At 42.5% G+C, this 121,896-nt stretch overlaps 1 protein-coding gene across 3 annotated transcripts; it reads left to right on the forward strand.

The window, feature by feature from the left end:
* The first annotated feature begins 35,742 nt into the window (after positions 1 to 35,742).
* Positions 35,743 to 119,066, forward strand: fibcd1b (fibrinogen C domain containing 1b). 3 transcript variants are annotated; one of them, XM_061699333.1, is made up of 8 exons: positions 35,743 to 35,979; positions 60,142 to 60,225; positions 64,108 to 64,587; positions 68,836 to 68,983; positions 74,693 to 74,829; positions 87,103 to 87,199; positions 115,139 to 115,318; positions 118,787 to 119,066. In XM_061699333.1, the coding sequence occupies exons 1-8, from the start codon at positions 35,932 to 35,934 to the stop codon at positions 119,050 to 119,052; spliced, it is 1,440 nt and encodes a 479-aa protein (XP_061555317.1). In that variant the 5' UTR covers positions 35,743 to 35,931; the 3' UTR covers positions 119,053 to 119,066. The 3 variants fall into 3 exon arrangements, with proteins under 3 accessions (XP_061555317.1, XP_061555318.1, XP_061555319.1); XM_061699334.1 differs by lacking the exon at positions 60,142 to 60,225; XM_061699335.1 differs by lacking the exons at positions 35,743 to 35,979; positions 60,142 to 60,225 and adding an exon at positions 62,422 to 62,493.
* The last annotated feature ends 2,830 nt before the right edge of the window (positions 119,067 to 121,896 follow it).

Genomic DNA, 121,896 nt, shown 5'->3' on the forward strand with positions numbered 1-121,896 from the left:
ATTTCAAACTTTAAGCCGCTCACAATACATCGACGGCGGGAGCAGTTCGTGTTTTATGACTATACGACCGCTTTTAAAAAGGGACTACTTTACATCTAATACAGAGTTGAAGGAATCCCTGCGATAACTACACATGCCAAGTTTATCGAATGCATTGTAAACAAATAGCAAAACAGATAAAGCTACAGCCATAAAAAAAAAAAAAAAGCACATTCTTGCACAACTCAGAATGTAAACAAAACTGTCACTAAAGTTACACAAAACCACATACATCATCTAAAGTAGCTCAAAAATCAATATGAACTGTATCAAGTAACATGACAAAAACAAATCGTAGTGGTCGGACACACCCGCTAAAACCCCAATCGCTATTCGTATTGACATTGGCAAATGATTGATGATGATCACAATCTAATTGTTACTCCTTGTATTCTTCCCAAAAAAAATAGTCCAACAAATGAAAAATCCAATAAGATTATCAATTGAAACGATAAAATAAGCATGACTGGCACATTTTAGCTACCGCGTTAGCGTACAGAAAAGTTTGTCTTTTTAGTTTAAAATGGCTTACTTTAACGAGGATCCCACGCCGTAGCTTTGCAGCAGCTAGAATTGGTGTTTTGCGCTTGCCGCCGGTGCTACAAATCCTCACGGACCAGACCAAGCTGCCGCCTTTTAGCCGGCCTGCCGGATAGCTAGCCGCGCTAGCGTCACGCTGTGTTGGATCAACTTTTTCGCTTTCTCTCGCTTAAACCTGTCGCCTCGCCGCAGCCCCGCTCTCCAGCGACGGCTGCTTTCCCGCTCCCATTGTATCCGTGCAGCTCAATGGAGAGCGAAGGTTCAAAGCAAGCCTCCTTCAGCCCCCAATTTCCCTTCGCTTTCTCCCTTTTTTTTTTTTTTTTAAACAAACTTTCTCGCGATCTCGGTGTGACTCTACAATCCGCAGAAGCGATGCACAGTCAATCAAAATGGCGGTTGAAGTAAACAAAAGCATGCTTTGATTCGTTTACATTCAAATGTGCAAATTCAGATTGAGGATTCGATTTTTTATATATATATATTTATTTATCTTTTTTAAACATTGGAATTTGAGAATGAATTCAATTAGCAAATACTTTTTTTCCTAGCCCTAATAAATATTCAATTACACCATAACAGAAATGCTGATTATTAAAAGTATTAACATAATGAGTTCTGCCAACTTGTACCTTTATCTTCAGTGCTGTGCAAATTGCTACAGACACTTTGCTAGCTCTCAGCAACCAATCAGAGGACAGATGCTGCCGTCATCGTCTTCATTTGAAATCCGTTTGGGCAACGAAATTGGCCCATTGTTAATATAGTTTGTTACATGTGCCAGCATGACTGGCTCTAAAGGCAGATTAAATGGACATGGCAACACATCGAGGCTGAAATCTGATTGGACAACAAAGCTAACATCCAGATGCCGTACTGGAAGCACTGCAGCCGACAGAAACGGGTTCACTGTATACTTGAGAAACACGAGAGAAAAAAAAACGGGGGTTTAGGGCCGCTTCCAACTTTTGAAGTCACCTTTTTTGTTATTCCGCTGCCTTTCCGCCTCGTTTGTGGCCGTCTTCGCCCGCTGCCCGGACCGTAAAGGAACCAGTAGCGGTGGCTAATCTGAACTGCACAAACGTAGCCCACGCTGACAGCCCAACTGTGCGAACAGACCTTGCATTTTGAATCAATCCGGCTTGGTAGATCGCCATGCACGCGGCGTCACACCTGTCTTCCAGCCGCGTGAGCTGAGGGAGGAGGGAAATCGAATGGACGCGGGCTCGAATGCCGTCCGTGGGTAATCAGGTTTCACCGCCTTCCCCTATCGACTGGCGGGTCAAGATCACTGACGGCTATTTTTGGAATGTTTGCCGTGTAACACAACCAATGAGTTTTCCGTGCTCTTAGTCGCAATGGGAATGAAAAGAAAGCCATCGTATAGCGTTAAAGTCTGACACGTGTGTGTCGATATTCCTATTGTGTGTGTGCGAAGGCGTCATAAACACAATGAGGCCCGGTGAAACTTAATAGGCGCTCAATTGACGGTACAGCAGCTCTTGTAAAAATCCACGTGTCTCACCAATGTATTTAATGAGTAACCCAACCGAGACGCAGTAAATACCCAAGATGTCGGCGCGTCCGTAAATAACAATGTCAATAATGACAAATACAAGCATTTATTTGACGTATTTTTGTGGGGAGGGAGGAGTCAAAAATTTCCGAGGAATGCTCAGCCACTAATGCTACATGAAAGAATGAAATATGGGAGAAAGCAAAACACTAGTCTTGAAAAAACAGAAACTAACCGAATCTACGTGTTTTTGTCAACAGATTCGTCTGAGATTTCTTGAACATCAAAGACTATTTCGAGTTTTCAACAAACAAACATACCTGTTTTTTTTTCAACATCAAAGACAATTTAACATCTTAATCCTAATCTACGTATTTCCCTGAACACCAAAGACAAATTCTTCGTAAATGAATCGAAGGTTTTCAACAAACAAAACATGCTTTTTTTTTTTTTTTTTTCTTCATCTTCAGCTAACCTAACGTACGTTTTTGTTAACGCCAAAGACGATTTCGTCTTCAACGAACCTAACATATGATTGACTTATTGACATATGAAACACAATTTCACAAACCTAATCAACTTGTTTCGGTAAACGCAGAAGAGCAATTTGTCTTAAATTTCTTGAACGAATCCTAATTTAGCCTTTTCAATTTATTTCGTGTTCACATCGCTTCACAGAGGAGTGACAATTATCACGTTTGACAGCGTTATCGTGCCACTTCCGCGCGTTATTTTGCACAGACGGCGTAATTGTGTCGTTTCTGCTTCAGCCCGATTAATGACACTTTGGTCTCTTGCGGTGTTAAGAGTCACGTGTGTTTGTGTCAAACATGAAGTAGCTATCGCTGAGAAGAGCAATTACTCTTATGTTTTTGTTTTTTTAACGCTCACTCCATATTGTCAAACGATTCATTAAATTAAACCATTAAATCAAGTCTTCAATCATCCTATCGTGTTTTTGAAAGGAGCAAAGACATTTTCGTTTTTACCAATTTAACACGAGTTTTCGTCAACAACAAAGACAATTTAGTCGTCAGTGAACCGAACATACGCGTTTCCGTACACAAAGACAATTTTGTCTTCAATGAATATAACATACGTGCTTTCATCGACAACAAAGATAATTGAGTCTTCAGTGAGCTTAATATCCTTGTTTTTGTGAACATTGATGCTAAATGAGTCTTCAGTAATCAACGACAACTTCGTCGCCAGCAAATCTAATACAGGCGTTTTTGTAAACATGGCAGATAATTTACGAACCCCGTTGAATGTAACATGTTTTTGTAAACGTAACAATATTGACGGTCTTCAATGAGCCATACGTGCAAATTGCAAGTCTTGTTCTTTCTTTCCCCCCCCTGCATTTTTTCCAATGTCAAGAAAGTGCCTGAGCTGAACTTGCTCAGGGGTCAAGCAATCTCCCTCTTGCACACACGCCCAGTCACTCCTCAGCGTTTTATCCCAAATCAGCCCCCCCGTGGCCTCGTAGCAGGACTTCTCCTCAGGACTCACGAACACCCCGCAGCACTTTTGTCCGACCTTCTCTCATCTCCCGGCCGCCAATTCCCCTTCGCTTTCTCGCCGCTAAACAAATTTTGTCCCGATTCAACCTCGCTTCCTTCCTCTCCCGTGGTAGCCCCGAGCTGCACAGATCCAATTTAACAAGCGAGCATTTGCATGGCGCTCTGCTACAATATATCCTCTTACACCGAGCACTCCTTGAGACATTATTGATGAAGCCTTGGCAAAAGTTCAATGAGATTTCTCCGTTTCCTGCACCGCTCGTCGTTACGCTTCCCCTCTGTGAACCCGGGTTGCTGTCTATCAAATATGGCCGCCATTTTTACTAGCCCTCTTGGAATGGCTTTAATAATAATTCTTGCAAAAAATCCCCCAAACCTCACCAATTGTTCCAAGGAGAGCAAAGAGAATATACGCTTGTGAGTATTGTCGTATGCTCTAATTTCCACGAACCCGTCTATGGCGTTTCACATTATGTTAGCATTAAGGTAACAGACTTTTGTCATCATATGTTTTGGTTGAACATTTTGGTGTTTAAATATACGGTGTTTAATTCCCGTTTGATTTGTCAGTTTTACGGTAAACTGACGTGGGGGAACAAATAAAAAGCTTGAAGCAAGCACGCTTTGCCTCTTTTTTGGCGGACCGTGTGAGCGAGAGACTTTTCATTGTGACTTTTCAAAGTGATGTGAGTAGTGGGCGGGCTAAAATTTAGCTATATTTTTTAAAAGTTGTTATACGGTTTCTCTATCATGGATTTTGGTCTGGAACATATCCCTGCGATAAACGAGGTTCAGTGTATATGGAAATAATCCATTTCAATATACGCACACATTTTCTTCATCAGTGTGAAATCTGGGTTTGTTTACAAAAGTATTACAGCGAGCCTGCGCCTATTCACAGTTCACTATTCGGAAACCTATCCTCGGTTAGGCACTGAAAAAAATTCACCTCGTCGTGTTTTTTTGTGCCAATTCACGTTTTAATTTTTTTTTGGAGGGCATCAATTACTCCCGGTTCTAACGCTAAATCGCAACAGTGCTTCTGTACATTTGAAAAATTTCACGGCACACCATCAAACCAAATTATTACACAAAAATATATACAGCACTGCAACAATCTCGTCTCAATTTACTCACAAACGTACTGTACATACAACACAAATTCCTTTAGCATTCTGTTGTTTGAATGGCAAAAGATGAGTTCACAGGTTAATTGTACTTTCGGGCATCTCACGGAAGAGCATTTCATTGCTTTGCCTGTTTCTGTACGTCCTTGGAATAGAAAGATGAACAAATATATTATTTATAGTAAATACATCATCATTTCCGGAACCATTAAGTGAAATTGGATAAGCACAGCGGTTGTGAATTACTGCTTCAGTGGGTTTCCAACACGACCTTCTAAAACTCACGCTGTAGCGCCCCTGGAAAGAAAGAAAACAATTTGCCCCTGGCACCAGTTTTAGCAGCGGACGCAACATTGGGTGGACACATCTGTCATAACTGCACGTGAGAAAACAAACAAAACAACAACAAGAAAAAACTCAAGGAACCATGCATGAAACTGAACAGAGAGTCTGGCATTTGGGGCAATACGAGGGCTTTTACTGTAACAAAGTTGCCAAAATGAGGACCAATCAGAAGCGGGTAGCTCTAAACTGAGAATCTTCGTCATCTAATATGGGCGGAGCACGACGACAAAGTTTGATCATTTCATGGGTTTTCACCATTTCTTTATTTTTTGGCTTCCTGGCCACCTTTTGACCAGTTGGTTGCAGAAATCAGGCCGAGGGGAAGCCCCCGCCGGCGCGTCGCTTCCTACCCGTCGCCATCTGCCGTTCCGGGTGACCCGTCCAAGAGTTTGCACCTCCCGCCCCCTGGCTCCACGCCACCACCAGCTGCATGCGGAGCCTCGAGGCACGGACACATGACGAGTGGCCACACTTACACTCCAACGGCAAACAACGAACACACACAAAAAAACAAAAAAAAACAGTGCCACCGACTGCTTGCCGAGGAATCAATTTTGCCTTTCACGTACCCAACAGCAGACGTTTCCATTGAAGCCGCGGCCTCAACTTGTCAAATTCCTCTTTCGCACAAATATCAGTTGACGCTGTGAGTGCAAAAGGGAGTCGTGGAAAATAACACGTCTCCCTTTTTTCTAATTTTCCTCCTGTGATGCACTGGCGAAGGCCGTCGCACTGATTCGTGAGAAAAGCTCGTCAATAAAAGAAAAGCCTTTTGATAGCGCCGCGTTAGTTTCAATCAAAGCTGCAGGTGAGCCGTTTGATCTCTCGGGATGTCGGACTCTTCCCCCCCCCCCCCCCAAAGGTGTCCCGCGGGGGAAGCGAATGAATCCCTCGAGCTTGTCAATTGTTTGCGGTTTTGAACGTGTTTTGTGTGATTACGCAGCGTTAAAAAGGGGAGGAAAATATTATGGATTCGCTTTTCTTTAAAGTATAGCTTCAGGGTTTGCAAGTGCAAACAAACAACCAGAGGGATTAAAGAAGAAATCATCCCACAGAGAAACAATTTTCAAAACAATGTCACTGGAGGAGGTTCACTGTTTTGTGGTCGTGCAGAAACGAAATGCTGCATTTCCTTTCTGTTTGCAAGCATCATCATTTTTTTTTTTTTTTTTTCTTTCCTGTTTTTAGCTTCTGTGACTTTTCAGGCATGGCTTCTTGAGACTTTTTTTTCCTGGATCAACTCGTGATAGTTTACCAAAATTTCATTTCCCTAGTTGAAATGGCTCCGACCTTATCAGATTTGTTTTGATGGACCTCAAGTGCTACGCAATTTAGCGAATACAATGTTCCAAATTCTGACCAATTCTCGGGGACAAGTCCATCTTTTGAAGGACTCCTGGAACTGGCTAAAGTGACCTCGAAACGGCCACTTGACAGCAAAATGAGTGCCATGTTCATAGCTGCCTTCGCTTTTGCATTTCAGCTGAACTCTCACGGCCACTGTAATCAATAGCTCTGATAGTGTCAAAAAAGTCATCTTTATTATCGCTCTTGCCAAGTGAGTCTACTTGATTTTCGTGTTCTGATGCAATCCAAGACTTAATTTTCTCGCTGACAAAGAGCCTCATCAAACAGAAACGCACACAAAGAAGCAATTTTGCCAGCTGGAGATAAAAAACGGGACAACTCATTCAGGGAAACAAACAACACTTTTGAAATGTGATTGACTCAAAGTGGTTCTGAGGACTGAGTCGCAAAACATTGAAATTTACCAATGTTGACTAGTCATTAGGCTTGGTGGAGCAGCATGTGGCTCATTGTCCAAGGTTTGATTTTGCACTTTCAGTTCAGGACGGCTGAACTGAAAGTGTTGAACCTCTTCTGTTTCTTGCAAGGAATCATGCCACAGCTCAAGCCAGTGTTCGGTAATCCACTTGCTCCTCCCTAGGTTTAAGCGCTAACAACCTGGGCGTCGATTGTCGTCGCAACCGAGAAACGCAACCATAATCAACTCAGCGCACATCCGCTTTGTTTGGCGGGAGAAGGTGGATAAAATACTGATATAGACCAGTACTGTGTACAGTTGAACCACATAGTGTAAATGCACCCTATTTGTGCTGTGCTTTTCCTTTTACATACTATAGTAGCATATTCATTATTGTTTTCATTACAGTTTAATAATTGTTTTTATGTTGCTCCAACCTTAAGGTTCTCAATTTATACAGACAAGTAACTGCCCCTGGGTTCCAAATTGGAGATTCACAGGGCCACATACCCAGGTGTCTGGTTTGTTATGCCCACCTACCCAAGTGTCTGATTGTTATGTCCACATACCCAGGTGTCTGTCTGGTTTTTACTTAAACATACCCAGCGGTCATGTTGTTATGTCCACATAACCAGGTTTGTGTTTTTTATGTAAACATACCCAGATGTCATGTTACACATACCCAGGTGTCTCATCATGTAGACATACCCGGGTGTCTAGTTGTTATGTCCACATACCCACGTGTCCTGAAGGATTGTTTGGTCTCGCATGAACATCATACACAGCCTTGACATTGCACCCACAGACAACCTGAATGTCTGCATAAATTATTTCCTGAGAAACTGGAACAGAGTGACAAACATTGATGAGAGGGCACTGTGTGCCGTCCAGTTATAACTATATATATATATATATATATATATATATATATATATATATATATATATATATATATATATATATATATATTTTTTTTTACTGTGCTTTGCTCTTGAATAAAAACAGCGAAAGACAATCACAGACCACAAGAAAGTAGTTCCCTATTCCAGAAATTGCCCAACACTTCATCACAATCCCTCATGCTTATTTGACTCCAATCGCCATCGAGTGGTAGATCGACAGGCGAGCCATGTGAAGAGGCATCTGTCCGTTATTGAGTCACCAGTCAAGATGCGTTTCCCACGTTGTCACACGCGACGCAAATCCGCTAAATTGATTGATGTCATCTTGATAACGTTTAGACGCGGTAATTAATTCCTGTGCATACATATCGATTTTTTTTTATTTTTTTTTATTCCATTTGGTCTGGATGAGGTTTCTCGGGGAGAGAAAAACAAAACAAAAAAAATTGTAAAGTATTTCCCAGAGGTTGGAGCAAGTCACAAAGTCTGAAGTTGACATCGTCAAGTTTCAAGCAAGTTACTGTGGCAAAAATCGAGGCGAGTACCCACTAAATGTCATTTTTAAGTCAATACTGGTGTTAAAACAAGTCATAAGTCACATCATACAGCTTTGAGCGAGACACTTTGCTCTCAGTATCTGTACCTCTAAAGACATCAAGCTACTGGGATTCATTTTTATACCGCGAGTAGTTTGAGGTGTGTGTGTGTGTGCGTGCCTATGTGGGTCATTTGTGTGAGCTCATATTTGGCGAACATGAAAGTAGCTGCAAACAATCAAATATAGCCACCAAATTTGAACTGTGCCACTTGAGAGGATGAGTGCAAATACAGCCTTAATCGTCAAATAGTGGTTTAATTCTTGTTTCGACCAGACCGACCGCCACCCACCACGGCTACTACCACCTCCTCCAGATGAAGGAATTGCTTTTTCACCGCCTCCACGTTGTTCTGGAAAAGCTGCACTTCTATTGATAAAGTTGATAAAGGAATGCTTGGGCATGCACCTGACGGATTAGACATTAAATCCCCCACCTCCCCACCCTCACCCGGCGGGGGTGCACAACAGCCAGACGGCAAACACTAAAAGTCCCCCGATGATCAACAAGGTCTGCCAGGAAAAAAACCAAAAAAACGGCATCGCCCTGTAGATTTGTTTGCGTGGTTGCTAATGCAGCTTTTAGACGAGTGTTTTACAGGAGATTTGGATGCCGGGAAGAAAAACAGATTTGTTAGAGGAGCTATTGATTGGATATAAACGAGTGGCGGGTGACATTTGAGAAAATGACTGGAATTCCAATTCCAGACGAGCCGGAGTTGCGAGCGCAGAGACGAGAGATTTACGACAGAGGAACCCACGTGAAGGGTTTGCCGAGCAAATGTGTGCATTCCAGATACAACCCTGTCTTCGGGCATCGCATGGACACATGCGACTATAAACCCCACGAAACGTGCCAAAACCAATTAATGAGCATCAATGGGATTGGATAGGGCCTGTATTTACGCACTTGTCAATCATATAGGCTTAAATGGAGAGCGGATTGAAAACGACGTAGACTGCAGCTCTTACTTCTGGACTACTGAATGTCTGCGATCGACTGGCGACCGTACCAGGCTGTACACAACCTCTCGATGCCAAGTTATCTGGGATAGACTCCACCTTCCCACCACCCTCAACAGGAAAAACTGCAGAGGAACAGTTATTCGTATGCTATCAGCTGAAAGTAAAGATTCCTCGTTTATAGTCTTTCCGCCGTCACCCCATTTGCCGCCACAGTTGTTACTTCTGTAGTATTATGTGGCAGGCAACGACGGTTACACTATACGAAACTGAATATCTATGATTGACTGACGACTTGTTCAGGCTGTTCCCCCCCTCCTGCGCCAAAGTCCCCTCGCCCCAACCCCGAATAGGAAAAAAACACGAACAGGGTAAGTATGACAGAAAGAGTTATTGTATCCCATCGCGTTTTATGGTCGGCCAATATCCGAAGGGTGGATCACAAAGCAGAAATGACAAACAAGGAGCAATCTAGTAGAATTGGAATTCATAATCAAATTAAAAGAATTGAAGCAAAAGTGAGGTACAAAAAACAAGGATGACATGTCACAAAAAAAATATTATTTGGAGGTACAAATAATCAAAAAGAGGTGGACGAAGTCACAGCAGAAGGAAGGCATAAGTAGTACGGAACCACAACTTAAAACAAGGTAGAAGCGTGGAAACAGAAAATTAAAGTTAAGAAAATTCAATTCAATTGCACCTAAATTATAAAGGGGGTAAAAACAAGATCACACGCATGCAAAAAAAAAAAAAGAAAGAAAGAAAGAGGAACCTGACATGGTCAGAAAGTACTGATTCAAAGTGGGCTGTGCGCCGCTGCATCGATTGTAGGCCATTGTGTGTCGATTGCGGGCGTCGCCCACCGCTTTTGCTCTAACCGCTGCTTGCGTTGTCACCAGTCCCGGTCCCGGGTGTACCCGGCCTCTCAAGCCAAAGTTCGGAGGCATAGGCTCAAAATCACACCCAAAAAAAATACTATCAGCTAGCCTAGCTTCTTCTACTAATACTTCTATATCCATCTTTCTTTGCATTTTCTCTTTTTTTGCCTGTCAGGATGCCCTATTTCTGACATTGAAAAAAAAAATACAAAATCGGTTAACGTCCAAAATCTTTGCGTGTACCAGGCTTAAGGCATTATCGGTCCGCCGCTGCAATCATCACCGTGTTTCACAAGTCACAGCTGCTAACAGTGGGTCGTATGGGCGTATTGTACGTGGGTATTCTAGGAGGCCTGTCTGCTGATTGACAGATGGGTAGAATGGTGCGCCGCGCCGCGGGTGAACCCCTCACCGCGTGATGGATGTCGTCTCCGCTGAGGAGCAGTGCAGCGCATTTGGAGGCGCTTCATCAATGTGCTTTGGAGCAGCGCTAACCATTAGTTAGCACATCTACCGGCTGACATTTTCAATTTGGGACATATTTGCCGCGCTGCTAGCATATGTCGGAATCGCGCGCCCAAGAGCATAAAGTGGTAATTATGCGAAGAAAGTGGAAATATTAGGATGCTAAAGATGTAATTTTGCGAGGATAAAAATGGGATATCACAGAGACAGTCACACTATTTTTTTAGGTCGTATTTGTGTGAATAAAGGTCAAATATAACGACGAGGAACCTGATGAAGAAATGTCACGATAGTCCCCAAAACTTGCAATTTCCAGTTAATAAAGTGGAACGGAGGAATCATTTTACGTTTTTTGTCAGAACAGTCGTAATTACAAGAATAACAACAACGATTTATAAGAATAAAGATGTGCAGGGGGGAGGGGGGTCCTCAGTTTCCGACGTTTCGGAGTTATGTACGCCGCGCAACAAACTAGTTTCAGCGGTACTGGCAGAAGAATACGTGGTCATATGGTCCTTTGTTGTAATTATTTACTATAATGATGACTTTACTACTGCGTGAGCGTAAGTTAGTGTTAGTCTCGCGTTCCGACTGGCTTACAAAAAGTCACGTGCGCCGTCATTCGTGCAAAATGCAGGAATGTCGTGTTCCAGCAGTTGGCCTTTGCCAAGCGTGTAGTCTGCGGCCGGCGTCGGCGCGGACTGAGGCGACCCGGTCGTGCCGGGACTGCCGAGTAGGATTAAAGTCATCTCTGGCTTCATTAAGGGTCTGAAAGCAAAGGAGTAAACGTTGGGCCGCCTCCCTGTCCACACAAATCTTTACACTGCTCATCTCCTCTCCAATCACGACTGGACGATTTTTTTTTTTTTTTTTTTTTCTCATTTAAACCTAAACAAAGGATCCTATAGGCGTTAAATTGGATGGTGTTTATTGAGGGTGAAGCTGATGAAATGGACATATTTCCTGGTTAAAAAAAAAAAAAAAAAAAAAAAAGCAAATAGAATGAAGGGAAGAAAAAGTAGTTTTACAAAAGAAATTAATCACTTGATCGTGTCTTTATGAAGATGTCAGGGTAGTTATTTGCCTACATTGCTGAATAGAGAAGTTTTAGTGGTTAAGCGTCATTCATTTCTGTTTAAGAGTCCACAAAGTTCTTCATGATGCTAGATGCTTTCTACCCCTTTTCATGTCAGGTAGTCTTGTAACTTTGTTAAGCACTGTACTTAATATGAATTTGTATAAAATGATACAGAGTATTGTTTTTTTTTTTTTTTTTACTGATTCAATTTTACTTTTTTTTTAATTTTTTTTATTAGGCTAGGAGAATCCAAAAGGCGACTAGCCGACTACTCTGAGATGCTAAATACGGTACCAACGATAATGAACTAAACCATCTGAAATGTTATCAGTGTGTACCAGAAACCCGTTTCATCATTCATCAAACCAAAGCGGCCAGCTTCCGGTTAATAATTTGTGCATTCGTCCTTAAGAGTTTTTCATGCGCCTTGTTACGATGGACCACAAAATTTCATGTCAACTGGTAAAAATGTTTGGTTTTTTTTTTAAATGTTGGGGCTAATATTTTGTTTTCCCTTCTTCTGTTGGGGCATATTTGGTTGAATTCCCCTGGGAGCACTACGACACGAGTTTGGGAGAATCCTTTCCCTTGCAAAAATCGCTTAGTTTTTCTAGCATGTTGAGCCCCCCCCAAAAATCAACACTAAAACCCAAAGACGCAAAGTGAATACAACCCGTAAAATAGATTATAGCCTGTGACAGGACAGAATAATGGAAGCGCTGAAGACGTGGTTTGTATGTCCAAAGCCTTGCATTAAACGAGGCAGAGACGGATTGAGGCAAAAGAAAAATACAAAATAAAATAAATTCTGTCTTTTATAAAACAAGGACGAGAAGAAGCTCTCACCGGAAAACACCTGTTCATTTTATATGAACAGCTGTCCCGCCAAGACCTCGGGGAAGAAACGCGGCAGCCAACGGGGCTTTGCTGTAAACATCTCTAATATATACAGCCACTAAAAAACAACACACACAGGTGAGGGATGAAGTGCAGATTTATCGTTCGCATGCATCCTTCAGGTCGCCGGCCATCGATCTGTTTTGGGCCTCGTTCCCCCCCCGACCCGAAACGGCTGGGCCATTGATTACCGTCACGCCGATGCCATTTCCCCTTTTGACGCTCGTTAAACCCGTCCACTCGTCACGACTTGTTACGTACGACGAGCGTCAAGTAAGTCGCACCTAGCCGATAAGGTATTGGTGTTTGACTGACATTTCTTCGGAAAGCCGCTGACATACTTGGAGCCTGGAAAAGTTAGTGTGTTCGTCTGGTACTAGTTTTCCCAAGCTCCGAATGGGTGCTTTTGCGGTAAACCAGTGCTAATTTATAGCTCATAACCAGTACTAACTGTACCGAAGTTTGGGGTCCCTTAGAAATGTCCTTATTTTTTAAAGAAAATGTATTTTCAATGATACAACATTTTTCAGAAATATAATCCAGATTCATGTAGTAAAAAAAATAGATATATATTTTATTCTGTTAGGTGTTGTGCGAGATTTTTCTGAATAATAAATAAAGGTTGTGAAACACTGCACTCCATCATGCTACGGATGGGAACTTTTGTGGAAACGCTGACGTTGAGCCAAAATGGTGACGGCCGCTCATCAGTTTCCCCCCCCGGGGCGGTTCAATCAGGTGCGAGACGTCCGCACACAGCAAGCCTTCACCGGCTCGCCGGCGGAGTCTATATTTATCTTCCCGTGCGTCTCGGAAGGTCGGCTGCATTCGCGTCCCCTTGTCATGTTCACAGTGGGGCGTTAAAGAGGCCCGTACTCATTATATCTTTGCACACACACAGACGCTTACACACGCACACACGTCCCGCTGAGGCAGACGCGCTTGAGTCGGGATAAGCAGTTCAAGCATGTCAGAATGTGAGGACGTCGCTCGGCAGGACGCGGCGAAAGCCTCGTCGGTGTGCCACCTGTCAAAGGCGCGACGAGGGTTGTCGGCGCTATCTTCGACTCAGGGTCATTGATAGCATATAGCGGTTCGCATAGCTGATGGTCACGCACTTGCCGTGGGGGTTCGATTCTCACACATTACGCACTTAACAATTTCCCCGTTTTTGAAACAGCGAACTCGAAAATTACGATGAAATACGTCTTGCCGGGCGATATTCCTTCGACGGCATCCATCGTTTTTGAGATCCTGCAGCTGTGCGTCGTTCCGGCGCAAAAAAATCGTTACGGCGAGACGCAGCCGCGCGGAAAACAGATGTCCTACCCAGGTAGTCGTGACAGGCCTCGTCTATTTTCCGCAATGTGTCATCAGCGCGGGATATTTTCTGTCGCTCCTCCGTGCAACGTAATTATCCCCCCCTTGTTCCGTGTCATCAAAATAGCAATTTAGCATGACAATGAATGCTAGGTCAAAGATGGAACCCGTTAACCTGCGATGTATAGAGATTTGTTTTTATTTATTTATTTATTTTTTTTTTTTTTTTTCATCCCTCCCACATGCTTTAAACACATTTCAACCAATGACGTCATCGATTAATTGACTTGGACTTTGATCAATTTAGCATCCAACTCCAAAACATCTCCTTGAGCTGAAAATCATGTTTAAGAAAATAATATTTTTTTTCACTCTACTACTGGCATTTTCCATGAGCTTCTAGACAAACAGGTATTTTTACTGAAACATTTGGTCTCATTTTGAATTATAGGATCGGAGGGTTGTGTGATTTCGCCATGGTAACACGTCGTTCAATAAAACCACGAACTAAAAATTGCTATTTGTTTTCTGAAACATTTTTTTTTTAACCTTGAGGTTTCTACTTCCAAGCAAGGACCGTGACGGTTGAAGGGTTTCGCCAGATATTGGCGGCGCAGAAGGTCGTAACGGTGCTTGTTTTTCATTGCACTCTATCACTCAATGGTAACTTCTAACCAATTTTCAACCAGTTGTCGGACATAAATCGAAATCGTGCATCAGCATTTGAGTTCCATTTCCTGCCGTGTTTTCCCGCGCATGGCTGATTCCGGCTGGCGAGCTACGTCCATTTCCTTCCCTCCGGGCCGTACGTTGCGGAAATCTGAAACATCGCTGATTTTTCACCTCTGCGTGACTTTAATTGTTGCGTGGTTGGATTATCCAATTTCCAGGTCTGTACCATAAAGTCGCTAAAGCGTGAATGTAATAAAAAGGCACTTTTGGAAGCGCTAGCACACACGCTCGCGCGCATATGAACCGTTGGCGTCTGTTTGACCGGATCGTGGGAAGTCGACGCAAGGTCATCAACATTTGTGCAACATATTGATCAAAATGTTGCCGCTGGGGAAATGAGAGGTCGCAAGGGTGAAGAACTAAATCAAAGGTGAATACTAACAGCGAGGTGTAGCCTGCGCGGCTTCGGAGGCGGCGCTCGGCTCGTATCTATTACGCTAAAAGTTGACAAGTGACAAGTGAGCCAATTAGGGTTGCAAAGGCTGCAGGGCAAGGCGGCGTCCGCAGTCCTTCTTGGAGGTCAAAGCAAACCACACACCCACAAGTCGTAAAGTATTTCTTCCATTTGACATGCATTATGTATGCTCATTAATGAGGCCAGGCGATTCATTGTCGACAGCTTTTTACTTATGTGTGACCATGATTTCTTTTCTTCTTACTTTCTCCCACCCAGCAACCACATTATTAATTCAGACACAGCGACGTTTCACGGTTTGCCTTATTGATCACGGCGTACCAGCTCCTGACCGGGTGAGAGCGCAGAGTATTTGTATTCATTTTTTTCCCCCCGCATAAGAATTATGATAAATACTCTGGCGGGAATGATAGAATATCTTGCAGGAAGATTATGTTGTGACACTACATGATAAAAGCCCGATACAACGATCGCGAGATTGTCAGTTGATTGATATATTGGCGGAACAAAACAGTCCATTTTTTTTAATGGAAATGAGAAATGAATAACTTTTTTGTCATGTTGTGAAATCGGACAGCGAAGGCCTCAATTTGGCTCAGTTGTATTGATGCAGTAGGATACACAAGAATGATACAATACACCCAAGTATGAATATTCGATCAAGCGGTATCTATAATGCGGAAGTTTGATTTCATTTAATTCAACTGTATTCAGACGGTAGCATAAGCGATATCGATAGAGTACATCATGATATCAACATTTGATACAGCTGTATTGATACTGTAGAAAAATACAACAATATTTGAGCCATTTGTATAAATAAATATTGATACTTGATCCAGCCGCGTCAATACTGTTGCCTAAGCAATAATGATGATAATGATGATACGGTAGCATAAGTGATAATGATGCATCATGATCTATCAATGCAGTCATATAAGGAGCGGAAATGATGACGATAGATACAATATCAATATTTGAGCTCGCTGGATTTTTTATTTTATTATTTTTTTTAAAAAGAATTTACCAGGGTTTGCCGTCGAGTCATTCCCCCACAATCAAAAATGGTTGTCTTACTTTATCCTTTTTATGACTACCGTCTTGTTTTACCAACAAGTCTTCTGTGCGCGTGTAGTTTCACGCTGCCATCGGCCTCGTTCTCGTCAGAGCGCACCATTACGCAAGGCAATGCGCCACAACGACCTGTAACTTGTGTGACCAGTTCAACCTGGGCCGAGTGCGACTGCAGTTGATGCCGCGGTTTTCGACAAACGCACTCGCTGAGAATGAGTCGTGACTTATTGACGCTTGCGCGGCTGCCGGAGACCCACGCGCGGATCAGTAGCTACTGTATCCGGAGCTGCCTCACCTTCACGCGCACGCGCACGTGAACACAGCCATTGACCATCTTCAACATCTCGATAAAGGCGAGGACTACTCATTCCCCTCAGATCGACGAGAGACTGTTGTTGTTGGGGTGTGCTGCAGTGCCTTTACATTCATCTGCTAGTACACAAGCTACAACAACACAGCCGATTTTATTCGACACAAGGCAAGAAAAACAGGTTTTATTAAAAGCTGTATCGGTTAAAACATCTCGATGGCGCTATTTCATCTAGTGTATCAATATGGTAGCGTAAGCAGTAGTAAACCGATGCGTCAAAATGTCGATATTTGATCCAGCCGTATCGATACAGTTGCGTAAGAAATAATGACACGACACGTTACTATAGCGACATTCGATCCAGCCATATTGACACAGTAGCATGAGCGATATTGATATGATGAATCACGAGAGGAATTTTTCATCGAATGCATCAGTTTGGTCGCAAAAGCCCGAACAATATCATGCATCACAATATCAGTAGTTGATCCTGTTGTATCGACATTAGCATGAAGCAGCATAAGCGATAACAAATTATGCTACAGAATTTCGGAACGCGCCGATTTGATCCGACATGTTTGCTTTGATGTAAAACAAGCGGAAGATGTGGCATGATTGACGAGGTTGATTAAACAAAAACAAATGAACCCCACAACTCGGGATTACCCCCAAAAAGGCGAAACAAGAAAAGACTACGTTGGCTCAGGAAAGGAAACCAAAATAGAACAAACGGTACAGAAAGGAGGCGCAGCGGGTTTGAACACAAACGGAGGTGCAAGGCGGGTGTCTAATGAGAGGACGAGGCGCAAGCCGGGGAGGCTGCAAGGGAAGGCGAAACTTCAGACCAATGTGAGTTACACGCACCCTAATTCAAGATGTACGTTACCTCCCATATTGTGTATCCCAATAGATGCCTGATTAGCCCAATCGAGCAATAATCAGCAATATAATCATTCCTCGTGTCAAATCACTGCCAGGTTTTTTGTTTGAGTTAAAAAAAAAAGAAAAAGAAAAAGAAAAAGAGCCAGAGGCAGTCTCGAACTGTTTCCCAACCTTCACCACCCGTTCAGAATGATCTATATCGAGACTTTAAACTGTAAATATACCACTTGCTATGATTCCCAAACTGTTTAGGATAACAGGAAATAGGAAAATAAAAAATGGCAACAAAAAAATAACCTGCTGAAATTCTGATTCAATTCAAATGTATTGCACATCAAAAGTTCGACTGTTAAAAGATTAAATGCAAATTGTAGTGTACGAAAAGGTTCAATACAACTGAGCTGTACTGAAGTACATTCTTTTGTGTACTAAACTGACAATCGCTGGCTTAGATGATTTGATTTTTGAAAAATGTACTGGAAGCGCACGTGCTGTACATAGACGTGCATTGAGGATTCTCTATAACTTCCACTAACAACCCAGGCTAAACTTAGCTCCTCTCCGACATATACAAGACTTGTCTCGCAGTCGTGTGCAATTTAGACGTTATATAGAGACCTTTTTATTATTATTATTATTATTGTTGTTTTACTCCTTGTACATGCTTTAAACAAATTTAAACTAAACTTTGGTGTGGTGCTGACGATGACACAACGAGGCGCAAAGGTCCACTTCCTTCAAGGGAAACTAACGCATATCCCTTAGCGCCGTCTTCTTGTGTGTTTCCCATGTGCCCGTAAAAGAAGACGACCGAGGACATGAGTCGGTGGCATCGAGAGAGGCTCATCCCATTTTTCTCCCGGGTGCGGCGTACCGGGGTCAAAGGTTGCGGCTCAATCACGTCGCACCGTAGCTCCCTTGTTCATCATTTCTGCTCCCCGTCCATCCCTCTTCAGCCTCTAATGGCTCCTCTTCGCGAACATCCACCGACTGTAATGGAATTATGGCTGAGGATGCGTCCCGGCCGGCTCTCGTCTGTGTTTTTTTTTCTCTCCCTCAAACTCGTGTCTTTCGCCAAGAGCGTGCAAAGCATTTAACCCTACTCAAAGTAATAATAATAAGTTCTTATTTACAATATGTGAAGACTTTGTAGATGTTTCAGTTAATGTAGACTGGGAACATTTGTATACAACTCAATTCTAAGGGGTTGTTTGCACAAGAAAGTAAAAAAAATAAAAATAATTTACATTTTGATTAGCTTAGCCTGCTCGTGCCACACATCGAAACTTGGTGGCATAACATCAGTATTTTGACTAACGAGCTACGTATAGTGTATCGGCTCGTTAGCTTACTAGTTTGACAGATAGAAACTAAGCCTCGTATTGGGAGCATCATGGGAACTTGTTGGCTAACATGCTAAGTAGCTAGCCTCATTAGCTGACCTGAAGGAGCTTGACAGAGCCACGTATAGCAACTGGGCCTCAATATCTTATTTGTATTCTTCAGATGAACGCTAAGCAGTGTCCAACTTTTTGGGGGAAGTCAGGGTTTTGTAGTCCACTCACGGCTCTAAATCGTGACTATCCGGAGAAAGAAATGAAAGAAATCATTCCCGTTTCACTCGACTCTTGAGAGTCATTTTACACAACAGTAAATGTGCAAACGCCATCGATGGGTAAAGCTGCCGCCGCTCCGTGCGAAACTAATCATCATGTCAAACTGCAAAAGTGTCTGGCATGTTTGCAGCGGGTTCGCAGAGGCACCAAGATCACCATAAATATCTATTAACAGGAATGTCCAAGCGAAGGGTAACACGTCAATAAACAAGGGCAGTTTTTCTGAACTGAAGTTTCGTGTACAAAGGAGTACAGTGTCAAAAAAAATGAGAAACGTCTTTGCTGGACTAAAGGACAACCCCAATTCCAATGACGTTGGGACGTTGTGTTAAACATATAAAAACAGAATACAATGATTAGCAACTCATGTTCAACCTATATTTAATTGAAGACACTACAAAGACAAGATATTGACTGTTCCAACTGATAAACTTTATTGTTCAGAATCAGAATCAGAATCAGAATCATCTTTATTTGCCAAGTATGTCCAAAACACACAAGGAATTTGTCTCCGGTAGTTGGAGCCGCTCTAGTACAACAAACAGTCAATTTACAGAACACTTTGGGGACATAAAGACATTGACAAAAAACAATTGTGCGTCTACAATTTCTCCCAAAAAATGTGAAATGTGGACTCGTCGGACCACAGGACACTTTTCCACTTTGCGTCAGTCCATCTTAGATGAGCTCGGGCCCAGAGAAGCTGGCAGCGTTTCTGAGTGTAGTTGATAAATGGCTTTTGCTTTGCATAGTAGATTTTCAAGTTGCACTTACGCATGTAGCGCCGAACTGTATTTACTGACATTTCTTTTCTGAAGTGTTCCTGAGCCCATGCGGGGATATCTTTGATACATTAATGTCGGTTTTTGATGCAGTGCCGCCTGAGGGATCGAAGGTCACGGGCATTCAATGTTGGTTTTCGGCCTTGCCGCTTACATGCAGTGATTTCTCCAGAAAATCGAAATCAAAATGTATTTATGTTTAACACAACGTCCCAACTTCATTGGAATTGGGGTTGTACCATACACAAACATTCTCACCAAACAAGGACCATCTTGTACATCACGCGACGTACAAATGACAAACGAATGCTTTACGTATAAATGACGTCAAAAACCAGGACAATTTTTCTGAACACGAATGCTAAAAAACAAGAAATATTTTTTTTTTACTCAACTTCATGTACAAATGACAATGTTGCCAAAACAAGGAATGAGTTTATAAAAGTTTCCCACACAAATGACAGAAAAGTGTATCTGAACTCAAGTTTCACGTAAATGACAATGCAAAAAAACAAAGGCAAAAATTGACATTCAGTTTCATACACAAGTGAAAATACTGTGAAAAAAAGACTTCTGAACTGGACTGAACTTTTACAAAATGGCAATATTGTCAAAAACAAAACTTGTATGTGTACATATGTCAAAAAACGAGAAACATTTTTAGTGAACTAAAGATTCACGTTGAAATGAAAATATTTGCTCATTTCACGTACAGATGACATAATGTACTAAAAACAACTAACATCCACATATAGCGATACTTTAATCATTGACAATATTGACATCGGTACTGGCCTTGTACTTAATCGCTATCTTCTCTACAGCTTTGCAGTATTGAGCACCACAAGTAAAAAAACAAACAAAACAAAACAAAAACAAAAAAACAGTAGGAATCACAACCGTATAAAGTGCTCATCAGGTGACAACGATAGGAAATAACTCAAAATAACCAAACGCTTGCATCATCTTCATCATTACGGCGACGTCATCACCACAGCTTAGCCAAACAAAACCGAAAAACATCAGCGGTCGGCCAGGCAAAAAACAATGACGACGATCTATCCGGTAAATAAACGAGCGCTAGCCGGCGTTGGGACGGTGCGAAATCAATTAAGCGGGGCGTCCGTCGGGATACGAGGGAGGATGTTTCCTGTCGCTCCCTGATAAGAATATGTTGTGCGCTTGATTTCCGGCCGTGACAAGAGGAAAATTATCACCTGGCAGGAGCGGCACGAAGTGGCAGGGCCTGTGCCAGTTTTCTCAGCACCGCAGCCAACGGGGGAAATAAACTCTTGGCCTTGCTGCATTCTGCTAAACACATTTTTATTTATTTATTTTGTTTTTTTTTTTAAAGATGACTGATGAATTTTGATCCAATTTTTAATGCCAGAGGCAAACCTACGGATTATACAAGTTGGCCGGTTTATCCCGACACGGGACATGACGTCGGCTTTCCTGCCACTCACCGGTTGATGTAAGACTGGGGGTGGCGTAATCCTCCACTGACCAAACAAAAAAAAGGTGGCATTTTAGCCGCCTATTTACACAACAATCATTTGTTTTCCATCATTTATTTTATTATTTTTTTAAACAATTGCATTGTAATTCCCGCTTAAAACTCTTATTCGCGCAAACTAGCATAGTTTAGCTAAATACAGCGCAGAAGGCTAAAACGATATGATGTGTAATCATACAAAATGTGTAATATGACACGATACTCTTGCTAATTCAATTTGCCTTAATAGTTCCAAGCTAGCATAGCTTTACTAAATGTAACGTAAAATGCTATGACAAAATGCACATATATACCGTAGCTTAAATAGCATTAGTGTAGCATAATATTGTGACATGTACCGCGGTAAAACAATGAAATATTAAATTAGCATTAAATAACACAGCACTAGCTTAGCACTGACCAATGTAGTAACGTAATATAATAAAATACAATAGTGAATTAGCCTGTATAGCATTAGACTAGCATGTTGCATGATAAAATGCAATTTACCAACCGAATTAGCCAAAATAGAACAAGACGAGCATATCTTTACTAAAACGTAGCATGCTAGCATAGTTTTTCACAATTTTAAATGCTAAAATATGCTGAATAATAATAATCAATGCTGAATAACATTGTTTAATATAACAAGCCAAACAATGCAACACAAACCCAATCAATTTATGAATTCACTAAGCACAGGCTAGCTAATACTTTGCTAAAGGTTGGATATGGTGGAGTTTGTTGTTTGTCTGTCGTTGTTACATTACTTCAAGTGTCGGATTTTGGCCATTTTCCTCACATTTTGAAGTCATAATATGAGCCGGTTTCCCCGGGGCGTGGTTTGCCGCCACGTCGCTATGTTTAGCCTGGCCCTCCTGCAATTCTAAACTCTCCGAGCTTGGACAAAGCTGACAAATTATTATTATTATTATTATTATTAGTGTGGATGTTGGTTCAGAAAATATGGGCTCGTCAGTTAATGGTTAAATTGGGAGGCTTTTTTTGTTTCGTTTTTGTTTTAATTAAACAGCATTATGTATTACAAAACATCACTTTAATAGGATTTTATACAAACATGAAGTGTAGGATGCATTTTCTGGACTGACTAAATGATGTTAGTGGATTATTACAAATCATGTCAATATAGTATGATATATAAACATCGGGAGAAAACAGTCTTAGTTAGGTGGCATTTATTTTAACGAAATGCATTTTAAAAACAATACTACAGTACACTGTATATGTAACAAATCACATCAATTTAGTAGTATTTGACTTGAAAATAACAGGTATGATTTCTTTTTAAACACATTTTTAAAGTGAAAACTTAAAATGTGCTCTCTGTTTTCTGCCTTTTTAAATTGATTTCATGCGGAAACCAAAAACTTTGAGACCAGTCAGTCGGGCACTTTGACCCGTTTTCAAGAAAAAAAACTCAAGAAATGGAAAATCCAAGTGAACGGTCAAATCTTATTGAGCGACCACCGCTCCCCTCCCAGCGCTCATCTTTTGGTTGTTGTCGGTTGAGGCCGAGCGTGTGCAAACGTGTGCAAAATGGATCCAGCTGGCAGATTTCCTGCTGGGAGGATTTCCACCCGGCTGAAGGTGTGTCGGAAACAAACCGATTGGTCGGCAGTGAATTAAATGCTAAATAAATATCAAAGCCTTTGAAGAAGCAACCAAAATAAGCACATTTTCTACCAGTTATTTTCATTAATAACATAAAACTGTTTAATTCCTTTACACTCTATTTCATTATGAATGTATGTCTTTTATACAGTACAATATTATAGAGTGCTATAGCGTTTTTTGGGACAACGTCGCGAGCCAAACGCAATATTTAACGACAAATCACTGCGATGTGCATCTTTCCCTTCTCCGCAGAAATGTCGCGTTAAAGTTTATCATATGACAACAAACTTACATTTTGCTTAAACACTGAATCTGGAATTAAACAAAAAAAAAAAGTGGTATTTGTTTGTTGTTTTGTATTTAAATAGATAACATGAATTCTTCGGTCTCTCCGTCTTCTATTTATCTATCTCCAACTACCTCTCTCTTTGATGTAAATCTTTTTTTCAAAGGCCAACAACAAAACAACCCAAACAAATAAGAATGTCCTTCAAAAAAAAAATCCAAACTTCAAACTATTAACAGTCCCTGCCTAGGAGTTGATAAAGGGCATTAAAAAAAAACAAAAAACAATTCAATTATTTTATAGCCTTTGATAGAGCCACGTTGCGCCGCGCACGACAAACAGGTCTGTCTTTTACTTTAGTGAACAGACAAGCTGCCTTTTTCCGTCTTTTGTTTGGCCATTTTTGGGAAGGGGAAGTGTAAATTTGCTCAAGGAGACTGGTAGCATAGTTGCTAACGACTGCAACAGACTAGACAGATGTGCCAACACACTAGCAAAGCATTCTGGGATTTGTAATATTAGTGGCGCATGTGCTATATACTGGCGGGCCAGCTCCAATACACATTTGATACGGTCTTGCGGGCCAAATATAATTACATCGTGGGCCAAATTTGGCCCCCGGGCCCGAGTTTGGCATATATGCTGTAACGGATTCATGGAATTTCCATTCTTTTCAGTGGGGAACGATGATTTGCGATCAAATCTAAAACGTCCATATTGCGGGGCACATTGCATTCACAAAGTGACATCGCCGACTGCTGGGCTGGCATGCATATTGCAACCAGATTTGTACATAGAACGTTTCCAAAATATAAAGGAAACATTTGACAGTTTCTTTTGTTGGAAAATATTTGCAAACGTTTGCTCATTTGCCTCGACTTGGACGAGGATCTTCACCAGTCTCGCGCAAGCGTTACAATTATTCTTCCGCAGTATGGGATCGACTCCTTTTTTTTCCTGACCCCAAGATGAAAGAAGCGGAGTCACTTTCATCCTCCTCGTCGCTCCGTCATCAAGGTGCCCCCCCCTTCCGCCCTCTCCCCGATAACCACCGCAATGTTTCAGCCACGGGAACAAGAAAAACAAAAGACGATTTCTACAATTTACGACGGGTCATTTTCATTCTGCTCGGCTGCTGGGAGTACAGCGGGCAAGTTGATCCATTTTCATTCTGTCCTTTGGAATTCCGCAACCCCCCCCCCCTTCCTGGATTACAGGCCGCACGGTCAACGGGTGCACCCGATTCCGACTGGGAGAGAGGAGTGATGAAACCGTTGTTCTGGAACGCGACGGTGATAAAACAGCCTTTCCTCTCCTGGGTTGACTTAGCACACGCTCATCATTTCCGAATATTTACACGCCTGGCTGTTAAACCGGGCACCTTTTCCCACCTTTCTCCGATGTAAATAGCCTGGGGGCTGCCGTTCTGGGTTTCAAAATGAGCTTCACCGTGATATTGTACGCAAGGACTGTAAGCAATGCGTCTGCGGTGACGAATGCGGCCTGTCGAGGAATAAAATAAATTGTTCCACTGATTCAATTCCCATTTTTGTTTTTTGGTGAGACAGCGTACACCGTGGACTGGTTGCTCACTAAAGTAAGTGCACATATCGACGAAGGACTATTCACACTCACATTCTGACCTACGGACAATTTAGAGTCTTCAATGAACCCCAGCTGAATTTCAGTATATATGTTTATCTATTCAATATAGACAAGCAAACGTCCACATTCACACCTATGGAGAATTTTGTCTTCGATGAAGCTAACATGCATGTTAGCGTCAAGATTGCACGATTCGAACCCGGAGCCTCTTGACTGTGAGGCAGATGTGCTAACCACTAGCTCAACATGAGTAATAAAATAAATGAATTGAATCTCTCCTTTTCATTTCTGTGCTCCAACAGTTTGCTTTTCGCGGAAGTACGTCAAAGTCTATCCAATCAACACCGTCGGGCAAACACGTTGAAACGGCAGATTGAAAATCTATCGGAAAAGCACTCAATCGGAATTGGGCCCTTTAGACCTGCAGCGTAAATCCCACGTCGCTGGCGAGCTAATAAGCGCAACAAATCGCACACAAAGGTTGAAAGTTGCGGTCGGGACTTAATAATGAGAAATGCTATATTCGGATTAACTACCTGCCTAATTCCCAATCCGCTCGAGAGGTGCGGATCGGACATAAAACGGAGCATTAAGGGCAACTTATATTCCTTCCGTTGGGATCCCATTAGACGTAATCTTGTTTAAGTCGGAAGCGAAGCAGGAAGTGGTTCGCCCCTTTACCTCCAGCGGGTGTCGCCCCGGTGGGGGGGCACACCGCGGCGAGCCAATCGGCAAACATTCCACAGTCATTCGGGTTCGGCGTGCTCTGCTGTGGAAGCTGATTCAAGTCATGCGCAATTGTACAATTCGTGTTCATTTTGTAGGATTTTATATGAAAATAATTGGGAGAAAATGTGCTTATTTTAGGTGCTACTTCAAATCTGTTGTCTGTTGTTGGATTTATCTCACCAAACATTATAATGAATAAACACAAAAGGAATGAAGACGTTGGTCATTTTACTCATGAGGAGGGCGCATGGGAGATTGTTCAGATTACAGCCTCTCAACACGCTCTAAACAATCTCTCCCGTCGCTCCTGCATTTATTTGAAAATAGGGAGGTTTCTAAGTTTACAAGACATAACGTACTAAGCTACAAGACACAACACACTAAGGGTAGGGTTTCAAGGTGAAAACATGGCACCTGCCACGTCCCGGCCACGTCCTTCTCTCAGATGATTCCTGCTGAGTCATCTTCTTGAAGGCGAGACATCTTTCTTTCTAAACATTGTCCATAATACTAATGCAAGCTAAGCAAATAAATGATAACTTCTACAATATATCTAACATTTCCCTCCTGTTTATCATGTATTTGCACAAATTCTCATATCATCTTACAGTCACTTCATTTCGATTTTTTAACTGTAGAATAATTTTTATGAAACAAATACATTTATACTCAGAGTAAATTTGTCATACATGAATTTTGTAGTTTAAACATCGTAATCATCTGAATCAGGAAATAAATCAGTTAAAGCAAAATCATCATCATCATCATCATTATCTTTATCATCAAACAGTAATGGATACATCATCTCCATACGGTTCTCCATGGTGTTATGGCTGTGGTGATTAATTTACTGATTAAAGCCCGAATGCATGGGATACAACAACATCCACAAAATGTCAGAATGGCTGCAAAAACAGCAATTGATATCAATATTGGTGAAATTAGGGTTTTATATTTACCAAAAACGTCCATCCAGCTGTCCCACAAGGAGTGTTGATTGAGGGTCCGTAGACCATCGATGGCTCTGGTCAAGCTGCCATCTGAAGCAGTATTGTTTGTTCTCCAAACATACCGCAAACACCTCCCTCTCTTGCGAGGAGTGTGTCGACAGCTATGCGCTTTTGGAACGTCCTTGAAGAGGTAGCTTTGAGCTGCTCATGCACAGCTTCCAACCCACTCTGAGTCCAATTTCCTAATCTCTGTACATTGAAGTGGATATAGTTTATCCCATCAACATTTTTATTAATCGTACACCACCAGCATATGAAGTCCTCCTGCAACTTGGTCAGCTAATTTGTATTGATTAGGAACTCCATGAGGAACACCTATGGCGTTGATGTATATTTTATGTTGGATAATTTTGCCTCTGCCAGGATAAATCTATTTTTTGTCTATGTTCTAGATTGGACAAAAACATTGGTGCCCTTTCCATTAAATCTTGAACAGGCATAGGGTATACTGACACATGCAATATCAAAGTGATAATAGTTCACAATCCAGATCTTTAGGTAATCTATCAAACAGTCTATCATCTCCGGACCACCACCAGCTGCTGCTCCGTGATACTGGCATAAATTTTGGTCCGACTTTTAAGGTTACTTTACACCGTGTGTCGTTAAGTGGTCCTATTTTTTATTTATTTTTTTCCTTTACTAATCATGTTTATACAAGTGAAATTATTCGGTGCTACTAGAATAGAATTTTGTCCCGAAACTCCTGTGACTACAAGGAACCAATCATAAGTAGTTATGTTATTAACCATTAAAATGTGTTCACTTTTCTTTGAAGTTTTTTAATGGCATTTCTGGTTCAACACGGTTGCCATAACACAATGCTACTCGGAAGTGGGGATCTTTTCCGCCAGAATATGCCCACAAACTCATCATCAAACACACTGGGTGACTTGATTTGTATTTCAATATTAAACTATGGGCCATTTTGCTTATGTTAAACTTCTTTCTATATTCTTTTGCTATTTTTTTGTGACCAACTGGACCAATCATAACCTGTTTCACCAATCCTCAATTCTGCCCATTCTCTTGAGCATCATTGGTGAGAGCCGCATATGGAATTATGATTAAAGTATCTTGATTTTGGGAGGCACAAAATATTAAACTGTTTTGCCGCATTTGGAGGTCATGCCCACAGTTCTGATCATCAACTGTACTCCTTTTGGTACGAGTTAATGCTTCCAAATTTTTTATTATTGGGTTGGTCATATTGGTCCAGTTGGTAGGTGATTTCCTATCTAAAAAATGCGTTGTATCATTTAGGGTGGGACGTCCCATGTACCACAAAACAAAATCAACACTATAGTAACCAAAGTTGCTATGTAACAACTCATCGAATCTCGTAACCAACGCGGGTGTGCCATTCTGCTGAGTTCTCACTAAACGGGTTGGTGTCTTTTTTCTTCACTGACCAGCAAGCGTTTTCAGAATCTACACATCTGCTCCCGCTCCGTTATCAGACTTTTGCTTACCTTCCCTATTTGAGTACTCAGCTGAAATGACTCTTTTACAGTGTGTTAAATGAACCCACGTGTTTCTTTCTGCTATTTTTTATTGTCCCATTCATTCTTTCCACTCGACCTACACTCTGAGGGTGGTGGTAAGCACAATGGTTTTTCAAATTGATGTGGAACATGGTTCCTATTTTATTGATTATTTGATTTACAAAATGAGTCCCATTATCACTGTAAATGGTTTCAGGTATGCCATATTTTGGAATGATGTCTTTACATAGTGCTTTTGCCACCGTCAGAGCATCAGGTGATTTTGTTGAGAATAATTCGATCCATTTAGAAAATGCATCTATGATAACCAAACAATACTTTTTTCCTTCACTTTGGTTTAATTCAATATTCCTCTCCTGGGCCTCAAATTGCCTTGTGGATTATACCTAGCACAAATCATACATGCTCTACAAATTATTATTATTATTATTATTATTATTTTAATAGGAATTAAAACCATAAGTTGTATAATATTGATTTATCTGTCTTACCATCCCTCCTGTTGAGACATGTGACACAGCATGTCTCAATATAGCAGCCCATTTGAATAGTTATTTATTTTATTTTTTTTTCTCTTTGCTAATGTAAATTTCATTTTGTAGTTTTGCACTTTGAATTGCGTTCTTGTTGTGGAACCCTCTTACTGGCTATCAGTATAGATTGTACCATCTTTATTTATTTTTAGTTTGCATGCCTCGGTTAATGCTACTAATTCAGCAGTTTGTTCGTCCAATTCCTGACAATCATGCTGCGTGCCTTCATCAGGTAAGGGTGTTAGCGTGGCTGGATTTAAGGTTGTGCATCGCTCAACAGTCAAATGTGGTTGTGACAGCAAGATGGCCATGCAAGATAAATGTCTTGCAGGTGATAAAAACGCCATATTGGTTTGCAATAGGAGAGCAGACACTGTATGTGGCACTTTAAGAGTTAATGGATGAAATAACACAATTGTGGAGCTGCTCTCTATTGCCATTGAAGCTGCCACAACTGCTCTGACACAATGCAGTAATGCACACATCACGTTGTCTAGTCTAGTTGAAAAATAAGCTATTGGTCTCAGTTTATCACCATATTGTTGTGTAAGTACGGAGGTCATGTAATAGTGTTTACAATCTACCATCTGAATGAATGGTTTATCATAATCCGGAAGGGCCAGCGCAGTACTGGACACCAAATGTTGTTTAATGTCACAGAAGGCCTTTTCTGCCTCTGTATTCCATTGAACAGGTGATGTCATTTTAAGGTCTGCTTCATACATCAATTTTGACAATGGTGCAATAATTTCTGCATAGTTTGGAATCCATGCTCTACAATAATTTGTCAGGCCTAAAAATGACATCATATGTTTCTTTGTTTGCGGTTTAGGGTTTTTTAAAACTGGAGCTTTTCTGACTTCTAATATAGTCCTTCCTCCTACACTTAGATTATGTACCAGATATTTGACTTGTTTTTTTACACCATTGCAATTTATTCTTGTTAACTTTATGTCCCTCCTCTGCTAGATGACACAGTAAGGCTAATGAATCTTTGCATGTCACGCCCTCCTGGGGGAGTGAATTTAGACATGCTTGTTATTATTACTTGTGAATAAATGGTTGGACTTTCACAGTAACCTTGTGGTAATCTAGTAAAAATATATTTTCTCCCTCAAATTTAAATGCAAACCAAATTTGACTGTTCTTTTCTATTGGTATAGAAACGAAAGCATTGCTTATGTCAATATTTCTTCATCAATTTCAGTGAGGATCATTTGGTCCAATCATACAGGATGCATGTGTCTCCCTTCATCACCCTGCATTGTCCAAAATATTGCCTTCCTGATTAGACCAGTTGATGCACTGTATTCGAGGTCGTTTTCTATTTGTTGCCAATCATCTGCCTCTTGTCCTTGTTTTACTAATGTTCCCACACATTTCCACTGTGACTCATAATCTTTGCACATTGAAATATGTGGGACACTTGTATTTTTATACAGTTCCTTTAATTTGTCTGATAAAATAATTCCTGCCGCGACTTTTGCTTTATTGTCTGAGTACAGATAATCCACAGTAATGTTATCATGTGTCGCATGTCGTAACTTGTTTTCATATACTGAGTCTGGACCCGATGTGTTTTTGTACCACAGTGTTATATGCAGCTCATCACTGTTTTTTTTTTATCTTCTATTTGTGTGATAAGCTGCAAGGCTGCAGACATCAGAGTCTCTCCCATGTTTAACGGTGGTTTGTCAGGGATATCGATTGTGTAATAGAATGTATTCTGTCTGCTTTCCAGTGTCATATAGAGATCTTCTCTTTTTAATTCATGTTTTCGTTTCACTAAAATATTTCCATTTGATGATGGAATGAGTACAAGTCCTAGTTGGAATAAGCCATCTCTTCCCAACAAATTCACAGGGCACTCCGGGACTTTGAAAATTGGCATTTTACAAGTTCTCCCCTGAGGGCGAACTCTCTCTAATCCACACAGGCTCAAGTTCAAGTTCCATGGCAAAAGTAATTTGCGTATTTGCAGATTTAACTATTGCCTTATGTCCCGATAGTTTGGAACCTGGGATCTTTTCCTACATGCTTTTGTATCGCAAGGAAATTTCATTTCTTTCCCATTTATTGACAAGGTTATTTCAGGTTTTTTTTTTTTTTTTTTTTTTGTGTCCAAACTCAGAATGTTCTGTAAATTGAAATCCACTTCCTCATTCTCTGTAATAATTAAACAAGAGGATTTGTTGAGTTGGGAATCAGGTTGGCTTAGTCATGCGGTTGTTTGTCCATATTCTCTGTTATTTTTCTTAGGGCAGTTACGTGCGATGTGGCCTTTATCTCCACAGCACCAACAGATGGTATTATCATAACATTTTCGACCTTATCTTACTCTGCTGCGTCCTCTAAAATTATCTCCCTCTTTGCCTCAATAGTATTTCTTTTTCTCCTATCCTTTTTCTCTTTTAGACGCCATGTTTAGCCAAAAAGTAAGTCATCAAATCCATCTTTTTCCATTTGTGATATATTATTTTTTGTGTCGACCCTCTATTTTGTTTCGAAGTTGAACTAATTTTTGCGAATTTAGCTAGCCAGCGAAACCGTATTTGGTTCTCCGCGTGTTTAAATGTTTTATTTTGGAAGGGTTTTGAAGTTGTACACATTGCCAGTCTTTACACGTCAGGCTTTCTGTTGGATTCGTTTTATTGTTATTGTTTCCCATTTTTGTGAATTTGGAAGTCAGTTTATTCGCACCTAGAGTGACCTAATACTGACTTTATTCAAACAATGACTGGGTGACAATGAATGTCTGAGTTATGGTAAACCTCAACCTTCTACCCCAAATGGGGCGGAGGATTCTTGCCTCTGCTTCCAAACTCAGTTGTCACTTACAATCCAGTCTCTTACATCCATACTTTTACACACACACACACGAAATTAGTAACGTTTTAACAAACACACGAAAACATGGAAACACGGAAACACAAAGGTACGGAATTTTAAGTACGTCTAGGACTCCGCCGTCCTTTATTTTTTTTTTTTTTTTATTTTAACACGGAATTTTAGCACGTAAAGGACTCCGCCGTCCATGCGGAATTTGTCGGACTCCGCCGTCCATCAGTTACTTGCCAGTGACTAGTATTACACAAGGTTTATTTCGCCGCAGACTTCTTTGTCGCGCGATACATTCATTCAAAAAAATTTTAAAAAATTTAACTCACCAGTCGTCTTCAATCCTGTGGATTGTCGTCAACCTTCAGATCCCAGTTGAGGAGTACGAAGACCAGTCCCGGAAAGGGTCTCAATTGCCGTGGCCACGGTCTCTTAACTGGGTGTCGGCTCCACAACTGGAATCCTCGGGTGTGTTGACATCCGGCTCGAAGGACCAATTTAATGTTGGATTTATCTCACCAAACATTATAATGAATAAACACAAAAGGAATGAAGACGTTGGTCATTTTACTCATGAGGAGGGCGCATGGGAGATTGTTCAGATTACAGCCTCTCAACACGCTCTAAACAATCTCTCCCGTCGCTCCTGCATTTATTTGAAAATAGGGAGGTTTCTAAGTTTACAAGACATAACGTACTAAGCTACAAGACACAACACACTAAGGGTAGGGTTTCAAGGTGAAAACATGGCACCTGCCACGTCCCGGCCACGTCCTTCTCTCAGATGATTCCTGCTGAGTCATCTTCTTGAAGGCGAGACATCTTTCTTTCTAAACATTGTCCATAATACTAATGCAAGCTAAGCAAATAAATGATAACTTCTACAATATATCTAACATCTGTCTACAAACATTTATTTGAATAATAACTGAGGTTAGTTGATTTTATGCCAAAAAAATAAGATAGAAAATGCACTTATTTTGGGTGTTATTTTGAAAATCTACTTGGTGGGAGGTATTTATTGGTTCGAATATTTTTTTATATTGAGATAATATTGACAGATGTTAGTGATGTATAACAATGACGATTTTGTACAAATATAACTGATAGCAAACATTTATTTTGGGCGTGCCAATCGGACCGCGCGCCGTACGTAATGATTGGACGCCATCCCGCCGAAGCGCTTGCACACACCCGCGAAGATGATTGACAAGCTGCTCGTAAAGTCTTCGATGGCTCATCGTCGTCCCAAAGCTTTTTATTTTCTGTCACGTGACTCCATCGCGCCGATTTCTATTTCATCGCCTCCGCTCCACTAACGCCTCGCCATTAGCAAATGTCATGAATCACAAGGCTAAACAAACAATCTGATTCAACTCAGACCACACTAACAATTCTATGTTTTCAAGTGTTTATTAAAAATAACATGTCAACATTCACAGGACAGGGAGGAAAAGGTAAGTAAACCCTCGGATTTAAAAGCTGTTTGACCATCTTTACAAATCTGTTGCACTTCAGCGAGATTCCTGGGATGTCTGCTGTGAAAAGGTTTCTGGAGGTCATGCCACAGCATCTCTACCAGGTCGAGGTCAGGACTTTGCCTGGGCCTCTCAAGAACATGTCTTTTCTTCTCTTTAAGCATTCCGTTGTTGATTTGCTTCTGTATTTTGGATCCTTGTCCTGTTGCAACACGGATCCTCTTTTCAGCTTCAACTGTTGGACAGATGGCCTCAAGTTCTCCTACAAAATATTTTGATAAACTTCTGAATTAATTTTTCCATTGAGGATCGCAAGCTGTCCAGGCTCTGAGGTAGAAAAGCACACCCATATGCTCCCCCCAACACACTTCACAGTCAGGATAAGGTTTTGATGTTGGTGTGCTGTGCCATTTGTCCTTGTTGTTGTTGTCATACATGATGCCATCATCTCACTGGAACTTGTTTCAGCCAGCATCAAAGGATTAACTTTGCGTTGCGTTGTCTTTTTTCCTTTGAAAGGAAATGTTGGCGGAAGTTTTGGGGTATACGAACTTCAAACAAATTTGGAGTTGTGGTCATATGTGACGCCATCATCTCACTTGACCTTGTTTTAGCCAGCGTCAAATGATTAACTCGGCTTTGACCGCATCATTCTGATAATTGTAGTCAACAATATTGCGCTAGTACACAAACAAGACATTTCCTCTCTCTCTCAAAGTCAGTCCCTCAAGGGAAAAGAAAATGTAAAAAAGCCCTTTTACTGGTGCCTTATTACACCCTTTAGTTTGTGTTGTGCTTCTATAAAAACATTTTTCTTGTCTTCTTTTTCTTTTGCTGCTTTGTGTGCGTTTTTTGTTTGTTTGTTTTCATCTGGTAGCAAATTACCAACCACCCTGGCATTTGGAGGAAGGGTGAGTCAGCTCAGCATGCGTGACGCAAACCAAAGGTGAGAGGAAGAAGAAGCCGCCTCTCCAAGAGCCGGCTGCAATCGCCGAGATAAACCGACCGCCCGTCCTCGGAGACTGTCCGTCCCCTTCTTTTTTTTTGTTTTTTGTTTTTAAACGTTCTCTACCCAACCTGATTGTCTCCACCTTTTGCCGTGGCATTCCGAGACCACGGCAGAAGTGGGCGCACGTGCGAGACGGACGCCGGTAGCCCAATAAGCTGCAAAGGTGTCAGGGCTGCTGTTTGTGTGTGTGTGTGTGTGCGTGAGTGTGTGTGTGTGTGTGTGTGCTTCCTGAAAACCTAGTGCGTTTCCTCTACCTAATTCTTGTTCTCTGTCCCCAGTCTGCCATCTGCCCTTGCTCCCTGCGAACCAGCGCTCACCTCTTGCGGCCCACCGACAACACGGACTCCTACCGTGCCGGACCGGTCCTCGTCGGAACCCTGCCAATCCCGGATTTAGTTCTCGGAGTTCCTTTGTTCGCTTCCAAGCTGCAATAAACCGTTATTCACGAACTGACACTGCGAAATTCTGAAATACCTTTCGACAACTGTCACGTCTCCAATACTATTCCTTAAAGTCGGAATAAACGTCGCACTACGGTTTCCATCATTGTGCATTACTGTGCTAGCTAGGCTATAGCATGTGATCAGTTAAAGTGGTGCGAACAAGAATTCATTTAGTTTGTGCTAAAACAATAATGTCACCATTTGGTCGAAGCAAATGTATGAATATGAATTTGACTTACCTGACTGTGAGGTTTCTTCGTCTCAGAGATGCAGCCATATTGCTTGGTCCTACTGGTAAGCCAGTTGCCAACTAAACCGAAGGTGACCAAGGTTGTACCATGTTCGGGCAAGGCACAGGGTTGTTTCGCTTAACTTTCCGTGAATTGTGTTTTTACAGGCTACAACCATCGGAATTTAGGTGAGGATCATATCATCGGTGGTTTAACGTCACTTGAAAATGTATATGAGCTTTACACGTGATTTTTTTTGGGTCACTTATTTGGATTACTGATTTTTGATTATGGTATGGCCCTTCCACTACAATATATAAGCAGGTGGAGAAGGCTGCACTTGTGGGGAAAAGCAATCAAGCCCTTAGCGTCCTATGTGAAATACATGTTTTGTTTTTTTAATTCCCTGATGGATAGTCTTGAAAGTAGTGTAGTAGATGGTTTTTTTCCCCCCTTTTTTATGAAAAAAAAAATATATTTTAATTTTTTTTAAATTTAAAGGCAAAATAAATGAAGCACCAAGGGAAAACTACAAATTCCAAGTCTCCTCCTCCGATACACCGTTGGGCCAAATCTCACTCTACCTCTGGGAAATTTCCGTGTACACTTCTCCACGGTGAAGAAGGGGAAAAAAAAAAAAAAAGAGCACCTTCTATCCATCAAGACGCTTGTTGTGACGTCCCAGACGCCACCCCCTCCCCTCCCCTCCCTGTGAGCATCTCCGTAAATGTGTAACACAAGATGACAGCTCATCATCATCATCATAATCCTTATGATCAGGCATGTTGAGAGACCCGCTTACTCCTTCATACACACTTAGTCTCAGTGCTATGATGTGCATATATATATATATATATATATGTGTGTGTGTGTGTGGTGTCGTTCTCATGGAGGGGGGCGTTGATTGACAGGCGCGAGGGAGCGCAGTCGCGCGCTGCTCGCTCCCTCCCTCACTCCTGCTCGGAAGCAGACCCTGCGTGGATGTTGCAAAGAGGAAGAAGCTTCCGCGGGGTTCTGCTGAGAAACTGCACCACTGGAACATAACATAGAAGCATTTTCTTTCTCTTTTTTTTCATGGAGTAAAGGACTTTTTTTCGCTCTCTTTTTGAAATTCTTTTTTAGTTGTGTTGGGGAATTGTGTGTGTTTTTTTTTTTTTTTTTTTTTTTTTTTTTGGGGGGAGAACATTCCCTGCGGAATAATCCCAACCAGCAGTAGATACCATTTGCAGCAGAAGCAGACCCCTGCACGAAGTTCCTGCACGCAATTGGAGTAAAGCGAGGCTGCGGGACTTGCACGGCTCGGATGTGTTCGCCTTGGTGGATGTAATGCGCACATTCTCCGCGGGACGCTGACCGGCCGATGGGGGAAACATGGACACCTCTTCAGAACTCGAAGATGGGACTCGCCACAAGAACCAGGTGCGTCAGCTGGATATGTGGAAAAGGGAGTGTGTGTGTGTGTGTGTGTGTGCGCGCTGCTGGTAATAAAGTGCGGACATCATTCACAGCCACCCTCCATTCATCCAGCATCCGTCCCTTTTCCCCGGGTGATGGCACTCGCGCTCCCCGGCTTGGTGGCGAGGTGCCCGGCCAACATCTCGCCGCAACTCCCGCTGCGGGCACCGGGGATCGGGGGACACAAAAGCTCCCATGAACTATTAGATATGAGGGGTGTTATTAAATATATTATTAAAAAAAATATATATATATATATGTATTAACATTAAACTATAGTTTTATCGATTAGAATTAGCAGGACTTTGGAGTTTTAAGTGATTAACACTTCACATTAAACTCATTGAAACAACAGGGGGCGCTTTTCCCCCTCATATATATATATACATACATATATATATATATATATATATATATATATATGTGTGTGTGTGTGTGTGTTTTTTTTCTGCACCTAATATTGGTCATGCAAGTTTTTCACAAGGTCACCATCATGTCACAAAGGGGACCCGAGGCTCACATTTCACCACACCGATGCACTTAACCCCTTTTTTTTTTTTTTTTTTTTTTGGGAGCTTATTGCTATAATCATCCTCCGCACAGGGCGCCTCCTCTGACTCATTTGTGGAGATGCTGAGAATTAAGAATTCCACCCATGCGAGTGCGCAGAATCAACAGAATAATTCATTTCTCCCTAATCGATATTCCGCGAGTCGTCCGCTAGACGTTGGCAAAATTCCCGCAATGTTCTGTTCCTGTGAATCCAACAGAATTCCGCACAGATCATAGCACTTCCCAGAGACATCCAATCACATTGATCTGATGTCACTCCAATGCTGCTCTCATCCTCTAGAGGGCGCATCTTCACAGTATTTAATGACTGCTGTGATTTAATTAAATTCTTTGTCAAAGGCATTTTTTGACTCATCGCTCAGAATTCACTTTTTTATTTTTTATTTTCTCCGCCCACCAATTTGTCACTTCTACTTTGAGAGCAAACGCTCTCGCGCGCCATTTTGGCAAAGTCTGACAAGTTTCCCGCTGATATTCGCCCGCCTCCTCGTCAAAAGGAGAGCCGGTGAGTCATTTGGTGGCATCCTGAGCCGCTGTCAATTCATATTGACTCAATACCTAAGAGGTAATTTGTCATGTGTGGCGTCCGGCGTAACCGAGATAATTCTCCGGAGACGGCGATCAATGGCGCCGCGGGAAGTGAGCGCGCAAACGTTTCGAGTGTTGTATGAATGAATGGTAAATGCAAGGGCTTTAAATTAAGCGGAAACACAAACAAATGTGCTGGCGCCGCCACTGTGACTGTCATGTTGCTATGACTACAATATCACGCAAACTTTGTTGAACTGCAGCTAAAATGTTGAATTTAGGGGAAAGAAATGCAGCATGTCAGCCATTTTACTGGAATGGGTTGTTCCCTGACCGTGCTCGTAACTCAAAACATTTGCGTCTTAAATCATCCGTTCCGGCCTCGAAGGATTTTGTAACAGAAATCTATAATAATATACTTTATTTAAAAAAAACAATAGAGTAATAGACATTCAAAGTAAAGTACAGTAAAAATAATTAAACAGAATGTAAAGAATTAAGCAGTGTGCGCTTCATGATTCATTCATTTCGACTCCTTCTGGGGTGTGTGACTTGGCCACCGGGGGTCAGTATAGTACAACCATGCTGGCACAAAGACTTTCGCAACTACGATAAGAGACGAAGTAAGCTGCAGTAACATTAGTCGTTTTTTTGCAGAGGATAAAGAATACATGCCTGTGAATATTGTTAATCTCTATCTATATGTGTTGCTGCACCATTGCTTAAAGCGTTTCAACAATGCCACATAGATGCTATTCGTTAGCCGGTCTATGGCGTTTTGTAATGTTCGTTATCATTAAGCAAAGAGGACTTTCCTGAGGCAAATCTATGTGTTTGTTTTAAATACACGTGTAATTTGCTTTGTTTTATGTGTAGTTTTGAGACTAAACTTGAGCTGGGAGCGGCAATAAACAGCTTGAAGCTTCTTTTGGGAAGAATTCTCGCCAGTTTTAGCTGCCAAACTGTTGCTTGTTGTCACGTGAGTTGAACCGCACACCATACAGCGTTCGGAGCTTCAATTTTTGCTTGCAAGTAAAAAAAAAAAAAAAATAAAAAAAAATATATATATATATATATATATATATATATGTATATAATTTTCTTACTCAGCATAGGTCATTTAAAAAAATATCTTCTGGGAAGGAAGGAGGAAAAAAGCTACTATTTTTTAAAGATTTAAATACAGCATTTTTGGGAACATTTATTTCTTCTGGGACGGAAGGAAGAAGAAGAAGAAAAAAAAAGCAGCGAGCCATTGAGACTAAATGAGACTTTAATACGCCGACTGGTACGAGCACGAGGATGAAAGGCGAAAATGTGTCCCGCAAACCCCGAACGCTCGCTCGCCTCTCATCACACGGCGTCGGGGAACGCCGCCAGATGAGCCGTTTTCCCATTACACACGTCTGCCGTAAACTGTCCAATGGCGGCCCTAGCTGTGCTTTATCTCCATCTTTTTTGGGGAGGGGGGGGGGGGGGGGGGGGGGTATCTCACCGTCGGTGAGCCAGCAGGGCTCTTCGGAGAACGGAGATCTGCTCTTTTTTGTCTTGACGCCTCCCAACTCTGCATATTTGATTTGCCGCCGGAGGTGCGCTGTCACCCCCGGTGCCCTTTTTCCCGCAGATGGAGGCCAATTAAGAGGAAAGCGCGACTTGAAAGTCTGCCGGAGTCTTAAATCTCCTGACGGCAGACGGAGGCAGCCGGCGCCAGGCGGTCAGCTACGTCGCTAATTGAGACTGAAAGAAGCAAACATGACCGTCAGCCGGCGCGACTTTTAGACGCCGTCGGATTTGTGCTGCCGAGTGCTAGCTTGTAGTCAAAGGGCAAACGTCACGCACAAAGTCGCGAATGGAATACAGTGTTTTTCAGAAGAGCCGCCCGACATTTTGGAAGCAAACAATAACACTCTGAACAAATCCAAACTTTACCGAAGCACGAAAAGTCCTAACCCGCCTTGCAGTCAACGAGACGCCCACGCACAAACATTTCAAGGGGTACGTCGTCATCGGTCGTACAAATTGGACGCATAAAGACCACAAAAATGACAGGGATTCTCAAAGTGTGGAGCTTGGGGCCACCGGTGGTCCCCCAAAGAACAGGATTGGTCCTTCCGTGGAGATGAAAAATGTCGTTTCGTGATCCGAAGTGATCCCGATTATCGGTATTATCGCGGCAAAAAATTTTCACCCATTTGTTACGTTGTTACATTGCAGGTCAAATGAAGCTGCTTTAAACTTTAGGAATCTAAAACAAATTGTGAAAATGTAAAAGAAACAAAAATGACAATAAAACGACTTCAATTTTTGTAAATTTTGGCATTTTCTTTATTTTTTCATGTCCTTTCTCTGTTTTTTTGCTGTTGCGGAGAAGCCGCAAAATACGATAGTGACGCGAAATATGGTAGTGACGCTAATTAAAATTGGTGTCACAAGTGGGATGCGAGTGCGACTTTATCCAAGTGCTTGTGTTTTTAGTTTGTATTGTCATTATTACAATGGTGCATCAAAAGATTCACGCCAAAGATTTTATACAAAAAAAATTTCATTTGCATCTAAAATGTAAAATTTATTCTGGAGTCTGGCGCAACTGGTGTACGAAATTGTCCTTGAAATTCTGGCTCAAAGTCGGATTGATTATAAAAACTGAAACGCTACAACTTACGTGTATGTTTTTTTTTCAGAATTGTGAATAAGTGGTATAGTATGTATACTCACCTAATAAAATGTCTGACGATTGTCGATTCCGCATCCGAGCTTGCGCATCACGCGGCGGGCGGCGTAAATCGAGGTAGCCGGCGTGAAAATGACGGCACCGGTCGGTAGATTTATGTTCCTGCGACACGATCTTTCACAAAAGCCCGGACGTCCCGGACACTCGAGGCGAGCGTCGATCCGCCCGACTTGCCGACTGCGCTCGCAAATTAAAGTATGTGACACTCAAAACGCCTCGCCGCCAAACCGCCGGAAATTGACAGAGTCCGCATCAAAGCGCTCACCGGATGACAGGATGCCTGATGCATTTGTCAAGCGCTGGATACGATGTAAAGTTGTTGCCATGGCAATAACTCACTTGTCAATCACATCTGTTTGAGAGAATGGAAATGTTGCGAATCCTGACACCGCGCCGCAAATCTCGCTCAAGAACAAACACGAAGATCCTGCGAAGAAACGTCGAGCGTTGGAATTGGGATGACTTTAATATCCTCTTTTGTTGACATGCAAATGAAGAGACGCAGACAAGGAGGACGATGGCAGCCTCTTAATTGTGTCCGCCGGCTCCAATTAACGCCGACGGGGGCGACGGCCGAGTCTACAATTTTATATCGCGAACGCTTCTTCCACGTCGGAGTGGAAGAAGCGGCGTCGTGTCAACGCGGAAATGAATAATTAACCTCGCTTCATTTTGTTTAGGAACGCGACACGCCGCGAATTTCGCAGAGAAAACAAGAGGACCCCACTGTAGATTTTTCCGATATCTGTGCTTTATTTGACTATTTATTTTTCAGATGACTTTTTACTATTACTCTCGTTAGTTTGTTCGAAACAACCGGCAATGGTTAGGTAATGCACAATGCCACCAAAAAAAAATCTAATACAATACAACTTAATATGAAAAGAATAATGAAAATAATAAAACTAAGTAAAATAAAATAAAAAGCAAATTGACTAATTATTGCTTGGGCAAACTACGCACGCAAAAATTGTGCACGTTTAACTTGCACAAGCTAAGTGAAACGCCTGTTACTCGCTGTCGTTAAGTATTACACAGCACAACAAAAATGAAATAAACTATGAAAATAATAAAAAATAATAATAATAAATAAATGAAATGAAAGCAAAACTAAAAAAGTAACAATGCTTCAATAAACGCGGCGAGCATTGGCTAGATCATTTCATGATGTAAAAGAAGGAACCTTTTTTTTTTTTTTGAAATCACTTAGTTTTGAAGGAAATGCTGATAAGCTATCTTTTTTGTTGTTGTTGTTGTGAAAAATAATCGCAATACTTGGGATAAGCACAAAGGAAAGGTGAAGGGAAGCGGTGGCAAGTAACCGAGTACAAATACTCTGATACTGTGGATCAAATTGGAAATGTAACAATGAATTTAGGCAAAACTTATCAGCCAATATAACGTTAATGGCAGTGGTGGGAAGTAAATAAATATATAAATGTACATTTTTTCAGGTATATGTACTTGGTAGAGTAGTTATTTCCCCCAAAACGTATATTACTTAAGTTCGGTAAAAATGATGGCAAGATTTATTAAAACAAGTAAACATACCAAGCCAAAAATAAAAATAAAAAACATGGGGAAAGTAGATTTTTCAGGTATCTGTATTTGAATATTTATTTCCTGGATGACTTTTTGCTTTACTCGTAGGCAGATACAGATTTGTATTTATTTTTAAAATTTAAGTAAAAGAATTGAATCAGTACTTCAAATTTGATCGCAGTCTTTCAATTTTCCACCGCAAGTATCAGTACTTCTACCAAAGTACAGAATGCGAGTCATTTGGCCACCTCTGGTGAAGAGGAGGGCAAGACCAGACGAGGAAGGCCACAGCCGCGCGGTCTGAAAGCTAGGAAATGAAAGCGGCCGGCGGTGTCAGAAGCGGGAGAGCAGCGGACGGCCGTCACAGGGTCCGGATCAAGGTACCCGCGTCGGCGTCCGATGAAAGGATCGCGCCGGCTCAAGAGACGATGATTCGCAATCTCGCAACTTTTACATCATCTCCCCCCCCCCCCCCCCCGAGCCATGCGGTGAGTCAGCGTCACTTCTGTTCTTAGTTGTATATTTGTTAAGAAATGAATCTTTTCCCGTCAAGAGCCCTTTCTCAGTTGTTTTGTAGATTGATGTGGGACGAAAGCAAAAAATACCCGCGTCACGTTTCTTTTCCCAAAAAGCTCGCCTGTTGCGTGTTCTCCCGCACGGGTCGCAAGTGAAGCTATCTTAAAACGAGTGAAGGAGTCGAGCGAGACGATTCGTTGATCTTTTGACTCTTCCCCCTTACACATCTTCTTCTGCCTTTGTCCTCCGTTGCTTTAATTTTCCCTTATCACTCGTTTTTGACGTACAGTATTCCGCTTCTCTGCGAAATTGGCTCCGCGTTTTCTATGCGGGCACGGCTTTGCGAATCTATTTCCTGGCGAGAGCACTGGGCCTTATTTTTATTTTTTATTTTTTTTCCCTCGTTACCGCTCCTCTCCTGATCCTGCTGATACGGGAGTATCGGTGTGCATCTTTTCCTGCGTTTTATCGTGTGAAATGCAAAAACATCGGGACGAAGCAACAAAGCCAACAATCCTGCCAAAGCTTTTCTTTGGACGATGGTAGATTGGACATTTTGCGACATTTTAGGTGATAGAACAGTGGAAAACAGAGCAAACATTACAAATAATGCACATTGAGAAAAAAGACAACAGTAGGAAGTAAACAAGTACAAATATTTACTTGAGTATTTATTTTCCGTACGACTTTTGACCTTTACTCCTTATATGTGAAAACGGTACTTTTTTACTCACTGGCTCGTTATTTACTATTACAGCCTTTAGAAAGCATTGCGTTGGCAGCATAATGTTAGCATTTTGGCAATCGAGCTAACAACAAGATAACATTATTTTACAGATAATAGTCCAACACATTGCTTATTTAAGTTGATTTATGAGATATTTTTAAGTGACTAGACAATATCCGGAGTTTTTACTTTAACTTGTTTCATGAAGGGTTATGGAAACAAGCAAACAAATAAATAAATAGGTAACTCTAACCCTAACAACGGAGCACCTAGCCTCTTTAGCTTAGCTAGCTTAGATTGGCACAGATTGTTGTACAATAACTCGGCCTCACGTTAGTAGCGTAACATTAACAATCTGGCAAACAAATAGCGTTATTTTTCCGATCATAGTTATAATAAATACATTACTTGTTGTAGACGGATTTGTATTTTTTATTATTATTTTTTATTTTTTCAATTCAAATGACGATACGGCGTGCCGGATAGTTTTATCCAGAGCCTGCATATATCTGGATTTTGTGCGTGTCTGTGTGTTGGGGGGGGGACAACAACAACAGGAGCGTGTAGCTAGCTGCCTTAGCTTAGCGGGTTAATATTTCCATGGTTGGTAACTGGTTTTCTTCTTGGTAGCATACAAAATTAGTCTTTTGGCTTTTTTAGCCAAGTTGTTCTTTTTTTATCAAATTTATCCAGAGCCTGCGCTTGTCTGGGTTAACTTTGTGTTTGGGAAGAAAGAAAAATAAATCTGGGACCTGTACTTAGCCTTGTTAGCTTAGCTGGTTAAGCTCGCCACAGATCGTAAAATCTCACACTAGTAACATAATGTTCTCATTTTGGCTACTGAGAATAAAGCAGCGTAGCATTTTTTTTGACATGTAATAAAAGTACACCGCTTACCTCGGAGCACATTATTATTCTAATTTTTTTGAGGGACTAAAATGACAATGCGCACGACCGCATTGTTTTTTCCGAAGCCTGCATTTATCGAGGTTAATTTGGATGTTTTGGAATGGTAGAGTTGGTGAGGGGGGGGGGGCAACTAATAAGAGAATTAATTAAACTTTCAGATTCATCGAATCATAGAAGATCAGTGTAATCGGGCGTTAATCATGTGGTTGGATCTGGATCTGGAGCAGAAGAAGAACACGGATTCGTGCTTTTGCAGGACAACCGCGGCGGAAAAAGCCGGGAAAACAGAGGAGAATGCTCAGGCGGCGTGCCAGAGCATCTGTTGATGTTGGGAGTTTGGCATCTGCCCCGCTGTTTGCCGAATAGCGGCTCTTTGTGTTATCACAGGGAGCCCGACTGGCAGAGTGGCTTCAATTGAGTCGCTTTTTTTGCTCTTTAACTTTCTTTCCTGCCGCCGCAGGATTGCTTGTGCTCCCGCTCCAAATGGAGCAATTTAGCGCAGTCAAACGCCATCATCGCTTAACTGCTCTCAATGAACTCGCTCATGATGAGCCTTCGAGGAGCTCCGAACGTGATTTGCCGTCGAGAGAAAACAGAAAATGCATGCGGTCCCAAACACAAGGCCCTAAAACCCATTCAGGCGCGCCTGCGCGAACGTTAGAGAACCAAAAAATAGCCTATTCACTGATCGACATGAAATTGGGTTGACATGTTGATCATAACAGAGCGCGAAGGAAAAGTCTCAAGGACCCATGCCTGAAATTGAACAGTGAAGTCGGCCGTTTTGGTTTGAAGGAGCCATTTTAGAGCAAACTCGAGGAAATTCGGCCAAATGAAGCAAAATTCCATTGGCGGCGTCGCTCGCGACGTCGTGAGCAAGGCGGAGAGTGGCTTCTGGGAGAGAGCTAGCAAAGGCAATGGCGCGTGAGAAAAAAAAACGACCGAGGCCAAGTATTTATTGCCACCGTCTTATGAAATGGCCGAGACAAACGGGCTTGCGTCTCCCCGTCCCACATTTCTTCATCGTCAAAAAAATCAATCGAGTCTGTGTGTCGTTATTTCAAATGCAAATGTCTTGTTTTCTGCCATCTTTTCTTGTCCTTTGTCTGCTATCTTTTTTCCCCCCCCCCAAGTCTCGATTCCAGATGTAGTAAGCATTTTTATTGGGCTTCTTCGTTGTTTCTGCCTAGCAACACGTCACCTGGAAGTAGAATCTGAGCAAATCTGTTGATTTATATCATGGTTCTCAAACTTTTTTACACCACGTATGACCTAAAATAAAATAATAAAAATACTCATCTCTCCGAGTACGAAAAAAAAAAGACGAGAATTGCCTTCATCGTCATTGCACTGTGGGTGCAACAGTGGTTTTATTCCTAAAAGGTACATTTAATATGATTGTATGACACTAACATTATGCACGGTTTGAACATTAACACTGAACTTCAATATAGGGGTAAAACAAACAATCCTTGAACAAGAATTTAATTAATATGCATTTCTAATAAAAGTTCAAGAAAACTGAACCTAAAAAGTTGAAAAAATAAACAGCTCTTAATCATAAAATGTGCAAATGTGTTCTACGAGAACTTGAAATACAACTGAACTTTTCTTAGGCGGTGATTGTTTTGCATACCACTAGGCGGGGCAGACATACTGCCAATGGTCCTAGTACTACACTTTGAGAATCATTCATTTATATCGTTGGACCCTAAAATGTACGACAATTGATCATCGATAATTTTCATGCTTTTGGGGGGGGAGTCATTTCTCGGTATCCTTGTCCTTGCTCGTTTTGACTTGGTCGTCAGCATTTTTAGTGGAGTCCTTTGTTTCTGCCTGCCTGGTAGTTTATGTTTTTCGAGCTCTTCTTTGTTGTTTTTTCCTAGCGAGAGCAAATCAATTCGCTTTATATTGTTGGACGCGCTTGCGAGCAATTAGCTATTTGTTGTTGCAGTGTTGTAGTACATTGTTGCCTGAATAGAGATTTCCCGGGTATGTAGCCAACCTCTGCTGTTGCTGTTGTTGTTGTTTTTTTTCTCCATTTCATATAAAAACAACAATCCCGCGACCCTTGTGAGGATAAGCGGCTCAGAAAATGGATGGATGGATGGATAAAAACAACAACTATATCAGTCCAAATTTGCAGATCATATTTTTGCTGAAGGGAAAAAAAATCGACATCATTTGCAACGGGAGCAGAAGCGCTCCTGTTTTGCACCGCCGGGCTTGTTTTTCATTAGCGGCACTGGCAAACGTTTTTTCGAGCATATCATTCCCGACGAGCAAAAGCTCCCGCCCCCTGGCTACGGCTGAAAACAAGCAACATATTTACTATTTCCCTTGTTTCCTCTGGTGAGACGTTGCACTCCTTTGCAATAGCAATGAAATTGGATATGGAAATGGTAGACGGGCGCAGGTCACTACTTTCTGCTGATGCCGCGCAACTCGGGCAGCGCGACGGGGTCCTCGGAGAAAACCGACACGCCGACGCGGATAGCATCACTGACGCACGCTGACATGCGAAACCTGGCACATGCACGTACGTGCAACTCCCTCGAAGATGCACGCTGTTGCAGAAAAATAGGCACACAGTCAGTCGCTGCACTTGATCGGTAATCGGATATTTCCTTGCGCTCACCGCGACTGCTCTACTCCAATCCTCCAGGGGGCAACGTACTGACCGATTGATGACAGCTCTACTTGGGCTTGCTTTAAAAGTACCAGTGCCATCTTCCTGTTTTCAAAAATGTCAAATTGTTTAAAAAAAAAGCAATCATTTGTTTGTGGGCAAGGTCAAATTTAGAGTTGCGCGACTTGAGTGTAGTACCACATTGAGCCACAACATGCCAGGCAGCACCGAGGTCTAATGCAAGAGGTGCAGCGTAATTAACGCTACAAATAAGAGGGGGGGAATAGGCAAATTTGGGAATAAGGTGGGATTCACTGTTTATACTAGTTTAGTGCATCTTTTTACACCAAGTACCACCGTGAAAAATAATCACATCGCAACCAACATCAAAATACTGTGAATTGTTGGTCTACGTTTTCGTTTTATTCTTAAAATTAATATTATTGTCATCCACTGTAACACTATGCACAGTTTGAACATCAACAATACGCTTAAATATAAAAAACACAACCTACTCATAATGACAATTTAATTAAAAGATGTATTGCACATAAGCGTTAAATACAAACTGTACCGAAATGAAAGTTGAAAACCAAACATTTTTAAATGACTAAATGCAAATGTATTGAACTAAAAAGTTAAATACAACTGAACTGCACTTAACAAATAAATATACTGTCTTAAAAACAAATCAGCCACTGTAACATTATGCGCAGTTTGAGCATTTCGTTTGGTGATTTTATGTGTACCACTCGTGCTATATTAGGAAAATGTCATTGACATTTTATTTCTACATTTTTTTGGGGGCCGTTTCTGTTGCAGTGGCATCCCGAAGTTTTTATTTCCACTTATTCGTCGAGATTTATACTGAGTTGAAGACTCAGTGAAGTCTGGCCCGACGGCGTGTAGGAACGCGGTTTGACCTTTCAAATTTGCAACAATGGTTTAAAAAAAAAAAGAAAAAAAGTCTTTTAATTCATTTTGGTACATTTTCACTCCAACGCCGCTGCATGTCGGCCGTTTTCGCTTCCCCCGAAAATCTTAAATGGAATTTGAAATGTATTTTTTTGTTCTTTTTTCCGGCCAATCTGTCAATCATTTCCGTCCACTATCGGGAGTATTTTCTTAAAAGGCCCTCTCACGGCGCATCTACGCTCGCTCGCTCACTCTCTCTTGAGCCATTTATCTGCCAGCTCCAGTCAAATCTCCCTTACGCATGCCATGACTAATGCATGAAGATGTGCGAAGGACGGGACTCGGCTGCGGAGAGCAGCGAGCGAGCGGCGTCTGACGTCCGCGAAAGTCAGCAATTACAGCGTGCGCGCAAAGAATGTCAAGTGTACATCACCCGGGCTGGCGACGGAGGGAATAATTGCCGTTTAATTGCTGACAAATTGCTCCTTAGACTTGATGAAGGCTCTGGTGTCTCTTTTTTTTTTTTTTCTTCCTTTTTATTTGTTAAAAATATACCAGCCCAAAGCCTTCCTCTCGCTCGGGACACGGGAAGCCGACGATTGTTTGCCGAGCGTTCTGTGATGTGTTAACATAAGAAATCAATCAGGCTCACGCACCTCCCGCAGCCCTTCAGCTGCTATCGATTCATCACCGGCGCGCCCAAGATGAAGAGCGACTCTTTCGCCGTTGCCATGCCCCAGAGACGGACAGAGAGATGATGGTGGGCTTGAGGCTGGAGATTGAGGGGGAGGAGTGGGGGGGGGGGGGAAATTAATTTAGCAACATTAAAAACCCACAAAAAAAAAAAAAAAAAAAAGTCTCAAAAAGCCATGCTCAAAATAAAAATCTGCCATTTTGGGTTGAAACTGAGTATTTTCAGGTCATTTTCGCCATTTCCAGTTGTCCCGTAAAGGCTAACTTGTCCTAAAGATTTTTGTTTCATTGCTACTAAATGGGAATTTTACTCAAACGATAGATGAAAGACTCAATTATTATTTAAGGATTTAAATTTTTGCGCGTGTGGGCAGATAATGACCATAAACTTTGATGACTCACCATAAAATACAAAACTCTAATTATTGTGGGAAATTAAGTCCTCGAAGCCGATTTCTGGCAATTTTCTTCCTCCTTATTTCAAGTAAAAATGAGCTCGAAACAAGTGAAAATTGTCAAGTTACTTTTTACGCAATTGTCATGACACCCAAAACTCTAATAACTCAGTTAGGTCTTAGCCAGTTTCTCTGAGTACATGACATTAAATCCCACAAAGAAGTCTCAAGAAGTCCTCCATTGTAGTTTGCCGTGGCCATTTGAACCTCATTTCAGCCATTTCCCGGAGTCCTCCGAACGTGAACTTGTCCAGGAGATTTTGTCCGACTGTTTCCAATTGGAGCTCGACACGAATCTGTTCGGCGAAGGCCCGTTCACCGCTGATCGCACCTTTAATGCTCGATTTGACATCTGTATGCTGCGGTGCTGTCGGCCCGCTGCAAAACGGGGTCGGCGGTCACCCGACGCGGCAGACGTTTTCGATTCCCCGCAGACGCCGTCGGTAAACTCGGTGGCGACGTGGACAGCTGCTCTCGCCTCGTTTGCATCGTAATGAAGCTCACATTTGAACCCGTCACCGGCATAGCATTAATCACGCAAACTTTAAAGAACACTCGTTTCACTATGACATCTTTAGGAGCCGTCTGGTGCAAAGGCCCTCTCGGAATTCCTTTGACATATGAATCGTACATGCTTGGAAAATGTACCATTTTTTTACCGAAGATTTTTTTGGTGTGTTTTGGGGGTCCCCAACACAACTCAGTCGCGCCTCCTGGACTGTTAGGATAATTTCGCCCCCCGACAGCACTTTCACGAAAAAGGCTCATCGACTCGCCGGTTTAAATTAGCCATGGGGGGCAGATTTCAGGTCTCATACTACGATAAAATGAGCCCCAATTGGAAGCAGCTGTCCTGCATGGAGGGGCAACATGTCATTGAAAAATGTTCGAGCGTTATAATAGTAGAATTTCCCTCTCGGTAAATAGAAACAATTTGCTTCAGGGTAGAGTAGAGGAGCCTGAAAAAGAAAAGTCATTATCACACCGCATCTTCTATTCTGTTAATATGATGACTTTTTCTTTTTGTGTGTAATTTGACTATTGGACCTCTCGAAATCGAATGTACCCTTCCGGGACAATTAAAGGATTCTCCGTCTTCGTCTTCTTCTTCTAATTATATTCTCAATGATTTTCCCCGCCCGATTGTGACGCCTCGCAACCACGAGCGATGGTACGTCTATATCCAATTTACTTTTTATTTTACGTCTCATGAATGATTTGTTACGGGGACTTGAGCCTTGTCGGTTAACTCCGAGCCCCGCCGCGCGCTGCAAAACGTGGCCTGATAGAAACAAACAAACAAAAAAAGAATGCAATGAGGAATACAGTGGTGCCCTGAAATGCAAGTGAGCTGAATTAAGAGTTTGTCAAGATACCAGCCATCTTTCAAAGGATTTTTTTTCCCCTTTGTCGTACGAGCAACAACCTGAGATATGAGCGGCGTATGTTGAGAGTGAACTCACAACTAGCAGCAGTTTGAACAAGTCTATAAGGGGAAAAAAAGAGGCTTCGAGCAGTTTATTGCCACGCCCAGTTGAAGTTAACTCTCAGACTAAACATCAAACAGAGACGATTATTTAAAACAACCACATAACTTTGCCTTAAAGTCGGCTAGCTTAATGCTAACGCATAATGGGGAATGGCAAAGACAAGCTAACAAAACTTGATGTTGCGGCAGTTATAGCCTTTTAAGCAGCGGATATTTGAACTCAAACGGTGGAGAAACAGGCATATATTCTTTATCCTCTGCAAAGAATGCCTAATATTACTGAGGCTTACTGGGGAGCTGCGATGGCTCCATTGCTATTTGCATGTCTGTATTATACTGCCCCCAGGTGGCCAAGGCGTGCACAGCAGGAGGAACAGCACAATGTCCATTGAATTGAAGCAAAAAAAAAAAAAAAAAAAATGCGGCTAAGTTGAATTTCTTTACATTCATTTTAATTCTGTCTTTTCTTTTTTTACAGAGAAGAATATTAACATCTTTTTTTATTTGGTTTTGTTTTGGAAAGCTCCAACCGATTAATGGTCTTTGCATTTATTTCAATGGGGAAAGATGATTTGAGATACAATACAAGTGTTTTTAGTTACGAGCGTGGTCATGGAACAAATTCAACTCGTATCTCAAGGCACCACTCTATGTGACTACATTTAAATGAAATGATCTGCTATTTGAAGTTAGGATAAAGTAAAAAAAACATAGCTAGCCCAAAACGAAAAACACCAATGCCTTAAAGAAATGGTGTATTTATGCTACCTAAACCAATAGAATTATGGCTTTTCTTCTTTTAAGCTAAACTTACTCGTGACCAGTCATAAATTGAAGGTATAATAGCTTGTCAAGACAAAAAAAATAAATGCTCGAAGCAAGCGAAGTGCTCTTGCACGCAAATACTGCCTAGCAAGAAGAAGAAACACCTTGGTAGACAAAGAACGAGCATATTTTGCATCAATTTCAGATATTTCATCTGAGTGCCATTTTCAAACTCATTTTGCAACATTGCCATGAAAAATAAACGGCTTTAGCAATGATTTGATGATCTGTAACTTCCGCAATCAACCCAGGCTAAACTTGGCTCCTCCCCAACCCACTGTACTTCTTTCGTATTTAGCCAGGGCTTCGAAAGTATCACGCAACGTCTTGTAGCGTTTGAGAACGAGCGCCCAAACTGAATTTGTGAGTTTTTCAGCAAGGGGATGGGTTCCATGGAAATAAAACGCTGTGTTTATATAATGCCTCTGGTAGATTAGCGGCGCGTGCCGGTGGCCATATGTCGCTTAGCGGAAGGGTACGGGGCTCTCTCACCAGCGGGGGCGGACGAGCCTGATTGAAGGGGTTAAAGAGGAGATTAAAGCGATAATGTACTGAGATAATCCCGGCAGCACTTCAAGAGGGAGGGCGAACCCGTCTCCAAAGGCAGAGCTCGGAGGGTTACGTCGACGGCCGTCGCCACGGTAACAGATTACTCCGAATGATTATCCCGGCGTATCTGTCTCGTCACAATTAGAAGTCGGCCGTGAGCCGGGTCGCCCCGGAGTTTTGTGGGCGGGACGTTTAAACTCGTCGCGACTCTGCGGCAGGGATCACACGCGCACGCATCCACAAAGAAACACACTGATGAATTTGTCACGGATTCGAGTTGAGCCGGGCTCCCAGCGAGAAGCGTCGACAAGGTGCAAAGTGGCTTATCCTATGAAATCATTCACTTGGAGGCACTCTGGGGTCCCGCCGAGTGGCACTCTGTTCTTAGAAGGATGATAAATGGCTTCCTGGTCTCATGGCTCTGAAGTGGACCTCTGTCTTATACGGGTTCATATGAGCCTCTGGTCTCACATATGGATTGGGTACGGGGTCTCTGCTCTTCCTCGGGAATCTGGTCTTCGAAGACCGGCAGGTGCGTGTTTGTCCGGTAACCTGTGCGAATGTGGTGGATACACAGACAGTTCTCGGGAATGTTTCAAGGTCCCTCTTGAACACCGTCTTTTTAAGACCTTCCTAGTTGGTTCGGACTAGCTCAAGCTAGCGACGGGAGGCTAACCGCTATACTCCTCCACAATCTAGGCAGCGTACTGCAGACTGTAAAAATCATTGGATTAGTAAAGTCAACTTGTCAAAGAGTCTGTTCAACCACTCTACTGTACTGTAATTGCCTAACAATGCCACAAGATGGCAGCAAAGGCCTACTTTTGTCTAAATAAAGCTCCTCAACTCCCTTCAACATGGTTCTTTGTCACCAAAATGCCACAAGATCAGTACTGGTATTGCTTTGGCCTGAGCACAAAAACAGTGACGATGTAAATATCGGAGCATAAGTTAAAAAAAAAAAAAAAAAAAAGGCAAATTTGCGAATGCCGGACCGCGAATATGCGGGTGCATTTCGAGTCACTTTATTACATATTAGGGTGAAAGAATGACATTTAGGGTAATTTTGTTGTCGCCAATTGTCAAAACAGGTCAAATTTGACCCCCGAACGATGAATATGACCATTCCTCCTCTTGCTCAGCGTTTGCCAAACGAGCCTCGTAAATCTGCTGAGTGCGGAGATCGTCACCCGCCACGTTGTCAGAGAGCCCGCTGGCAGGTTGGGAAAAATAATTACATTCTCAGCGAGTCTTAATTGCTGCCTTGAAAGCTTCCCCTTTTCCCACACCAACAAAGCACACTTTCATTCCCGGCCCACCTCCCCCTCTCCCCCGCCGAGCTCTGCCTGAGTGTCCTGTCCTGGTTTAAGTGGTTTTATCTCGTATCTCCAGAAGAACGTCCCGTCAAAAAAAGGCACTAAGTGGTTCCCGCTACGTCTTGGTTTTAAAAAAAATAAAAATAAATAAATCCATGCCAGCTTTCTACTTTGCATCTTATTTTGTTCTCATCAGTTCCCCCCGTTTTTTGCAGTCCACTGAAAGTGAGTTCCTTCATTGTTTCTTATGATGAATGCAAGCGTCGAAAATGTCCCATATTGACCTTTATACAAAAACAAGTGTGTTGGTTTATCAACTAGATGAGAATAAATGGACATACCGGTGCCATTAATATGACACAGCAGCTTCTATTTGCATTTAGCAGTACATTTATACAAGACAAATAATGGACAATTTGACTTTTTAATCACTTGTATACAATTACTTGTCTCTGGAGTGCCTGACCGTCCATCGAGTATGAAATTAATCAAGCACAGGAACTCTTTTACCCGACTATTTTTGTGTCTGTAAGCAAGTTTACTGTCAGAGCCACTGAGATATGTTGAGTTAACAGTTTTACCGGTTTGATTTGTGGTGACTCTGACCACACGTCATTCATTTGCAGTCTGGACGGAAAGGAGTGAATCTCTTTTGCTTCTTCTAGCTTTTCTTAAAACATTCACTGCCATTGACGGCTTTAGAAGTCAAATATGACTGAGTTAAAACAGCCAGGAAGTATTTGAAATTGAGAACAAATTGCAGACACTAGTATGTCTCCTTTAAAAGTTGTCGTGCGTGCTTGCTGAATCTAAACAAGATGCTAATAACAAGGGAGGCGCCAAGCGTCTCCAGGCTGCTAGATTTATGGCGACGGGCGAGAACTTCTCCTGTTTTGACTGATTGGAAACATTGGAAACGCCAGATGGATTTCCCCCCACCATTAATGTGACCTATAATCTGTACAACTCAGTTGAGAAAATTTTTTTTCATCTTCTCTAAAGGGGAACTAAGGTAATGTGGTTACACAAGTGTGCACACCCTCTAACACCGGGATGTGGCTTTGTTCAGAATTGACCAATCACATTCAAACTCATGAAATGGGAGTCAGCACACTCACTTGCCACCATTTAAAGTGCCTCTGATTAACCCCAAATTATTTGCTCTAGTAGGCTTTTCCTGACATTTTTTGGGTTACTTGCAGAAACATAAGGATTTCTTGCTAACACTGCTATCTGGAACTGTTCATAATTCCTTCCACATTGTCTAAGGCCCCAGTTGGATCTAGTACAGCCTCAAAAAATGTTCAGCTGTTCTAGTAGACGTTTCCTGACATGTTTTTGCTTTCGAGAAGCCTGAATGTTTTGTGGTAACACTGACTCCTATTTGGAACTGTTCATAAATCCTTCCACCTTGACGAAGGCTCCAGTTCCAGCTGAAGAACAACACCCCAAAAAGTTCAGCTGCTCAAGTAGACCTTTCTTGACATTTTTTGCTTCCTGTCAGAAACCTGATATTTTTGAATTAACACTGTCTACTATCTGGAACTGTTCATAATTCCTTCAACCTTGTCTAAGCCCCCATTTCCAGCTGAAGAACAGCCCCAAATGAAGTTCAGATGTTCTAGTTCTGACATGTTTTTGCTTTCTAAAAGCCTGAAGGTTTTGTGCTGACACTGACTGCTATTTGGAACTGTTTATAATTCCTTCCACCTCGACTAAAGCCCCAGTTCCATCCGAAGAAAAAACGCCCCAAAGCATGACGCTGTCACCACCATACTTCGTTGTAGGTATGGTGTTCTTTCGCTGGTGAACAGTGTCAAGTCAAAGCGGTGAACAGTGAACAAGTCAAGTCAGCGAAATCGCTTGAGAGTTAGATCGAAACCGCCGGTCATTCCATAGCTTGGCCACCTTTCTTTGTCTTTACGGTGCGGAGAAAAAAAAAAAAAAAAAAAAAGTTGGCTTCCGACTTTGGGACCTTACAAGACCCCGATACGATGTAACAAGTCTTCCCCTCGGGGCGGAGGAGACGGGGAGCAAACACTGGGCACTTAGCACCCGATAGTGTTCAGGCACGCACTGGCTAGGCCCCCCCCTTCCCCCACACACACACCCACACACACACGCACACACGGAATATGAGTAAAAGAGCAGACCGCATATTTGTTGCGTGCCATCAGCATCAAAATTGGATCTCATTGCCAGCCAAGGTCACAGCGTCAATAAGTCTTCACACTAACTCGGGTGCACACGTACAGACAAAAGAAGAAGGCCACGTCGGCAAAGACAAGTAGCACAGCTCGCGCACACACACACACACACACATTCGCACACACAAAAAACACACACCCGCCCTCGCGCCCCGAGCGGCAATCCGCGAGGTGGCTGCACTGCGACACGCAACCTCCCGCCCCCATCCCCTCCCACACACACACACACGCACACACGTCATCCCTCTTAACATAACATCGTTATGTATGAGACTCCGCACACGCGCAAATGGCCACGTAAAGTCCGAGTCTGCCATCTTATCTGGCCACGGCATTAAAAGAGGCCCACCTGTCGCGCCGTCTCATGGCGAGTCGGTGCGCGCGCGTGCACGGAGTCTTGAATGTTTGTGCGTGTTTGCGCCAAAACTGCCGCAGGCGCGTGCACGGATAGACCTCAGTGGTGCTCAAGCACCTGGCCTTTCGCCCTTGCATGACAAAAGTGCCCTTTCTGCTGGAGTCCTTTTTCAAAACCAATATTGAAAGAAAACAAAAATATTAGCCTCTCTGTCATCCATTCCACACAAAAAGTACTTTGATATCTGACGGGAATTTATTTGAGTTTTTGTTAGCTTCTTATATCTTTCATGCAGTGTTGAGGACAGTTTTGTACAATTTATTATGAATTATTTTATGACAAACTTAAGCACATAGTACTTAACATTTCAACGGGTGGGGGTGGAGGATGGGCGGAGGGGGGGGGGGGGTCTAGGGTCAATTTAGGCTTCATGGCTGCTGCAAACTCTTGCCTTTTCCTTCCTCGTTGACGTCATAAATTGGGTGCTTTATTTTATTTGCATTTATTCGGAACAAAGATGTGATGAGTTTTAAGTTAGAATATTTGTATGATTATTTTTGGGGGCGTGAGAATATTTGTATTTTGGGGAGTTATTCATTCTGTATTAAATTTGATTGTTTGACTTATTTTTTATTGATCAGACTGCGTTAGTTGTGTTAACACAAATAAGTTAAATATACCATACTATGTTTTTGTCTCAATCATATGAAGAATTTTGTGGTTGGGTGCAATTTTTATTGCTTCGACATTGTTATTATTATTATTACTATAGTATTAATTTGCATTGTCTTGCATTTTTCTTATTAATGTAATAATGTAATTAATGTAATTTCATGTAGTCAGTACTGTTCGTATTGTTTTTATTTTTTAATTGTATTCATTATCAATCAATGTATCACATTCCAAATATTTTTCTCATGAGCTTATACAGCACACAATATTTTATTGCATTTGCATTGTTAAATATTCATTTATATTTTTAACTAATGATTTCCTCGTCGCAAATGTTGAACTTATATAACATTTATTGTCTTGTAAAACAATACGACAAAATAAAAATAAAAAACAGCCAACACTTTTCAAGCGCGTAAAAGTAAAGATGCTTACTGATAAATATGAATATGAATATATTGCCTCGTAAACTAAACACTGCAATGTGTGCCGCTAAATAAAATTAAAAAAATCATAATCTTAACAGAAGTGGTTGTTAAGGAATACATATTATCATATAACATAATGTGAAGCAAAAATACGACAGGTGGCATGGAATAAATATGAATATATTAACTTATAAAACAATGACAATCAATGGGAACTGCTATACTGAAAAACAGAAAAAAAAAATTTTCAGGTAAACACTGTGGTGAATTGTGCAAGTGAGACAAGTTGAGACTTGGTGAAGCAGCATGTGGCTCATTGCTCACACTTAAGTTCTTGTTGTGCGCTGTGTTCTGAGTCGCTGTCAACAGTTGAGATGTTGCGCGCTGCATTCTGTTCCGCGCGTCTGCTCTTTGCAATTTCCCCTCTTCCTCGCAAGGAACGTACGAGGAAAACTGTTTCCTCGACGTTCGACGAACGTGTCATGAACATTTTTATCGTTTTCGTAATTCATCAACTATTTACCACAGCACGGCAAAAAAAGTATTCCGTATAAGAAACCTAATCCTCCCTTTATGAGGATAAAGCCCTCCTCGCTGATGGGAATGCATCCTGATGCTCGTGTTGTTTATTTTTTTTTTCAGCATTTTTATGCAACTTGACTTCACTCCTGAGGCTTTTTTTTTTTTTTTTTTGGTCATTGTTTGTATGAAAGTTTCATTTCCCAGTCAGGACCAGTCAAGTTTATTTGTGTGGCCCGGCGTCATATTTAATGTCTCAAACCGGGTGAAAAAAAACATGAAGGGGGTGGGGGGGGGCAACAACAACCGCTAACCTTTATTTCACTTCAAAGCGAACGCTCCGACACGGCAACTGATGATTGTGCGCTTCATAACAGCAGCTGTGTGTGTGTGTGTGTGTGTGTAACATTAACATCGGGCGTAACATTAGCAACACTCAATTTTATCTAAATTCTTTTGTGAATTTAGTTTCATTTTATTTTTATTTGTTTCGTTTCCAGGTTAAAGCTCATCATTTTTATTTCGGGCAGTGGTGATCAAACCTTTTATACCAAGTAGCACCAAAAAAAAATACAAAATAATAAAAATACTTGGCTCTCCAAGTATCACAGTAATGACCAACATTAAAATAAAGATAATTAAAAACAAAAACAAAAAATTGTGACCATATTGTAAGCCAGTGTATGCACAGCTTGAACATTAGCGCTGTACTGAAATATAGGAAAATAAAACATGTATTTAAACAACGATTCGGTTCAAACGCATTGCACATAAGTCAAATAGAAATTGTACCTGAATAAATGCTTGAAAAACAAAAACAGTGTGAAAAGATTAAATACAAATGTATTGCGCTTAAAGTTAGATACAACTGAACAGTCCATATTACTGCACTGGAGAGGAAATAAAAAACTGTAACTGGCACAGTTCGAACATTTGATTCAGTGGTTCTTTCACATACCACTAGAGGGAGCCTGTGCACCACTCGTGGTACTTGTAGTACACTGAGTATTGAGTTTTTAGAGTTCTCAAACTGTGGCGCAAGAATACCAGTTCACGGCTCAACTCCGTGCAACACAGATGCAACGCAATCCACATAAAAAATGATTACACGCGAAAAAATATCAGTCCTATGATTGACAGGAAGGCGAAAACGAATTTAGGAATGTAGACAAATGCATTCTGGGCTAAAATAGTTCCTGAGTTGATTCAATGCAACACAGATGTGAATCAGTTCACATAAAATAGGAATATACAACTAAATATGAGTTCACAAGTCCCTTTATAATGTATGTAGCACCACTCAGCCCCCCTGTGTTGAATAATTAGTCAGGCCATTGGTTAACTTATGCTAAGCCGCCCCGCACTCCGTAAGCTTAGCGAACAGTCACATTAAACACACCTTGCTGACATCAACACACACACACACGCACGCACGCACGCACGCACAGTTCAAGTCCAAGGACGACACATAAAAGCAATCCCGACATTCTTCGACTTGTTTTGGCCGTAAGGATTTGTGTGCAAACATGCCACTTGTTCATTTGTCCATTAACAAAATACGCACGTACGCGTTCGGTCACAGCTGCGCCCGAGCCTGGGCCTCTTCTCTTTCTTTCCTGTTTTTTTTTTTTTTGTCCACTGGGCTGCATCGCATTTCAATGGGGACGCGCCAAACACGACACTTTTTTTGCATTAGGTGTAAATCCTCTGCGACGAAGGACGGAATATATGTTTTTCAGCAGAGAAAAAAAAAAAAAAAAAAAAACGCACTGCAGACTGTGGTGTCGCCACGTGCGTGTGCATAAACAGGCCAGCGGGTTAGCGTAGCGTCACGGCAGGTGTGAGACTATATTACAGTGTTCCCATCTTGTGGTATCAATAGGCACTTATAATCCTTTTGAGGTTACTCCCAGATGTTTGCCATTCTCGGCAGGGCTCGGTCGAACGCTGTATCGCGATACTTTACAAATGGTAATATTTACGTTTTTGTTCTTTGAAAGTTGTCGATGGAGAAGGCGATAATGAGCGAGGTTGGTTTATCTCAGTAACTACCTGAACCTGTCGGGGAAAAAAATCAGTCGGGCAGTTGGAGCAAAGCTACGACAACGAGCTTTCAGGCACTCGGTTTATTCACACAAAGTAACGATAGTCGGTTCCGTTCTTAATCCATCGGATCTTCTATGATTACGCTGGCTTTCCACAGTAGTCTGCCAATGTTGGTGTCCCTGAGGGTGGGCATTGTACATCTAGTCACCCACTCTGCAGCTTTCGCCACCCGCGGCAGGTTCCTCCTGTCCTTCGCAGTACGGCTGCTGAACCAACTTGTGCGTCGGTAGGTCAGGGGGTTGTCCATGCCGGATCTGTAGAAGTTGATCAACAATGTCGCCGGAGGTGGGCTTGGCGTAGTTTCTTGAGGAAGTCCAGTCTCGCCTGACGGGAGATGTTGGCGTCCCAGATGAGGTCTGTGGACTTCCGAGAAACTTGAAGCTTTCCACTCTGTCTACCGCCTCTCCGTTGATCTGGACGAGGGTGTGCTCAGTGCTAGTGAACTTCCAGAAGTGCATGATCATCTCCATCGTCTTGACTGTATTCGGATCCAGGTTGTTGATTTCACACCACCGCCTGAGAGATGTCGGACCTCCTCCAGTTTAACATGTTAATTCCCAAAAAAACTCATTTAAGATAAAAAAAATAAAAAAAATAAAAGGCATTTAATCGCATTAAAACAGATGTTTCTGCAGATGCCGATGATGTGCGCCGGAATGTTGGCGTCAAATCGTCCAACCAGTTTCAGTGTCGTTAAAAGTCCAAATTTAATCTACCCGGTGTTTAAATGCATAACTTTTAATTTCTATTAAGTGAATCAAGCTAAATTAATGTTAAAGTCTCGAAACTCATTTTCGTATGCCGTTTTTAACATTTGTCTATACTTTATTTGGTTGTTGAGTAAACACTCAACACCATCAAGAATGAAACCGACTGTTGTTACTTTGTGTTAATGCGATTTAAAACATTATTTTAAGTTAGTATGAAATTAATCCAGCGAAATTAACATATTGTTGGATGACTAGCCAACAATCGACACCATTAAGTTTTGCGGCGTGTGCGTCAGTAGTTTTGCGTTCTAAAGAAGCTGTGGGATGTTAAGCTTGAGGAATCTACCGCATATTTTCGGTTGACTCGTCACAAATGTATCTGTTTACATTTGTGTTCTTTCTGCGCACATATCCCCAGCTATTTGCTGAAATAGTTACCTTCTCACGGTTTTTGATCTCGACCGCGAGACAAGATTTGCTTGTCCGCGAGGAGCTACGTTTAGCCTGTATTGATAGCGGAAGCTATGGAGAGTCTTCGCTGCGTAGGCCCAACGCTAACATTACCAGGCCAAGTTACTATCTCCCGTTAGCCGCAGAAGCTAGCGAGGCTGACGATGCGCAGCAACTCTTCAAAGTCTTTCATTCATTGATGGCTACACGTTAGCGTTAGCGTAATTAGCAAAGAATCACAACAACACACAACAAATGCTGTGCGTTTGTCCCGTGCAGACGTTCTGCGAGCGCGTGCCCGGCTCCTCGCAGCTCAAACATCGCTGGTCCGACTCGGAAAGCGCCCGGGAGACGCCGGCCAAGGTAAGGCCCCGCCCTCTCCGTCGCTACAACTAGCCACTCAACCGCCTTGGAAGCTAAAATGTCCGCCGTTGTTCTTTGATTTTGTTACGTCCGTTCTATCATTGACAGCAACGTTGTACAGCGTTTGAGTTGAAAGATTTCCCGAAATTGTAGATGTCATCTGATAGACGATCGCAGCAAAACAAACTATGATGTCATCATCACCAATCAAAGCGTCCAATCAGATCAATGCCAGCAACGGCTACAATAAAATGCCCTTCCACTAGATAGCAGGAGGTTTTATTGCAGCTGACATTTCCATTTTTCTTTCTGTCGCCATTAAGCTAAGGGATCCCACTTCTGAAACCAGAAGAATCAACATTTTGAATCGTGATCTACGTTTGAATCAACACAATGTTCCAGTCCCTTTCGTTTCAGACGATATTCAGAATGTACCAAAAGTGATCTCACTCACAAAAATAGAAAGACTGGTGTCAGAATTGTGATCCAGAAACAAGATAATGTGACTAGATTAACAAGAACTGATAGGGTGTCTTTTTATTAGCATTTTTAAATAAATATCCATTTTAGTTTTGATGAGGATCAAAGCGATGTGGCGCTAGCTCTTCCGATCCCCGCTGCCGTTCCGTCCCCTTTTCCCTTTCACCATCCGTCCACTCGAATCCCACTGTGGTCCTCTTAAACCCCGTTGCGTGGAAGCAGCTCAAGCGGGAGCGTGTCCCAAAAGCGCCTTCGTCGCAGCGCACGGGCCCCACGCTGATAAGATTGAGAGATTCATTTACAAGTGTTAATAGCCTGTTGGCGTTTCATCGTCTTTCACTTCCCGCAGCCCGTTTTCAGTTGAAAGAACCCTTGCAGTCCCCCGCGGACTCCGTCTGAAGGGTCAATGTAGAAAGTTGCTCGAGGGGATGTCTGTTGGCTATCAAATCATTTCTGATTTTTTTTCACCGCACTTGTCACTTTCGTTAGCAAACTATATCTCAGGTTTTTTTTTGTTTTTTTTTTTTAAACGAGCCAATCATTTATGTGAACAGCTCGGTGGCTTTTAAGGCACCTGCTACCTGCTGATAAATGCTAAATAAGCTGAATTAGCATAAGGCCTTTCAGTCCTCAAGAAGCTCAAAGTGCTTCAAGAAGCTCAAAGTGCTTCTACCTTGTTTGTTCAAAGAAGGGAAGATTATAAGGTGTTAGTTTACAAAATGTATCATTTGCGAGCGCCTTTCATTTCACGTGACATTGGCCCGACGTAGCTATCCAGCTTGTCTCAATAGATTACGACGTGTAAGCATGTGCGAGGCCGTCTGCGGGCAGACATATCTGACCTTGTCTCGGAAAATGTTTGCTGTCATGAGCACTCTGTTCATCACTCGACAAAAGGGCGCAAAGATCCTTTTTATTCATCTCTCCGCTAACAGAAACGTTCACGGCAAAATTGATGTCAGAAGTGGCGTCCCTCAGCTTGTCTGAGACAGAAAAGCGTAGTACCCGATCAGCCAGTGATGTCGCTGCTCACAGAAATTTCACCGATAGCCCATTGTGTCATCTCATCTTTTTCTGGGCAACTTCAAGAAAATGACTCGGTACTGACATGGCCGAGGGACGTGGTAGACGTCGCTCTTGTGCCCGCCCTTGTGGCAGTAGTGATTGCTGGCCCTGTGGGTGCCTCCTTGTGGGAGTCATTTTTGTGGACGACGCCCCTTGTGGCCGCCCTCGAAGCCGCGGTTGTCGTCACCCTTGTGGTTCTCCTCGACGCCCTCGTTGCTGTCGCTCTTGTGGCCGACGCCCTTGTTGCCGCGGTGGTCGTCGCCACTGCGGTAAGTCGCCTTTGTAGCTATTGCTCCGGGTCTCGCTCTGATGGCCGTGGTGGTAGCCATCCTTTCGGGAAATACCCCACTGGCCGCCGCGCTCCCGGCCACCCTCACGGCCAGTCTTGTGGCCGTGGTGGTAGTCACCCATGCGGGTGCCCTTACGGCCGAGGATGGTCGTCGCCCTTGTTGCCGTGGTGGTCGTAGCCTTTGAAGCCGTCGCCCTTCTCGCCGCCGTGCCGCCTTACGTGGCCGTGGCGATCTTCACCCCTGTGGCAGTCACCCCGGCGGCGTGCCCTCATAGAGTAGCCGTTGCCGTCGCGGCCACCCTCTGTGCCGCACTTGTGGTCGTCACCTTTGCGGCCACTCCCATTTCTTCGGCCCTGTTCGCATCAGTATGAACCGTGAGACGCAGAAGTCGCGCAGATAGTAGAGCTGCTGTGTATCTGTGACAGCATCCGGCGTGAGTTTTGATTACTAAAGAACGGAAAAAGCCAGAAAGCAACTTTTTGATTTCTGGTGAAAGAAGGGAGCCTACTGTCAATATTTTGACGGTCTCGAACGATCAGTCAAAATGCTGTAAAACGGCGGCCAAAATGGGGAAATTCACAACGTGGCACTTTGTAAGTTTTGTCCTCATTTTAGTCAAACGCCCATGGCCGTGTTTCATTGCGTATGAGGATTTGACCTTGGATCATTCTTTCATAAGTATAATTTGTATGGCTCATTTGTTAGTTTCCTGCACAAGCCAATTGATTTTCTTCGCATTAAAAAAAGCATAAAGCTCTCCCGTTGTAAAGCATTCACCGCTAGCCGTCTATTCGCGTGCAGCCCTGCGCCCGGGCAGCTCATTTACATATTAATAAGCCCGCATTCTCTCGCACACACGCTTGCACATACAAAACATAAAACAAACACGGCATATTCCGCTCCTCATTCATCCGCCGGTGTGGACGAAGCGATTATAAGAAATCATACGGCGAGTCATTGCGGCGGAGCTTGTAATCACGGCGGGCACGGCTGTAATGCTTCCTCGTGTCCGTCTCGGAACCGTCCCACGGAAAATCGAGCCGTGTCGTGAAAGGTCAAACGCGCGGCCATTTTACGCTCTCGTTAATGGCCGCGATGCTGCCAGAAGACGCCTGCTTTTCCCTGTCCGGCGATTGCCCTGCTCGTTGTTTACATAATGTTGGCTGAATTAATCCATTGCGCCCACGCCGCCTACTATTTGATGATGGCATTTTTTTTCAAATTGATGCCACACGCATCAGCATCAGGGCCCTTGAGGGGCTAACGTCCTTCATGCGGGATGTTTGGACGGCAACAGTCCGAAAAGAATTCAGAACGTTGCCACAGCTTGATCGATTCGTGAGATGTGTGCACCTTTTTTATTTTTTTATTTTTTTGAATGGGTTTACGTTTTAGCTGAATAAAAACACGTTTACTCCTACCACTACTGAACGAGGGTTAGGGTTGCAAGTTGGGATTTCAAACCAGGATTAAGGTTTCCCTTTAGGGTAGAAAGTTAAGGTTTCAACCCTTGGTTTGAGTTTTAAACAAGGGTTAAGGTTTCAAATTAAGATTTCAAACAAGGGTTAGGCTTCTATATTGGTGAGGGTTTCAAACAAAGATTAGGATCTCAAATAAGGGGTTTGAAGTCTGGGTTAGGGTTTTAAACAAGTGTTAGGTTTTTAAATCCGGATTAGGGTTTGAAATTAAGGTATCAAGCAAAGATTTGGGTTTCAATTTCGGATTTCAAGGCAGGGTTTGGGCTCCAAACTTGGGTCAGGGTTTCAAATGAGGTTTTTAAATGAGGAGTTTTCAGCCTGGGTTCGGGTTCTAAACAAGTTAGGGTTTCAAGCCATGATGAGAGTTTTAAATTGGTGTCACGAGAGTTCAAGACAAGGTTTGGTATTCAAGCAAGGGTTAGGTTTTCAAACCTGGATTAGGGTTCCTAATTGAGGTTTCAAACACGGTTGAGGGTTTCAGTGATTCTGTAGACTTTATGATTTTTTTTTTTTTGTGGGCGCGCTTCCAAAAATCTTAAAAATGTGCCCCATCTTTTCTCTCTTCGCAGAGGATGAGCTGCAGCTACCTGCTGTGCACCATCCTGCTCTTCGTGGCCGTCCTGCTGGCCGTCACGGTGACGGGCACCATCCTCTTCATGAACCACAACCAGGCGCCGCCCATGTCGGACGGCGTGCCGCACATCTCCACCAACCAGGACGAGGCCAACGCCCTGGTGACGGTGGAGCGCGGCGACGGCTCTCGCGTCAACATCTTCATCGACCCCAACTGCCCCGACTACAGCGGCAACTTTTTGCGGCTGGAAGGCGTGCAGACCTCGCTGCTGCACTCGCTCACCGACCACGACTCGGACCTGAAGTCGGTGAAGGGCCAGGACCGAGCGCTGCTCGTCAGCCTGGCCGAGGAGGTGGCCAAGCTGTCCGCCCACGCCGGACAGCTGAAGATGGACTACGAGTCCCTGCGCCGGGGGCAGGGAAGCCTGGGCCAAGACCTCAACACGCTGCAGTCAGAGCAAGCACGCCTCATACAGGTAGGAACGAACAAACGGAATCCAGCCATCAAACCATTTCCATAAACCTTTTCACCAGTGTTGTTTTCAAGCAGCTATCTTAGTTTCAGTCTTGGTTTTTCTTCTTTTCCAACAGAAACGCTTCTCCGTTTTCGTCACATTTTAGTCATTACTGTAGCAGATCGTTTTAGTCGATGAGCTTTAGTCTTTTAGCAAATGCCTTTCAAGTTCAACACCACATTTTGACAAAATACTACCAATTAGAATGGCCGAAACCATCAAACAAGAAAAACAAAAATACGTTTGACTTAGTAACTTATTAAATACTTATTAACACACATGACAGTACTTAAGCTTTATGACCTTTCTTTCTGAGTAGTGGCCAAAATTCTATTTTAGTAACGCACAAATAAGCTAATGAATTGACGTTAGCGCAACGAAGCTAACTTCAGCCCTAAGTTAGCTAGCCGCCGATTTGCGGCACGAGTCCTGTGAAAATGATCACAAGCCACTTGTTGAATAACATTACCTGTATAAGATATATAAAGAGGACTTTTTTTTTTTTTTTTTTTAAACTTACCTTCGAATGAACATCAGCGTGGTGAGCATCCAAAAAGGGTCGATTGGTTACCAAGATTGGTTGTTCTGTCCCGGATGTGGGTGAGGGCGACACAAGAGGGAGAGCTTTTCAAACAATGGTTAGGGTTTCAAACCAACTGTTGGGTTTCAAACTTGGGTTCGGGTTTCAGTTCAGTGTTTCGAGCGAGGGTCATGCTTTCAAATTAGGATTAGGGTTTCGAGGTTAGGTAAAAAAAAAAATAATAATAATAATAATCCAGGTGTTTGAAACCAGGATTAGGGTTTTCCGCCTGGGTTTGGGTTTCAACCAAGGGTTGGGGTTTGCAGTCAGGTTTAGTGTTTCAAAATTACTTTTAACACAAGGTTTAAGGTCTGGGTTGTGTTTTAAAAAAGGGTCAAGCTTCCAAACCAGGGTTAGGGGTTTATACTCGGGTTTGAAGTCTGAATTAAGATTTCAAACAAAGGTCAGGGTTTCAAATGTTGGTTTCAGACAAGGGTCAAGGTTTCAAGTCCAGGTTTTAAGACAAGGGTGAAGTTTCAAGCCAATTGTATGGTTTTAAAGAAAGGTTAGGGTTTGAAATGTAGGTTTCAGACAAGATTTAAGGTTTCAAGTTAGATTGCGTTGATTTCATTGAGGCTTCGCTATTGTTTACGCGTCGTCCGTATTTCATGCCAATTGATGCGCCGAGCCCTGGCCGAAGCAAAACGTGGCCGGACAATCCCCGAAGATTGATGGCGTCGTCGGGGCGGCGCGGCGCTCGTGCACGCTCGCTTCCGCCGGGCCGCGCGTGAGCTACGGGCCACCTGCGGCCGGGCATCGCGATGCGCCGCGCAACGAGTTGCAAAGAGCCCCCCTGCAGACCACCGCTACGTTCGCTTTCCCTGACAGCATCCCGCTCGGCTCAAATAAAACACACTGAGAAATACTACGCGGCTATCATCTTAGTCATTGGCTTGAAAATAAAAATATCGAACTTCTCACTCCCACAATTTCCGTTCCCCCTGAGAAGTTGGGAGGATCGATATTGTTTTGGTTTTTTTTCTCAGAGTTTGCGATATTGATTGGATTCCCAGGAAAAAATGTCTTTATTTGAACTGTTGGAAGCTTAATTGGACGCCGCCTGGGTTCGATTTTCACACCAGGGTGACAGTTTCAAACAAGTGTTAGGGTTTCAAATGAGGGATTCAAGCCTGGGTAAAGGTTTCAAATCAAGGTGGTTTTCAGCCTGGGTTAGGTTTACACACACGGGTTAGGGTTTCAAGCTATAGTGTCAAACGAGGATTTTCAGCAAATCTTTTTCTCGGGGTCCGGAAACACAACACACAAGTCCACTTTGACAACCGGCCCCGATAGAACTGTCGCGGGACACCTGCGGAATATTAACATCGTCGAGACCCGAGTGCCGACTTCCGCGACCGTCGGCGGGAGACGTTTATCGGTCCCGCCGCGAGGTCCTTTGAGGAGACGTAATGAGAAAGGAAAGCTCGTCGCTGTGGCGCAATTAACTTTGAAAGCTCCATGAGATAAGTGCGGATAATGATAATTGGATCATTGGCGGATAACCATCAAAGTCACATCGGGTATTAAATCCCCAGTCAATTAAGTAAATGGGCGGCCGGCAACATTTAGAACAAAAAGTACTTGGAGTATGCACTCAATACCGGGAACGTAGTCTTTTTTTTTTTACTTACTTGTGCTGTCAAGAAAGGGTTAGGTTTCCTGTTAGGGTTTCATGCCTGGATTAGGACTTCAAATTGGGGTTTCAATCCCGATGTTGGGTTTCAAGCCACGGTTGGGTCTCAAGTTCAGCTTTTCACTCCCGGTCGAGAGTTTCAAACGAAGGTCGAGGTTCATTTTGGGAAATTTTCGGACAAAAGTACCACTCAATACTTCCACGTCGTACTTTGTGTTAGTCAGAGCCCTCACAGTGCGGACCCCGGCCCCCCAAACATACGCTGCCATTTAGTGCTGATAACGAGCGTTTAATGGCTTGATAATGACTGAATCTGCTGACTTACTTCGCCAGCCAGTGTGAAGGGTGCCTAACGAGAGCTAATTACATCAGGCGTCCTAATTGATGAACCGCCGCGCCGCACTTAATGATGAAGCCCCAAGAAGGCTTTGCCTTGCCGCGGACGCGCCGAGATACAGTAAGTCGGGAGGGTCAAAACACGTGTATCTCAAATCATCTTTCCCAATTGAAATGAATGGAAATGCCATGAATCCATACCAGCGCCCCCAAAAACAAAATCCATTCCCATGTTAGGGTTTCAAATTAGGGTTTGAACACATGCCTGTTGGTGATATTGAATGCGGCGCTGGTGTTTGTGTCACATGACCGCAGCGCGCCTCGGCTGTGTTTGCTGCAAAGAAACGCGTGCGAAACGTGCGAACGCGAGCACAATGGTACGAGGGGAGGCCAAACACCTGGCGGGGCGGGGCCGCCAGCCAACTGGTGCGCCGCATCCATACGACCCCCCTCGCCAACAGAAGGGGTGGCGGGAGGGGGCGGTCGCGAGGGCGAAGCACGCCCGGCCGCGAAGGCCCATTCATCACCTGGCGTCCCGCAGGGCCTTCCTGCTGCCGTTGTGCCCTTTTTATGTCTTTGGATGATGCAAGGCTGCTTATATCTTTGGTTTTGTTTGGATTCAAGGCAGTGTTTATTATAAAAAAAAAAAAATCATGTTTTATTTCTTTTTGCCAACGATTGTTTTTTTTTTTTTTTAACCCCTCTCATAGTCAATCTTCCGTCCTTACCGATGCGTTTAAGGACGCTCGGGCTGGTTAGTTGTGACTCGCGTCAGGGTTTCACATTGGGGTTTCGAGTCAATTTCGTTACGTATGTTTGGGTTACAAGACTAGGTTTTGCTTCATATTAGGGTTTCCAAAAATTGGTTTCCCAAATTTATTCCTCTTTTCACCCATCTCAAAGTCACTCCATCCGTCCTTAGCGGTACGTTTAAGGACGCTGGGACTAATTAGTTGTTACTCTCGGGTGAAAAATTAATGATTCAATCTCACCCAGTGGACAAACAGGTGAAGTTCCATGAGGGATCATTGGAGGCAATGTCAAATGTCTTCATTAACATGTTATTAGCATGTAATTAGCATGTTATTTGGAAAGGCCGCAAGCAAACAACATTTCATGTTTAAGTGCTCTTAATTTCTTATTATTGTGTTATTGTTATGTTATAAACATTTTAACTTGTTATTTAGAGGAACACCACACAAAACAGGAAAGCAACCCACATTTGGTCATGTACAGTATTATTAAACGATTATTAACATTGACAACCGTAACAATAATTGCAATATGTTATTATTGTGTTAGTAATTTAACATTAACATGGTTAGAATACGTTGTATATTAACTTGTTGCTAACTTATATGGACACATTAACATCAATGCAAGTCAAACCAAATTTGATATCATATTATTAATATGTTATGAATGTGTTATTAACATGTTACTAAGTGGTATTAAGGAGGAGGCCTTTGCAGTAAACATATTTGCACAGATTTCCTGCAGAAACTGGGACTTGTTGGTCTTTAAAGAGACATGGGGGAATCTCAAAAAAGTAAATCAGCTAAAAAAAAAAAATAATAACTTTTCTTTAGTTAACACGGGACGTGGATAGGAAATGAACAGCATATAAGAGTCAAAGAGTTTTTTGTTTTTTTTCCCGCAGCTGCTGTCAGACATGGTGAAGGTGGTCAACTCAGTGAGCGACGCGCTCAACGCCATGCAGAAGGAAAACGTGGGCCTGAAGGCGCGCACCAAGGCTGACCTGCAGAGGGCGCCGGCGAGGGGCTCCCGCTTCAAAGGCTGTGCCAACGGTAAATCGGCGTGTTTGTTTATTTTGTCTGTCGTGCGCGCCTTCATTGGATTTCGCCGCCCAGGCGCATACAATAAGAGTCGATATGAGTGAATTTTTGCTGTTTGCTCGTACGCTACGGAGCAGATATACTGATTATGACGCGCTTGTTTTTTGTTTGTTTGTTTGTTTGTTTTTCACTCTCTGGAGGGGTAATATGACTTCCTGATATATAGATATACAGAATATATATATTTTGGAATTGTGACATTTTCAAGCAAGTGGATTTCGGCTGCAAAGGATCAGCGATGCTGCACGGGGAATCAGGTGGAATATTGATGGGATGGAAATTTTTGAACGAGTCGCAGTTTTCTCTTGTGCCGCGAGTTGAGCTGCTGAACGGGTGTTGTGGTCTGCATGCCAAACGAGCATCCCGCGCTAATTAAGTCACGCCAAAACGCCAATAGAATTGGTTAGCGAGTATGTGTCATGTCAAATGTGTCAGTTTTCCTACTATTTGCATATGTTGATGACTGAAATGTGTACAAAAAAAAAACCAACTGGTTTGTAATGTATTATTACCATGATATCAACATATTAATGTGGTCTTAATATGGTAGTTACATATAAGTAATTTCATGTGCTTCTTAGCTTGTTAGGTGGAAGGGCCACACAGTAAGCCAAGAACAAAAGATGTTTTATGTTATTAAGGTGGTAATACTGTTCAAATATCACGACAACATTATAATGTTATTACGCGTTAATAACATTATATTATATTATTATCACGTTATTACTGTTAATTTTGATTAACTCTATATCGAAGGCCAGACAGTAAGCAAATGACAGCAACAGGGTGAAACACGGCATAAATGAATGTTGTATAAATGGGTTATTGATGTTGTAGCATGTTATTAAGATGTTATTAACTATGCAAGCACAAGCTCTCACAGGTAACAAAGACTGTTAGAAAAATATGCAGTTGGTTGTGTGTAAAACTGTGATTAATGACAAGTTGTTACTCCACAAAGTGTTATATTTAAGTTAAACTTGTGCCATATTCAAGATGAGTTTGTGTTATGTATTTCAGAACAATGTTTGATTCATTTAGTAGGCACTTTCGTCACAATCGCAAGGCGTAAATGCAAAAATCTAGTTTCGGTACGCGGTACCAATGAGTATTCAAATGTGCTTGTCCTCGTACTCGGTCTGGGAAAAAGAAAAGTGGTGTCGGTGCATCCCTAATGACAACAATGGTGGACAACCAGCTTTTTGTAACACCCTCATGTGTTATTAGTGTGATATAAATGTGTTATTAACATAGTAACGTGCAATTAATGTTATTTAACTGTTATTAACTAGTCAGTAGGAAGCCAGCATTTGCAATTAGCACCAACATTTGGGTGCCTTTCCACTTATTTAATTTGTAAAACGTTAGGTACCAATCTCGTCTTTGGTATTTGGGCCCACTTACAGCATTTCTTTATGCAATAGACAGATCTCTGAATACGGCATAAAAATGTAAAACTACAAATGTCTGGATCACTACTCCGAGACAGCTGCCTCCTCCCCCGCCCTCCAATTCTCCATTACAGGGATGTGTTCTTTGTGTCGTCAGCCTGACGGGCGCAACGTCAGCGCTGACGCCGGGTCCTGTCGGGGAACATCTCATAAAACTGACACGTTCTCATTATTTTCGACAAAAAGCCCGGCGGCAGCAGGTGTCCTGTTGGCTCAGCTGTCTGTCAGGGCTCATAGGTCATCTTTTAAAGGTGGCAGCAGCACCTTTCTCCCACCCGCATCAGAGGAACAAGTCGTGCATGCTTAATTAAATCGGGCGGGCGTCAACGCAAACTATATGTGGTTTAAATGTAATATTTACCGGAATGAAAAATACAGTTGCACCTTGACTTGCTTGTCAATCCGTTCAATTCAACTCACTCGGCCACGCCCCTCAAAGGCACACATCATAAATCGAGGTGCCACTGTATATCAAATCAATTTTCCCCATTGAAATGAATTGGACTACCATTAATCCGCTCCAGCCCCCCCAAAAATCGGCAGTTTTTTTTTTTGTTTTTTTTTTGTGCTAAATTTCTAATGAAGAACAATAGTACCGTAACTGCATTGTATATAAAACTAAATAAAGTATTTTAAGACGTAAAGGTAAAGAAATTACTATGTACAGTAGTATTTGTGTGTGCCTTTAAGGTGCGTGGGCAACTGAGTGACATCAGGTCTTGGAGTCAGTTTCGTGTGAGAGCACCTGGGTGTGTGTTGTGGCTGACAGCAGCTCATTGTGTATTTGTGTGTGTTTGACTGTTTGACCCGTTCAATGGGCAGTCACAAGGCAAGGTACCACTGTAAAATACAAAAAAAAAAAAAAACGCGATGTACTTGTCACTGATGTGTTCCGAGATCGTGACGGCGCCTACCTGTCTGGCGGTAGTGAGCCTCTCGTTAGGCTGGCTTTACCGCCCGGTTTCTCGGATGCAAAGTGGGTTGACCACTTCAGCAGAGGCAGCAGCTGGTGATTTTGGAAAAAAACAAAAACAAAAACAAAAACAAAAAAAAACACTGTGAAAACAAGTCTCATCTCTGCCAAGCCCAGGATTTTTGTAAATCAGTTTTGTTGCATTGTGCAGCATCTCCTAACTTTTATTGAGCTAAGGCACATATTTTACGTTAGCAAAATCTCACAGACAGACCACCGAACTAAAATGTCCATAAAAGTATAGTATATGACAACAAAACAACAACCAGTATATTGTAATGTGTTATCAAGGTGTTATGAACGTGGTAATAACTTATTAACATGAAGACGGGCACACAGTAAATAATTGATAATAGCGTTAATACAGACAGGTAATATGCTACTTATAGCTATTAACGTGTTATTAATGTGATTCTAAAGTGCTCATAACATGTTATTGAATTATGAACTTGTTACTGACGCACTTGCATGTGTGTTATTAACAGGTTATTCACCTGTAAAGAGAAAGGTGACAGTAAACAAATGGAGGAAAATTAGTGTCTTATTAATATGGTATCGTTTATTGTAAACAGGAAGGTCACACAATAAACAAATGACAATGGCGGGCATCCAACATTTTTAATGTGTTATTAACATGTTGTTATCCTGTTATTAACGTGGCATCAGCTTGTCATAAACATGTTAGTTACTTGTCGTTAAGAGGCTGGTAAAATAAATAAAGGGCAATGGCAGATGCAGTATTTTGGCTTTGGGGACCCTACCAACGAAGGAAGTAGTACAACATCAGTAAATCTGTCACAAAATTGCATTGGTGGAAAAACAAGTTTTATTCATTTATAGTTGAAACCAGGCTTGTGTAAACTGCTGGGTTTTAGAAGAACAGCTCGAGTGCAGTAGTGGAAGTGGTTAATTCCTGCCCACAAACAAACATGAACAAATAATGTCCTCCCCCCCCCCCCCCCCCCCTACTTAAATATCCATTTGGCCTTGGAAATGGTCTTTCCTTTCTTCTCTTTTTACCCATTGTGTCACTTTCATGGATACCAAAACTAGACTTATTCCCAGTGAATCTTTTCAACATGGACTCCATTCTGTGTAACAGAATGGAGCATGAACAGACAAAATATGGATAAATCACTTCTGACAAACGTGATCACAGTAAAAAATGTATTAGTCTTTCCATTAATTAAGTAGCTGTTTTACCTCCCCAGAGGCATTTGGGTTTTCATTTGTTGTTTGCGAAAACTAATTAGGCGATTCCCGCAAAACCCAGCGCGACTTGATGCATCCTCCCGATGATGATGTTTTTATCCGTCCCTCGGGAGCGCCCCGGACCGGCTTCACATGGTGGAAATAACTCTTTTTGTGACATATTCAAAAATGTCACGGAGGACAACAGCGGTCCGTAAAAATGGTCCAGATGGACGGCTTTGTTTCCAGTCGAATGGCCAGAAGAAACATGCTTGGCTCTCATTTAGTCGCTGTCATGAAGAAGGCTGGCGCTTATTGGAGGCTTACGCCGAGATGCGAGAAAACCTTGCAGGATGAGCGGTGGATAGACCAACAGACGGTCTGATGAACGGATGAATGCTGACAAAATAATTGACGAATGATGGGTGGATAAATGATGGATGTTGGACAGGTGGATGACAGAATCTTGGGAATGGTAGATTAATGGATGAAGGAATTTGGGGATGAATGAAAGAGAGTGATGAATGGATGGATGTTGAATCAATATTGGATGGCTGACTGGGTGAATGAATGATGGATGGGTGATAATGAATGTAAGGAATGATATACGGTAGATGGATGAACGATACATACACTAGGTGGATGGATGGGCAGATGGTGACGGGGGGATGTAAAATCAATTGACTGACTAGATGAATAAATGATGAATGGATGGATAAATGATGGACATGTATTGGTGGGATGCCTGAATCTTGGGGAATGCTAGATGGCTGAGTGCATGAATCTGGAGATAGATAACAGATTGGTGGATGGATGAACAGATGCACACGATGAATGGATGGACGTTGAATTAATGGTGTCACAGTCTGCCAGGTCTTCTGTCACAGTCTGCCGTGACAGAGATCCAATCTGTCACCCAATCACATTCTTCTAGCAACAGTCTGCTACACCTCATTATTGAAGGCCTTGTGAATGATGCAATCAGTGTAAGCTTGCCCGTCAATCATTCAAGCAAGACACTGCAACACGAACCAGTGAGAGTTCTGCCTACATTTTCCTATTCCTGCCCCCCCACGGCTGTTGGACACTCTGCTACAAGGTCAACAAGGTGTGAGTTTTCCCGTTTCTGCGCTCTGTGAATCTTGGGTTACAGTGAAATCCAAGCATTTCGTGACATGCTACATGTAGATTACGGAACATTGCATCACTTCATCAATCTCCCATTCTTCAAAGCCTGACCCTTTCGACGGGGGCGCCAACTGCTCTGCATCCTGGCTTTAAACTGGCCTGTCTGATTATTAAAACCCTTTCCAACTTTTGCAGTGGTTCAGTGTTTTGAATTTCGGTACTTGACCAAACTTGCCTCGCGTCAAATGGATAACGGCTGACTACATTGGTGAATCAATGACAAATGGGCGGATGGATAAACGATGGATTTATACCCACCCTTCCATCTCAATATTTTTCTATTCATATAATACAGCAGTCATTCATCCGCCCACCCATCAATCTACGCGTCCTCCATCCATCCGTGTTACCTTAATCCCTTTAGTTTCCTTGCACATTCAAAACACGGCCGGCGACGGATGCGAACGTGTCAGGAGTCGGAGAAGTGTGTTTACATGAGAGAAGAAAGGGAAGCGCACATAAATCAAACGTGACCTTATTCACCCAGCGTGAGCAACTTTGTGCCGCGTCAGCGTCCTTCTCGTCTCGCAGGAGGAAGAAACCAAAGGAATAAATCAAAGGGAACAGATGGGAAAACCAAAAGTTTCCCTGAGTATACGCCGGCTATCTACTATGGAAAGCCGATTGGGCATTTATTACATATCCTTGTTATCCAGCTTAAGGTCCATGTACTAGTACGCTTTTGTCATCACAAGTAAGACAATTCAGCGCACTAGAAAAACAACTTGACCTTCTTGTAGAACAACCGTGTCTTATTAGTCGTTTTTTTTCCACTAAAGCATGACATTTCATCACACTACTAGGACAACTTTGGTTCGACTTGTGCGCTGAAAAAGCCCTTGACTTTCTTTTCCGCAGGTTCGCGTCCTCGGGATTGCGGCGACCTGTACGCCAGCGGGCAGCGAGACGACGGCATCTACTCTGTCTTCCCCGTCCACCATCCCACCGGCTTCCAGGTCTACTGCGACATGACCACGGACGGCGGCGGCTGGACGGTCAGTCGCGCAAGTTGCTCTCAAGAGTTTTGTTCGGTTTTTGTTGTTGTTGTATGTGTTTTGTTGTAACGTGTATGTTGTTGTATATGTGTTCCTGTTTGGGCGAGAGTAAAGAAAAGTGGGTCGCGTGAAAAAAGGCTGGAGCCAGACCAAAACGGAGTTGGAGTCGAATGAGATGCTGCCTTAAGACAGATTTCTAACAACTCGACAGCTACTTTGCCTCCATAGGGAAGAATGCATAGCTGAAAGAAGTCAAAACCGTCCTCATTAAGCCTTCAAAAACCTGCTTTTTGCAATTTGTTGCGTTTGAAACACTTTTTGCGATGCATTTTTTGGAAGACGTTATTTTTCTATAACAATCTATATGTAACCTACTTTTAAGCACATTTTGTTATTAAAGTGTCACACGGTAAGCATTATTTTTGTCATGCAATTTATTTCTCGTAATAGATTATATTCTCTACGACAATTCTTTTAAAATGCGGTATTTTTGTTTTTTTTTGGGGGGGGGGGGGGGCGGGTAATTTTAACATAACGTTTTATTTTTGTAAAATTATTTTGTACTGCTGATTATTTTTTATATTTCGTTATTTTTTTTCAACACAGAGGTCTTTTTGTAGTGTCATATTTTTGGACCACCAGATTTTTATGGAGCGTGTTATTTAGTGATAAGGATTGTTTTTGTAATGTGTTAATTTTGTCACCCAATTTTTCTGATTTTTCTGTTTTGTGGTGAGTAGTTTTTTTTTTCATGCCAAATTTTTTTGGGGTTATTTTTGGACCCGTATTTTTTTGCAATACCCTTTTTCTTTGTAAAGTGTTTTTCTGGAACAGCATATTTCTTTTGTTATTTTGTTGCATTACTACTGTAATGCTCTTTTTGTTATGTGGCGCAGTAGTGCCTTGAGGTACAAGTGCCCTTACTGATGAGGTTTTTTTTAGATAAAAGTCGTCATTCGGCTAATTTTATTTATTTTTTGCTTTGACTTGAGAACATAAATTGGAGATGTTGTATTATTATTTTTTTATATATATAGAGTTCCCTTTGTGTTTAGGAGCCATTTGTTTGCCTCGCTGCAGTAAAGTGCCGCCGGCCTCGATGTTGTCGCCGCCGCTGCTTGGAGCTGAACAAACATTGACACGGCGGCGCTTTTTCAAGTTGTATTTGGAAGTTGTTGTTTTTTTTATGTATTTCACCGACAAAAACACACACAGTCACAAAGATATATACACAGAGAAAGCCACGCTCCTCTGAGACGTTTATTTCTGTTTGTTGTGAAGTGAGGATGTCCTTGGGGAGGGAGAATGCAAGCACTTTCTAATCGAGGTTTAACTCCTAGCGACACCTTTAATTTTTTTTTTTTTCTTTCACATTTTTGGAATCTGTCCAAAGCACAAATCAAGAACTGTGAATATATATATTTTTTCCTCGCTATGAACTCCATAGAAATAATTGGCTCCTTTCATGTCTGCCAACTAGTGCGTGAATATGGCCCACTCGCTTAAAGGGAATAAAGGAATGCGCCGCATTTACATTTTAATAAACCTAATATCTGCTTTTGTCGTCCCGCTATTTGAAGAATATTTGAAGACCTTGGAGGTGGGAAGCGTTTTGTTTTTTGTTTTTTTCCTGAGAATTTCCTGCACCAAATGCATGTTCTAAATGGAAATTGAATAACTGATCTGTGTTGGACGGATTCATAGTGACGAAGATGGGTCAAACTGTAACTGCGCCGTAGACGATGATAAGTTCCCAACACATATTTGTGCTGGTTCACTATATTACATTTTTTGAGTGGATGGTATAAATTTCATGTGCAGAATTTGAGACAGCAAAATGCTAAACAGTTAGCATGAGCACGCTAGCGATGACCAAATACGTACCATTCAGCTCACTCATACTTATCATGTTATATGTACATTGCACATTGAAGAATGTCTTAAAAATCACTTCTGGGCGTTCCTGTGCTGTTTTTGACCAAGTTTATCACTGGCCCAACACTGTGTCCGTCTGCAATAAATGTCCGTGTGAAACATTAGTTCAGCGGCGCAAACATGGTTCAAGAGCTTTTTTTTTTTTTGGTCCGGGCGGAGCTTTGAGGCAGGAATGACCTAATTTTGAAGTCGACTTAGCCGCGTGATTCGATTTTTTTCATAACAACACATGAACAATTCAAGATGCTTCTGTATGTAAATAGGGTAGCGTCAGTATAACACATTTGCCAGTTTGATCTCTATAAGCGACGACTCACAGCATTTTGTTTGTTTGTTTTTTTCCCCTCCTGTGGTGACGGAACACCCGCCATGCAGGCATCACTTCCAGCTCCCCGCACCTCTGCCGTCACGTCGGCGTGACAGCGAATTTGCCAGACGGGCAAGGTCGCGACCTCCCAATCATCAAATAAGGCGATACTGTCAGAGTGACAGATTGTTTAGCTTCAGCGTCACAGGGCGCTGCAGCATCAGTTTGCACGTCTTAAAAAACAAATTTAAAAAATCTAAACCGCGAAAGCTTCTTCGACACCTTTTGCGGGTATAACCTTCTCTTAATGGGATTTGAATTTCCGATAGCGGCTAGTGATCCAGCCCGGTGTGCTGAGCTGATGGCTATCGCACTTCTGCCTCATTAACGAGATCAACGCGACGTCATCCGAACCGGCCGGGAAACCGAGGACGGGTCGAGTCGGTAGCTTTACACTCTGTCGGTCTGTCGAGGCCGAGCTTAAATAAGCAATGAGCCATATGCCGCAGCCGCATTAGCATACCGCCGTGACATGTCGGTGACTCCAGGGATGAACGGGTTAGCGGGAGGGAAGTTAGGAAGAGAAGAAGAATGTGGGGGGCTCGAGTGGGTTGGGGGGGGCGCGATAAGAGGGAGAAAGAGTAAAGAAAATGTGTTGACGAGCATAGAACAGGAAATAAAAGTTACCGCCACGTCGTAAAGCAAAAAAAAAAACAGAAATAGCAATAATAGATGGAATAGAAAATGGAATTTATCCCGGCATAGAAATGCACAAATAAGAAAAATGTGATGACAGCAAGTGGAACTTGTTGCGTCATAGAAACAGGCAAAGAAAATACAATGCTCGCCGAAAAACAGGAAAGAGAAATTTGGGATTGAAACACGCAAGGAAAATTTACAAATAACCATAGAACGGGACATAGAAATAGAACAAGAAATTGAGCTTTTTGCTGCTTGACTCTACCATAGGAGCCTAAATGTAACTTATTATGACCTAGAAACGCTCAAGTAATAATCTATTGATAACCACAGAACGGGAAATGAATTTTTATTGCTTCATAGAAATGCATCATGTAGAAAAATGTGATAACAATCATGGAACAGGAAATGGAACTTCAAAATCTTTAAAATAATAAAATAAAATACAGAATCTACTCTACTCAATCCATTAAAAAAAAAAAAAAAAAAGGAAAAACACTCACAATCCACCTGACAGTCGTACAAATACTAAAAGATGTATTGGCTAAAGTAATCCTCTGGGCAAACATATTTCCGATGGCTTTTAAATGCGAACTAATGTCTCCAATTGTGACTTGTGTTAAAAGGTATACGGTGTAAAAATAAGCACGGCGTGCATTATTGAAGGGACGTGCGTCATGAAACGCCGGAGGAGCTTTTATCAGAAGTCAGCGACAAATATGCCATTCAGAGAAAAGTAAAAGTTTCATATTGAATGTCCAATTCCCGCGTGTTTGTGTGCTTTCGAAGCGCAGAGTGCCCCCCCCCCCCCCCCTTTTCCGTGTTCCGCAACGAACGTTCCAACTCAATATTTCATGTGTTCGTTTATTAGTTGGAACAAAATAAAAAAGTAAAATAGAGAGCAGGGACGGTTGCACGTGTCCTATTGGCGTTTTGTAAGGCGGCGAGCCTTTCAAAACTTCTTTGCCGTTTCTCCTTTTTTATTTCCTCTTCAGCTTCTTTTCATACTTTGCGACATTTGCACAAAAATGAGGTTTCTATAAACAAACGTCTCCCTCAAATGTAACAAAAAAATGTAAAAAAAAAACCAAAACAAAAAAACAGGAAGTAATTATTTCCATTTAAAGATGTGATTATTCACCCAAGTACACGAAAGAGTTGAACTCATTTGAACTCTGTTGCTAAGCAAAACAGCAGCACCTACTGAGGCAACCAAACAGTCTCACAGCTGCATTAAAGATGACAATATCTGGACATAGCGACTTAAATGACAATTTAGCCTTCCAGTCGACTCTGAGATGTACGCCACGATGTTAAGAAGCTGAGCCCATTTGAAATCGGTTGTGAACCAAAACAGCAGCAACGTCCGAGGCGCATAAACTGTTCCACTGATTACGCAAATTTGAAGACTTACCGCATGCTGTAATCGAGTGAAAAATGACCCATGTTGTGTGCATCCATGTTCATGTTCCAGTACATTCTGACATGTAGTTGCTGCACGATGTTGTGTACTTCCATGTTTGTTCCAGTAGACCAGGGGTGTCAAACTCGTTTTTGTCTCGGGGCGCATTGTAGTTATGCTTTCCCTAAAAGGGCCGTTAGAACCGTCAAATGTTTAATCACCAAATCGTATTATTTCCATTACACAACAAATTGAGGGGTAACTAGTTTTGAAATCAGAAGACAAGGATAATAGTTTGTTCAAGTATTATTTCAATGACTGTAGAAGAAGGGTTTGGTAACAGAAAAATGCAATACCTCAACATTATTGTTTATTATTATGACAATTTGGAATTTGGGTACAGATTTTCGCAAAAATCACGGACGTTGACGAGCATGATTTGCTTTCGCGGGCCACATAAAATGATGTGGCGGGCCGCATCTGGCCCCCGGGGCCTTGAGTTTGACACCAATGCAGTCGACTTATGGTAGGTCATCGCTCCACAATTTTGTGCGCATCCATGTTTGGTCAATGACTGTAGATTGTGGAACGTAATGACACTACAATATTGTGCGCATCAATGTTTATCTTCCATCATGTTGTGTGTCCCCATTTTTGTATTGCAATCGACTCTAATGTGCGATTGCGCCGCAATGTTGTGCGTTCCAGTCGATTCTAACATGGTCGTTCCGCAGTTTTGTGCGCGTGCACGTTTGCTCCAGTCGTCTTACGGAAGGTAATCGGGCCACAGTGTTGTGTGCGTCCGTGTTGATGTTCCAGGACACTCTGACATGTGATCGCTCCACAACGTTGTGCGCTGTTATCCCTTCTACCTTTCCCACACCTTCACCGCCTCGTGTCCATCTTGAGCCAACCATTTTCCTCCCGCCCGTACGGCGAAGCAGGTTTCTCCTCGGACGTGTCGCTCGATCGCCTTACCGCAGACGGCCAGGAATAATCTTATCAATGAAAACGCACGCAAAAAAAAAAATTTCAGAAAAAGCTGGAGGATGATTGCGTTCCTCCGTCTGTTCCCGCCTGTTGCCGCTGTGTTGGTAGCACATCTGCCTCTCTAATAGGATTATAAAGCATTCACCCCCGTGCCTACATGCCGCCGCTGGCACGCCTTCTACTTTCCAGTCGCTCACGTGCCAGGTTGTAAATCTCCCACAAACATCTTTCCCCCCCCCGGTCGGACTGTCGGCGCGTCCCATCTGCGCACGCCGCAGACTCCCCGCCGCTGACAGAAATCCCGCTGAAGTGCTTAAGGCGGCTTGTTAAGTAGCCTTCATCTACTGCCGCGATTACAGGGAGGTTAATGCGATGCATGCGAATCCGACCCCGGGAACGAAGGAAAAGCGGCGGCTGCGACGTTGCTACGGGATTGACGTTTGTTCGCCGTGCTGGGGGGACAAAAAAACTTTTGTTGCCATACATTGTTGACTTGTTGAGCCCTATTAAACTCTGTCACCCAGAATGTTGTAAATATGTTCCATGCACAGTATGAACTCATTCACTGCCGTTAACGTTCATATTTGTCGAGTGAAACCAAACCTTTCACTGCCACCGGCGTATATATTCGTCAAGTACGTTTTATTAACGGGTAGGTGTAGAAGAGGGTCTCGCCCAGCTTGACTGTGAATATCAAGTTTGTAAACCACTGTAATGAGTAACGTACCCCTGTAGGTGGCGACGTTGTATCACTTTGGATTTGCGTTTTGGTTCAAGATTGGGAGGTGAATCTCGGCTTTTCGTCGGACACATTTAGGCCCCTCACACACGAATAGAGTACGTATGGTTAGAAGCACACAATAACCTCATGAATTAACCTAACAGGGATGAACAACCAGGAAAGGTCTGACATATTGACACCCACGTCCAATTTGGAGTGCCCCAATTAACAGTCTGGAGATAAAACCCATTCTTTAAACCAAAGCTTCCTCCGAGGAATCCCTCACGTTGTCAACGCGGTCTCAACCGAGGATCGACGTGCCTTTCCCGCAGGATAAACCTTTCCAACACCACAGGATTAGGGCGCGTCGAGACTCGGCTCTCTGTCTACCTTTTCGCATATACGACCAGACCAGAACGCTGAGATAGTTCTGCTCTGCAGATCAAAAAGAAGTGCGGCTTTATAGAATTAGCTGCGGCGGAGGGGATCGAGCATAATAATGGGGAGCGCGCTGTCTGGAACAGCTAATACACGAGACGTCAAGATGTTCGAACGTGCGTGTCAACGAGGCCCCTTCAGTCTAATCTCGCGTGGTAAATCCATTTTGCTGCTTTTTGAATTGGAAAGAATTTGGCCCATCCTGTGATAAACTTAACCCTCCGTATCACAGAGGTTACGTCACGAAAAAGGTCGCTAGATTGGCCGCTAATACAGCAAAGAAAGCCAAAACAAACATTTGCCCTGAGACCATTTTGACTGACTCTGTTATACAAGTTGCCCTGTCATATGTAAGTATTTGCCCCCTTCCTGATTTCAGATTTTTTAAAATAGTTCTAACACTTAAATGTTTCGGCCAATTTTAATCTCTCACAAAGACAACCAAAGTACAGTTCCCCACCCCCCCCACCCCACCCCGAATATTTGCACCTTGCCAATTCACCCATCTGCAATTTTGTTTGGGGAACCTGTCCTCCTTTTCTCACTGAAAAATGAATAATCCTAACACATTTTATTAGTATTCCGTGGCCCTCAAGAACACTGTACATCAATAAAACAACATTAAAAACAGAATTATACAGAATAGATAAAACAAACTTCCCTTTTCACTGTTGTTGCGCCCAAGCCAAAGCCTTGTCTAATATCGTTTGGCGCCATCTTGTGGCATCAATAGGCGATTCCCAACTTTTTTTCGTGGGCGAGGCTTTCATTAATTGTAGATTTTTACTAATTGGGAACATTGTAATGCAGGAATTGTGTTTACTAAGGGCAGAAAAATACAAACCTATGCCCAATGTGTAAAAGTACACTCCCCTTTGTTTAGTCATGAGTTAACTTAGACGAACCATTTTTTTCCTGAGAGTTTCAATTTCAACCGGTCACACCAGGCCTGACTGACGCCAGATTTGTTGAAACAAGAAATTCCTTCTATAGTTCCGTCCCTGTCCGACAAAATGGTGGATACAAGATCTCAAAAAAAAAAAGCATCATTCCACGATCCAAACAAATGTAAGGACAAGGGTTAGGGTTGGGGTCTCACGGTTAGTTGAAATCTGGAAAAGGATACAAAGCCATTTCCGAGGTTTTGGTAGTCCAGCAAACCGCGGACCGAGCCATTATCCAAAAATGGAGAAAACGGGGGGAAGTGTGGTCCGCCAACCGAAATGACTTCAACGGTGAATGACTCATCCACGAAGTCACCAAAGACCCCAGAACCCAACCTCATTGGCCTCCGTGAAGGTCAAGCACAGGAAAGACCTTCATGTTGTGACTGCATGTATTTAAATGTTTAACGCTAAGCCTCAGTTTCAGATGTCTTTTTGGGTCCCCCCCCCCCCCCCCCCCCCCCCCCCCCCCTCACACCTATTTCCCAACTTTCCTAGCAGATTGCCTGTGACCTCAAAGTGTCTATATAGACGGTTTTCTTTCTGATGTCTGAATAGGTTGCAAAGCAGACAAGACAAGAGGTAATTCAAGGGCCAAAATGGGTTGTTTAGGCTTTGTGGAGCATGTAGAACAGCACGTATAAAGAATTTAATACCTAAGAGCTGCGCAGAGAGAAAGAGATCGAGCTGCAAAATGGAGATGGGTCGATGCGAAGCAAGCGGAGCGCAATATGAAAAGAGGTTGCGACTGTCCCAGATTCATCCTTGATTTAAAATTGTTTTTTTTTTACTCTGCAGGAGGTGAAGACGATTGATCATTTTCATTCAAACTCGTCCATTGCAATAAAAAAATACCATTTTCTGGCTTCAAATGTTGCATTAACAGCCGGGCTATGTAAGTACAGATCATTGTTATAAGAGAGGGTTTGCAAAATTCAGAGGTTTTGTACCATCCCTGCACTTCGCCGTCATATTTACAGTATCGTCGACAACAGGCTTTACTTCCTGCCAACCTAATAAGACGTTTATCACCTGGACTTTGACACAACTTTGACCACCCGTAGCCCTCCGGCCAAACTGTGAGGTTGTGAGGATTTCGGTGGCGGGGGGTTATGTTTTGATATCTAGCGCAAACATTGGACCTCGGTGACGTCTGTGGTTTAAAAGGTGTCAACAGGAAACGTTCTCAGTTGTGCGACTCCAGATCCAGATGGAGAAATTTCAGCCAAGAGGAAAGTATGAACTTCCAGAGCTGTCTGGCTGACTGGCTGCGCACAACAGAATATAAACGGAGATAAAGACCCCCCACCCTATCAGGGCTGGACATCGAATGAAATGAAGTGCAGCAGGTTGATACCTCGGGGGAAAGTGCTTCTCCTGAGGACCTGTCCCGGTTGGTCGATGAAGAATCCCCCACAGCAATGCCTCCGGGGAAGTGGTCCTCCTCCGATCTTGTCCTGACGGAATCTTTGAGGCGACAGCCTTGCTTAAGCACTCGCCGAGCAGGAAAGGAAATGAGGAGGGGGGTGAGGAGAAGCGACAACAAAGCACGACAAAATCTAGATGTCAGAGGGTGAGACATGGGAAGATACTAGTTGCATATTTAATATTACAAATGAATGAATGGAAACCAGCCATTGCTTCATTTTTTGGGGGGTCTTTCCTGCTTGCGGCACGCGTTGTCCCGAATCTGTACAGGCTGCAATGAAATCTCAAATCATCGAGGCAATTCTGGAGCAAAATGTGCTGCCCGGTGTCAGAAGGTTTGGTCATGGGTCCCCCAACAGGATAATGACCCAAAACCAAGCAAAGCTATTCGAAAGAACCCTGCTCTAAATCCTATTGACATCTGCGGAAGATGAGGAACAAAATGTTGAAATCCAGCTGATTTCTTACAGTTGCCCCGGAAAGGAGAGCGATAATTGTTCTGTCGTGAAGATGGAGAGATTGTGACCCCCAAGGTCGACTTGTAATTAAAGCGGAGAAAAGAGCTCGCCGCTCGCGTAAGGACAGCGGACATTGAAGGGAGGCGGCGAACAGCTCGACGGTTGACTTAGATGACCGCCGAAGTGCTCGGAGAAAGTTCCGACCTATCTTCCGAGGTTTTGGTTCTGACATTGGAAAGAAATTTTCCGTTGAGCGCGACTATATATGTGGACTAATTATTATATCATCTTGGAGTCCAAACTGTCTGCTTTGATTAACTGTCTTCATTATTTTTTTTTTATCGGTACAATTGTAGCCCAAAATCAAGGCGTCAAAGCAGTTGACACTAATGCAGTTTTTTAAAAAAAAAAAACAATTTTTAAGATGACATACAGATGACTCTTGTGTGATGCGTTCACTGCAACGTAGTCAGTGGCGGTCTTAGCTTGAATAGCACCATGTGCAATTCGCCTTTTGTCTCCACAAGGGGGCGCAAAATCCCTATACAAGCGCCTGTGATTTCCATTGCACGATGCCAATAGAAAATCAATGCCGCGCTGTGCTGCCCCACATATCGCACATACCAGAAACCGCCACTGAGCGTAGTTTCACGTCATGAACATTTTGGGAGTGGTCCTCTGCTTTTTTAATCACCAATTACCAAGAGTCCTGTAATGTTTGCTTCACAATTCAGCAGGTTTGTTTTTTTAATTATGAAATAGGTTTATAAAAATGTTGTTTTTGTATTATTATTCCATTGTTTAAAATGTTGTATAACATTGCATTACATTTCATTCCAAAAATGAAAATAATTAAAATAAAGTATTTTTGCAATTTAATTTAATACATTGCTTAAATTTGACACACACATTTACATTTTAAATCATTCACTTTGCCAATCTGTCTATGGCCCTTGAGCACAAAATTTTGCACACCCCTGCTGTAAACTCTTTCTAAACTAGCTAGTAGCTAACATACCAGTCTGCATCTTCACTCGGCGCTCCTCCTCATCAAACGTCACAAATAAAAGTCACAGAAGAGCCCAATCAAAGCCCTTTGTTGACAAAAAGTGGGTCAATACCAACCAAGAGCCCCATCAAGACAATGGGGAAAATGGGGACAACGGCAGGAAGTAGAAAACTTACGAAATAAAACCAGGTAACCGTGCTAAACTCTGACTGTGCTTTGATGCGTTGTTCAAAGTTGTTCCATCACTTCACGCTGTCAACAGAATTCAATTTAGGGACAGTTCAATCTGGGGAAAACTCATTTTTACAGCACAATAACACAGCATCACAAGACATTAGAGGACCCGTGAGTGAAAAGGGTTTCGATAAGGAAAACACATCGGGGCAAAAAAACGGCATACGCGATCGGTCGTTTGGATGAGCACGACGAAGACACGGCGAGCATTTGGATTAGGTCGCTTTAATTTCACAGATGTTGTCGAGTACGTATAGCCGTCGTCGCCATATGCTGCATATGTTCACGGATCAGAATAGAGATCACAAAGCGTCAAGCCTAATTGGCGACAGTAATGTTGAACATGTCAGAAGTGGGATTCAAGGGTTGTCTCGCACCATAAAATTACAAAAAACAGCCCCTGTGGTTTTCATATTGCAAATACACAAAATATTGTCACAACAATTGGTGTCAGAAGTGGGATCCAAGGACTGACCACCCCCCCCCCCCCCAAAAGCGACCAAAAGATACTCTTTACTTGGTGTACCCCATTCTTTATTCCAGTAACATAAACAATATTTCGTCAACAATGGTTGTCAGAAGTGGGATCCACTGATGATGATGATGATTATTATTATTTTATTTTATTTAACAGTTAATGGCAGTAATTGAGAATATATTGCTACAACAATTGATTTCAGAAATAGAATCCAAGGATCGACTGGTCACACAAAACAACACAAATAGCACTCTTGGCATTTATGATCACTTCAATTGGTGTCAGAAGTAAGGTCCAAGGATGGAACTCTTGGAGTTTCTCAGTGTTAATTAAAGTAGGAAGCATGTCTTCAACATTTGGTGTCAGAAGTGGGATTGACGTTCAACCATCCTCGCAAAATGACAAAAAGCTTACTTTAAGTCTTTCCCAGTATTTAGTACAATAATATTCAAAGTATTGCCACATAGATTGGGGTCAGAAGTAGGATCCAAGGATTGCCCAAGCCCCAAAATGACAAAAACAACTCTTTTCTGGGTGTGGCTCAGTGTTGATGACAGTAATATACAAAATATTTCCACAACGATCGCTATCAGAAGTTGGATCCGAGGATTGACTCGCCCCACAAAATGACAAAAAAATCTTACGATTGGTGTTTTATTAACAATATCATACAAAATATTGCCGTATAAATTGATGTCAGAAGTAGGATCCAAGGACCAACTAGCCCCGCAAAATGACAAAAATACAACAACTATTGTTTTTTCCCAGTCTTTATGAATCTAGATCATCTTTGCCGCAAGATCTTCCATGTGCGTCGATCCCCCTTTACCTGGAATGTAAATCATTTGAGCGGACAAGTCGTGCGGTATTCCGCTTCCGCTTCCATCTCCTGCAAAAGGCTGATAGAGCTCAACGAGCTCGATTATGAAGCGCCGATCTCTTCATGCGTGGAGAATCATTTTCACAGGTTCCACTGTGAACTTCACTCCAATTCAATCCATATTTAATTAACATCCCTTTTTTTTTTTTTTTTTTTGACAAATTGCCTTTCGGCCACGCAGTTCTCCATTTGTGCTCATTTGCTGGCTTCATTTTGCGTCCTTCGCGTGTGCGCGCGCCAGCAGCCGTCGGCTTTGAAGGCGTCGTCAGAGAGGCAGGATGAAACGCAGGCTGAATGTTCATCTAGTTTCCTAACCCTCCTCCCGTCCCGCTTTGTCCCGTCCTGTGTAGGTGATCCAGCGCAGGGAGGACGGCTCAGTGAGCTTCTTCCGGGCCTGGGAGTCCTACCGCGAGGGATTCGGGAAAATCACCGGTGAACACTGGCTCGGTGAGTGGCAAAATCTGCGGTTTATTATTATTATTATTATTATCATTTCTTTCCATGGCAAAAGAAGTTACCTCTATTCACGCTTACCTTAGCGTGTTGCTGTGCTGGAGTTTGCTGTATGATTCCCAGCCCTTAGTCTCCCATTGGATAATACGTGTCTCATGCCGAGAAATGGCTTAAAGAGATGTTTAATGCAGCGTCCATTTTGCAATTTACAAAATGCTGATGGTCCAAAATTAAGGCGTGGCAAAAAACACAGTAATTTGGGTAACATTACTAGTTCTAGGCCCTTTAAAATGGTTTGATGCCAAGACAAAGATAAGAGACGCGATCAATGACCTCCATAATTTGTAATTATGATACGTCACTGTCTTCAGTTTTCTGCAACTGTTCATAGTCTTGCTGCCCTCAGTCCCCCGTTGGATAAAATGTGTCTTACACAGAGGAATAAAGACATCCTCCATTGTTTCTTAGCGTGTCCCATTCTGACTGGTGAGTTCAAAAATGTTGATGCTGGAATATTGTACTCCACAGTCACAAATTTGCTGTAGCGGCCCTTAGTCTCCCCTTTGATAAAATGGGTTTCAAGCCGATAAAAGATAAAGGAGGCTGTCCCTGACCTGTTCTATTTGTTAGCAGTATGCTACACCTTAGTCTCCACTTGGCTGCACTGATCCATAGTCTCCTATTAGATCAAATTTGATTAATGCTGAACGCGACATAAAGGAGGAGATTTGTTAGTACGCCTCCTTTCTTATTTGAATTCGCCCTTAGTCTCCTGTCGGAACACACCGATGGACTCTTTGTCGTCTGTGTAATTTAGGGCTTTGTCATCGGAATGGAAGCAAAAAAGGGAACAATTTTAATCTCGTTTTTCACATGTAGAATCCAGACAGCTAAAACCTGTCGAAATGGTCGCGGGAGACTTCGCAAAACCCATTAACCTCGCCCCCCTCAGACGCCGTGATCTGAGGATGCAGTCAGTCCACTCCAAGCTGTGACCTCCGTCCACGTTGGTCAGATGCCTTTCAGACAAGGTCACTGCAGGGGGGGGGGGGGGAAACAACAAGAAAACATGCACACACACACACACACACACACACACAACCACTTACCTTCTTAACTTCACAGTAGAAACAGTTTGGTGCCAAAACTTGAAAAAAAAAAAAAGGAAAACACACCGCCTTCCCCACTCGGAAACAGTTAATCTTTCGCCGAGATGTTGTTTCCCGAGGAAATTTGGCTTCAGCCGCGTTTTAATGAGCTTTCACAGTTGTAACAGTGTTGTTTGTGTGTGTGTGTGTGTGTGTGTGTCTTTGAAACCTCTCATCTCAGCTGCACATCAGTTTCGAAGAGCAAATGGAGCCTGAAGAAGAAAAAGAAAAAGTTTGTCTTCGTGGTGCGCGCGCGCGCACGCACACACACACACACACATTCGCACGCTCGTGGTCAAGGTTCTCGGACGTAAAAGACGTCCTCTCTCATCTGCACTCGATAAAAAGCTCTCTCTTGAACACTTCAGGAGCGCAATGTTCCCCCCGGGGAGCTGGCTCTCGCAACGCAGAGCAGACGTAATGTTTGGAATGGACTGTGTGAGCCCGGAGAGATTTGGGGTAAATAGCTGCAAAGTAAATACAAAATAAATCAATCAACTCAAAAAACAAAACAGACAAGACCACAACTCCTTTTGATGGCCGGATAGTTAGAATAACAAATGGTCAATTTAGAGGATTCAAGATGAGAACACAGATCACGCAGTACAAGAGTGTTTAGATAACATTTCTCCCTAAGCCCTTAGTCTCCTCTTGGATAAAAAGTTGCCTCACACTGCCCTCACTCTCATATTACATATAATTTGAGAGTTGTGGAAAAAAAGAATTGTTTCTGCGTTCCAATACAGTATGGTACTTGTGGCAGCTGCCCTTAGTCTCCTCTCGGATAAAAGTTGTGTCATGGCGGGAAATAGATAAAGGAGACCCTTGTCCTCCTCTACTCTATTGTTTGTGAACAGTGTGATACTCCACAGTCTCCACTCGACCGCTGCTGCGGTCCCTTGTCTTGTTGTTCGCCTGAGTCTCCCCTTGGATAAAATGTCTCTCATGCTGAGAAATAATGAAAAGAGACCATTGTTCTCCTCTATTGTTTGTAACTGGTATGATACTCCACAGTCTCCACTTTGTTGCGATGGTCCGTTGGCTTGCTGCCCTCAGTCTCCAATTGGAGGTAACTTTGAATAGTTTTTTTCTCCCCCTTAATAAATGAAATCACCTTTTAAAAACTGCTTTTTAAGTTCATTTGGGTTATATTTGTCTGATATTTTCATTTGCAAAAATATACAGTAAGAATTTGAGAAAGGGGGCCAATACTTTTTCACGGCACTGACTGTTTTATGTGAGGTAAAAGTTAAAAGCAACACACGAGATGGATGGAGTCTTGTGTATTTTCTTGTACTTCTCTTAACGCCCATTGTCGTCATTTCGTGAAAGAAAAAAGCGAAAGGTTGCTCTCTGGTGCTCTAGTCTTCTCTGGTCGCTTTTTTTGCTAGCGAGTCGGTTGTTGTTTCTTTGGATGTGAGGCCGCTAAACGGCGCAGCTTGCGATTTAAAACAACACAAACAACGGGAGGCTCCGTATATCCCGGCAAAACCGAGGCGGGATATACAGGTTTCCCGCTATGTGTACACAGAAGGCAAAAGAGCCAGCAGGCTAGTTTCACTCGTAGTCTTTTGCGGCCCGCCGAGGGTGCGCTATTATCTCGTCACCCCCGTCATCGATTGCCCTCGGGGCAAAAATGAAAAATGGATTCAGTCTGGAGAGAAAGAGCGAGAGAAAGTCATTGCGGCTGCCGCCTTCAGACGACTAATGCTCACCGGCGTTGTTAGCCTGCCACCTCTGAAGACACGGCCTTCTATTTCGCTCTACATATTGCACTGCTCTACAAATTGCCTCCTTTTTTTTTTTTTTTTTTTTTTTTTTTTTTTAGCCACGGGATGAATCCAAATGTAATAACTCCAAAATGACGGCAACAAGATGAAAGCTGTAGCCGTTGCGCGACAGGAGACAGGCTACTCTTTGAAACGGCCAATAGGAACGCACCCTGAAATGACATCACTGATATTTTAAACCCTCAAGGCCCCACCCAACAAGTTCCCGGGCCTATCAAATGTAAGACCCTTATGAGCGCGCTATGGCTTGATTCTCGTAGTTCTGTTCGTTTCTATGGGGCAAGGTAACAGCATTAAAAATTGTTGAGAGGAGCATTCGCATGAATTACATGATAGCGCACGCATTAATACAAAATAATGATAATCAAGAAACGCTCTTTATTGACTCATTCACTGGCATATTGCCAGCCGTTTTAGAGCATTTTTTGGCTGATCTTTCAAGACCCACACAATATTGTGTTCTGTGACAGTATGAAAAAAAGTTTATTTCGAGCTTTTTCCCTTCGTTGGTAATCAGCAGCAGTAGAAACATGGGTATGGTTTCACCAAAAACACCAAAAGAAACACGTCAAACAGTACAGTGACTTTGAAGCTCATAAACACATCAAACAGTACAGTGACTTTGAAGCTCATATTTTTTGCTTTTGTGACACCTCAAACTGTAAAACAACAAAAAACGAGATAGTGAAAGGGCTTTTGTTGGCAAATAATAATTTTCTTTACAGATATACAACTGCACGGTGGAGAACTGTTTAGCATATCTGCCTCACAGTTCTTCAAATCCCGGCCCCGCCTGTGTGGAGTTTGCATGTTCTCCCATGTGCATGGGTGGGCTTTCTCCGGGCACTCCGGTTTCCTCCCACATCCCCAAAACATGCGTGGTAGGTTGATTGAAGACTCTAAATTGCCCGTAGGTGTGAATGTGAGTGCGAATGGTTGTTTGTTTCTATGTGCCCTGCGATTGGCTGGCGACCGGTTCAGGGTGTTCCCCGCCTCCCACCCGACGATAGCTGGGATAGGTTCCAGCAGCCCGCGACCCTAGTGAGGAGAAGCAGTAAAGAAAATGGATGGATGGATATACAACTAAGAGACAGCGCCGTGAGTCACCATATGGCTCAAGTGTGGCTTTTTTGTGCAACTTCTTATGTGTTGTCAGAGCTGCGATTCGCCTCCTAATCTTTATCTTTTACTCAAACTCTGTGCCGATCTCAAATCCAAAGCGATGCAACGTTGCCATCTGCAGGAATCTGTTAGTCGTTACAGTGGTTTACAAACCTGAATTTCACGGGCAAATCTGGCAAGACCCTCTTCCATGCCAACCTGTTGAAAAACATACTCGATGAATATATTCATTGGCGGCAGTAAATGGTTGCGTTCCATTTGACGAATATAAACGTCCATGGCAGTGAATGACTTAGAGGTATTCTGCAATTGGATTATTGATCCGAAATAACAGCAAGCGTTTCTATTGTGTGGCCTGTATCACAAGTGCGTTCATTCCAACCACGGCTTACAAAGAAGAAGGTTCATTGTTCAAGGTTGTCGGGTCATTAAAACAAAGTAACAACAAAGTAACAGTGATGAGCTCCCTTGCATAGTCCGTATCAGAAATAGGAGATACTTGTGAGACTCAAATTGCAGTTGTTTTTGTGTGTGAAAGTAACTCAAAATTAAAGTGTTTTGGTAGATGATTGATGTATTTTTGACCCCGCAAGGCCACCGTACTTCCAGTGAGTTTGCTCCGGTCGTCTCTGGACGGGAACGTCAACTCCCGCCTGCGTTCGTCTTCATTTTCTTCTTCATCTTCTTCTGTTTTCTCTTATCTGGCCAGTCAAGCCTGACTGGGGATGTAAACGCTCGACAAGAATAAATGAGGACAAATGCCTGCGGTGAGCAGAAATGGCTGACGCGTTAAAGGAAATAGCTGAGAGGGGCGAGAGAAAGAGATTTTCTTTAAAACGACGACATCAATACGGCAACCTTCAAGCGCATTCTGTCGCCGTCGTTGATTCCCCTGATAGTTGGGGGGGTTCAAACTGATAGATAAAATCACCTCGCACATATTTACAGCTTAAATCAAGAAAGCCAGTGGTTTTTTTTGAATTTTTGAATTTTTTTTGGACAGCCTAGAGTCCGAGGGCATACGGTAAGAACCATTCAGACTAAATCCATATAGATAGACGTTCTCCGTGTGTCGTGCTGTGACCAGAGGTCCATCGAGCTGAACCCCTTTAGTGAGTGTCGCACTAAAATGCCGTCAGTCAACTCTCGAAAGAGGGCGGCCATTCAGCGTTTGGTTCAAGCCTATTGACGAAGCTTTTGGGGATGGCAATTCTCCAACAAAACTACCTCCATTGGGCCACTTGAGGCCGATTGGCGACCAAATCCACGTATGTTTGGCTAGCGGGACCGCTCTATGCGATCGTCCCTCGCACGATAGAAATCAATAGATCTCCTTGAAAAAAATCCAAAGTGAAAAAAAGTCAACGTCACATCCAGTATGTAAATTCATGTCGTAAAACAGTGGTGCCTTGAGATACAATTTCATTTGTCCCATATGTAACTCAAAAAAACGAAACGTTTACACATGATATGACACGAAATACGACACCCGAGGTCCCGTTTTAGCCCAATAAGTCCCGAGACTTGGGAAATATAAATAGAATACGATAAAAAGATCAAACAAAATCTCTTGTATGTCAAATCATCTTTCCCCATAAAAATGAATGGAAATGCCATTAACCCGTTCTAGCCTCACAAAAAAACGACAAAAACTTATGTGTGTGTTATGTGTTTTTTAATAATCTATCACATTGTACTTTACAAAAACATACAGTAATTACATAATTTAATACAGTGATTCTCAACTGGTGGGTCGGGACCCAAAAGTGGTGTCGAGGACCCATTTTGGGTGGGTTGCGGACAGCTAGTCAAAAAAATTATATTGTTTTCCTCTTCTGATTTTTTTTCGGTACAGTACAGAGGTGTACCAAGTTCCCACATGAAACACCGTAGGAAAGTGAGAAGAATGTTACTTTGTTGGGGTGTATAGCCACTAGTTTACTCGCTGTTTTTGGTTGGCGGACGTCATGGCAAGCAATATAACTTTGACGGTACAGCAAACTCATTTGAAACAGTGTTTAAAAATATACTGTGAATGTTTTCAGATACTATTCTTTGTTTTTTAACTTTTATGAAAGTGGGACGCAATTTTGCAACGATAGGGAAACAGACAGTCGAGAGCCACTGATTCAAAAAATAAAGTAAAATTGTCTCAAAAGTTGTCTGTCAATTGACTGTCTGTTGTCGTACTCGAGCGACTCCAACTACCGGAGACAAATTCCTTTTTGGACATACCCTGGCAAATAAAGATAATTCTGATTCGGATTTAATAGAATGTAAAGAAATACACAGTTTTGGCACTTTTTTGGGTGGGTGGGGGGGCATTGTGCTGCTCCTTCTGGTGTGAACGACTTGGCCACCTGGGGGCAGTATAATACAGACATCAAGTCACAAAAACGAATTTCACAACTGACTCAGTATAAGCTTCAATCATAGTAATATGAGTCGTTTTTCAGAAAGGATAAAGAATATATACACAGGAAAGAGCCAACTGGAAAAAAAACACTCACCATAGAGTGGATAATGACAACTTTGTATGAATAAACTAAGCAGCTGCTCTAAAGGGACATATTTGGAAATATGTGACGCATTTAGTTGGATGACACGGGGGCGCAGGGGACGAAATAAAAACATACATTAGCGACGTATTGTCTATTACGCAGCGCACACTCGGGTGCTGCTGCAGCAACAGCGACCATAAAAGGCGTAATAAGTTGTATTAACAGCCTTAATGCAGACAAATGTGCTCGATTGGCGGCGGGCAAACATAACACATGTAAGCCCTTATGGATTGTCATTATCCCAAAAAGCAAAAAAAAAAAAAAAAAAAACCCCAAAAATGCTAATGTGCCTACTCGAGTGTTTAATGAGCCAGCTGTACGGAGTGTGAAGCGAGACCTCGTCAAATTCATTTGATACGCAACAGCTTTAGCCTGAGGACGTGTTATGAATCGGGCGCATCGTTGCCAGGGGGAAAAAAAGTGGGCGGGGAACCAACCTCGCCACTTGTCCACATCTCCCTTATTCTGATAACAATGATATGAAAGTTGTCGTCAAATTTCTATTTTCAATCGGAATGCATGGAAAGACATTTTTAATGTACAGGTAGAGAATATATATGTAAGAATTGTAACAGAAATTCTGAATTGTAAATATTCATTATTTATGTTTCTTTTATTTTGTTTTTAATTTTTAACACATACAATATACTGTATAATAATTTCATATTTATTTAAAATGTGTACAAATGTATGTTACTTATGAATATGTATTGTGTAGTCTGTATCTTTATAAATCATAAGGAATATTTTGTTCATTCAAATAATAATATCATAAAAAAATAAAACATTCTGGATTTTTTTGAATGCTTTTAAGGTTTTTTAAAATACGATAAAATATGTATGTATGTATAGATAGATAAATAGATAGCTAGGTAGAGAGTTTTAATACCTTTAGATATAGTTAAGTTGTATCTAGATACAATAAAAGCAGTTGTGTAAACATTTTAACAAGTGGAATTGTTTTGATCATTTAAATGTTCATGTGTCACACTATTTGTGTAATAGTTCAATATTTGAAAAATTGATTCTAGTAGTTTTTTTTCTGTTTTGTATTTTAAGATATCTGTTTTAAAATATGCACTATTTTACCGGTCTTACTTTCACTTGTATTGATGCAAATAATAATCTTCTTCGGAACTATGATTCTGTCAAGCCAAACTTTCCCTTTGAAATTCAGGCAAAATTCATAATCAATGAATTTGCATATTTTTTTTAATCGGGCTATTTCCAAATGACAATCTTTAAATTAGATCACAGCAAGACAATCTATTTTGTTCCTTTTCATTTGGTCTTAAAAGTAAGATTTCCTGTCGCCGCCCGCACAGACCTCCAGTCAAGTCGGCTTCCAACTAGCCTGTGCCAACCGCTCGTATATTTTACGCCCGACCTTCAAACAACCAATCGCTGTTTATTTGGTGTGTTAATGAACCAATGGTTGAGAACGTTAAACAATGAGCATTCCACATATGAAGCAGCGGTCAAAAGAAACACAGGTCGCGCAAAACAACCAATCGTTGTCACTTTGTATTGATTAACCAAGAGCCGATCACCTTGGATAATGAGAGTTCTCGTTCATATTAGTAAATGGAGAGCTGAAAATCTTGAATAATGACCCATCGCTGTCACTTTGTATTAATAAACCCAAAGCGAACAACTGTGTATAATTAGTTTTTCAAAGGAAAATAAACGTGTGCTTCTGAAACAGGCTGCCCTAAAGAACCCATCGTTGTAACTTTGTATTTTCCCAGATAACGTGGATATTTGACTTCTAAAGCCGTCAATGGCAGTGAACCAAGGGCGACGGCCTTGAATAATGACTGTTCTTTATAGCGAGCCATTGTTAAAATAAACAACGACTTCTGATACTTAGCATGCAAAACAACTAATTGCTGTTACTTTGTATTAATACACCAATGGTAGATAACCTTAAATAAGGACTGTTCTTCATGGGAAGCCATTATTTAAAAAAAAAAAAAAAACGTACTTATGAATTCCATGTATAACATCTAATCGCCGTAACTTTGTGTTAAGAAAGCGAGAGTAGACAGTGACTGTTCATCGTGGAAGCCGTTAACAGAAACACAGGCTTAGCAAAACAACCGATCGGCATAAAGCAAGAGACCGCAACCTTGAATAATGAGCGTTTGCAATTGTATATCATATACTGTATATATACATATTTAAAAATGAGAAGAAAAAACAAAAATACATTCTCTGTTCATCGTGGAAGACGGCCGTTAACATAAACACTGGTCTAGCAAAACAACCGATTGTCACTTTGTATGAATAAAGCAAGAGCCCACAACCTTGAATAATGAGCATTTGCAATTGTATTCATATACTGTACATATACATATTAAAAACATTAGAAAAAACAAAACAAAAACATTGTCATTGTTACAGTATATCTTGACTTCTTCTGAAGTCAGGCAGGACCAAGTGAGCTTTCATTAGCAGTCTAATCATCTTTAATTGCCCCATCTCCGACTCATTCCGCATGTATTACTCCTGTAGCTGTAGATTGGACTTCGTCATCCCTCGCCTCAGCCAAAACAAGTCTGACTCAGTCTTGCAGTGTGGGGAAAATAGCTGGCCGATGAGAGGTATCAAATGAAGCACTTTGTGGCTTCGTGGAGAGGGAGGCCGCGCTTTTCTCTTCTCCCTCATTCGGAGCGAAATGACGTGCCAATTCTGGCAAAATTGCGGCCATCTGCCGTCCGCCGACCGGCACGATTGCGCCGACCCTCTCCTGAAGGAGGCGCGGGACACCCGAGGCCCCGGGTGAGGCACGGCGATTGGCAGGGCCTCAGTTGGCGGGCTGCTAGGCGGGGGCCGGATACCGCCGGAACCCCCCACCACCTCGCAATCTTCACTGAGCGGGAATGACGATCTTGAATAATTGATGGGATTGGAATGCCGGATTGGAGGAGCCTTAACTGAAAACACTTGGGTGCTCTGTGAATAATAGATTACAGAAGGGGGATTGTAGTCGTCTCTTCTTGGTCGTGCAGGATACGCAATCATGATATCATATCACTTGCGGATACGCAATCACACCACAACACTGCTCTCAAATTAAGGACAAACTTGGTGAAAGCTGCGAACTGGCTTTTTCATCCTTGAAATGACCAAGTTCAAAATGACGTCAAGTTCTGCTCACATTATTGCAAAAAAAGCTTGTCAAGGATACGTCCTCCTTCCCGAGTAGGAGTGCATCAAAGCCCTGGAATTTAATCCCAAATGTCTCCATTGAACAGCGCCGTCCATAGTCTCAACTTGGCTGCAGCTTGCCCTTTATCTCCACTCAGATAAACTCTCCTTTCCGACAGCCACGTGCCAGGAAGTAAACATAATGTTATTACGTCTCTGCATGTGTCTTAAGGACAAAAGTCTTCGCCTTTGAATTTGAGACTTTTATCCGTGAGGAGACTAAAGGCAGGGGAATAGTGCAGTAAAGTGGAGACCGCGGCATACATGGTGCTTTTTCTTTCTGCTCTCTGTTATATTTATATTTATATTTAACGTTATACTTTGTGGTCTCCATTTTGTTGCGGCGGCGTTTTTAATTTCTGCCCTTAGTCTCCTCTTGGATAAAACCTGTCTCAGATAGAAAAGTGAACAGAGAAGACTCTCGTTCTTAAGAAACACGTAAATCAGGCGGAACGAGACAGGCTAACATATTTACTTGTCGGTATATGTCTATTGGTGAGGAGATTTTATGTTAGAGACTAAGGGCAGCTGCAGCAAAGTGGAGAATGTGGAGTATCACGCTGCAGTGAAAAAAAATGACTTTTCTTTTTACTTTGTTGTACGACCGATGCAGCGGTTTACTCCACAGGCTACATTTTGCTGCCGCATCCCTTAATCTCCTGTCAGAATAAATCTCTTCATCCACAGCCATTTTCAGAGAAGTCTCGCGGTCAATGCGCTGTGGTTTTCGCAGTTTCTCGCACTACTACTTTTTGAAGTGGGAGAAAAGGACCGCCACAGAGCCAACTTATCGTATTCATCGCCACAACAAGCTAAGCTAACGTCAGCTTGTTTGCTTATCGTGCGCCGCGAAGTCACTCCGGTTATAATTCCGCTCAATATCCCGCTACGCTACTTAATATGCACAACAGCGACTCAGAACACTGAATAATCATGCGACAGAACCCTAACATTTTGTCGACATCAACCCACCCGCGTTCACCTTTGCGTGACCCCCCCCCCCCGGAGTCGGCTAAACTCGTTTTGCGCTGACTTCTCTGCCCACACAGTCGGCCCGTGCGCCTCGTTTGCCTTTTGGTTTCTACCCCGAAGCCTCCCTGCCGCTCGCGCATAATTACAGTCCGCCGCCGCTGCAGTTTAATTCCGCACTTCAAGCCCGGAGTGGCGCTTTAAAGTGTTTCACTGAGAGTGTTTGCCACAGGCTGCGCAGGCCGTTTGCCTGAAAAGATATTTATGAAGCTCGCCGTATATTGACTTAATACTTGACGAGAGGTATATTTGCTTGGAGTACAGAACGCGTTTGTGTGGTCAGAAACGAGTGCCGGGTTGGATGGTAATTTCTCGGTTCATCGAGGAGAGGATTTACCACCGAGGTAAAAAACAAAGAATACCAAAAATTGTAATTAATAGGTGTCAAACTGAAGGACCGGGTGCCAGATCTGGTCCACCCTGTCGTTATCTTTGTGGCCCGCTAGAGCAAATGAAGTGTCCGCTACTTCTTGTTTCTTGATACATTGATTTGTTCTTTTCATTTTGGCATACAATTCCACCTTTACTTCACTTTTTTACAGGCATTACAAACTTTTTTTTTCTCCACCAAATCCCTTCTTAAATTGGACAGTGGTTTATGTATGTTTGATTGTTGTGAACTCAACTCGGGTTACAGGTAACCATTTATTTGAATAATCGATGACTCGAGCGATTATTTCTTTCGATGAATAGGATATTTATTTATGTTTTAAAATTTCTATCCCTTTCTTCGAAATCAGGACATTATTTCCAATGGACGGTGCAGAAAATGCATAAACATAAATTGATTATGATTCGGTTACTGGTTTGGTCCATAAAATGGGCAAAAGATGTTGCTCATCGTTTCCCAAAGTAAAAGTAAACCTTTGCAAATGTCTTATTTTGATTATTGATTGTTTTGACACAAAGATGTTCAGTCTGTTTTCATGGAGGACGAATATTCACTGTTGAGAGGCTGAAATCCCAAGAATCCGGACACATTTATACTCATTCAAAACCGAAAGTTGGAAACTGATATCGCAATATTTCCTTTTCGCTGTATAGTTCGAAAATTGACATTCTGTCCCAAGTGTCCAAATATGCATTCGCGTGTTATGACAGAAGACATCTGCGTTTGGAGAGTTGTCAACAATTGCGTCGATATATGATTGCGGCGAGGACGGGGGGAGAAGGGATGCAGGTAATTACCTGCTGTAAAAAGCCTCAATTATTCCCCGCGGTTTCGGCTATTGTGACCCCAAAAAAAAAAAACGACCAAAAAAATCCATAAGCATTTTCGGGTAAATATGCTTTTTGCAAAGAGGAAATGTCGCATTTTATTACAGCGACTTAAAATATGAATGCAATCCTTGCGGAAGCGACGGAAAAGGAGAGACTGTGATATTTCATAAGAAATATGGAATGGTGCTGTGTAAAAACATATAGTAATAGCATAAAGTAGAATGGAAAGAAATAGTGTTTTTGTATTTTTCACTTCCACTTCCTCTTTATCAATTATGTATTGGCTGTTTTTTCCATGATTTCAAGCTTTCATTCGAGGGACATCATCCACTTTTTCTTCTCAGCAAAGAAGAACCCATAGAAACAAAAAATAAATGATTGCAAAATACCTGCAAAAAAAAAAAAAATGAAATCATAATAATAACCGAAAATGTTGTCACACATTTGGAAGGTCTTGGTTTTGTCTGGGACTTGACTCGCAAAAGTCTCGACCTTGTCTCGGTCTCGGACCGGCCGGACGCGTGATTTTCCGTCGAGGCCAAAACTGATCTGCTATTATTCAACGTTATCATTGTGATAATAAGGACTTGGTAAAATAATAAATACTTTCGATTCGTGTGTTACTAACACAGGTAAGCTAACGTTAACTGTTAGTAATACTCATTTTTTTTTTGTACCGTTAGCAGCACTCGTAAACCAGCCTTATACTCACATTTCATTTTTGAATACAGACAAAGATGTATTTATTGCAAGAATTTAGTTGGCGGGGGGGAGGTTTGAAAGAAGGTTTGCTATTTCCGGATGTTGCATTTTTAATGAGTTGGAGACATCGCGTTTTGCGCTGTCAACTCTATTTAAGTAAGCGAGTCAGTAAGTGTTGAAAACAGCTTGACGACAAATCTATTGACTCTCTTGAACTGTGTGAGAAGTGTCGTGAAACTCCGCCCTCTCCCCTTCACTCCGCAGGAGCCGTGCGGCATTACGTCACCTCAAGAATGGAAGTGGATGTTTTTTAGACAATAATGAGCGAAAATAGTTATGTCACACGCTTTAAGTAAGCCAGTTTTGTTAAAAATGGTAAAGTAAGTTTGTGTACAGATTCATTTCCGACTATTACACTGCTTCGACAGCTCATCGTTTTATTTACTGAATCACACGTGACTGTCAGTCCTTGAAAAAGAGTTTAAGAAGATGATAAACCACAGTCGTTTGCTTTTGTGAAGTATTGTCCAATGACCAATGTCCAACCATTTTAATCAACGACAGCATAATAAATTTGTGATTTTTATTTATTTATTTATTTTTTAATGTATTAAATGAATAATGAATAATAAATAAATAACAAAACAAAAACAAATACGAGGCTGTCACTGTCAGGAATGCAGCTTTTTTGTGCAAATACGCTTGCCTTTGACTGCACCGTCGCACGGCAAGAACGTAAATAAGAGGCTGTGTTCATGCGCATCAGGGCCTTGGACAAGAAAAAATTATCGACTGGACCAAAAAAAAAAAAAAAAATATATATATATATATATATATATATATATATATATATATATATTATTGTATAATGTAAACAGCATAATTTTTATGCCGCTCTTGCTTCTATTCCGCAGTCAACTCAATTGATTAAAGGATGTGCGTGTTTGTCTACTTGATAAGGTGAGCATGCACAATGGCGTGCTAATATGAGTCATACATTTTGCTTATTACTGTAAAGGAAAAATTGTGAGACACAACACCCAAAAACAAAAACAAAAAAACAAATTCCACTGTGGTAGTACATGTTGGGAGGACGTGAACCCTTGTTTGTCGCGTTCCAGACCCACTCGCGACAGGTCATTATCAGGGGAAATTTCCAAATGCTTGAAACAGATTTATACTTATTAAAATCCCCGTTTGAAATCCACTTCGGAAACGTATTTGAACATAAAAAGGAAAAAATCGCAAGCATCAAATACTGTTCATATTGTAGTGTCTGTTTACATGCACGTGCCCTTAAGAGTATATTGTATGCAAAGAAACAGCAATTGGCTATTTTTCACAAGTGTTGATTTTATCAATGGTTTCCTAATGTATGAAAAACTCTCGATATACACAAGGCTGTCTGCCCTTGGTTTATTAGCGCAATGTAACAACGATGGATTCTGTCGTGTCGCCTGTATCAGAGGTACACGTTTATTTTAACAATGGCTTCCGATGAAAAACTCTAATTATACACAGTTGTTCGCTCTGGGTTTATTAATACAAAGTGACGGCGATCGGTCATTATTGAAGGTTTTCAGCAAGACATTTATACCCAAAATCATTTTAAGTTTGGGATTTTTGAAGATTTTCCCTTTTTTTTTAAAATATATTCATACATATACTGTATTCCTTAATTATTTCTGCATAATTCATTTTACTCCATGTAAAAAAATTCAATTATTTTTATATTCAAAATAAAATTTTCAACTTTCAATTTCCAAGCCTTTTAGCGAGATATTTTCCTTTTTTTGTTCTTCCATACATATACAGTATCTATATTTCTGGGTTGATTATTCACGTCCAAAAGTTGCAAATGAGTCCCCATTTCTTCAATTCTGTCATGCCTTTTCCTCCGATGACTTTCTTCAGGCTCCTGATTGGCTCGAGTCCTGAGCGACGAAAGGGAGTTACAGCACCACCTGTCGCTTTGCCGTGCTCACGACAGCGTGCTACGTTGAGATATATTTAGTTTTTGAAACATCCAAGACTGTTAACAATACGAGCTATTTAGAAGACTTTTGTTCTCTGTTTCTTGAAGAAGAGATGCTCAACATGTACGGCAAATGAAAAATTCTCTCTCGGGAGCTGAGATAAGTATAGGCCTTCTGTCTCTGTCGTTCCTTCCCTGCAAGTGAGATTCAGTACAGGAGATAATGGGGAATGATTTTTATTTTTTCCCCCCTCTCATCGGATGAAATATTTATCCGACGGCAGGCATGTACGGTGTTGTAGACGCTGTCAAAAGCTATCTTCATGTCTTAAACATAACTGCATGCTCAGCAGGTCACACTTAAACATGAGTTGGTTGCATTTTTAATCAGAACTACTTGTTTGCGCCACAGCCGCACAAATATAAGGGATTAATCAACATGAAAAATAAGTCAATTGTCCATATGCAGTATTTAGAAATTCATGAAATGCAATATTTAGTTGTTGTATTCAGCCTATTTCATAATCATGTGTAAAATGGGAGGAAACATGAAATAAATTCATATTCTAAAGTCGACCGTCGAGGAAGTGGTGGGTGGGATCGATGATCTGATTGGCCGAATCACGATGTCATGACCCCTGCTACAAATCATTGATTTTCCCTGCAGAAGGAAATATGAAATATATGAGCATTAAATAAATGGGTTGCTACATTAAAGAAGAAAAAAAATGCCATTAAATAAGTGAAAAAAATCTGTGGAAGGATGCAAATAATTTAAAGTCCATTTAGCATACAATAAATGCACATTAAATCAATAAAAATGTCATTAAATCATAAATGGATAATGAAATACATGCCTATTAAATAGGTTCAAAGCCTTAATAAAACATTGCTTTTCACAGTTTAAATAAGTCATCAAATAAATGAAATGCCATTAAATTAAAAAAAGGAAATCATTGAATACATGGAAATATATGGATCTTTTGTATCCTATAAAATACTTAATAATGTTTATTTAGGTTCATGAAATTAATTACTGATTCATTAGCCTAAAAGCAACGTTGCCTCAGTCTACTTTTTCTTGGTTTCCAAAAATGTAAAAAAAAATAAAATTTAAAAAATGACTTAGGCAATTATGCTATTAGGCTAACAAGCTAATGGTTTGATACAGTTAGCATAATTGCCCCAGTCATTATTTACCATTTTTGGAAACCAAGGAGAAAAGAAACACAACAAATTCAACAAACATTTTCAGTTTTAACTTAGTGGTACCAAATCAATTTAAAAATAAAATGTTCTTTTGAAAAAAAATTAGTTTTTTTCTTGCTTTTTCAAAAACATTCGAATATGACTGAGACAACTATGCTATAAGGCTAACAATTCAAGAATTAATTTCATTACCAATTTCGATGGTGATTGATGTCCATTTAACTTTTGGTTTCGTTTTAACATTTTTGGAAACCAAAAAAAAAAAACAACAACAACAAATTCAACAAACAAGAAGAGTCCAGTTGCCTTGTTTCAACATTTGTGGGTTACTATGACCCGGATGACTGACGAGCTACACACACACACACACACAAAACAGCGAGCACATGAAAGTTATTTATGCTATGAGGCTAACAATTTTCAAATAACTATTTTACATTTGAATTGAATTGATTTACTTGCCTTATTTAATTTCCCACCAACAAAAATGGTTTGCGTTGATTATTAGTCGCAAATAAAACCCACAAATTTGTAAAACTTTGCAGCGGACTTTGTCAATCAGAGCATTTTAATGACGCCTCGTGCTTAATTAGTGATGAACATGTAGCAATGCCACATCATGCAAAAACTGCTGGAGGCTCTTAAAGCTGCAGACTCCCTTTGGACACTCGCCCGCTCCGGATTCTCATTACTCTCTTAAAAAAAATTAGAAATAAACTAATTTCTGACTATCAAACAGACAGCTTCACGGCTTTCGTTTGCGTCCTGTTGTCCAGCGGCCTCGTGGCTTTTCATCTCGTCTGTATTCCATCAGACTGTCTCGCTCGGCTTTTTTTTTTTTTTTTTTTTTTTAGGAGTCATATCATCCATGCCTCTCGAAAGCCAAGGTCAAACCCTTAGGGGGACAAAATGGATGTCCAGTCGGTTACAAGTACGCCTGATCTTGGATATGTCATTTGTGTCATGTTCACGGTCGTGCGCCAGCGGAACGCCGATTCGTCTGCTTGCTTTCAGACGTACGTCGCGTACGGTGGATGTTCACGGATCCGACGGTCTCGAATGTCAATGAGGAAAATTCCGAAATTCCACATCGAAGAGAAAAATCACATAGTAGACATGAGTGAAAAATAGACACCAAACTGAAAAAAAAACTCGTATTCATAACATAGCCTCCAATGCTAAAAAGGCCAACTACGCGCTCTTGTGTGTATTTGTACGTCGCTTTTTGCTTTAGAATGAATTTAATAGTAAATAGAGGCATACTCGGGAAACATGCGTACCATAACATAGCCTGCTAATCTTACGAGGCTAGCTACGTGCTAACATAAAATAGCCTTTTAAGCTAACAAGACTAATCAAGTGCTCCTGTTTGCAACTTTTGTATAGGCACACTTCATTTGAATCTTTTTAATAGTAAATAGTTTTCTGACAGGCGAGCTCCATGCTAACAGAGCTAAAGCTACCGAGGATCGATAGTTGCTACGCTTTTCAACGTCTATGAAGCGCTTTTTGTTTTTGAATGATTCTAATGCTAAATACAGCGCTAGCCAACAAACACGCATAGCACAGCCTGCTAAGCTAACAAAGCCAGCTATATGCTCACATAGCCTCCTAAGTTAATGAGACTAACTACTGTATGTGCTCCTGGTTGCAACTTTGTATGAATTTCTCACTTTTGAGTGAGTCTAATAGTAAATAGAGAGTGAGGCGACATAGCACAGCCTCCTAAGCTAATGAAGCTAATTACGTGCCCCCGGTTGGTACGTACATATAACCATCTTGGTGGAGGTTTTGCAACAAAAAAGGCAGACCCCATCCGTCATCCCGGTGAATGGCGTCGTCACGGTAGACATTTTTTTATTGCCTCCTCAGTGTTAAATTACCCGCGCGTGAATTATTCTCGCCTCGATGTTTTACGCACGATGTCGTGTGCGAATGCGGCGACGCAGGAGGAAAATGATCGCGTGGGTGGGCGACGTGGTGATAAAGTGAAAGTAAAAATCTGCTGGTGTGCTGCTAAATCATCATCAGCAACTGCCAATTAGCATGACAACCACCCCTCCGTTAAAAAGAAAGAAAGAAAAAAATCCCCGCCAGCGAAACTGCAGAGGCTGCGGCGGGATTAAAGGCGGTACAAGCAGAAGTGGCAAAAGTAATTCCCTTTGTAGTTAAGTAGAACTACAGATAAAAAAAAAAAATAAAAAAAAAAAACGGATTCAACTCCTTAGTCCACAGTAAACAATGTTATTGATATCTTGCAATTCTCAAGGCACTGACTCGATGGCAACTGGACCGTTCTGCTTGTTTTCGAGGACGTTTTGCCTCTTATCCTAATAGGCTTCATCAGTGTATGCGCGTTGTGGCGATCTTCCAACAGCATACAGTAGACAGGACCGCTCTCGCCTGAGTGTTGGTGTTGAAACCCAACTATTTATCCCCAAAGTTAGGAGCCACGCCCCCAACAATGAATGCTATAAACACTTTTGGGATGCAAAACAACGGTCGTTAAAACGCATTGGAGGGAGGCATCTGCCCCGTTAACTACATTCGTTGGCGTGTAATCACCCTCGTCAATATTCCGTTCAGTTGGAGCAGTGGTTGTGCAGGCACCTTTAGGCCAAAAGTGGCCCGTGTTGTTTGTTTGTTAATTGTCAGAGGCTAAATAATTGAGTCTCTTTGGAAGGGATAAAAGGGCAAGTAGGAAAGGAGTAGAAAGTACAAATATCTTCTTTTCAAATGTAGGGAGTCAAAGTAAAAAGACACTGGAAAAAATAGATACTCAAGTAAAGTACAGATACTAAATATATACTCAAGTGCAGTAACAAAGTATTTGTACATCAGTAATAGTCACGTTCCAACCCTGTTGATCAGTAGTCTGCAGCATTAACAGCATGATAATCTATAGCATATATTACACTAGCATATTGTATACTACCTTAACGGTATTTAATAATCTTACTCAAATGGAGTAATCACACAATAATCAATAGCATCCAGATACATTTTTGAGAGAGCGTATTTCTATCTGGATTCGATACACATCTGTAGTTGTCAAGGACTAGAACATGTTGCCTCGAATAAATACTCAATTAAAATACAGATATTTGAAATTCAACTCAAGTACTGTCCCTTCCTACCACCCGGCACAAGCGCCGCACTCGTTTCCCGGCCTCGTAGTTGGCTCTGAGCGCACACCGTCGGCGTCAACAAGCGACCGAGCGCGCTGTCGTTCATTCATTTGGAATGAGCGCTGGGAGGCAACGGCGGGCCGGGTGACAGCTGGTGGGAGCGCAGGAGCAGAAGGAAGCGGGAGTTGGGAGGGAGTCGAGTGGAGTTCAGCGCGAACTGAGCTGGTCCTGGCACGGTCTAACACGGTTCTCGCTTTATTTAGGAAGAAAGTCGAATCTCTGAAGTCGACAGCAGAGTCGAGCTCTACCTGCGGAAAAAGTCATCGCAGGGTCGGTTCAGGATTCCTTGACCTCAGTCTTGGTCTGTTGGACCTGGTCTATATTCCTGATCTGGTCTATGGCTGGTGTTGACAGGAGAGTCATGTTGACTTCAGCATGAACTGAGTGGCCTATACCAGGAAGTCATCGTAAATTTGGTTTTCTCGCTCAAAGACCTCTCAAGTACTGAAGCAAACACTCCCGACCTCAGTCCTGGTTTGTGGGATCTGGTCCATGTTCCTCGTTTGGTCTATCACCGGTCATGTCGAGGTCACTTTTTAAAGATGAAGCTGCCACTGCTTTGTTTTGTCACTCAATAATGCCTTGTGAAGGCACACCCAACCTCAGTCTTGGTCTGGAGGATATTGTCCATGGTCCATGGTGCTGGTCCTGGTCTGTCAGACTCTTCAAGAGAGAATTGTATTGTGTTTCATTTTAAAATGAGCCCACGTAGTCCCGTAACAAGAAGTCGTCAGAGGATTTGTACCTAGTGCTCTGCAGCAACTACTTGTGGCCTCCATCTAGGTCTGTAAGAGCCGGTCCATGCTCCTGGCCTGGTCTAATGCCAGTCTCGACAAGAGAGAGAGAGAGAGAGAGAGAGAGAGAGAGAGAGAGAGAGAGAGAGAGAGAGAGAGAGAGAGAGGGTCCTACCGAGGTCAGTTTTGAATGGAGCTGGCGTGGTTAACTGAGAGGAAGTCGTCTGTGATCCGCTTCTTCGTGCAAGACTGTAGCGCATTCTCAGCCTCAATCCCAACCTCCATCCTGGTTGGTCGGACGCTCTATAGCTTGTCTCGCCTTGTTGACGAGTACAGAGTGTTTGATTTGAGATGGGTCGACGAAAGGCACAGTTATGATCGCTACATAAATGTTGAAGGCAATGTTACTGCTTTTGTCCACTTTTATATTTGTATGTACCCCAATTTCACTGTATCTGCTGCATATAATGACAATAAAGGATTTTTATTCTGTTCTTTTTACCTTTTTAATGCTGCTACCCAAAAAGGTACAAACATCTACCTCGGAGTCCAATAATTTGACAATTTGGAATGGTTTAGCATCCATCGCGGTGACATCATCATCCCCGAACACAAAGCAACCGGTCGTGATCTGTCGCTAATTTGCGTGCCGCATTTGAAAATCGAAACAACGCCAGCCCTTTAAGAGGACCGCCACCTTTGACCCACGGTATCTCCAATCTGTCATCAAACTCCGGTTGACGCACCTCCCACCACCACGACGGAATGGATTTGCGGTAATAACCTTTAAAAAAGCGATGGCCCCGAATAAGCAGCTGTATTAATAATGTGTACTGTGAAAATGTAAGCGTTTCAAATCCAATGCAGTGTCGCTCCTGAGAGGAGCAATGAGGGCGCTGTGGGCGAAGTGAACAAACATTCCCCTGATAATTATTCCCAAGTTAGACTGCGCCTGGGGATGATGCAGCACGTCTCCCGCCGCCGTCGAGAGCACGGGAGCGTTCTTCTTCCCGAGACGGAGGAAAACTCCTTTTGGCACGTCGTTCGGCATTCAGTCGTCTCCGTCAAACTCTCGCCCGCCGCGTTGGCATCGGGATGTTTTTTTTGTGCTCGTCCCATTTATCAGTCAAGTTTGTGGTGCCAAATAAAAAGCGGGCCTATTTTCTTTCCGGTGTCGCGGGACTGGGAGTGTCTGAAGCCTCCCTCCCGTCATGAAGCGTCGCTTGGCAGCTTTAAAAGGGGAAATTGTCTCGATAACCAACAGGCTACCGGGTTGGCGGGGGTCCTCGGTCGCTCTTTGCAAGAAGGAGCTTCAGAAGAAAAAGGAAGATGTGACAGAATCAGACAATTATTTCCCTTCTTTCTTTGTCCCGCCAAATGTCACCGTCGCCTTCGGGAACAGCGCCGGGGGGCGGTTGTGGTGGCAGGGTCACAGTTCAGCGCACACCCGTCTCCGTTCCTTTATTCTAACCTTTCCATGTCAGGTTGGCTCCAGACGACAATGGCGAAGCTCTGGCGTTCGCCTTCAAAAGCGGACGACGTTCGCAGTCAACAAACCAAGCCCGCCCCCCGCCCACCGTCACCGAAACGCCGAATGTCTTTCCTTGTACTTTTCCGTAACCCTCGGTGATGACGTCCGTCAAGACACCGCCCGCACCTCCCAGGACCGCCCACCGTCACCGGCAACTATCCTTGAACTTGTGTACGTTTTTGGAACCCCATAAACGTGGACGGCGATACCACCTCGACGCTCCCAACGAACCCGCCGAAGTTGGAAAAAGACACAACGTCGCCGACCGTCGCCTAACCCAGGCCCGCCGACCGTGACCCCGATGCCGGAAGGCAACGCCGACTGTCCTTGCAGCTTTCAGGAATCATCTTCCTCCTTGTACGTCCTCCCTCGCCACAATCTCAGCAGAGCTTGACAGGAAGATGAAGTAAAAGGACGGGAGTGAAGAGGTTGGCGGGGTAGTCGAGAAAAAACACAGAATGACGGGTTGAGTTATGGTGATGCAAAGACGGGAGCTGCTTCTCTCCTGTCGAGTCGTCTCAGGAGCGGCCCCCCCAGGCAACAGAGGCAGAAAAGCATGATGAATAATTAACTACGAGAAATGTCACAAGGGGCCGCTGCCTTTGCTTTTTTTTTTTTTTTTCTCCGTTACATTATTGTCCTCCTTTATACGACAGGCTGATGACCAGCGCAAGGGCGTACTCCACCTCTCGCCCTCACCTCTCAGGAAGATTCCTCAAAATGGATTTTAAATTCGACACTGTCAAAAGTGCGTCAACAATATGCAGTAAAAATAGCATACAGGAACAGCCCTGCAACGATAACTATCATTTTATGATTGTCATTTGTCATATATTATTTATTTTTTTCTTGCCGCTTGACTGCTTCAAAACTGATCCTGAATGTACCTTGAGAAATGTTTACATTTTATGTTGGAAAAGAAGCATGAACACATCCGCCATAAAAATAGCCTCGACAAACAAATGTAAATATAACCAACATGTTCGTTTTGGATTTTGATGTCCTTCTCCAAATTGTACGCGCTTGAAAACAGAAGTGCTTGACAAGTTTTATAACCCCGCCCTCCCAATCTCATCGCCGCTTTGACCAGATTTGCCTTTTCCGGAAGCGACTTTCTTCAGGCCTCCAAATGGCTAAAACTGCCGAACAGTTCTGGGTGTGGCCTGTCGCCTTGTGGCGTGCACTCAACTGCCGACACTGCTTTTTTTCGCGACCCTTTGAGTGTCGTAAAAAGCGCTGGCTCCATCTATTACCGCTATGGTGATGATTATGGATAATGTTAATTTATTGCGCCTTTTCTGGAAATGACTTTCTTCTGGTCTCCAATTGGCTCAAACCGCCGCCACCCTTTGCTTTGGCATGCGCTGTACTGCTTACGAAAAGCCATTTTGCCAATCTTCTGCGCATTTTCCAGAAAGGTAATCCTTCGGGCTCCTGACGATCTGTAGTTCCGATGAGAACGTGCTCATGTTTGACGTTGAGATTCGGCTTCAGCGACTGTTTTCCCGTGGACGACACCCGAATGCCCGCTCGTAATCCGTCTCGTTGAACGTGCGAACCTTTCGCTTGGCGATATTTCAATATAAAAGGAACAAATGACAAATGAGTCTCTTCGTATAGCAAACAAGCTACATTTGTCCCACTTCCTGTGAGAAAGCTCAGCTGTGGAAAATGAGTTATGGATCACTGTGACCCACTTTAATGAGGTAATTGCAGATATACATCATCTTTTATGGACGGAACAATACTTTGCTCCCACTTGGATCGCTTCTAAATTTAATACCGGCCCGGATCATTTATTTTTTTTTTTTTCCCCACGGGTGTTGAACGTAATATTTTTTTATTTGAGGATTTAGGCGGCTCAATTTCATAACGTTCCGTCCATTTGTGTCGAAACCGACTGAATGAGATTAGCCTCGCTTGATGTGTCTTTTCTTCTTGTTACTGTCACACCAGTTTCACCGAGTGGCACGAGATGGAGTGGACGAGGCAATCGTAAAGGGACGCGCGGAAAAAAATAAATACAAATACATTTTCGAAAAACTTTCAAACGTTGCTGAAAAGTGGCTACTTTGACAGTTGCTTTGAAAGCTTTGTGGTGGAAACTCCCAAAAATAAACACCGAACTGAACTGTACTACTTTGTCAGCCTGGGATTGGAATTATTTACAATGTATTTATTATTGACAATTACAGGGGGTTTTTTAAATGCAGAAATAATCATTTTTCTGGGGAAAATGTTGGTTTGGTTTGAGAAAAGGGTTGCATATTTTCCAGCAATAGCGTACGTTGTGAAAAACAAGAAATTCCCCCCAAAATTTATAAATATGTGGATATTTTGATGATTTTCAAGGAAAAAGTCAAATTTATTTCAGAAATAAGGCATATTCTAGGGAGTTTTTTTTTAAGGAAAAAAAAGTCATATTCCCATGAGAATAAAATAATATTGTGTAGAAAAAGGACTATGTGGAGATGTATTTCTTGTTATTCGATGCAGGTGTTTCTAGCAATAAGTTGTTGAATAAAAAATACAAAAACAAATAGTACAAATGTTATATTTTCAAACGAAAGGAAAATATGATGTTAATTGTATTTGTTAGGGGAAAAAGTAGGTTTATTTTCTTTGACAAAAAAAGAGAAGACGTATTCTTGGAAGAAAAAAGTCATATATAAAAAAAATCACATATAAATGTTGACAGAAATAGTTTGCATGTTGTTCCCGTTTGAAAAAGAAAGCATCGGCGCGCCGTCACCTCAGGGAGCCCCACCCTGTGGAGTCATTTGACAAACTTCAAAAGACTTTGGGGCCTTTTCTGTTTCAGGGAGAAAAAAAAAAACTGAAAAATGAAAACAATAATCGAGATGCGCGCACACACACACACACTCGCAACTATTTATAAGGCTGTGAGAGTGTATTTACATAACTTTAATTCTGTCTCTAATTAAAGCCTGAGAGAATTCCGACTCCACTCTAATTTGGAATAATTAAAGCGCAACACAAGCAAAGTAGCAACAGACACGTCTCTCCTTTGGAATCTAAATGCTCAGGTGTACCTCCGTTAATGAAATGCTATTGTTCAAAATGGGCGCGCGCACGAGGAGGATTTTGAGGTATTTTGCTCGCTGAATTAACGCACCGGATGCTGATTGCTCCGCCGGGGGAAGACGCCGGGATCGGCTGTTTAGCAGCGCCTCGCAGGAAGTCACAAATAGAAAGGACATTTTTTTTTTTTTTTTTTTTTACGTACAGGGCCTGAGAGGCTCTGGGAGATAGCCTTCATGCTAATTAGCAGTGAATGCAAAAAGAGACGAAGTGATATTTGGAGACGTCAAAGCTCGGCGGTTCATTTGCCCGTCAGATAAGCTCTGGGACGAATGGCCGTCTCGCATTAACGCAACTTTCTACGAAACAAAAAACAACTCTCGGACGTGCTCCTCGGTTAATTTGGTCGACACCCGATTCCGATGATCGTCCTCACGCTCGACCAAAACAAAGGGAAATAATGAACAAAAGGTATTTTTGTGCGGAGGAAAAGTTGTATTTTGCGAAAAAATGTATAATTTTTCTAGAAAAAGGTTGTATTTTACAAATTCACACCAAAAAAAAAATGAAGTTGCATTAATTTGAGAATCTATTTTTCAAGAAAAAAAATGGTTTTCAAAAACAGGCAGAAAGGATTCTCGAGAAAAACAGTTGAAAACCTTTGCATTCTTGCGAGATAAAAGTCCAGCAAGTAAGTAATTGTAGTCATTTAATTTTTTCGAGAAAAAAAGTTGTATTCTTTGGAGAGAAAAAGCAGCATTTTGGAGAGAAACATTTTCGAATCTTACCAGACTAAAGGTGCCTTTTTTGTTTTTTGTTTTTTTATACAAAAAAGATCATTTTTTTCCCTCCCTGGATAAAAGTCGCAGCAAACGTCCCAAGAAAGCAGCAGTTTGTCCGCTCGTGAACAATTGTTTAAAAAGAAGAAGTTTGAAGCTCTTGGTTGACGTTTGTTTGTTCAAACTAAACATAAAACACAGAATTTCAGCTTCTCTATTTAACCAAACGTCTTATGACAGCCCGCTAGCTTAATGCTAACACACAATGAAAAATGCCACGAACATGCTAACAAAACTAGCATTGATGTGGTGGTCATTAGAAACCTTTCACCAACTTGTACTTGAACACAAGCGGTAGTAACACATGCCGCCTGAGAATACCACAACGCTCACGGGCGTGTATTCTTTATCCTCTGCGACAAACGACTAATATGATGAGAGTTTAGTTCAGACGATATATTCTTCTGTTTCATCATCAAATCTGTGTGTAGGCTGTATGTGTTATATTGCCACCTGGTGGCTAAGGTGCAGAATTAGCAGCACAATGCCCGTTGAATTATCATGATGCCCAAACTGTATGAATTCTTTACGTTCTATTTAATTATGCTACCACTCTATGTACAATACTGTTAGCGAGAGAGGTTTTTTTTTTTTTTTCTTCTTCCGAAAAAAACAAAATTTTTGCATTCATTATTTTGTTGCTGTTGTTGGTGATTTTTGGGAGTGCTGTCACGGATTAATGGCATTTCCATTCACTTGATTCCGCGGCGGGCGTGAAGTGGAAGGCTGCCATCAGCGTGAAAACGCTCTCCGCCTGGCAACAAAGTGTCAGATTGCAGCATCGGCGCTTGAAACGCACCTGAAACCGTTGAAGAGAGAGTGGATTTGTTTTGTCTCGGGGCAGAGTTGGCATCCGTGTTTGTCGGATGTTGCGTTTGAAGGACCCGGGACGCATCTTTGATCAACCAGCGAGAGGAAAGCCCGCCCTGGGAAGCGTCACTCTCACTCAGCAGGTGCTCGGGAAAGCTTCTGCCGCTTCTCCGTCTTGACACGCTCGCTTTTCAGGACTGAGCAACAATTTAAAAGATGGTTTGACGTGGGGAAGTGAAGTCAAAGCCACCGGTTGTTTGTTTGTTTGTTTGTTTGTTTGTTTGTTTGTTTATCCCCGCCTCCAAGAGAGACTTGTCAGAGAAACTCCGAGTTTGTGACTTGGCAGCCTCCGCCCACAGTAAATGTAAAGGCAACATCAGCATTTATGTCGTCAAAGCGAACAAAATGTGTCAGATATGAAGGAAAAATATGATTCTGGAGGGGGGGGGAGTGGGATTTTTTTTTTTTAAATGACTATTTGTTCTGAGAAAATGTTTTAAAATAAATTGGCTTTATTAAAGCGGCATTTTTTTTCTGAAAAAAAAAGGATATTTGCAAGGAAAAAGTATTCAATCATATGCGGATAATGTTGAATTATTTTTCGGGAAAAAATATTTTTGGGAGGTTGGAGGGTTTTTTTTCAAGAATAACGGCAAATTTTTGCTGAAAATGTGTTTTTATTTTTTGGGAGGAACAAGTGAGAAATCTTGAGAAAAGAAAGAAATGAGACATTTCCGAAAGACAAAATATTTTTTCTGAAGAAAATCATAAAATGTATTTTGAGGGGGAGAAATGAGTTATTCTTGAGAATGTTTTTAATGTTTTTATTTTTCCTGAGGATAACCTCATATTTTGTTCTAAAACAATTTATTTTGAGATATGCAACTTCAGAAATGTAACTTATGGGAAAGTTCCGACTTACTTTTCAAGTCATCAGCGTCACAAAGTCGTACTTTGTTGCCGCTCCTTCCGCCGCCGTTTTCCACTCCACCATCTGCGTTCGGCTACTGCGGTGCCCTCATTCTCCTAGCGACTCAAATGAATTTCCTCCCGGAGAAACTTTTCCAGACCCACCGCCAAAAACGAGGTTTCTGCTTTGGACTCTTGACTTTTCCTTTTGTACCCTTACTGCTTGACTATTGGGCTTTTTATATACGTCTGGTGTTTTTGCTGGTTGCCCAATTTTTGGACCGGTAATCCTTAATTGAGTTTTTCGTTATTCTAAACTGTAAGCATAACACAAAATATGGTCCAAAAACTGTCATTTTAAAATAATCTTACACTGTTACCCTTCAAAACAGATGGCTTGCTGACAGTTGAACCTTTTAATAGTCACCCAGCATGGTAAAACTATTAACGTGTGGTGAAGACTCGCCATAACCACCCAGGCTAATCTTAGCTTCTCCCTGACATGCAAAGATCTGAAACCAGTCGCGATGTATCACTTCACTGTACTTCCTTGACACCAATTACTACTCTTCTATTGGTTTGGGCTTTGGCGGCTTTTTAAGACATTCCAAAAAGAGTCAATCAATCAATCAATCAATCAAATACACGCGGAATTCACAAAGTATGGCAGATTCCTTTTTGAGCGACGAGCTGAGGATTGGCTCCAAGGAAATATTACACAAATAGGTGGGGTAGCACTCGCGTTACGTGGGCCCCCTCTAGTGTTTTGCGGAAGAATCACTCAATTCAATGAATCGAACTGCACATAACGTTCCAGTGGCTTGAACTTTTTGAAAAAAATAATCCAGTGCAGTTGAAAGGTTTGCCGACTGCTGTTTTTCAAATGATTCTATGTGACTTTTCCCCACGACAGGGCTCCAGCAGATCCACGCTTTGTCCATCCAGGGCAACTACGAGCTGCGCATCGACCTGGAGGACTTTGAGAACGGCACGGCGTACGCCCAGTACGGCACCTTCGGCGTGGGCCTCTTCTCGGTGGACCCGGACGACGACGGCTACCCGCTGACGGTGGGAGACTACTCGGGCAACGCAGGTACTTTTGGGGGGGCGTGGCACTTTTGGGCCATCCGCTGCAGCCGCGGTCCTCAGTTAAGTGGTAACGATGTACAGGCAAGTCTTCATCGGAAAGTGTCGCGCGTGAGGATGTAGTTTCGCCTTCTGTCGGTATCAACTGACTGTCCAGTAAAATAACATTCTAAAAACAGTCACGATTGTGTCGTACACCGGCAACTAGTTATTTATATAAAGGGTAACCACGTTTGCCAATATCGCCCTCTGCTGTCGAACCAAATGAACACCGCAAGTTTTCTCGCGCTTGCGTCGTGAACGTCACATGACCAAAGCCGGAAATTTCCGACTTTCAAAGCATCACGTTGTCAACCCCTCGTTTTGCTAGTTATCGCAAAGCATCGAGTAATCAGCCACAGTGTTGCGAGTTATCGCAACATATACACTGGAGTCCGCTACCTGCTTTCACGCGACTTTCAGAACCGCGAGCGCGAGAGACGTTGTGGCGTTCATTTCGCTCGTTATTGCCAAACATGGCGGCCCTCTGAGGTGGATGAAAAATGATGAATTTCTCTGTTTCATTCTTATTCAATGAAAGCAATATCAATCGGAATACCGTGCTTAGACTAGTGGGGGCACATGCAACGTTTTCTTGACCCCGCCCCCCCCCAAAAATGTATTGGGGTTTAGTCCCCCTTGAAGTTATGAATACATTTGTAACAATGTTGACCATCGAAAGCCCCAAAAGTTGCATTTTGTCAGGTTCAATCATGAGCTTCCCTGAAAAATATGAAATATTGACAACTCCAGCCAGTGTGTGTTTACGTCAGGTGAACCGCGCACACGCACGCTGAGCGTAAGCGCATCAGATGGGAGGGGGCTCCCCCGCCATCGTGATGAAATTACAGCAGATTAATTGAGCCGCGGTATAAACAAAAACCCGAGGCGGAGACGTAGCGAGCGGAAAAAAAGCAATTTGCCCAACCTCTGCTGGGAGAATACGTGAGCGACGGAACCTGCGGGGGGGGGGGGGGGGGGGGGGGGGGGCACGCTAGGTGCGAGCGTTGAGGGTCCACGGCAAAATAAAATTAAGAAGAATCAAAGGAATAAACATCTTTCGAGAAGAATACGCCATTAGATTTAAAATGCTTCTTTTTGTTCCTTCTCAAGGAAGGAAGGAAGGAAGGAAGGAAGGGAGAAGGATGGAAGGGAGGGAGGGAGGGAGGGAAAAAAGGATAGAAAGGAAAAAGGACGGAAGGGAGGGAGGAAGGAAGGAAGGGAGGAAGGGAAAAAAGGATAGAAAGGAAAAAGAAGGAAGAAAGGAAGGATGCGAGGAAGGGAGGAAGGATAGGAGGGAGGACAAGAAGGAAGGGGAAAAGGATAGAAAGGAAGAAAGGAAAAAGGAAGGAAGGACAGAGAAAAAAAAGAAGGATGGAAGGAAAGAAGGACAGAGGAAGGAAGGGAGGGAGGGATGGAGGGAGGGAGGGATGAAGGGAAAAAGAAAGGATAGAAATGAAGAAAGAAAAGATAGAAGGAAGGACATAAAGAAAAAAGAGAAGGAAGGCAGGAATGGGAAAAGAAAGAAAGGAAGTAAGGAAGGAAGGGAAAAAGAAAGGAAGAAAGAAAAGAAGAAAAGGGAAGATAAAAAGAGAAGGAAGGAAGGCAAAAATGGCAAAAGAAAGGTAGGAAGGAATGAAGGAATGCAAGGAAGGGAGGACAGGAAGGAAGGAAGGGAAAAAGAAAGGAAGGAAGGCGAGAAAGGACAGGAGATAATGAAGGGAAGGTCTTGAAGTGAGGAAGGGAAGAAAGAGAGACAGAAAGAAGGGAAGGCGCAGAAGTAAGAAAGAAAAGAAAAGAAGAGACACAAAGAAGACCGAAAGGAACGGAAAGCAAGTGCATTCAGGACTGAAGGACAGGAAAGAAAGAAGGAAGGGAAGAAATGTGCTTTTTGTTTTCCTTTGAATCCCGCAACGCGCACGGAGTTCCCTTGCGTTATGTCAACAAATGCGCCTTGCATTCAAAAGAGCCCCTTCTTCACATGCGCACTGCACGCGCTCATTCAAAGATCAATGAAACACGTCGTTTGTCTTGCTAAGAGTCGTACGTCGCGAGCGGGACTCCATTTGTTTCCTTGTAACGTCCGATTGCGGCCTGTCGGGTTTCGTTCCGTTCGCGTTCTTTTGCTACGGCCTCCTCGACGCCGAGAGCGCCTCGGCAAATTTTCCGTTCGCGGCCGATTACGTCCCCTCCGCGTCATCTCCGTCGGGAACTCGCGGTGGCGCGGACGCAGCCCGAGAGACTCGCGGCGTCGAGACGCCTACGTTTTGTCCCGTCGCCGCTGGCAACCCTCGACAGAAGGCCGAGCCGTTTCCCGACTTCGTCCCGGGCAATTAAAGGTCGCCGGATGCCCGCGTGAGGGCCGAGTCGGCCTTTCATTTCTCTCTCAGCGGCGTCCTTTCTTCCTTTCCTCCCAATCGGCCGTCGCGGCGTGAGAAGAAAAGATGAAGGAAGAGGAGAGGCGGGGGGCGGAGTCTATTGAGACAACTTGCCGGTGCGGTGGCCGACGTCTTCGTATCGCTCGCAAGCGGGCCACCAAAGCTAATATGTCGAATCTTCACCTGGAAATTATTCTATACAGTATATACTTTTTAAAAAGTATACAATAATTACATAATTGCCGCATTTTTGCTTCTACTCAATGGATATTGTGCTACTCCTTCTTGTGGCCACTTGAGGGCATTACAATACGGACGCAGCGATACCAGTGAAGAATTGTTGCACAACCTACTCAGTAAACTGCAGGAATATTACACATTTCTCACAAAAGATGATTAATATGAGACTGTGAGTGTTGTTATATTGTCTGTCTACATGTGCTGCTCTGTCGCATTGTTTGTCAGCATCGGGCGAAACGGACTGTCGTAAGGCAAAGTTGTTTGAAATTTTAAAGAATGTGTCATTTGTGTTTGACAGCAAACTTCCACTTTTTGAAGCCTTTTTCTTCTTTGAAGAAGATTGTTCCCAATTTGAGAAACCGCTGCTTGTTGGGAACTTGAGACCACTACCACCATACGACGCTTGCATCTCAAATCTTTGCTCTCATGTCAAAGCAAAAATAGCGTCCGAACGACGGCTCTTGTAAAAGATGATTAGAGGGAGCGGCACTAATCACCTTGAAACCTGTCGGGTTTTTTTTTTTCGACGAAATGTTCACCATTCGTTAAAAGTGCTGCTCCTTGGGACGTGAGTTGAATCGAGTTTACTGAGTTTGCGCTCACAAGTCGAACGGCGGCTCGTATCTCGAGTGATCGCAGTATTCTTCGGGTAATGTACCTTTAGCGGTACCAGGCATTAAACGAAGAAGAAATTGAAGTCCGATCATTCTTTCCGTGACTAGTATCCCAAGGCCCCGCCGAACTCGGTTACTTCCCACCGCAGGCCGTGACCACGATTTCTGTTTTTACGCGCCCCCTCCCGTGCCCGCCCGCTGCAGGCGACTCCCTCCTGAAGCACAACGGCATGAAGTTCACCACCAAGGACCGCGACAACGACCACTCGGAGAACAACTGCGCCTCCTTCTACCACGGCGCCTGGTGGTACCGCAACTGCCACACGTCCAACCTCAACGGCCAGTACCTGCGCGGCCAGCACACCTCCTACGCCGACGGCATCGAGTGGTCGGCGTGGACCGGCTGGCAGTACTCGCTCAAGTTCTCCGAGATGAAGATACGACCGACCCGCGAGCAGGAGAGCAAATGAGGGCCCCAGGGTCTCCCTCGTGTTGTTGTTATTTTCTTTTTTTGTATTTTTTTTTTTTTTTGGGCCACCTCTTGATGTCTGCCCCTTTTTGTCGCTTCTTTTTTGGGGGGTGAAAAAATATATACATTTTTTTTTTGGGGGGGGGGCGGCGGGCTTCGCCGCTTGCTGCTTTGTCAAACCAGCAAGGACCAAACGGGGAGTGGAGGAAGACGATGATGAGGATCTCGTTCCTCCGAACCGGGCCGTAAGGGAGCGTATCGGACACTTTGCGGGACCGGACCGCCGGCTGAGTGGCGGCCAACCGATTCGGCGTGCACACAGATGGTAATCCGACACTTTGTGTGAGTGTGTGTGCGTGAACGGCAGCGCGTTACCCCCCCAGACCCAAAAAAAAAACAAATCCTCGATTAAGTCGTCTGGTGTCTGGACGCTCCTCCTGTTCTACCCTAGTGTCCAACCCAACTTTAAAAAAAAAAAAAAAATCTTTTGTTCTTTCCTTTCATGCAAATGAGACAAAAAACACAATATGAATATATATATATATATATATATATATATATAAAGACAAAGAAGAATAATGTTACAGAGACAAATGGTGCAATTCAGATTTGTACGTCATCTTATTCTCATTGGTGAATTCTTTCTCATTTTTGTGGAGGAGTGTATTAGGGCCACACGGGAGAAGAAATAAATAATACACCACGAGAATAAAGTTGTTTTTTGCAAGAAAAAGTACATTTAGGGAAATAAAGTTTTTATTTTTAGTTGGACTTGTCTTATTTTTGGAGGGGAATGAAAATACTATTAACATTTTTGTTGTGAAATGAATTTAAAAATGGACCAGGGAAATAATATTGCACATTTTCAGCAAAAGAACAAAAACAATTTACTTTTGTTTCTCTTTGATTCCAGCTTTATTCTCATCAGTTAATAATTATGTTTACTTTCGAGTGTGGCTCTTTCCCTCCTTGATCCCTTTCTTTGGATGTGCTGAAAGCTTTAAAAGGAAAAAAAAAAGTGTAGTTCTGACTGTACAGTGTGTACGAGTTTTAGAGCATGTCCGTTTTTTCATACGATGCTTTAAAAAAAAATAGAACTGAAGCACATTGAGAAAAAAGGGGAAAAGAAAACAATTCAAATGGACAAGGCGGAGCATTCCGACCATCGACTCTCTGCGTCGTTGGACTCTCCCTAGTGGCGAGCTGGAGTACTGAACGGAGCGTGTACGCGCAGCGGAATCTCGGCCGCCGTAAACCCCCTAAAGCGCATATCCCAAATGAACTCGCATACACACACGTTTGCAAACACACACAAATCCCTTCTCCGCTGATGTTTTTAACGTCGCCGTGCGTGGCGATGCGACAAACAAGCCGGAAAAAGCCGCCGCAGAGGCAGCGGCGGGACAGAGTGCGGCCACGCGTGCAAATGTGCATACGTGCGTGTGCACATGTTAGAAATGTGCACACGTGTACGAAGCAAAATGACGAGAAAGAAAGAGAGCGAGAGAGCGAGGCCACTTCCACACGTGCACGGGTACTTTTTTTAAAACAAAGTTTTGGTCTTATTTTCCCCAACACGAGTGTCCAAAATTCACATTTGCGCATTTTAAAGTTGTCAAAGGAACTGCTGGTTGTTTTAGCCAACCGGAAGCAGGAAGAAAGTCGCTTCCGGAAAAGGTGCAAAAATGAATTGAAACGTGACGACATTTTGAGAATATGAGACTTTGGACTGTATGAACTCAATTGCAATTATGTAGCTTGACAATTTTTCATCATTTTGTTTTTCTTTTTTTCTTGCACATGGCGCTAAACATTTGTTTCAAATCCAGTTTTCATAAAATCATTGGCCTTAAATGTAGTATTGGCTGGACAAAAACATCAAGCATCCAGAAAATCCCACGCTTAAAAGTCGTCCAAAAAAAAGGGACCCGTGTGCGCGCGTGGAGGCGTCCTCAGCGCGTCTCCGTGGCGTGTCGGAAGTCATGTGATGCTCGTGTACAATACCCCCCGCGACCCTTTGCTGCTCTTTGTGTTGACCAACAGAAGGATTTCCACGTTGTTCTAGATGGAGCTTTTTCTTATCGTGATTGTGAACCCAATGCAGTGGACGCCGCCTACTGGTACTGTGTTGAACTGCGCTTGCACCCTAGACCCCGCCCCCTGACCCCTTCCTCGCCCTCCACCTCAAGCGACACCGCCACGTTGTGCTTCTTGTATACGTTGCTGCTTTGTTCAATAAATGTTGGAGCCGAACGTCACCTGAAATCACCACCCGCCCTTGTTTCCCACCCACCTGCTTTTTTGTTGTTGTCCTTTCTTAGAGGAGATGATAAAAGAATCAAAACCAGAATGCATCAGCTATCGGCTCTGTAGCCCGATTGAGTTGCCACCTCACTCCGAAAGCCCTAAACCTTCCCCAAACATCCCCAAACCGTCCTAATAGGTCCCCAGACCTTCCCGAAACATCCCCGCACGTTCCTCAGTTACCCGAATTTTCCTGATACGTCTCCGCACCTTCCGACATGTCCCAAGCGTTCCGCAAGGCTTCCTGAAATGTCCCCGCTCAATTATCAAAAGTTCCCTGAACCTCAAAAATCTTCTCACACCATTCCCCCCCCCCCCCCCCCCCCCCCCAAAAAAAAATCCCCAAACATCCTAAAACCTTCCCAGGACTTCCACACAAGTTGTAAAAGGTCTCCAAAAAAAAAAAACCCCAAATCATCCATCCACACCTCCCCAAATCGTCGCAAAGGTTCCCTAAACCTTCCTAAATGTACCCACGCCTTCACAAAACATCAGTACAGCTTCCCAGAAACCTCAAACCTTCTAAAACCATCCCCAAACC

This window comes from Phycodurus eques, chromosome 15, assembly GCF_024500275.1.
Source record: "Phycodurus eques isolate BA_2022a chromosome 15, UOR_Pequ_1.1, whole genome shotgun sequence".
Taxonomy (NCBI): domain Eukaryota; kingdom Metazoa; phylum Chordata; class Actinopteri; order Syngnathiformes; family Syngnathidae; genus Phycodurus; species Phycodurus eques.

What these genes read in the sequence shown, in the direction of transcription:
- fibcd1b (XM_061699333.1), top strand. Translation starts at nt 35,932, where the DNA reads ATGGACACCTCTTCAGAACTCGAAGATGGGACTCGCCACAAGAACCAG. An exon ending in CCCGGGAGACGCCGGCCAAG is followed by an intron (nt 60,226 to 64,107) that starts GTAAGGCCCCGC and finishes CTCTCTTCGCAG; the next exon opens with AGGATGAGCTGCAGCTACCT. An exon ending in CGGACGGCGGCGGCTGGACG is followed by an intron (nt 74,830 to 87,102) that starts GTCAGTCGCGCA and finishes CGTCCTGTGTAG; the next exon opens with GTGATCCAGCGCAGGGAGGA.